At 43.3% G+C, this 144,179-nt stretch overlaps 2 protein-coding genes, 1 long non-coding RNA gene and 1 pseudogene across 5 annotated transcripts in view; 2 read left to right on the forward strand and 2 right to left on the reverse strand.

Moving 5' to 3' along the window:
• The first annotated feature begins 1,130 nt into the window (after positions 1 to 1,130).
• Positions 1,131 to 100,142, forward strand: OTUD7B (OTU deubiquitinase 7B). Of its 2 annotated transcripts, XM_029581082.1 has the most exons (13): positions 1,131 to 1,488; positions 44,301 to 44,452; positions 47,714 to 47,764; positions 56,088 to 56,258; positions 65,830 to 66,045; positions 76,470 to 76,571; positions 77,171 to 77,298; positions 78,308 to 78,420; positions 79,788 to 79,915; positions 80,769 to 80,918; positions 82,489 to 82,603; positions 94,475 to 94,559; positions 95,923 to 100,142. In XM_029581082.1, the coding sequence occupies exons 2-13, from the start codon at positions 44,368 to 44,370 to the stop codon at positions 97,222 to 97,224; spliced, it is 2,646 nt and encodes an 881-aa protein (XP_029436942.1). In that variant the 5' UTR covers positions 1,131 to 1,488; positions 44,301 to 44,367; the 3' UTR covers positions 97,225 to 100,142. The 2 variants fall into 2 exon arrangements, with proteins under 2 accessions (XP_029436942.1, XP_029436943.1); XM_029581083.1 differs by lacking the exon at positions 47,714 to 47,764 and having other exon boundaries at positions 1,132 to 1,488.
• LOC115077483 lies at positions 32,700 to 41,223 on the reverse strand (annotated as a pseudogene).
• Positions 100,143 to 101,798: 1,656 nt separating the features above from the next.
• On the reverse strand, positions 101,799 to 110,745 carry LOC115078273. Its single transcript, XR_003853107.1, has 3 exons — positions 110,655 to 110,745; positions 102,168 to 102,226; positions 101,799 to 101,946 (listed from the first exon to the last, which is right to left on the reverse strand). It is a non-coding gene; the product is annotated as an uncharacterized LOC115078273 (long non-coding RNA).
• Positions 110,746 to 123,509: 12,764 nt separating this feature from the next.
• Positions 123,510 to 144,179, forward strand: part of MTMR11 (myotubularin related protein 11) — a 28,109-nt gene continuing 7,439 nt past the window's right edge. For both annotated transcript variants that reach the window (XR_003853105.1, XM_029581084.1), the window contains exons 1-16: positions 123,510 to 123,873; positions 128,771 to 128,837; positions 134,158 to 134,294; positions 134,764 to 134,833; positions 135,135 to 135,277; positions 135,537 to 135,615; positions 136,979 to 137,126; positions 137,476 to 137,563; positions 137,707 to 137,795; positions 138,516 to 138,640; positions 139,192 to 139,264; positions 140,050 to 140,120; positions 140,284 to 140,456; positions 141,584 to 141,754; positions 142,313 to 142,558; positions 143,694 to 143,975. Coding sequence is in view for 1 of the 2 variants with exons in the window: in XM_029581084.1 (XP_029436944.1) it covers positions 123,817 to 123,873; positions 128,771 to 128,837; positions 134,158 to 134,294; positions 134,764 to 134,833; positions 135,135 to 135,277; positions 135,537 to 135,615; positions 136,979 to 137,126; positions 137,476 to 137,563; positions 137,707 to 137,795; positions 138,516 to 138,640; positions 139,192 to 139,264; positions 140,050 to 140,120; positions 140,284 to 140,456; positions 141,584 to 141,754; positions 142,313 to 142,558; positions 143,694 to 143,975 (2,019 nt within the window). In the remaining variant the exon portion in view is untranslated. The remainder of the gene's footprint in view (positions 123,874 to 128,770; positions 128,838 to 134,157; positions 134,295 to 134,763; positions 134,834 to 135,134; positions 135,278 to 135,536; positions 135,616 to 136,978; positions 137,127 to 137,475; positions 137,564 to 137,706; positions 137,796 to 138,515; positions 138,641 to 139,191; positions 139,265 to 140,049; positions 140,121 to 140,283; positions 140,457 to 141,583; positions 141,755 to 142,312; positions 142,559 to 143,693; positions 143,976 to 144,179) is intronic.

Raw genomic sequence — 144,179 nt, forward strand, 5'->3', positions numbered from 1 at the left:
TGAGTATGTATATCAGTAAGAGATTAGGAGCCCGTGTGTGTATGGGATTGCAGATGAATATGTAAGAGATTGGGAGCTTGCAAGTGTGTATAGAAGTGCAAGTGTATATGGGAGTGAGGTGCATGTTTGTGTGTGAGGGAGAGACAAATGGAGTCTGTGTGTGTGCAAGAGAGAGAAGAAGCCTGTGTGACGGAGGGGGGTGGCGAGAAGTGAACCTTGAGGGGGTGCCCCGGTTCCAAATACTTTAGTTAGGCCACTGTGCATAAAGCAGTGTCTCTATACTCACAATCGTTAGACTCTGCCTTTCAAAAATGTTTTGGGTTTTTTTTTTCAAAATTCCAGTACCGTACCGTTATTACCCTATCTTCCATAACGCAGGCGCTTGTCTCCAATCTTGGAGGCCCATGGTCCTTTTGTAATTCTAAAACACTAAAATATGAAAGCATGCACCTGCTTATTTTAAGCATGGTTTAGCAAGTAAAAGCGTCCACGAGCTTCAGTGCGTAGGTATAGTTTGACTGCTTACTTTTTATTTTGGCGGGGAGAAAGAGATCCAACTGGTCGGAAGGACATACTGGCCGGGCGAGGAGAAAAAAAGGGGACCGATTTAGCACCTGTGTGTCAGGGTCTCCGGACTCTCAGAGCCATAGTGCGCATGCTCAGGCTTCACATTCCCATGGCAACTGCAAGCGACCGGTGCAGGAGTTATATTCCTTCCATCAAGGTCAGCACAAAAACCGAGCCTCGCTTCACCCGAGGACCCAGTGCCTCGAGCGGCTCCCGGTCCCGCTGCACCCCCACCACTCACTCCTTCACCAGCGCCTCCAGCCTTTCATTCCCGACCAGTCGCTGTCACCTGCTGTCCCCCAACAGCCTTTCGGCAGCGCCGCGGAGCGCGCATTCACAGCACGGCACAGTATAGTTATGAAACTTAAAAAAAACCCCAAAACATAAATAAATAAATATATAAAAACGATGAAATATCTCTTACTACCCTCGAGTAATTTTACCTAAACCCAACATTTTCTCCAAGCGTGAAACTGCACGCTCTCCTCAGACAGGAAAGGTTCCTTACGCAAAATGCATGCGCACTACTCCCAGAGCCTACCCTCGAGACCGGAAGCGGCCGTTGGGATTCCAAGAGCTTCTCGCCGGCGGGTTGCCCGTGACGTCTCCGGCCTGGTGCTGGCGCGCAGGCGCGCGGCGCCGAGCCCAGCCCCTCCCCCCTTCCCCCCTCCCTCAGCACGGTGAGGGCCGGAGGTGACTGAGGAAAGGAGGAGGGCGAGAGCGAGAGCCGTGACGACGACGAGGAGCCTCCGCTGCAGGAATACTAATAAAAAAAAAAAAAAAAGAAACAAGCCCGCCTATAAATTCATAAAGCACTCCGAACCGGCGGGAAGAACAGGCACTTGGTGACGGTGTTGCTTCGAGACCTGCGGCGAGAAAGAGCCTTTCGCCGACCCTCTGTGGACAAAATGGTCTCAAAGGGTAAAACTTTCTCGCTTGCAGCCTTGAGATGGCTGTTCCCTTTCAGCCGGCGCTCGGGTTTCGTTATCGCTTGGCGGGGGTGGGGAGGGAGAGGGTAGTGTAAAGCTCCTGCGTGTCCCGCACAGGGGTCCTATGCCGGGTAAGAGGGAGGAGGGGGTGGGCAGGCAGGCCCTTGTCTTCCTGTGCTGCACTTGTTTCAGTCTTTGTTCGGCGCTTTTTACAACTAAAGATAAAAACAATTTAGGGGAGGCTGGTAAAGTAGTGTGCTGGGATAGTCCCTCTTTTTTTTGGGGGGGGGGGGGGGTACTACTACCACCACCACCAACCTCTAAATCGTGATGAAAAACTATGCTGATTATAAAAGGTGAGTGGCTGAAGGCGTTTTTGAAAGGTATTGCTGCTATTTTCTAACCCGGTAGGCCGAGCTCCTGTCCAGCTTTGTTGTTGTTGTTGGGGGATGGGCGCTGTCAGGCCTCCAAGGGCAGGTGCATGCCCAGCCGCCGCCGCTCTTTAAACTCTTTCCCTTGCACAGGCCTCTGCAAAGGGCAGCTCGTTTGATCGACTGCTTGCTACTCGACCTAGTGTTAAGTTGGAGCTCTTTAACTAGACGTGAATCTTATGAATTATTGCATCCTGTCTTATCAACCAGTGATATGAACAGAACATGTGCAGACTTCAGGGCCTAATGTGCTAACTTTTTTTTTTTTCCCCCATAGAGACACGGGGGAAACCCCTTTATTCTCTTAGGCCCTCAAGTTTGTGGCATATTTTCCTATGAGACCCACATTAGTATGTAGTAAAAGTGATCAAGCATATAAGTGCCTGTTTTTTCTAGTTCTGCTAAAAAAAATTTTAGAGCAAGTACAGTGACTATTTTTGCAGAAAATATTGTTTAACTAATAATAGGGAACATTTTAATCAAACCTTGTTTCAGAAATTCTGTGATCCAGTTATATGAAAATAAGCATGTTCCAATTTCAAATGGAAATACCTAAGCCAAAAGGTGACTAAAACGATAAAGTTGATAGAATGGCTAAAGAGGTTACTGCTGTTCAACTTGGAGAAGAGATGGCTGATATGGGATTTGATAGAAGTCTACAAAATCGTGGGGGCTAGAATGGGTAACTGCGACTTAGTTACTCTTTCAGATAATAGGACAAGGGGGCACTCCATGAAGTTAGTAAGTAGTATATTTAAAACAAATTGGGAGAAAATTCTTTTTCACTATGTACAGTTAAGCTCTAGAATTCAATGCCAGAGGATGTGGTTAAAATGGTTAGCTTAGCTGGATTAAAAAAAAGGTTTGGACAAGTTACTGGAGGAGAAGGCCTTAAACTATTAGTCAAGTTGATTTGGGGAATAGCCATTGCTTATTACTGGTATTAGTAGCATGGGATGTATTTAATGTTTGGGTACTTGCCAGTTACTTGTATCCTAGATTGATCACGATTGGAATAGGATGCTGGGCTTGATTGGATCCTTGGTCTGATCTAATATGTCGGCTTCTTATGATGATTTTGTTTTCTTGATAATACTTGATGCAAATATCTGTCCAAAGATATGAGTTGTCCCCAGAAAAACTTCCAAGGTGAAGGAACTGTAAAATCTAGGGAGAGGGGGAAAAAAGGGCAAGTTATTCCTATCCTGTTAGAGCTAGGGATGCAAAAATAGTTTGGGCACTCAGGGAATGAGATTACCATGCTAATTAAAGTTTTTTGATATGTTAGTGTCATTATCTATGTGGTTCCATGTTTACTGGTGCTGTCCTCTCTGTTCCTTCCTAGTGTAATTAAGTATTTGTAGAGTTGCATTGGATAATCAGAAATTTCCAAGAATGTATTGGAATGATAGTTCAAAACCTAGGATTCGATGAGTAGTTCTGTGTTGATCCATCTGGTTCCGCTAATCATGATTTTCTGGCTTTTAACAGATAACATCATGTTTTTGCTGTTACTGGATATTGCTGTAGTTAAGGCTGACCTAAATAGAATACAGCAACAATATGAACTTATGGGGTAATATCCAGACAGGTGTCCACCTGAGCAGCAGTGATAATCAGACCGTATGGTTTGATATCACAAATAAGATACAGAAAAGTCACACGAAGACCTGAGTTCTGAATTACAAAAATATGGGCTTTGACAAAATGGGGATATACTTGGCAGCAGTGGGCCAAATTAAAAGGAGCTATTACCAAGGCAACAAACTTATATGTTAGAAAAGTAAACAAATATACAAGAAAAAAAATAATTTGGTTCACAAAGGAGGTGGCTGAAAAAATTAATAGCAAAAAGAACAGCATTCAGGATGTATAAAGAATCCCAAAAAGAACACAGGGAAGAATACCTGGTGAAACTGAGGGAGACAAAGAAAGAAATCAAAGCAAAAGGTCATGTGGAAGAAAGGATTGCCAGAGTTTGAGAGGTGACAAAAAATATTTTTCAGATATGTTAGAGAAAGAAGGAAGGCCCGAAGTGGTATAATGAAATTGAAAGCAGACAAGGAGCAAGGTATAGAGACAGACAAAGACATGGCAGAAATATTAAACAAATACTTCAGTTCTCTGTTCAATAAAGAAGACTCTGGAGAAGGACTGCTGCTGGTTGACAGGATCATAAATGGGAATGGGGTAGACACAACTCCTTTTACTGAAGAGAATGTATGGTGTGAAGAGCTGGGAAATCTAAAAATGGAAAAGGCCATGGGGCCAGATGAGGTACATTGCAGGATACCACGGGAGCTCAGAGATGTCCTGGCAGGTCCGCTGAAAGGTTTGTTCAATTGATCCCTGGAAATGGGAGCAGTGCCATGAGATTGAAGAAGAGCGGATGTGGTCCTGCTTCACAAGAGTGGTAGCAGAGAGGAGGCTGGAAACTGCAGGCCGGTCAGCCTCACCTCCATGGTGGAAAGATTAATGGAGATTCTGTTGAAAGAGAGATTAGTAAAAAAATCTACAGTCCAGTAAGCTGCTGGAGCCAAGGCAGCATGGATTCAATAGGAGAAAGTCCTGTCAGACAAATCTGATTTCTTTTGATTGGGTGACTAGAGAATTGGATCAAGGAAGAGCACTCTGTGATTTACTTGGATTTCAGCAAAGCTTTTGATATGGACCTGCTTAGGAGGCTTGTGAATAAATGAGAATCTTGGGTGTCAACAGCAAGGTACTGGAATGGATTACAAACTGGCTGTCAGGAGATAGCGGGTAATGGTAAATGGAACCTATTCTGAAGAGAAAATGGTGTTAACGGGAGTGCCACAAGGATCAGTATTGGGACCAGCTCCATTCAATATCTTTGTAAGCGACATTGCGGAAGGGATAGAAGGTAAAATATGTCTATTTGTGGATATTACTAAGATCTACAATAGAGTGGACACGCCTGAAGGAGTAGAGAGAATGAAAAGTTATTTAAGAAAGCTTGGCTTGGTCAAAAATTTGGCAGCTGGGATTCAGTGCCAAGAAGTGCAGTGTCATGTATGTGGGATGCGATAATCCATATGTGATGAGGGTGAAAGACTGAAGTGCATGGAGTAAGAGAGGGATTTTGAGGTGTTAGTGTCTAGCGATCTGAAGGTGATAGCTAAAGCCAAAAGAATGCTGGGCTGCATAAGGAGAGGAATAACCAGTAAGAAAAAGGAGGTGGTTATGCCCTTGTATAGGTCCTTGGTGAGGCCTCATCTTGAGTACAGCATTCAGTTCTGGAGCCCGTATCTCAGGAAGAATAGGGACAAGATGGAGGTAGTCCAGAGAAGGGTGGCAAAAATGGTGTGGGGGCTGTATCAGAAGACTTATGAGAAGAGGCAGAAGGACCTAAACAATACCTTGGCAGAGAGGATGTGCAGGGGAGATATGATACAGACCTTCAGATATCTGAAAGGTTTTAATGATGCATGAACTTCAAACTTTTTCTGTCGTAAAGAAATCAGAACTAGGGTCATGAAATGAAACTCCAGCAGGGATGACTTAGAGCAAACACCAGGAAATATTTCTTCATGCAGAGGGTGGTGGATGCCTGGAATACCCTTCCAGAGGAGGTGGTGAAGACTAAAACTAAAACAAAGTGGAATGGGATAAACACTCTGGATATCTAAAGGCTAGAGCAGTGGTTCTTAACCTTTCTTCTGACGAGACACATCTGGCAGATGGTTCTCACATGTGTGACACACTGAACACATGAGTGTCATGGGGCCAATGGATGTAAAGCAGAACTAGGACATTCCCCATACAACTCACCCTACAAAAAAGATGTTCTAGTGTCATCTTAGTAACATTAACATAAACTCCCTCTACTACCAGGTGCAATAGCCCTACTTGTGAAGAGACAGAAGTTTACCACCAGTGCTTGTTCTAGTGAGAAAACACAACAAATAAGACTGCTGGTAAAATATCTCACCTCGGTCACACTTGCAGATCCAACCTTCACTAAATACAGAAAGACCACAAATTATAAGTAAGGAGATAGAAACCATAATGGAAACCCAAAAAGCCACTCTGAATGCAGTGCAAAATTGGAGAAATGGAAACACAAATATAGGGCCTTACATACTCCAGGATCTGCGGTAATGTACACAAACTAACCCGCACACAGGTACACCTCTATTATGGAATGCACTCAAACAGTAACAGCCCTATCTATAAAAAGGCAACACCACAAATATTAAATCAGGCAAAAAACACCAATACACCCCCTATTAGGAAAACAGAACAAGCTAAGCAGCTATACATCCCCTCAGAGAAATAATTATAAAACTATACTAATAAACAGAAGAAATGTTTCAAAACAACTATGAACAGAATAACATCCAACAATTAAACTCATAACAATTATTCCAAACACCAATAAAATATTTCAAAACAGCAGACACATCACATAATACCCAATAATTAAAATGGCAGTCAGTCAAGAAAAATAAACTTAAAGAAAACATCTCTACATACCCTGTCCAGCAGCTCTTCTAATCCTCTCCCTTGCAGGCCAGTAGCACACACCAGAAGCAACAGTAGCTGTTGAAACTGTCCTCTTCCTTTGGGCACATGAGTCGTCTCTCGGTCTCTCTCACACACCATTCACTTCCCATGACCAGTTTCTGTCTCTCACACATCAGTATTCTCCCGACCAGTCTCTCCCTCTCTTTCTGTCTCATATACAGGCTTCCTATTCCCATGCTTGTTCTTTCTACACGCACAGGCTTCTCATTCCCATAATCACTTTCTTTCTCACTCACACGCACAGGCTTCTCATTTCCATGCTGTCTCACACCAGTCACCTCCCCGACAGGTCTCTTAGTCACACATGCTTTCTCTTACTTACACACTCACTCTCAATCACATACATATTCTCTCACACAGGATCTTAATCACATATATGTTCTTTCCATTACACAGGCTGTCAATCGGTTGCACATTCACTTTCAATCGCACACAGGCAGACGGGCTAGCTCTCTCTATCTCTCACTCCACCCCCACCAGCACAAATGGTAGCTGCAGCAGCCTTCTCCTCCTCCAGCCCCCATGGCCCAAGAAAACAGAATCCCATTGGCCGCAGGGGGCCAGTGCGGTCTCCCTTGCTGATTCCTGGCTGCTTCTGATTTTGCTTAAGACCAATGCTACTGCTTGGGGCCACTGCTGCTGCTGCAACTTTTCAATGCAGTATGACCCTTTCTTCTTCCCAGGTGCCCCACTGCACATCACTTATCACTTCCTCTTTCAGGCCATGGGGGCAGGAAGAAGAGAGGCAGTTGCTGACTTCCACTAACACTGGGATTGAACGTGCTGATAGCTTGGGCAGCAGTGGAAGAACGTCTGCTTCTCGCTTGGTGCAGGAAGGGGAGGGAAGAGCAGTGGGAGACCGGGTAACACCTGCCACAAGGTGCTTGGTGACAAACTGGTTGTGAATCGCTGAGCTAGAGTTTGGAAATGAAGAAAAGGGTGCATGGGGGGTAATTTGCTGATGCGGCGGTTACTACCCTTGATACTTTTGATGCAACTACAACATTGCTTTCTGCTTCAACAGAAGGGAAAAAGGAAGTTAGATTCAGACAACTGCGGGCCCCAACCTCTACGGTCTGGGGATCTGATAAGCATGGGGGTAACCTGCACAGAGCAGCAATTACTGCCCGTAACAGAAGGCAAGGGATTAATACCCTTAACCAAAGTCTTTCTGCTTTTGACAGAACTACATCACTCTCCGCTTTGATGGCGGTGGGAGTGAGCTGGGGTTGAAGACTAATTGGATTCAGGCTCCTACCAGTATGGGCCCTGACATTTTTTATGATTTAGGGTACTGATACTCGGATATAAGTGAAAAAGTACAGGACTGCTTAAGAACATAAGATATGCCATACTGGATCAGATCAAGGGTCCATCAAGCCCAGTATCCTGTTTCCTACAGTGGCCAATCCAAGTCACAAGAAACTGAAAAGAACCCAAACATTAAATAAATCACAAGTTTCTAAGGCCAAGTCCATAAGCAAAACACATCAGCACTGTGTGAATTTTCAAGAAGGCTCATCAAATAACTGCATGCAGTGGCAATTGCTACCCTTAAAAGAAACATGGGGTAACCTGCATGGTGCGGCAGATGCTAGCATATGCTTGCTGGGAGACTAGATGGACCATTTGGCTTTTCTGCCATCATTACTATGTTACTGTGTTCCCTTCTTTCATTAATGCTAATGTCATAAATAAGAAATTTATATTTTCTTGCTCAATAAGTTATAACAATCTGCAGATAATCGGACTTTTTAGGACAATAAATGGTGTAAGCGCACTCAGGTTCCAGGTTCTGGGCAAGTTTTGTTCCCTTGTTTGGGATAAGAAAAATGTCAGTGTTTATGGTTTCAAGACTTGGGTTTAGTTGTGTGTTTTTAGATCCATTTCAGCAAGTGCCAATCTGTTATGGGTAGAAAATACATGAATACAGTATTCAGTTTGGGAAGATGCAAGGAAAACAGAATCCAGAAGATTTTACAATTGCACATTCTTGAACTTTTGTGCTGAATTCACCGGCCTTGATCAGACTAGAAAAGGGAGGATTTTTTATCTTATTGATGATAATTGAAGGCTGCTACATGATGGAATTTTAAAGGTCATACTCTGTTTTTTAATCAGCCAGATGGATCATGACTTGCCTGCTTCATTGTCTGAGCAGGTTGGACTAGGCTATAACTGGGGAACTGATTTGTCTAGCTGGTGCAAGTGTGTGCTTTTTTTTTTCCCCCATTCAAAACCTTTTTAAACCCACTAGGTGTCCTGACCATGGCCTCTGTGAAAATACTTTCTCAAATTTGTTTCTTTTAAGGGGTATCCCTTGGACTTAATATTTGAAAGTATACATGCCTAGCCTCTGTTTACTTTTTCCACTTACAATTTTATAAACCTAATCTGCATAGTCTCACATCATAGGGGAATTGTTCCATCCCGTTTTATATCGTAGACCACCATGGTCATATTCTGGAATGACAGTATACAAATGCTCGCAAACACATTTTTTGTTGACCTTTTCTAGTTCTGCTGTATCTTTTTTTTTTTTTTTGAGCTGGGGTTACCAGAACGGCATACGTCATTCAGTGTGGTTGCACCATGGATCAATGCCAAGACAGTATGATATTTTACCTTTTTTTTTTTTTTTTTTTCCGTTCCTAACATTCTACTTTAACTATTGCCTCGCTCTAAGCTGAGAATGTCTATATATTGTCCACAGCAATTTTCCCGTTTGACAATGCCTAATAGTGGAACCCAGCATTGTGTTTCTATAACATGATTTTTTCGCCATGTGCATCATTTTGCACTTGTCCACATTAAATTTCATCTGACATTTAGATGCATAGATCTGCAGTCTCACAATGTCAGTTTTGCAGTTCCTCACATCTTACTTGTCTTAATTTTGTGTCTTCTGCAAATTTGATCAACTCGCTCATTATTTCCCTTTTTTTGCAGATCATTTATAAATGTTAAACAGCTCAAGTCCCAGTACAGATTCCTGAGGCACTCCACTATTTTACCTTTCTCCACTGGGAAAACACCATATAGTTTGTTCCCTGTTTTTAACCTGTTACCAGTCCACAATAGGACATCACCTTCTAACCCATGACTTCTTAATTTCCTGAGGACTCTCTCTCATGGGGCGCACTTTGCCAGATGATGGTTCTGGATAATCAGTAAAGGTGTATACATTCATAAAGCATCCTGGATCACATTTGAGTGAAATTCTACATTGCTGCATCGTTCCAGAAAATGGCTGCTTTTATTTCTGTGATCTGACTGATAAATAGGCTTATCAATACACATGTATTTGTTCTTGTTATCTTACAAATGTATCAAATACACAACACAGAAATAGCTGAAAAGCTATCAAACTGACTTCATGTAACATCTTGATACCAAAGCACATTTGCCTATTATAGAAAGTCAGTGCCTTTTTGTTCATTCTTGGATTTCTCTCTCAAATTTTACTTGTTTTCCTGGTTTTCTTTTGCTGTTTGTGGTACCTTTTCAGCTCTTTGTAGTTTTAAACTTGCTGATTTTTTTTTTTTTTCTGGCATTGGTAAATAACATCTAAAGTTTTTGTTTAAGTTGTGCTGCTGGTTGGCAGTCTCAGGAACTGAAAGCCCACTTCAGTTCTGGCTAGGGTGTGGATGTTTCGCACAGGATTGTTTTTAAAGATGTATTTTTGTTACTTTTTTTTAATTGCCTTAATCCATAGGAAGATCAACTAAGAATGAATTGTATAATAGAGTTTAAAATTTTTCAGTTTGATTTGGGAATTGAGCCCTTTCTGTGTACTGTTTCTCCGGTTCAGCTCTGAAAGAGTCTTGTCCTGGTAGAGTTGTTGTGTATATGGCATTTTTTATTCATATATTGTGAAGCCTAGGACAATATTGACATTAGAAGGCAGTACCGGAAGCTGTTCTTATTCCTATAAAAGAGGGTCCTAGATCTACATTAATGGAAGATTATATATAATATGCTATGCTTGTGAGGTTGTTTAAAAAAAAAAAAAAAAAACCCCGCCCCCCCCCCCCCCCCCAAAAAAACAAAAAACTGAAGCTTTTCTTATGTACAGGATGCATCACCTACAAACTGGAGAAGACACTTTTTCCTATGAGTCCAACAGGATAAACATCCTGCATGAGACTAAATGCACAATTGAATCTTTATGGGTAGAAATTGGTAGTGCGGTAATAATGGGCGACTTCAATTACCCCAATATTGACTGGGTAAATGTATCATTGGGACACGCTAGAGAGATAAAGTTCCTGGATGGAATAAATGATAGCTTTATGGAGCAATTGGTTCAGGAACCGACGAGAGAGGGAGCAATTTTAGATCTAATTCTCAGTGGCGAACAGGATTTGGTGAGAGAGGTAATGGTGGTGGGGCCGCTTGGCAATAGTGATCATAATATGATCAAACTTGATTTAATGACTGGAAGGGGGACAGTAAGCAAATCCACGGCTCTCGTGCAAAACTTTCAAAAGGGAAACTTTGATAAAATGAGAAAAACAGTTAGAAAAAAAAACTGAAAGGAGCAGCTACAAAAGTAAAAAGTGTGCAAGAGGCGTGGTCATGGTTAAAAAAAAAAAATACCATCCTAGAAGCACAATCCAGATGTATTCCACACATTAAGAAAGGTGGAAAGAAGGCAAAACTATTACCGGCATGGTTAAAAGGGAAGGTGAAAGAAGCTATTTTAGCCAAAAGATCTTCATTCAAAAATTGGAAAAAGGATCCAACAGAAGAAAATAGGATAATGCATAAACATTGGCAAGTTAAATGTAAGACATTGATAAGACAGGCTAAGAGAGAATTTGAAAAGAAGTTGACCGTAGAGGCAAAAACTCACAGTAAAAGCCTTTTTAAATATATCCGAAGCAGAAAGCCTGTGAGGGAGTCAGTTGGACTGTTAGAGCGAGGTGTTAAAGGGGCACTTAGAGAAGATAAGGCCAGCGCGGAAAGATTAAATGATTACTTTGCTTCGGTGTTTACTGAAGAGGATGTTGGGGAGGTACTCATACTGGAGAAGGTTTTCATGGGTAATGATTCAGATGGACTGAACCAAATCACAGTGAACCTAGAAGATGTGGTAGACCTGATTGACAAACTGAAGAGTAGTAAATCACCTGGACCGGATGGTATACACCCCAGAGTTCTGAAGGAACTAAAAAATGAAATTTCAGACCTATTGGTAAAAATTTGTGACCTGTCATTAAAATCATCCATTGTACCTGAAGACTGGAGAATAGCTAATGTAACCCCCATATTTAAAAAGGGCTCCAGGGGCAATCCGAGAAACTACAGACCGGTTAGCCTGACTTCAGTGCCAGGAAAAATAGTGGAAAGTGTTCTAAACATCAAAATCACAAACATATAGAAAGTCATGGTTTAATGGAACAAAGTCAGCATGGCTTTACCCAAGGCAAGTCTTGCCTCACACATCTGCTTCACTTTTTTGAAGGAGTTAATAAACATGTGGATAAAGGTGAACCTGTGGATGTAGTATACTTGGATTTTCAGAAGGCATTTGACAAAGTTCCTCATGAAAGGCTTCTAGGAAAAGTAAAAAGTCATGGGATAGGTGGCGATGTCCTTTCGTGGATTACAAACTGGCTAAAAGACAGGAAACAGAGAAGGATTAAATGGACAATTTTCTCAGTGGAAGGGAGTGGGCAGTGGGGTGCCTCAGGGATCTGTATTGGGACCCTTACTTTTTCAATATATTTATAAATGATTTGGAAAGAAATACGACGAGTGAGGTTATCAAATTTGCAGATGATACAAAATTGTTCAGAGTAGTTAAATCACAAGCAGATTGTGATAAATTGCAGGAAGACCTTGTGAGGCTGGAAAATTGGGCATCAAAATGGCAAATGAAATTCAATGTGGACAAGTGCAAGGTGATGCATATAGGGAAAAATAACCCATGCTATAGTTACACAATGTTAGGTTCCATATTAGGTGCTACTACCCAAGAAAGAGATCTAGGCGTCATAGTGGATAACACATTGAAATCGTCGGTTCAGTGTGCTGCGGCAGTCAAAAAAGCCAACAGAATGTTGGGAATTATTAGAAAGGGAATGGTGAATAAAACGGAAAATGTAATAATGCCTCTGTATCGCTTCATGGTGAGACCACACCTTTGAATACTGTGTACAATTCTGGTCACCGCATTTCAAAAAAGATATAATTGCAATGGAGAAGGTACAGAGAAGGGCGACCAAAATGATAAAGGGAATGGAACAGCTCCCCTATGAGGAAAGACTGAAGAGGTTAGGGCTGTTCAGCTTGGAGAAGAGATGGCTGAGGGTGAATATGATAGATGTGTTTAAAATCATGAGAGGTCTAGAACGGGTAGATGTGAGTCGGTTTTTTACTCTTTCGGATAATGGAAAGACTAGGGAGCACTCCATGAAGTTAGCATGTGGCACATTTTAAAACTAATCTGAGAGAGATCTTTTTCACTCAACACACAATTAAACACTGGAATTTGATGCCAGAAGATGTGGTTAGTGCAGTTTAAAAAAGGATTGGATAAGTTCTTGGAGGAGAAGTCCATTACCTGCTATTAATTAAGTTGACTTAGATAATAACCACCGCTATTACTAGCAACTATAACATGGAATAGACTTAGTTTTTGGGTACTTGCCAGGTTCTTATGGCCTGGAATGGCCACTGTTGGAAACAGGATGCTGGGCTTGATGGACCCTTGGTCTGACCCAGTATGGCATGTTCTTAACTTTGAGTTAGAAGAATGAAACCTCATATGGAGAGGCAGTGAAGACATTTGATTCTTGGGTTGTTGTCACAGAGCTCTGTAATGGGCAAATATAAACTGTCTAATACAAATGGCTGCATCCCCTACTGCTTACAAAACAATATACTCAAAGCACTTGTTTCAGCAAGGTTTGCAGCAAGACTTTGAAAATCAGGGGCCTTGCCCCTTTATGATTGTGGAACAAATAAACAGTGGAGAAAATTGCTCCAGTATCATTGCAATGAATGACTCTTTGTTACAGATACACTAAGAATATTTCCCATGTTCAGAATATTGGGGGCAGAGAGCTGCAGCACTTCTGGAAACAAGTGATTATGTTCAAAACTAGCTGAGTGCTCAATATATTGTCTAAACTTGCACAAAACGGCAGTTGCTACTCTTTAAGGAAGGCATGGGGGTAACTTGCATGGAGCGGAAATTACTACTGTAAGCAAACTGCTGGGCAGACTGGATGGATCGTTTAGCTCTTTACCTGCTGTCATTCCTATGTTATGTTACTATGTTTTCAGCTTATTTAGTAAAAGGCAGATTTACCGATGAGCTATAGTTGTCTCTAGTGTAAAAGCAGCCTTTTTGTCTTATAATATTGGAAATGTTCATTCCCTTCAGCTTGACAACATGACTCAGACTAGAGACACTGCATGCATCATTCAATAAATTCCTAAATATATTTTAATGCAGACAGATTTTGATAAGTGTGAAAATTCTCTGCAATTCATAGAAATTTTACATGGCATCCCCGAATAGAAGAAATCCTGTCAACACTGTGTCTGGATTTTGACTAACCGGCCCAGCTTTACAGTCTCATTCCAAGGTTTTGGTGAAAAGGCTCTGGTATCTTGTGATGTTATTTCATGAGTCTCCTCTCACTGGCAACAAGGACTGAAGGAATGCTGTTCCACCTTTCAATAAATATCAGTGGTTTGACTCTTGAGTATGGTTACAGAGGGGCCAACGCAATATGGCTTGCTAGAATAACTCCCAAAGCAGTAATGGGATTCGCATGTGCAAACAGTGCATAATTAATAGCGCTCATCACATGTAAATGAGGCTATTAGCTATTACCCCCAATTTAAAAATCACTATGCGCCTGACGCGCACTTTTTAACGTAGAACATTTTACGCCTACCCTGGAGCAGGCATAAAGTCTTTTTGCATGTCAAGGGCTCAACTTAAAAACAAAAAATACCATTTTCCTGTGGTTCCTTGTACTTAGTATTGTCAAAGTAGCACCAAGCAAAATTAAAAAGACTTGCCTGAAATAAAAAAACATTTCTGGGCACACAATATACACACTCTAGGCCGTGTATATTGTGCCGGTCAATTAGCTGCTGCGGGATAAAACATCAGTTTTCCTAATCCACACACAGCCGTGTCTCCTGGACTCCCAATAAGACGCACAATTTCTTCTAGCGCATCCTTTTTAACATGACAGTTCATTAGCATATTTCGTCGCATGCCCAGGAGAGGGGGATGGGCACGTTAGGAAAGCGGGTGCTCAATAAGAGTGCATCAGCCTGAGAATCCGACTGCTGTTTGCCCATTTTCATTTCTGCTGCAATGCTGTAGACCCCAGTTGGCCTCTGCCTTTCTCCTCACTTCTTCACAACTAGGGCTGTACAGGTGTTCTTGACCTCTATTACTGCTTTTTGTCTCTGTCACCTTCAGTGGGAGGCCAGTCCATGGCTAGATCATGGCTATGTTGCCCTGTTGCTATGGGACTGCTCTCTGTTGGGCTGCAGGACTGCAAGTCTTCATTTGCAGCTAGCCAGGCCTTCTCACTATCTTTATATTGCCCCCTTCCTCCCAATTTAGCTTAGATATCACAGTAACAGTCTTCAGCTAGGTTCCACAAAGCACTTTGGAACTTGGCCAGTGTGGACTCCAAGTAGAATCATTAGGTATCAATCTTGGGATGCCATTCCCCCCTCCATAGGCTGTGAGCAACGCCTCTGAGCTTGGAGCTGAAGTTTCACCCAGAAATCAAACCCTGGTCTTCTGTATGGCAGTGCACAGCTCTTGCCACTGAGTCACTGGGCCAGCCCGAAGTGTGTGGTTAATGTTTTAGCCCTACGAGTTTGTCATGCATTTAGACTGTGTGGGTGGTTGAGATGGTTTTGTTTGTACTTGTATGTTAAACACTCTGCATGCCTTAGCAGTTTGATTATTGTTAGTGTTTCCTAGTTCTATTACATCATCTTGCTTTTATAAAATTAAATTCTGATACATTCAGGGATGCATCTTCTTGAAGTCTTAAGTATTTTTTTTTTAAATACATAGGAGCTGATGTAATGTGCGCTGAAGCTGCCGTGGATTTGTGCATGGATGAATGCGTGTTTGTACGCGTATTTTCCCGCGCAAAGCCCTATACGGGAATGTAATGGTTTTGTGTTCAGGAAAAAAGCACATACAGACGTGCTTACAGACCCACGGTTTTTCCTGCGTGCTAACGGCATGCAAAGGAAGTGATTAGCTAATCATAGGCAATGCAGGGAGCTGCGCTAATGCTAGTGCAGGTTTTTTTTACCACTATGGTCAGGGCACGAGTTAAGTGTCAGCGCCGACTATGTCTGCATCAGAGCGTCCTGAAAACCACCTTGCTGAGCACCTATCTCTGTGTCCAAGTGGCCAGCTTAGGTAGGTGCTTCCCTGGGCGCTGAGCTGAACGATGGCCAGAAGAGCGCCTGAGCAGCAAGATTAGCTAGGTGCCTTTCTGGGTGCCCGATCTTAAAGATTTTACTGCCACGAAAAGAGCATGAGGGGCCTGATAGGTGTTCAGCCAGGCGCTTATCTCGACTTCAGCGTGGCCAGCTTAGCAAAGCGCTTTTCACGGCATCAGAGGTAGGCGCTTCCTGGGTGGACAGATACACGTCCAGAAGAGCGGCACGATTGTTGTGAATTATCACCCATGAAAATACTTGCCATGTTTTCTGCAGCACAGTTATTGGAAATATTAAAAATACTTTCCAGTGTCATACTTCCACTTAATAGGGAGACCTGTTCGCTCGCTCACTCGCTTTTATGCTCGGATTATCGGTGCAGATTTTGAGCGCGGATGCGGCTGCTTATTACATAGACCCTGTACCACACTTAGGTACGTGCATTTTTCCGTACATGTGCAGATTTCTGCACGCAAATCATTTACATAATTTATCTCTTTACATCCCGCAGAAGCGGCAGCTTCAGCCACGTGAGGTGATAATAACCCACGTACATAACGAGTGCCTGTTTGCTTTGAATCTTATTACATCGGCCCCATAGAATGCTATGTAAATGAGTTGGTGCATATGTTGAGGTTTGGTTATCGGTGTTGGTAAGTGGCCACATAATAGCCAGCCTACATAAGTAGTGGAAAATGGTGAAGGCACACAATGATTTGGCCACCAATTTTCATGAGTAGGTGGTGAAATGATTATCAAGCTTCAAAGCAATTTCAGCCATTCTGTTTAGTTTTCACTCTTGGTGGTCTCTTGGGCAACCAGAGAAAACCAAGCAGTAATGTATGGAAATTGCACCATTTGAATAACCATCCAGAACCTAGTGAATATGATACCCTTTTTAGCCAGTGCTATTAGTCATCACTAAAGTGACTTTTTTTTCCCATTGAATAGGAAAAATGAGAAGGACCCATCACATCCTGTAGCTCGTAGTTAAGGCAAGCCTTTTTCCATGATGCCATACCATGAGTAATTTTGAAAAAGGAAGGGCAGTGTTTTCTGTTCTAGATAATTTTTTCTTTAGTGTCTAGTTAGAGATCGTTTTAGGGAAAGGTCAGAATAATCATACAATTTATATAAAGAGCTCAACTCTCTACCTCTGCACTTTAGATTCTTTCAAGCTGATGATCTAAGTGCAAGAGTTACTATTGAAATGTGACATTCATAGTTGGATCTCAAGCTAGAAGATATTAACATTTTGGCATGTGGTTATAAATCTCAAAAAAGGTCTTGGTGCTTGGAATAGAGGACATCTAATCATAAAGCAGAGATTTTAAACCACAGCAATCTGCAACTCTAAACTTAGGTTAGTTTTGACACTGTTAAAACATTGTCATGACCAAAGGCAACCTGATGCAATTAGAGCTGCCTGGACATTCCAGTCCCAATTTAATAAGTCTCTCATATATTTAAATGTACATAGAAAAATTTCCTTTAAATACATTTTTTTTCATATCTATAGAAACCATGTAACTTACTCCTGGTGTCTGTTATGTATATGTTTTAATTTTGTATGCTTTTTATGATTTAATGTGTTTTAAGCTGTTGGTTTAAAACATTGTGTTTTTGTTTTCTGTTTTGAGCACAGTTTTACCCAGATGAATAAGAAACAAACAAAAAGATGGTTTCATTTGTTTGAATGATAGGAGTTCGTAATAATATGAAAATTTTTTATTTTACCAGTCTGAGAATTCATAATCAGATTCATGGATCTATAGCTCTCTGAGAGATCCACCACTGCTGTAAAAATATGCAATGTACCTTGCTGGAATTGTAATTTGCATTTCAGGGGGGGGGGGGAAGACATGTAGTCAATCGCTGTGTACTGTTTTGTTCATATTTTCTATACCAGTGTTTTTCTTTTTAGTTCTTTTGGGTTAGTGTCTCCAGATGGGTTTATTTTGTGCATAATTGGGGGGACGGGACAGACTGCTGTATTATGGCTGATTTTCCTCTCATCCCAAGGTGAGGGTTTAGCTTACTTTTATTTTCTGTACAAATATCAAAGGATTGCAGAGAAATTGATCGGGTGCTGTGGAGCAAGGTTGAAGCTAAAGAAAGGTTGTCAGAAAATCATAGCCTTTTTATTCTCTTCTGCAATTAGCTCATGGATTTCACTATTTTAGGGGAGTAGTAAATTTTATGGAGGTTTGGTAAGGAGCAGATTGTGACTACAAGGATGAAAGAGTTCATCAAGCTCCTCAGTAACAGCATTTTCATTGCTTTCTCTTCCTGGAATGTTAAATTCAGAGCTGAATTTGTGAGCAAGTTTAAGACTTGGCAGAGACAAAGGCCAGATATGTTTCTGTGATCTGTTGTCTCGAAAGCGACCATCAGATGTACAAGAATCTCTCGGCTTTCAGTTCTTACTTGTGCCAGGTCTGGCTGAATAGAAGTAAAATATGCCTTGTAAACCTGCAAGCATCCTTTTGGTGACAATATCCTCTAAAAGGGGTTAGGTTTAACAGTCCTGTGACATTTGTTGTTTTTGTCCCAGCCTAGAGAAAAAAAATATACCCCATTAGTCTGTTATGGCAACTGAAAGTTTGTTCTCTATGGTGCTGGCATAAAATCTATGTGAATTAAGGGTGAACCCCACTTTGAATTCCTTGGGGAAGGTTGTGAGTGAGGATATGCCAGTGTCTCCTCTTCCATTCTGCAGGCCCATGCTGATTCAGTGATCGGGAGAAACTCTATCGCTTGCTTGACTCAAGAATACAGGAAATAATTTTGAACCAGATGAAGTTTTAAATTGAAATACAGTTCTGTATGTCTTAAAATAGTACTTCTGGCAACATTTAGTACTCCTGCAGTGTAACTTGAAGTCTGTACCTCCTTTTTATTTTTTATTCTATCCCCAGTTCCACCGCCAAGTTAGACCTTGCTTTACCAAATTTAGTTTTTAACTAACTTTTCTAAGCAAGCCTTCAATTTTTAAGAGTTTAAACTGTGTAGAGTTGTAAGGAATGGATACCTCCTTTTAAATGTAATTTTGGCAAGAAGCAGATTATATGCAAATTCAAAAATTTCACAGAAATTTGTGTGGTGGTCTTGAAATTCCCATAAGCTTATTTTGTCAGAACTTTAAGTGCAACATCAACAATACACGTTTCCTGTTATAGGTCCTGCAGCCTCTGCAGATATCAGCACTCCACATCTTCATTGGGAATGTTTGTTTGATTTATAGCTTAAAGTACAACTTCCTCTTGCTCAAGGTGTGGGTGATGGTGTCCAGAAGTCTGAGAAGCAGTCAGCCCCCAGGGCACTGAGGAATTGTGCGCTCTCTGTCAACTGGTTACCTGCTGCACCACTACAGCGTCAGTTCTTTGGACAAGAGCGATATGTTTTTCTATAGTTCAGGCATAAGAACATAAGAAATTGCCATGCTGGGTCAGACCAAGGGTCCATCAAGCCCAGCATCCTGCCCCCAACAGAGGCCAAACCAGGCCACAAGAACCCGGCAATTACCCAAACACTAAGAAGATCCCAAGCTACTGATGCAATTAATAGCAGTGGCTGTTCCCTAAGTCAGCTTGATTAATAGCCATTAATGGACTTCTCCTCCAAGAACTTATCCAAACCTTTTTTTGAACCCAACTACACTAACTGCACTAACCACATCCTCTGGCAACTGGCACACTCCCTATAACACAGTAAGCTACTCATATTGATCCCCAATGCAAGACAATTTCATAACACTACTGAGGTGGCTTCTGTCCTAAGACCTTTAAAACTGAAGCCCACAGGTGCCAACTGTTTTTTTTTTTTTTTTTTTTTTTTTATAAAGGTAAAGAAAACAAATTTAAAAAATGAGACTGTCAAAACTGCAGCAGCCATGGCAGCATAGTCCTACTCTGCTAAGGAGTGAACACTGATAAGGGAGGAATGTGTTGCCAAGTTTAGAGGAAGACGTGAACGTTTCACATATCAGCTCTAGTCTATTACACCACCCCAAGCAAAGGAGCCCAGTGGTACTGACTGTGGAGAAGAAGATTAAAATTACTTGCTATGGAATAAGATCTGGTTGATCCATGCAGCATGTGAGAATATTGCAATTACTGGAATATCACAGTCAATATGGATCAATCAGATACAGCAAGGATTAAGCAATCAATCTTTTGGAGTGTAGGAGCATTGCAGGTTTGCCTATAGAAGAATTAAAAAAAAAAAAATTTTCATACATAGGGAGAGTAACTTTTAAAATCAGTGCACACCCATATATACATGTATATGGGCACATGGCAACATACACTGAAATCTTATATCCTGCGCACATATAGGTGCACATGTATGTGTGCTCCTAATTTTAACCATGGACACGAACAGCTGGGAATTGTCTGCATTTAAACACACAAGTGAGTAAACTGTAATGTGTATAAAGGAAAGGACCAGTTTAACCAGTCTATATCTAGGCCATCAAGACTCCCCTGACTCTTTAGCCTGCACTCCCCCCCCCCCCCCCCCCCCCCAGTTTACCCAGACCCCTCAAGCACTTCATATGCTTTTATTCAGAATTACACCTGATGAGTAGCAAAAATAAATGCATATGGAAATGAACTGGATGCCCACTGCATTCATGGCACTACATACGCACATACCTCTTTGCCCCGCCCTTTTGATTTTACACAGTGAGATATTCGCACATTGTAAGTGTATGTGGCAGGTTTATAAAATTGGATGGAGATGCACATATGTACTAGATGCAGGCACATCTGTGCTTTTTGGTGCACGCATCTTACAATTCACCTTTATAATGTGTTACTACGTCTGAAAAACCTTCACAAAAGGCTGAAGGCATTTGTTATTTTTAAATTAAATGTCTACTACGCTTCCTAAATAGGTCTCCCTTATAAACAGACTGCAAGCCTCTTTAATTGTAGGTTTACTCAGCTCCTGAGGCTTTCTATATCTGCATTATGAGGCAATCAGGTTAAAATTGATAGCACCGCAGACCTAAATGAAGATCTTACAAGTTATACAGTTCAATAACAGTGAACCACATTACTTTGGGAAGTTTGGGTGTTTTTGTTTTTTTTAAAGAATTATTTAAAATAAGCAATGGAATCTTTTTTTTTTTTTTTTTTTTTTTTTTTTTTTTGTTTGTTCATTCCACTAATGCAAATCCATTTTTTATTTTAAAACTAGTGATGCTTTTGTAGGGAGGCATTCAATTACTTTAACTGAATGTCCTGATGTGTTTTTATAATCAGATTATGGAATTAGCCAACTGCTCTGCAATGTCTAATTTTGTTTAAAGGATATTTCATGTCAGTCATATCAGGACTAGATCTCCTGCATCCTTAAAGTGTCACCATTCGGTCTTCGTTTCACGAAATGTGAAATACATGAGTGAAAGTTTGAAGCTCTTCATTATGGATCAGTGTAAAGCAGAATATGGCAGTCCTGTTTATTATCAGTAATCCGTCTGCATTATTAATGTATGCAAAGAAGGAACACAGCAGCAATAGCTGGTAAAGGATAGGCAGGGAAGAAACTATTAAACACAGAGTTGCTCTCTTTAAATATGGCGGACTATCAAATCACTCTACAAAAAACTGTAGACAGTCAAAATTAGCTTTAATTTATTCTCTTGGGCATTTCTATCTGGAAATGAGCTGCTTACAGTATGGGATGAAGATAATTTAGTTATCCTTTGGACAGGAAAACTAATGTCTCCTTGGACCACGTTCCATAGGAGAGGCCTGCAGACCTGATTTATCTAGCATTAGCCACAGCCCAGGTAGGATCTCTTTCACCTGGAGATACCCAGATGTGTCTGAGAATCTTTAGGTGGTTATATGAGTAGCCTTCGGAAAAGTAAGAGTCATTTTCCTGCTAACATCCAAGAATGGGGAGCTATCTAACTTCACTACTCCAAGGAATGAGAAGGAGAGCGAACTTGGAAGTGTTTTTTGGAGGGGTTCTTTTGTCCTTTTTTTCATTTTCCTTCTAAACTTTGCACTATCCCCTCTACTCCCTGCCTCTTTCATTCCCTCCAGCCACTTCCCTACTCTACCCCTAAACCCCCTTCACCATACTAGTACAGTTCATTGAGTCAGGGGCTGCAGCTTCTCAGCGCAGGGCCTAAGACTAATAACAGTAGTAGTTTCCTTGGCCAAGTCCTACCAACAGCTTCTCTGCTTTGACTGGGTAGCAGGTGCCTGGACAATCTGGCACCTGGTTTCTTTTCCAGCCTTGCCAAAAATGTTAATAGTCCTATAATGTCAAAGGTGGGGTTTTTTTTGTTTGTTTTTTTAAGCTTTTCCATGTAATCACATCTTAGAAATCTTCAGTTCAGAGGGGAACCTCCTTTTTGTGAACATATTTCAGACTTGGCAAAGTAGCAGAGAAGGCGTTGACCTGTGAAAATTCCTAACAGTCCTGGACGTTGTGTTTGTAAAAATGAGTCGTCCTCCACAGTTCTGTACAGGGAATGATTCATTCATTATGCAATGTTTCAGTGGCATAAAACTAGTGTTGTAGGCTACAGTTTTATAAGAGATAATTTCCTTATGAAACTCTGTGAACATGTACAAAAAAGCTACAGTACCATTTAAAAACGTAACAGGAATGTAGTCAGCAGTGGTTTATAACTCAGAGTTGATGTCATTTCTCTGAAATAGAGCTCTGCTCCAGCGGAAGAAACCAGGCAAAGTGCTCTACCACGGGGATAGGGAAGAGAAGGAAAATGTCTCTAAAACAAGTCTTAACGTTTATTGGTGTTACATCAGTTTTGAAAGCACCTGACTTTCTGTCACACTTCAACTTTACTCTTTTTTGAAAATAACCTGAACCTCATCAAGTTCTGGTAAATTTTAAAAGGTGGAGCTTGTAGGGCCATGCCAGTTCCAATATTTTACACTACACAGAAAAATTTAAAAGAGAAGCTGGAGTAGCATGAGGTAAGTTGTCTTACCAAAGGTGAGCTGGTTGATTTTATATATAAAAAAACTGAAGATTTCTAAGATGTGATTACATGGAAATGTATAATTTCCTTACCTCATGCTACTCCACTAATATATAATAGTCATGGAATAGGAGGCAAAGTCCTACCATGCATTGGGACCTAGTTTAAAAGACAGGAAACAAAGGGTAGGACTAAATGGTCAGCTTTCCAAATGGAGGAAGGTCATTAGTGGAGTAGCGCTGGGATCTATGCTGTTTAACATTTTATAATTGCTCTGGAAAAGGGAACAACTAGAGGAGATCAAATTTTGCACATGACACACAATTATTCAAAGTTGTCAAGACAGCAGTGATTTAATTGAAACTAAGTAGGGTGCATCAAGAACTCTTTCAAATCTCTCCATAACATGACTTTTAGAAAATATTGATTTCTTGGAAAAGGATGTGATAAAGCCAACATTCTTGGTCATAATGGTACTGGCAGTGCTTTTTGTTTGCATTGGAGGAATGTGCGAGGATTCAAATTAAATGGTACTTTCTGATGTTAAGATAGTGGCAAACAGATTTCATTTTCTAAGTTTCATGGAAAGTATTTTTTTATAGCAGCTATTAGGACATAATTTCTGTCATGTGTTAATTATATAATGACTTTGATATATAGTAGAGCATGAGTAATCCAGAATGGTTGAGATGGGGGCCATTCTAGATTATTATTTTTTTTTTTGGATAATTAGTTCCCCTGGTTTGTTTGGGTTTGTGGGTTTTTTTTGTTTTTTTAAAGAAAAGGAAACTGAGAAACAATGAGTGGTACTCAAACAGTTGCTGGCGCATAATACCTTTTAGTGGTAAGTGACTTGTGTTAAGCATCATTTTAGGGTAGAAGAAGCTGTTCTTATCAGGGGATGTGACAGGTCTTCAGACTAGTCCCTGGCAGCTGATGGGCTTGATGCTGTGTAGACTGCCGCACCAAGGTTATGACTTCCTCAATAACTTGATCAGTGTTGGCTTCTTCATACAAACAGGCTTCTCTCTTAAAAGCTTTTCCTATAACATGTGCATCTGCGTGATTTCTACAAAAGCAGAATATGTGGCTCCATATTACGGGCAGCTGCCTAGAAAAAGCATCTTGGAGTCATTGTGGACAATAGTTTAATCCTTGGTTCAGTGTGCGGCAGCAGTCAAAGAAGCAAACAATGGAAAATGAAACAGCAATTCTCAAAATGCAACCACACTCTAGTATTATGTGCAGTACCGGTCATCCCATCTCAAGAAAAGTATAGCAGAACTAGGAAAAATACAAAGAAAAGTAACTGGAATGGAACAGCTTTCTTCTGAAGAGAGAGGCTACATGGGTTGGAGAAGAAATGAGTGGATATAATATAATTTATAAACTCATGAATGGATAAAGAGTGGATTATTTACCCTTTGAAAGAGTACCAGGACTAGGGGATGCACCATGAAACTAGCAGGTTTAAAACACATTGGAAAATCTGTTTGTCTTTGTTTTGTTTTTTTGTTCTTTCACTTAGTATACAATCACGCTGTGGAATTGGAGAATGTGGTCAAGGCATCTAGCATAGTGGGGCTTAAAAAGGGTTTGGATAGATTCCTTTTAGCCAGCTGGACTCTGGGGGGGAAAGCCACTGCTTTATTCCAGGGAGGGAGCAACAAGGACTGGATCTGCTGGGTATTTCTTAATGATGCTCTGAGACAGGATGCTGGGTTTGCTGGACTCTTGGTCAGACCGGTCATAGTATATTTCATATTATGTTCAAATCAGCCCACAGCTGACTTCAAATTTCCCTTTCCTGGTATGTTGCAGGCTCCTCATGTTAGGAGAGGCTGGGCTAATTATTGGTGAGGGTGGGGAGCACAAATGCAGTATGTATAATTTTGTTTAAATGGTTCTTAAACATTTTAAATATTTACATCCTTACTAGGAAGCATATCAGTTAGCTCATAATGGATCTAGTCTTATCCTTCACCATCTTCTGCAACTCTGGTTGTTCTTCTTCATCCTTACTTTAGTATCAGTTTCCTTGAGGCTTGAAATTATTTATTTTATATACTGACATTCGGTTTACATTCAGGTATTTCTCTATCCCCAGAGGGCTTGCAATCTAAGTTTTTGTACCTGAGGCAATGGAGGGTAAAGTGACTTGCCCAAGGTCACAAGGAGAGACAGCAGGACTTGAACCCTGGTCTCCTGGTTCGTAACCCACTGCTGTAACTAGGCTATCCCTCCTCCCAAATAAGGAAATATCCTTAACTTGAGTTGGTGAGACTTTAGGGACCTGGAACATTGTTATAGTCAATCCAGTTTTTCAACTTTAGCATTACTGAAGTTCGTAACTTCTCCCTTGGATATATCACATTAATTCACTGATGTCAGCTCCTCCCCTCTGTAGACTTGAACTCTTCAAAAAAAGCAAAATCATCCTCTTCAAGGGTCATAGTAGAAAGCTGCAAGGATTCTTCAGAGTTTTGTCGTGACAGCATCCCAGGCACTTGTGATGCACCTTGATAGTGAAGTATTTTCTGAAGCTTTTTCCTTTAAAGCTCACAAACTTCTTCATGAATTCTTGGCTGTATTGGGCTTTCATGTTCCAAATGCCTCCTTGATCTATTGACTGAATAAGGGAGGTATGGTTGGGTGGCAAACATTTTGTCACCAGTGTTTTTTGGCAGTCAGCTGAACAGAAAGCTGATCTTGCAGGCAGTCTGACTTGTCTGGCATGCTCCTTTTTTTTTTTCGTCTGGCACAAAATGGTTATCACTACTAATTTCTTGTGTGGTGCAGGCTGACTTGTTGGACCAGTAATTAACAGGGAACACCTTCATAATTTGAAAAGCTGTAGATGGGCACTTTTCCCACTGGCCAGCAATTTGCACTTGTTCATGCCAGCTGCAGCATTGCAACACACCGCTCCTTGCATTCCTTGACACCATGTGTGGATCTCTCATTGGAGCAGATGAGGGTCTTGCACAGCAAACCTCTCCAGAGCAATCCTGTTTCATCTGCATCATAGACTTGTTCTGCAGTTAGGTTACGTTTGTGCACTAGCTGAGCAAAATCTTCCAAATGCTATTTTGCAGGTAGCTTTGCACCAGCAGTTCTGAGGTGAAACGTGGGGGTAGCCTGCATGGAGCGGCAGTTACTACCTTGGGAAGCTTGCTGGGCAGACTAGATGGACCATTTTGGTCTCTTTCTGCCATTATTACTATGTTACTATGACTGCCATAGTAACTTTTAAACCTTTACTTTGAATCTTCATTTCTGTGTGGAAAGCTTGGCCTTCTCTGATAAGTCCTGGCACACTGGCAGTGCAACACTGGCAGTGCCACCCATTTAGAACCTTGCCCAAATTCAAATTCTGAGGCCTTGTAATGCGCTGTGTTTAGCCATTTGCATTGCACACAGTATAAAATTTCAGCATATTGCCTCTGTTCCCCTAAATCATATTCTTGCTGGAGTTTTAACACTTGCCCAATGATTGTGTGTGCTTTGGGGTTTTGTTTTTAAAGTTCTGCTTTCTGCTGAATGGATAGTACATTCCTGGACTGCTCTATAACTTTCCAGACTCCGAGCTTATGGGTCATTTGGCTTGCTTTCTGCCAGGCTCATTACCAGAAATGCTGGAGACAGGAGGTGGATGCTCTATCTGCACAGGAATGACTTGGGACCAAGAGAGGAGAAATGCTGCTAATTTTATCTGGGCTTTGTCAGCTGCAGACAGCTAAAAATGAGGCAGAGTTTCTGGTTTAGGACATGTGTATGGTGCACACATTCTGGATAATCGTTTTTTGTTTGTCTTTTTTGATAATAGATCACAGCCTGGGGTCTGTAAATTTTTTTTTCCAATTAATAGATCTTTGGATAAACAGTGCTTTACTTATTTGGCAGTGAACCTAGAATAAAACTACTATCTGAAAAATTCTGGCGTGAACAAATCTACACCCGATTTTATAACATGCACGCGCAGAGCCCAAGGGGAGCCCCGATGGCTTTCCCCGTTCCCTCCAAGGCTGCTCAGATAGGCTCGGCACGCTCAGGGGCAGCGTTTCCGGGGATACATGCGTAACCCTTTGAAAATCTGCCCCACTATGTTTAGTCATGTACAGTAAGAGTGATGCTGAACTCTTCCATTTTTTTTACTAAAAGGATATCAGACATCTGGTTAACTACAAATGAAGGTCCCCCAGTCTGAACATAGTGTACTTTTAACAGCTTGAAGCTAGAGAAAATGTAACCCGGTTAATGTTTAGGGTCGCTTCTCTGCATCTGAACACACTTTGCATTTAAGGGAGAAGTGGGGAAAACAGAGCTAAAACTTCATTGAGAAACTGAGATTGCTAGGATAAATTTTACATTAAAGCGTCAGCCTGTATTGTCAAGGACATTTAACTCCTTGACAATACAGCTTGTAAAAGTACAAATGTATTTGCATAGACAGTCAAACTGTATTCTGAACGCTTTGCATGCACCTCAGATTTTCCAGTCAACTACCTGAATTAATCTGATTTTCAGTCTACTTTCTGAAAGGAAAGAAAGAGAAGACTTATGAGATTATTGTATGTGTTCCTTATGTTTTGTTTGCTGTACTAGCCACCAACATTTCAGAATATGTAAGCTGGCATATGAGAACTCTGATGGGGGAGTGAGGTAGATTTTGTGTGGTTTTTTTTTTTAATTTATTTTTGTTTTATCAGTGCATATGCATGAACTATGATGTATGCATCCTGGAAAGCAGACTCCTTTCAAGTCAGAGTGGAACTTCTTGAACTAATTGAAATAAGAAATGCCATGCAGGGTCAGACCAGTGGTCCAAGTCCAGTGTCCCGTTTCAGACAATGCCCAGTCTGGATCACTGGAATTACACAGCAATTTCAATATGAAAGTCTGTTTTCCATGTTGCTCTCTGCAAGAATTTGTAGCTTGGTTTTGTGTTTTCTTTCACGGTCTTCGGCTGGGAATCTCATGTAACTCAGATCGTCATGGGACATCTCAATATTACAAGGTTGTGTTCCTGCCATTTAGCAATATGTATTGTGTTCTTGCTAATGCATTCTTATAGTAGACTCAGAACTGCTCACTCCTCATCCACTCCAGGCCGCTACTCCACTAATTTATAGGATCACAAGTTGGCAATTTTTGTATCAGAACTAATGATCTGGGCCTGTCTGATCTTGGTGGCAGTGCTGTGTGCTGCCAGAGATCCTGGATTAGGTCTTCTGTTCTTTGGACTGTCTGGGACTAGGGATGCAGATGAGATTGACAGTCCCTGTTGGGGAGGAAGTCTTAGCCATTACTCAATAGTAACTACTAGCCAAATGTAGAGTGCACATGTACTGGGCTACATTCCAGTGCTGCAGTTCCTGGGCTAGGTGAAGGGCTATACAGTGGGAAACGCCTTCCCTCCCCCCCCCCCTTCCATTGAGGGGGTTCAGAATGAGGGTTCATGGTACCATAGCCCAATAAAGGCCAGTTCTGAGTGTGTGTTAGAAGCCCAAAGTAGCAGGAAGAAACTCAGGTCAAAAATACAATGAAAAACCTAGGTATAGCATTTCATGTTGATTTTATTCAGGGATTAGTCTCTGGTATGGAATTCTTCCACTGCTAGACTAGTATTCCATAGCAGTATGCAAATTGATCATTTCTGGAATCAATTGAGCTATAGGATAATTTTACTAAAGGAAGGTTTTGGCAGACTAATCGAATCCAATTTCTTTCACTGGGTGACCAGAGTGTTAAATCAGGGGAGAGCACTAGATGTAGTGTACTTGGATTTCATTAAGGACTTTGACATGATCCATATAAGCAACTTATAAACTGCGTGTTCTAGGTATGGAACCTAAAATGACTGGGTTAAAACCTCATTGAGTGTGAGGCGGCAGGATAGGGGAAAATGGAGTTCATCCCAGGGAAAGTGGGGCTTACCAGTAGTGTGTCACAAGGATCGGTTCTCTGTCTGGATTTGTTTAATATTTTTGTAAATGATATTGTGGAAGGGCTATCTGGGGATGGTTTTTGGGTTTGGTTTTGTTTTTTTTGTAGATACCAAAATCTGTAACAGGGAAAAGCTGTGGGGAAACATGAGGCGGGATCTAGTGAAGTTTTAAGGAATTGCCTTTTAAGTCATCTTATGATTTAACATTTTAAATCAGATAAAATGTCAGCTCATGTAAAGAGAGCAGAATGTCTACACCTTTCTTGAGGTGGATGATTTTTATTATAGCAGCAAACCTATACAATGGTCTCATGCGACCACTATATATATGTATTAAGTCTTGTGGCAAAGGTTATGAAAAGACATGTCTAGCCCAAAGGTACCTTGTACATTTCAAACACATTGCCAATTAACTACTTGACTTCAAGTAGTGATTTCAGGAAATTAATGTTGAGCTAATCAGGAGTGCATGAAGATGTCTCAGGCTCTCTCTCTACTGCACTTGGGTTGTTCCTCTCAAAAGGTTTGGTCAGAGTCCTGTCTTAGCATGGTGGCAGTCAGCTGGATTTCCATCCATCAACCGTCTCGGAGCATCAGACCCAAAGTTTATGGAAGCCTTTGTAAGTTGTGCAGGCAGTACACAGGAGTGAGATTGGCTTAGCCTGCAAAGACTTGTGCAAGTATAATTAAACAGGTACTGCAGAGCTTAGGCTTGAGCTTCATAAAGATCCAGGTGCAAAGTCCCATGTGCAAGAAGAGTGCAGACAGGAGCCCCAAAATTTGTAAATCCAAAGTCTTTTCTTCACCAGGGCTTCATGCGTATGCATAGAATCCAAAAGTCAATATTTATTGGAGATTACCACAGTCCATTGTTATAGGATTGGTGAGCTTCTCATATGATTCTTCTTAGCTGGTGCATGTATGCAGATTCTCATGTGGATAACACGGCCTGGAAGACATCTGGTGAATGGAATTGAGCTTCATGACTGGATACAAAGTTTGTCAAGACCACAAGCTCAGCAAGTTTGTGTCTGGAAGTACCAGCTAAATTGTAAGGTGAAGACAAATTTCTCAATATGAAGAACAATAGCTTTTTTTTTTCTCCTCTATTCACGCCTTTTTATAGTGACTGGCTTATCCCTACAGGCCTAAAGTCTAAGATAAAATGCAGGGTCATGTACTTGACTTGCAAAAAAAAGAAGGAAGCAGAACAGTAATAGAAGGTGATGTTTTGTGAACAGGAATGGTATCAAGGGGTTTCATATCTGATATGATGGCCAAATTGGTAGATAAGGTGATGACAAAAGCCAGAAGGATGTTTTGAATGCATAGGGAGAGCAATAGCAAGCAGAAAAAGGTTATATTGCCTCTGTATAAGTTTGTGAGACCTCATTTGGAGAACTGTGAACAATTATGGAGACTGCATCTTCAGCATATAAACCAAATGGTCATCAGTCTTCATAATAGAGCATATGGAGACGATCTTGAAGATTAAAACATGTATACCATGGAGGAAAGGTTGGAAAGAGGAGATAATATAGAAACATTTAGTACTTCCAAATACACAGGAGGTGGACCTCTGCCAATGGAAAGGAGACTCTAGACTGAGTCATGAGATGAGGGGGTAGACTTGGCCGTAATCTAAAGAAATGGTTCTTCACAAAAAGGTTGATGGACGTATGGAACAGCCTTCCTGTGAACATGGTGGAGACATGGACAATATTGGAATTCAAGCACAGAGGATTTCTGAGGGAGAGTAATAATGCTCAATAGGAGATGTGGAATAGTTGTATGGTCTTGTTCTATGGTCCTAAATAAAACAAACATCCATAGCAAGACTGACAAGTATTTTGTGATGCCATTGGAAACCCCAGATAGAAATTTTCATAGGAAACCTTTTTTTTTTTTTTTTTTTTTTTTTGTGGTTAACAATGAGATTCCCCAAAGCTCTTTGGATTTACAGCTTTGTGCATAATTACTTACTAATTTTTTTCCCTCTGCATAATTTAGTGTTGAGACAGAAATATTCTCTCCTCTTCTTATTGACAAATGTCTCCTAAAAGACAGACCTGTCTCGTAAAGGTTAGGATATTAGGCATTCCCTCTCAGTGGTAATTTTTATTAAAAAATATATTCCACCTATCTAAAATACTAGATGGGTTACAACCAAACACTCTTAAAATATCATAAACAACTAAAATACACTAATTCTTTAGCCAGTTCTTCTAGTGATCAGATACATAGGAACTTGATCACAGGGATCTTTCCCAGACTATCCCCATTGGAGTGGAAGCTCAATCCCTAACCATAGTCCCTCTTCTAACATTTTATTCCCTATCACATAAGGACACTGAGAAGCTTTGTGGTTCACCTTTAGACATTGTTCCACCATATATAATAAAAGGAGCAAGGTAAGATCTAATATCATACTTAATCTAACTGTTCTATGGCAGGAATTTTTCTCCCTCAAAGGAAGCAGTAATCTATCCCATTCTGAAAGGGCTATTCTGATTCCTCTGACTTTTCAGCCTTAAATCCCATTTCTCATCTGCCTGTTCTGGGAAAATGTAATTGAAAAAGTGGTTGTCACAACTGTCACCTGGAAGATGCTGACAGTCCAGATTCCATGCTAGTGACAGTACTGAGACAGCACTATTGGTCCTGTAAAAAGCTTTCAAAGAATCCTAGACTCAGTCCAGGACTGTTGGGTCTAAGGAGACTATCGGTGGCCTTAGATGCCATGGATCATGATATCTTATTGACTCTGAAGACCATTGGTGTCCATGGGAAGAAGTCGGTAGAATTTAACATCTGGTGTTAAAGGCTTAATTCTATCTATCACTGGTATTTAATATTGGTCATGTCCTTGCTCAACTAATTAGTTCCTTGGGTTTTAATTACACACTGTATGCAGATGATATACAAACCTATTGTTAGGAGTTAATTGTTCTGAGACCATCTGAACAAATACCTTTTAAAAAGCTTGAGCACTGGCTGACTTGCAGTAAATTAAAATCATAATAAGACAGTTACTATGGCTAAGACACCCACATATATCTTTCTATAGCCCTCAAAATTAGATTTCAGATTTCTTCCAGCGGAAGAAGGGAAGTTTTAGGAGTCTGGCTAGACTCTCATTTGACAATGCAAAAGCAGATTAGCACTATTGTTCAAGTTTGTGTCCATATCTAGACACACTGGATGAGCATATTTTAATTCAGATTATAATATCTGTTTGTCAGGGCTCCGTAAATATCAACTGTACAGAATACCGCAGCTCAGCTGATCACTGGAACCAAGTTTCTGAACACATTCAGTCAGTGCTCAAAGCTGTACATTGGCTCCCAGATTCTCTGGTTTTCTGTGATCTTTTCTCTTGATTTCATATGTAGCAGCCTATACAATTCCTGTGTTCATCTCAGAAAGCCCTTCAGAATCCAAAGTGAATTTAGCTGGTGGCCATGCAGCAGAGAGCTTTGTCATGTCGAAGTCCCTCTCTCTGGAATACATTGCCTCATGCCCTTGGGTCCCTGCAGGATCTTCCTGTCTTTTGTAAACACTGTAAAGCCTGGCAGTCTGCAAAAGCTTTTAATTTTTGAATTTTTATAAATCTTTATTTAAAAACTTTGTTCTATACTGTCGTCCAGTAAATTACCATCACAAAGGTTCACATAAAGGCATATATAGTAATAGAAATTAATTAGGATAGCTAAAACATTATAGACGTGCCAAAAATATGCAGTAACAGGATTCTTTCAATATAAAACTGTTTAATTATTGATTTTATTAGGCTGAGGTTACTATTGCAGTTCATCTATAAAGAGAATAATCTTAAGTGTATTTAAAGGTGGGAAAGAAAAGCACACACACTAATCATCTTCAGAGTCAGTCTTCCTTGCCGAGAGCTGAGCACCGCACTTTGCTCATCAGCTGGTCCTCAATTTGCTTCCTAGGGTTTTCCTCCAGCTTAGTCTTTATCGCACCGGACTCTAAAAGCTTCCACTCCAGTTCATCTTTAGTCGGATTCATGCCTCCAAACACTAGCGGTCCAATAAACTGTGCCCTGATAGACAAAAAGTAGACAAAAACAGAAGGTAGGTTCCTAACCGGGTAGTTGGGGATATAGGTTGTAGAAATAGCTTTGACAAATTTGACATCTTGAAATTTCCTTGCCAGTCCAGTGAAGTGCTGGTTTATTAGAGCACAGAGAGGAATTCCCAGTTTGTATAGATGCAAAACCACCCATAGATCCTTTCCAGCTTTCGTTACTTCTTGAACATAGTCCTGTCCTGATATCTCCAACACTTCTTCTCCAAATTTATTCTTTAGTTGGTTTGGTTTTTTTTTTGTGGCTTTATATGTACATTATTTTGTAGGACGGATGACCTGATGAATTTGAGAAAAAAAAAAAAACTTTTTCGGATGGAGACAGTTAAATCAACAATCTTGGCCATTCTATCAAAGATTTTCTTTACTCATTAGACCTTGCAGGTCATATCTCCATGTTTCTAGTTGATTTCATTTAGAAGTATCGTATTTTTGTTTTTAATTCAGGGTCGGCATTTTCAGCGTGCCATCTTTTTCATTTGGTCTTATGATTGCACCAAGCTTAGAATAGTAGCAGTTCTAGCAGCAGCTGTACATAAGAATGTTATTCTATTTGTTCATATCAGGGCAAGTAACTTTAAGGGTTTTTTTTGTCGTCTTTTTTACTGAGAGCCTCTTATATCCTTTAGTGTTAAGGTCCTGAGGAGCTCCTTTTTAATTCCAAGACTCTTTGGATCATAATCAGGAGGCCAAAAGCTAAGAGTAAAGTGCAAGTTACATACTGTTGTCATTTTGGAACCAAAAGATTATCTACATGCATGTATTGGGGCTAGTGGCTTGCACTCATAACTTCACATATATCAGCTACAACTTTGTCCACAAAACTACTTGAATTTTTCAGCTCTTAATGTGAACTCTGCAGTAGTGAGTTATTCCAGACACTCTTCAGTGCATCTCTAGGATTGTTAGTAATGTACAGGGCCAACTACAGATGCCAGGCTGACAAGATGGGTAGCCCATATAGGGTGAGATTAATTCTCACAGAATCCAAATTGTAGATGCATATTTTATAACTGAAACGTTTCTGTGCTCTCTTGAGCTTTCTAATGACTAGTTCTCCAAACCTCAAGTCATTGGACAAGTAGATATATTGATTGCTGCATATATAAAAAGGTAAAGGAGTGTAAGAAATGTTCTTCTTTCTGCACAGAGGTACTTACTGAACCCAAGCTAATTGTAAAAAGTGGATTGGTTAATCTGATAGGGAAGAGATCCTCCCTTCATCCAGAAAGTTTTTGCAGGAAATTTGTTTTTTGTTGGGAAATATCAGTGGATCCGACATCCAGGGTTTTTCCGAGGACAAGTAGGAGGGTAGTCCTCATAGATGGATGACATCAGATGGAGCCCGGTACAGAACTTTTGATCTCAAAGAATTTAGAACTTTCAAACATGGCCTACTGAGCATGTGCAGCTGTATTCAACACCCTGGGTACCATGGGTTGGGGGTGTCTGTTTTTTTTTTCCCTTGTGGCAAGCACAACTGGTTGTGTGCCACAGGACTGATCTGACTGCGTTCCTGATCGAACCCTAAGGGGAGTAGACATCGAGAGTAGTGTCGGGGTCTTCTCATCCCTCTGAAGAGGAATGTCTTTCGACCACCCCCCCCCCCCCCACCCCCCCGTGTCACGAACTCCCTGAGGTTCTGTGGCTGGCATGTTTATCTCTAAGCTGGAGCCTCGATTCTTTGAATCAAGCATCTCCTGGGAAGCTAGGGCCAGGGAACAGCAGCAGCTGTCATTGGACTGTTTCTTGCTGGGGCTGCTCCATTGATTACTGTGACCTACCCCATCTAAGGGTAGCTGCCTGTGGTGGATTGGTCACTTTTGAACCTCGGTGATCAGTAACTGTAACAACTCTGTGGGAGAGTTGAAAGGTTTTTGGGATTGGGAGGCCCTGATTCCTATTACTCCTTTCCCTTCAAGAAGGGGAGGTTTGACTGGGTTCCAGGGCTACCTTTAAGGGTTCCCCTCTGGATGCCCGATTGTCCACCTCCCACAAAGGGTGTCTCTCATTCTTTGTTCCCAGGGAAGGGACGTCACCACTTCTGACTGGTGGTTGCTCTCTGTTCCTTGAGAGCTCAGAGAGCCAATCAAGCGTTGGTGCTCTTCTTAGGTCGTTCTAAGGCACAGCAGGTCTGTTTCACAAGAGAATCTTTCCAGAGTAGCTCCCAGGTGAACCTTAAGGGTTTCTCCCATTCAGGAGTCACCTTGATACCAGCTGAGCTGAAAAATTAAAATAACACTTAATAGTTTCCAAACTACTCATATTGAGCTTGGTACTTGGAATTGCTAGGAATGAGGCTAGACAGCACAAAATTGTATCCTGCTATCAGAAGCCAATTTAACTAAACTTGTGTGATTTATCTGTCTCTCGGGTTGATTATTGAAAGAGAAGACATGAATGAGAATTTTTTTCTGAACAAGATTATAATGCTAAGCTCTAGAAGTGCTTTCACATAGGCTTCTTATTTCAGAGTACAAACTATATTTTCCAACTGTTGTGACCAAAATGGAATTTGTAGCAGTAAAGGCTGCTTGTACTAATATATTAGTTTTTGGCAGAGGATTGATCTTCCATTATTCTTGAGTTCACTACAAGTTCGGACAACAGCCCTAGGCACCACTGGAGATAGTTGAGCCCTTATTCTGCTGATTTTCACCCCGCTGTCATCAGATTCTGAAGGGTGACAAAAGTAAGATCTTTATTATAACTGTGAACTTGGATGCAGTTTGCGTGCTTACTGGATTTCTCTTTATCCTTATCAAAGTAGCAGATTTTTATTTTCCTGAAATCCAAACTGCTTCTTTTTTATGTTAAGAAATAAGAGTTGGTAAACATCAGACTTTTAGCAGAAATTGTAAGATTGTTTGTTTATTGGCCCTGATAATGCAAAGAACGATGCTTGAGAAGAAATATAAAGTGTAAAATACTTTCTTTTTTTTATGTCATATCAAAAACAACGGTACAATACATAATGAGAACATTTGAATAAACAACAATAATCAACAGTTGCACTGAAGAAGTCTGACAATTATTTTATCTTTATCTCCCAATGTCTGCAACCCCATTCCCCCCCCCCCCCCCCCCATTACAGGTTGTCATAATGTTTGATAATAGTATGATTCATGTGGTGGAAAATAATTGCAATAATATGCATATCTAAGTACATATAGAAAGGATGCCTAATATGATTCTACATTAGTGTCTCAACTGTGGGGAACCTGTGTTAACCAATAATAGAGAGGTTGAAGTGCTCGAAGGTTGGCTTGACTATGGACATTGGTAAGGGCTATCTCCTTATGAACAGAGCCCAGTCGAGTCAACCGATGCTTAATGCTCTCCTCAGTAGGTAGATGATCAGTTCTCCAGACAAGAGCCAATTCACTTTGAGCTGCCATTTAATAAGATTAATAAGTTTCAACTTGCTAGGTGTTACTTCTAAGGGTATGTTCAATAGTGCATTTTCTGGTGCTAAAGTAACTGCTGCACCAGATATTGTATATATTTAATTGTGTAATGTACTGCCAAAATGCAACTACTCTGGGGCAAGACCACCACATATGGAAGGAGGAGCCCAGTTGGCCACATCTCTTCCAGTATCGCACATCATAGGATGGATTAAATTTACATAGGCGTTCTGGTGTGTAATACCATCTTAGCAGAATCTTATAACTGTTTTCTGCCAAGACAGAGTATGCTGAACTCTTTAGTATAGAGAAATATAGAATCCCACATTTCGTCCGAGAGTCTACCTTCCAGGCTTTCATGTATGCTGGTTTCTCCAGGGGATCCTTGTTAAGAAAATTATAAACCTGAGAAATCTCTCCCCGAATGGTATCTGCTTGGTCACACCAGTTTTTTCCACCTGGGTTTTCCCTAAGGCTAGATCAGATCCTATTTTTTCTACCTGGAAGAAATGGCGTATCTGCAAATAAGGGAAATATATCTCTCGGAGTGAGATATATCAATGAGCTTGGGGAAGGAAATTAGTGTTCCACTTTCCCAAAGATGTCTGAAAGTCCTAATACCTTTGTCCTCCCATCCTTTAAATAATTGAGTGAATCTTCCTACTGGGAATAGGGTATTAGTTCGTATATGGGAACTATGAATAAAATAAAATACTTTCTTTTAATTCTGGTTCTGAATTGTTATATCATTCCGGAATGGCCATTGTATTATTATTGTAAGAGCTCATTCTGGTAAAGTGAAGGGGAGCAGGCTCTGTAATACTGCAAAAAGAAAAAAAAAGCCTTCCCTAGAGAGTAGCCATATAGTAGAACTCTGTCTGCATTGGAAGAAAACAATATTTCTAACAATCCACTATAAGAAACAAGAATAAGCTTGCTAGGAATGTCCAAGCCGAGGCATGCCAATTATACTGAGATACTGCTGTGCCCTTATATTTCTACTACCAAGTGACCTATATCAATTAGTGGTGGCAAGGAATAATTTCTGGTGTGTTAATTCTAGCTCTGTAAAGGGTTGAGAGAAATCACAGCTAGTAAAGAAATGCCTGTTTGGTCATTTCCATAGTGCTCTGTAGAAGTCTGTTTTGCCAGCCCTGGTTGTCATAATGGTTGAAAATTAACAAACAAAATACACTGTGAAATGTATTCAGACGCCTTATATTTTTTCCCCACAGATAAGCATGCAAGCTGAATTAGCCATGCTGTCTGGGACGTCTTCTGGGACTGCCAAGGAAAAGCTTCCCTTAGCTGACAGAGCTTTGCTCTGTGTGAGGCTGTGCCTACTTTCCCTCGCGGCACCATTTTCCTCTGTCTTCTTCCACACACAAGTCTCACACTGAGCTCCTCTTCTCCTCTTGGATCTTCTTTCCCTTGGAGACCTTTTCCACACTTCTTTGCCGGGTATGCCTCCCAGGCTGCCAGGATTCAAAGTTTGCCAATGTGGCAAGATCATGTCTGTACGGAGCATGACATGGCCAACTGCAGGGACTGCGGCTACATGTCCCCCCAGGCCCAGAGGCAGCGCATCACCAGGAGGACAACTCTGGATCCTATGCCCCAGCGTCAGCGCACCTGTCTGCCCACTCCTCCCCAGGACCCAGGTTGGATCGCCCCAGGCCATCAAAGAGGGCCTCCTCCCTGAGACCCCCTGCACAGTCTCGGATGGATAGTAAGAGGCTTGACACTCCACACCTTCTCAAGATGTAAAAAGCGTCAGGAGATGTGTCAGTGCGTCCGGCACCGACAGACATGGGACCATTGATGCACTCAGTTGAGGTGTCGAACCGGAAAGATGCGTCACCCGAACATGGATGCAAGTGGCACTCCACGTGTGCATCGGCAGCAAAGTGCGGGAAGCCAAAGCACAGCGATGCCTCGATGCAGTGGACCCACCAACGCAAGCGTGGCACAGCTCGATGCAGGACCCTCTGTCCCACCATAGGAGGACTCCTCTAAGGTGTTGGCCCCGATGTCAGTCTAAAGGGGGCATCATTCCAAAGCTGGACCTAGTCATCTGAGAGAGAGAACACATCTCCGTCACAGGTTCAGGATCTTCTCGTTCTTCTGGTCCAGTGTACTCAGACTTGTCGTCGGTGTCCAGGTGTAGATTAGACTCACCACGCTTCCAGGAACCTCTCCAAAAACATCCCAAGCCTGCACCAGTGGAAGAGCGTGTCCTCTGGAGCCTGACAGCCTCCAGATGGTTGTGCCACCAGGCCCCCCCCCCTCCATAGAAATGACCAAGGGACTTTAGCATCTCAAGCAAGGTCCCAAATCTCGGACATATTTTCCAAGTTCCTCTCCTCGGTGGCGGACCAGCATAAGACTACACCTCATCTGCCCCAACAGGACACCTCCCCCTTAGAGTGTTTCCCCTCCCTCTCCAAGGGGTGGGGACAGCAGTTCGGATAGGGGCCCATCCCTTTCCCTGCCTTCGTCTCCTGGTTCTTCAATGGGCTACCCTTCGGATCTGCCAGAGGGGCATCCAGAGCCGACCTCCCCACCGAAGGATCTCTCCTCAATTTGTGGAGAAGGTAGGTGCCAAGCTGAGCATTGAGATTCGGAACGGAAATCTTGGGGATTCTTAAAATTCGTAAACAATACCACAAAGGACTGCTTTTACAAACTGCAAGTCCTCAAAAAACTTAAACCCCTCCTTCACTTCTCCGACTTCAGGCTAGTACTACAATCCATCATTCTTTCTAAACTCGACTATTGCAACTCCTTGCTACTAGGTATACCCGCCAACACTATCAAACCATTACAGATGGTTCAAAATTCAGCGGCTAGAATTCTAACTAGCACCAACAAAAAAGATCATATCACCCCAATCCTTCGGAACTTACATTGGCTCCCCATTAAACAAAGGATACTCTATAAGGTACTCACTATCATCCACAAAGCGACAAATAAACTAGCTCCCATCTCATTAAGCTCTCAACTACAACCACACACCTCCTCCAGACCAATCAGAAGCGCATACAGAGGAACATTGCAGGCTCCACAAATTAAATCATCATTGAGCAAACGAGCGCTATCTTCAGCAGGCCCTCACCAGTGGAATATGCTTCCCCCAGATCTTAGACTAGAACCCAGTCATCAAGAATTCAAAAAAAGATTGAAGACATTTCTCTTCCAACAAGCTTTCCCAGACGATTAATTTTACGGTGACGAACAGACTTCACAATTCCTAAGTATCCTAATTACCCTAATTATGAACACGGCATCAAGTACTAATTTTAGAATCTGCTACTGGACAATTACCGTTAAGCTCAAAAATTTACTATATTTTATATATATATATTTGGCATTGCTTATATTTATATTTATTGATACGTTAAACAGTTAAACTGTCTTTATAAAATATTATATTGCTTTATTTATTTCCAGTTAAACTATTATTACTTTATTTAGCACTATGTTAAATTGTCAATCAGTTATACTGTTCCATATGTTCCTCGGTTCCATGTAAAGCTCCGCTCTCTGTTGAGCAGTTCTTCGTTTTATGTAAACCGGATTGATTTGTAGTCCCTACAAGAACTTCGGTATATAAAAATTAAAAATAAATAATAAATAAATAAAATATTCGAGATATGCAGTGCTGGACGCAGTTATGACTAAGACCTGGGAGTCTTCTTTTTCGGACTTTGCCACCTCCAGGAAGACTGACTTCAAGTTCCAAATGCGGCAATTGCCTTTCTATAGCACACTACAGCTGCCCCACGCATCTGTAGTAGTGGAGTTGGCAGTGAAGATGGCCAAGAAGTCCTGTCTGCATTGCAACACCCCTCCTGGACAGGACTCAAAATACCTAGATGATTTTGGACGCCGGGCATTTCAAGTGGGGATGCTGAATGCCAAAATTCAGCAACACCAATTCTCTATCACACGGTACCTGTGAGTGTCTGCAGTCCCTCAAGCCATTCATTGCCGCCACTTTGCAACCGGATGCGATGCCAAGCAGTTGTACAACTTGGAGGAAGATCTTGGACATCTTCTGCAGATGATATACAAGGCCTTTGAGACATCGGCCTGCACCAAAGCGGGCAGGGCGGGGGGAGGGGGCATTGCAGCCCGGAGGATAGCATGGTTCAGGGCCAGCGCCATCTGTGAAGATGTTCATGAGAAGATGGTGGACCTCTCTTGTCCCCAAAGAGATTATCAGCGTGACAAGTTGAGGGAGACAGTGAAGGAGCAGAACATCGCCATAACTTCCCTGGTGTTGTCATCCAACCAGTTGAGGTCTAAGAAGTACTACCCAGCATATATAGGAAGCCTTTCTTCCAACGATGCCTTTTTTGGCCCTTTTCTTCCTACCAACCACCATACCCACCAGCAAGGCCTCTGCAGCCACAGTTGTCAGGAGTCAGAGACAGCAACAGCAACACCTGCCACAGACCACTAACAACCCAAAACCAGCAGGGCTTTTAGAGGCACGAGGGCCACTTCCACCTGTGTGTAGCAGTGGGACGATTTCCCATTTCTACACCTACTGGGAAGCCATCACCTCCAACCGTTGGGTTCTTTCCATAGTCTAAGATGGATACATGCTCAGTTTCAAGTCTACGCCCGCTCTTCCCCATCGGGTAAGCCCCCACTGCTTCACCGCGAGGGACCGCAGCTGCTTGCGGGAGGAAATGGCTTTGCTTCTCCGCCAGCATTCCATCCAGTGGATTCCCAGTTCGCAGCAAGATCAAGGGTTCTACTCCCAATACTTCCTTATACCCAAGAAGTCTGGAAGCTTGTGCCCCATATTGGACTCGGAGCCCTCAACAGGTTCCTGATCAAGGAGAAGTTCAAGATTACCTCTCAAATCCATCCTACCATTTCTCCAACCCAATGATTGGATGTGCTTGCTAGACCTCAAGGATGCATATTCCCATGCACCCCTCCTCCTGGCACTACCTGTGCTTTCAGGTTGAGAGTAGTCACTGCCAGTACAAAGTTGTGCCCTTTGGACTCTCGTCTGCCCTGAGTGTGTTCACAAAGTGCCTAGCGGTAGCAGTGGCCTACCTCAGGAGACAAGGAATTCAGCTATTTCCATACCTCGATGACTGGCTGCTGGTGGATCCCCAGCCCAGTGCCCTACGGATCAACCTGCTCACCACGATCCAATGCCTGGAAGACCTGGGGTTAGTGATCAACTACAAGAAATCCAGCCTTCATCCCACGCAGAACCTACAGTTCATTGGCACCCGTATCGGTACTGTTCCAGGTCGGGGGTTCCTCCCAATGGTCAGGGCCCACGCGCTCCACACCCTAGCCCTGCAGATGAGGGATTGTTCACACGTTGGCCCATCATGTGGTGCCTTGCACATCCAGAGGCTGCAGTGGGATCTGAAATCTCAATGGACTCCATTCACCCAACCACTGTTTTGCCTGATTTTGGCTTACCTCCAGCATGAAATCTGATCTAAACTGGTGGCTCCAGCCTATGTCCCTGCCGACAGGGATGTTATTACGCCCCCCAGCTCATCAACTGATTCTCACCACGGATGCCTTGAACATAGGGTGGGGCGGCCCATTTGGGTTACGTTCGCACACAAGGTCTCTGGTTCTGCTGGGAGAAGGCCCAGCAGATAAACCTCTTGGAGTTCAGAGCAATTGGCAATGCCCTGCACACATTCGAAAGCCTCCTTCGGGAGAATGTCCATGTGGATCACGAAGACCATCAGGTCGCAATGTTCTACATCAACAAGGAAGGAGGGTCCAGTTCCTGGATACTATGCAGAGAGGCAGTGCGCATCCTGGAGTAGGTGGAACAGTGTTCCATCACCCTGTAGGCCACCTACTTGCCCAGAGTGGAAAACCATTCAAATATGTAAAGCTGCCTTATATAATCATGGTATTAAAACATAAATTTAAAAAAATTGCTGAACAGTGCCACAAAGCTGTATAACAACATGTGTTTAAAAAGATATAACTGCTTGTCTGGTCCTAATGTTGAGCCATTAATAGTTTCCAAAAGCACTGGATAATACATGCAATCAACCACAAGACTGTATTGCCCAGATTTTACCACACCATCAAATATCCAAAACACAACCAGCAAAAGCATATCACGACTTGTTCTAACAATGCCTCTAACATGGCATCAAACGCAACAAGACATGACGTTTGGTGCCTGGTTAATACACCTTCCTACATTTTTCTTAAATGTGACCATGCCAATGTATAATGAAGGTTTTAGATATTTGGCTGCATGGCAATTTTTGTGGACTCCGTTGTTGTTTAGATTTAGCTTAGGCCCTTTTTCATTGGGAACTCTGGATGAATTACATTGCAGGTGCAGTAGTTCCCTGTCCCCAGAGGGCTTACAAGTTAGTACCTGACGCACTTGTCCAAGGTCACAAGGCGTGGCAGTGGGACTCGAACCCTGGCTTCCTTGGCTCTCAGCCCGCTGCTCTAACCACGAGGCTACTCCTCCACTTTTTAGAGGAGACATTGACATTCTTCAACAAGAGGGAGTTTTGCTGAGCAGATGCCAAGCTTAACGGGTGTGGGCTGTTATGTATGTATGTTCATTCCGAAAGATTCAGGGTTTGATCTGTAAGCTTGAAAAATGTATGGAAGCCATGAAAATGAAATGGCAGACCTTTGGTTCTGACCAGTTTGGTATTTTGTGAGACCTTGCATTGCAAATCTAGAGATGATCTCTTATGCATGGTAAGTACATAGGGTCTGTGTGTAAGCTGTCTGTATTGAAAAGTGATGCTATATACCTCTGTCCACCTCAGCCTGGATTGGACACATCTGCCATGCAGATTTCAATACCAGAGCATTTTATGTAGCCGGAGTCCTTTTTCTTTAAGAGATTGTCAGAAACTTTAACAAGAAGCTGATATCTCAGGAGCAGGGATTTTGTTTTTGTATAGTAATCTGGAATCCTAGTTTAATTTTGGGTTTGGTCACATTGTCAGGTTCAAAATGTGTTTGACACATACTGTGTAGCAGGAAGTGCTGGTGCTTTAGCTCTGGCATTCAATGTTCTATTTAAGTCGTGTCAGAGAATCGGAAGAACTTTCTACATGAGCATTTTGGATAGTTTTGGGGTATATTTGTTCCGAGCAGTTTTTGGAGATAGCCGTTAGCATGAAATGCGCCTGTTGGATGCACTGCTAGAAGTTAACCATGATGTCTGGCATTTCTGGGTTGTATTCCTGTTTACTTGAAAGTGGTTTGTTTGGTTTTTTTTTTTTTGTAAGACTCCCAAGAAGACCCTGCTATAGGTGCTGGAATCTGAGAGCGATTGAAAAATAGTAGTCTTGCTCTGCTAGGTGCACGTCTTCCTTCAGCAAGATGTTAATGTGATGTTTTGTTTTTTCTTTCCCCTGCTGATATTCTAATACTTCATGAAGAGAGAAAGAACTATCATAAATTCCACGTGAACACCCTTAATGATGGAAGCAGACTTTGATGCTACACAAAGCAGATTCCAGAGCTTGGTTTTCTTGAGACTGTTTTCTAAAAAATACTAAGCACCTCTTGAAATGTATTTTTGCCCCAAAGTAGTTTTCATTTTGCTATTTGTTTACATTTTGGAAGGCATTAAGATCACTTTGAAGTGAATGGAAACAGGTCTCCGTGAATATTAATGCTCAGTCAGTCTTTTTACAAACTAGCTCTTCATCTGTTTCTGCATTTGAGACTTTTTTTTGTTTTTGTTCTCAAACACTTTTGGAATTGTAGGCTGTTAAAACAACTGAGATGATGTGAGAGGGTTTTAGAGCGGAATTCATGCCAGCATAGCGTGTAATGGAAAGGTAGATGCTTCAGGGGAAGAAGAATAAAAGATCTGGGCACTGGATACGTCTCTGTTTGCACAGTAAGTCTGCATTGTCAGGCTAATTATTTTATACTGTGTAACCTGAGCTGTGTACATTGTTTCAATCTTAGATTGAAGACTTAAGCTTTGATCTGTGTTCTGCCTGTTTCCAAGTACCTGAAAGGAGTTCATTATCACATGACCCGGGACATGGATGCTGTCCTGTCGTATTTTGTTCGCTCAACGGGGGCAGAGCCCGGACTGGCCAGAGACCTGCTTGAAGGTAAGGAGTGATGAGAGGCAGTTGTTGTCCAGCATGCTCAGCATTTGTGTGAATGACAGAGGGGGAGAGAAGGCAGCCTTTTAACAAAAAATTGATCAGCTCCTACTCTGTAGTGTCAGCTGCACATGATAGGTAACGTTTTTACAGCACAAAGCATGAAATCTTAGACTGGTCTTTTGGAGTAGGGCTAAATTCAGCAGATATATATTTGCTCTCATTTTTGCTAATGACTCAATGATTTTTAAACTCTTGCCTCAAATAACCACCTTTTGGCTGTAATGATCTTTGGAATATCTCTACTTTTTTGTAAAAATCTGCTGAGGTTTTTTGCTTTTTAATTCTTACCCTTAGCCTTCCTTTTGTGTATGTGTACATCTTAAAATTGCTACTTAGCCACCCATTTTGCAGCATATCAGGATTTTTGTAATGGCGCCCTTGTATTGCTTTTACTAAGGTTGAATTTGCAGTTCCGTTATTGACTACTTTTAGTGTAAGGTTAACTACTGGCATTATCGTTTTTGGGCTGGTTGTATCCCAAACTTGTGTCTCCACAGCCATTTGAGTTTTCAGGATAATCACAAACAACTTAATATGCATGAAAGGGGTCTTCAGAGTGTGCAGATTCATTGTGAATATTCTGAAAACAAAACTGACAGTTTGGTCATTAGGACAGGGGTGGGGAAGCCTGGTGCATGTGTGTGGTTTCTGTGTACAAATAAAAGGCCTGCACTCTTGCATTAGACCTTTAACCCTTTCAGACTGCATTAACTACCATGCTATGTCTGCTGTGAATTATTAAATGAGTGGGTTTGCTCTGCTTTATGAAACCATTTCCATTCTCAAAGCCTGTAATGTTGTAAAGGAAATCCCTGGATTTGAGAGAGAGAAATGGGAAGCATAGTGAATGTAACTTTAAGGAAAGGGTCAGTCTGTGGGAGACCAGTCAGTTGAAGGCTTTTCTATATAATATTTGCAAGATGCATGGTGTGGCCCTTTGTGCAGCGTTTTGGGGAGATTTAAAATTAAAATATACAAGAATATTAAAACATAGGTGAGCAGGTTACATTTATCAATTTGGGTACAGTAACATTGAATTCCAATTTAACCTACAATGGAGCGGATAACTTTATTAAAAAGGAAAGGGGGTTAAAAGGGGCTGTTTCTACGCAGGTGTGAGTGTGTTTATTCGCAGGCACTGGGCCAGCTTCTTTACATCACCTCTGGAAATAGTGCGAAGCCAAGAGCTGGTGTACTCTATTTCCACATGTCTCGCTTGAAAGACGTACATATACAGTGTAAAAGTGGTAGTGAGCAGGTTTCTGTGCATTGTACTCGGGAGGGTAAGTGGGCAAAGGCATCCGATGGAGTCCGGCCCAGAATTTTTTATGTCAAAGTTTCTAGGATTTTGTGCCCCACTGCCATTATTACACGGGGGGGGGGGGGGGGGCTTTCACTCTTCTCTTCTGTGGATTCTCTCTTCTGCTTTTTTTCTTTGGGGATTTTCTCCAAAAACAAGCAGGAATTGTGGTAGTGAATAAAGCAGAATTCCAAAGGAGCTTTCAAGAAGTTTGATGTGTATAAATGACACCTGTTAAAAATTGCTCTAGTTCAATTAGGCAGTTTCTTGCTCTGTATATAATAGCATTTAAAAATATCACCACACTTAAAGCTGTAAATCCAGATTACTAAATGCCATATGAAGCATTACATTTAACTAAAAAGCTTGTCTCCTGACTGCTAAACTTAAGCCAAAAGATATTTTCATATATCCTTCCATTCTGCAAAAATAGATCACGGATTAGTTCATGTCTGAATTTGAAAAAACAAAACAAAGCTAAATCATAAGATTCAAGGCTTATTTCTGTACAGAAGAGAACGCACACTTATTTTGGCACACCAAATTCTGAAAGGATTCTTTTATTTTTATACTGTCATGATATGTAATTGATCTCTGTTTTATCTGTTAGTATTTAGCTGGAGCATGGTCTGGAGAAAGTATTTAACTGGTGATTGTAGTTGACCAAAATGCCTCAAGTTAGTTTGCAAATGATAATTCTAAGAGGTTCATAAAACTCTGCTTACTTCTTTAGTAAGAGCTGTTAGGTTGGAGCCATAATTTCACTGTAGTCTTGGTTACACAGTGACTTTGTACATTTTTCTGTCTAAAAAATACAAATCAAGGGTATGAAGACTTTTTTTTTTTTTTTTGCAAGGCACTGTATACCATTATGGAAGCAGTCTTCTATAGTATGGATAGTATACGTATTTAGCATTCTGTTTTTACTGTAAAAGGGAGCTGCTATGGTGTATTGGATACGGCAAGTGATCTAGTGAAGGAGTAGATATACGTGAATGTACACACATTTCATCTTGCCTAGGCCATTTTGTCAACTCCTTTTCTCAGTTGCAATCAACTTGATGTAAACCTTCTCTTGGCTAGATAGTACTTGGATACAGAGTACTACTCATTTTGTAGGGGAGAGGGGGAAGCAGTGTATTTGGCACCTAACATGAATTCTGAGACTTACAAAACACTTTCCCAATTCTGGTTGAGAAAATAAGAAGTGCTATGCTGGGTCAGACCAAGAACCATCAAGCTCTGCATCCTATCTCAAAACAATGGCCAATCCAGGGCACAAGTACCCATCTGATCCACGGATAAGTGCTGGTTTTTTCAAATCTGCCTGGCTAATAACTTTTTTTTTTCCTTTTTCCTTCAGGAATTATCCAAATCTCTTTTGAACTCCACTGTTAGTCACACTACAGCTTTTGATAATAAATTCTGGTTCTGCATCCAGCACACTTTGTGCTACATCTCCAATCTATGTATTTTCATAACCAGATTAAACGTTTCCTACTTCTTGAAACCCTCAGTAACTGCAGATTAGATGACAGTATAGTGTGGTAAGGCAGTACAGGATCACATGGTAAGGATTTGGAGTTTGAAGCAAAAACAAAAGAATAAAGATTAGACTACTCTGAACTAGCTTTTGTGAATGTGTTTTTATCCAAGTGGTGGCGGTTGTATGAAAGACAAGCAGAAATCACAAGATCACTTCTGCAGATTCTCACTTTTCATTATTGAACATCCAGTGTGGAGAGAGGTGCACTGGTAGCATACTTGCTAGGATGATATAAAAAATCAACTTTTTTTTGATGGCATGTAATATGTTTTCTATTGACTTGCTGTTAGACAGCAGAATTTCTTTCTACTATGGAAATCTGTTAATTTTTAAGGGGTCTCCTTTTTTTGATTTTCAGCTGCTGTTTGCCTTAAGGATCAGAAGCTGGAGGGGACTTATAGCAGTTTTGGTAATAGACGTTCCCAGGCGTCATTGCATTGCCTGTACTGGTAGAAGCATACGGGAATCTGCTGCAGGGTTTTCTTTCTGTGTAAAGCAAAATGCATTATAAAATGCTTGTTTACCTGTTTCCAAAAATTTGGCCTGGATGAGAAGTTGTAGTGTACATTAGGGAAGACACAAACCTTCTCTTACCAGGATCCTGTTTTTTTTTCTGTACAGAGACTTAAAGTGGGTGGCCTGGTAACAGTTTTATTAAGCGGTCAAGGCAGCTAAGTAAGGATTCAGCTGGCTAGATCAAAGCCTTTGAAAATTTGCTGACTTAAGCAGCTTAAGTGTGTGGTTTGTTTTTTGGGTTTTTTCCTATTATATGGCTAGATTTGGCCATTAAAATTCTGGGTGTGTCTAGGGGAGAGAAAATTAGGAAGCTAGCTCTGATTGTTTATGCTAGCTGCCCAACTTGGCTGGTAAAGATGCTATGATATCTTGCTACCCTGTACCCTCACCAAGCCTCCCTCCCAATAGCCAACATATAGTGTCATCTAAACTCCTGATTTCCCAACCCAAAGACTTTTTTTTTTTTTTTTTTTTAAACACCTTCCCCCCTGATCTATAAAACAAGAACACTGCCTCCCTGTTTCCCTTCATCTGCTTAACTCCCCATCTCCTCCAAAAGTCTCACCAAGTTGGCAGGATTGTCTTACCTCCTGCTGGCTCATCATCCAACATTGCTGGGGCAATGCAGGATGCCAGGCTGGTAGAAGGTAAGATCGAGTCATCCTGACTCAGCTTGAAGGGGCCCCTTTTATATGTTGGGAGGCAGGCAGTATCATCGGCTTACATTTGTGGGTTTTTTGTAAGAGGACTTAAGCCTGCCAGTACTGCTAGCCAAGCTTAGGAACCCAAAGTCTGCATGCCCTAATTCTAAGGTTTAGTCTTCCTAAGTTAAATCTTTCCTAGAAATCAGGAACTTTCATAGCATAGTGAATTGGCAAAAAGAGGATTTAACAAATATACACTTAAGAGTAAGGAACCTTTGTCGATTAAATGTTCTTACTGAAGCATCTTTTTAGAGTGTTATGAGCAGTTTCTTACATTTCTATCATAATACACCAGTTTTCTTTTATAACTGTGAGAATTTGTAGAATTATGATCTCTTGCATAACTGATTTAAAAATTTGTTTCTAGAGAGATTTGGAAATACTTGGCATTTTCCACAAAAGAAGGATGATTGATACTTTAACAGCATATTTTTGGGTTTATATTCCAGCACTTGCTTAAGTCTGGCATGTATTGGGATGGTGCATTTACATTTTGAATACTGTTAAAAGGAGTTTTTGGTATGGCATAACCTTTACATGGTATGTGACTTGTGTACAGCTTTCTTCTTGTGGTGATCTGTTTATAAAATGACCATGTCTACACTAACCTGTTGAAAAATTGACTTTAAAGTTCAGTCTGTTGCATTTGCATTCATGTTGAAAAAGATTCTGAAAAGGAAACTTGTGTAATGTGCAATATTTCAAAAGTACACTTGGCAGAATGTCTGCTCTATCAGTTATTAAATATTGTCTGGGTTTTTGCTTTTAAATTCTTTAAGCTGCTCCTCCACAATTTTCCTCAGCCTGTGTGAGCAGCCTTGTTACTGGAAGTCACAAATTACTTCACACTCTAAACCAGTGGTTCCCAACCATATCCTGGGGGCCCACCAGCCAGTTGGGTTTTCAAGATATCCACAATGAATATGCATGAGAGTGGCACTGCCTCCATAACATGCATATTTTCTGTCATGCATGTTCATTGTGGATAACCTGACTGGCTGGTGGGCCCCCAGGACAGGGTTGGGGACCACTGCTCTAAAGGATCTAATGGCTTGGTCCATATTGACTTTCTGCTGCATGAAGTAATCTGGTTCTATTTTGTGTAGCACAGTAATTTAATTTAGCAGTGATTGAAGAAAAGACCAAATGGTTCAACCAGTCTGCCTAGCAAGCTTTTTATGGTAACATCTGCCATGCCGTGCAGGTAACCCCCAGGTTTCTCTTAAGGCAAAAAAGGGATTTCATTACCAATGGGAGCTGCTCCACCTTTGAGGTGGCTTGCAAGCTATACTGCCCCTTTTTAGTGATAGCCCTGTCTGCAGGCAGGGAGGTCCTACTTCATGCAACCAGTTTTCATTTACTGGACCACATGTTCTTTGGGGAATGTATACATAATCATGGCCTTGGGAATTGATATGTAGGTCAGGTTATTGGGCAGTCTGTTCTGAGATCAGACTGACCCTGCCCTGATACCGTTCAGGGTGCCAGGTCAGTAAAGAAATCCTGTTTCTACAGGGGTTTGCATTTACGGCACCCCTGCTTTCTATCTCTTGGTGGAGTTTCTGGATTTCTTCCCTGGAAGGTTCACTTCCAGTTTCGCTGTTCCTATCATGCTGAGAGGCCTACCTCGGGGTAACTACCTACTGGAATCAACAGTGAGTTTTGACTTTTTTTTTTTTTTTTTAAATCCCTGCAGCCCTGGGAACTGCCTCCTTGTGGTGGTCTTCACTCCTTCCGGTTGGGCGGGAAGCTTGGGCATTTGTGGCATATCTTGATGTATACCTCCAGGGAATGGTACACCCACCTCTTCCCTATATGGGGTTTTTGTTTTTGTTTTTTTGTTTTTTTTTGCCAAGTTTTGGCCAGTACTGCCTTTAGCTTTTCATACTTCACTGGGTTGATCAAAGTGTCTCCCTACTCACCTGCACTATCCTATGGATAGGCCTACCCTTGACAGGGTGGTGCATGGGTGAGCTTCAGGCTAGCTTAACTCTCTACTCGGAGGTTTTTGAGCTAGAAATCCTGGGTGGTCAGTTCTGGCTGGTACTTTGACTGGTAAGATCTGATGCAAACCTAGCTTCTAATGCTGCTGCTTCTTCCAAGTGTTGCTTGGGTTTTTCTGCCCACTGTCCTATCAGCCAATCATTGGGGGTACTTCTGCAAATGCATTATGTCCTTCAGATGCTAGTGGACTGCAGTTTCTTTCTGGAGGATTTTCTGGCCCCAGTTGGTTTTTCAGTTTTGTGACACAGAGGGGAAACTGTTCGGTCTTCATCCAAGAGTAGTTCTCTTGGTTGATATTCTAGGTCTTTTACTGTATCCAGGAGAATTTAGACTTACTTTACTTGTCAGGGTTCACTGATCCAAGTACGTGACTGTAATAGTCCTGTAGGCAAAGTATGCTTTTCACTGGAGTTCGCATCACGCCTCTGCTACGCATCAGGGTATTTGTGACTTGGGCTGTTCTATGGTTTTCTTCTGTAGAACCCAACCTTTTCCCACCTAGACCTGTTTTTGGGTTTGTTGCCTCACAGGCAAATGGGAGAAAGATGGTGCTTTCAGCACTGTGGGGTTCCCCACTTGGTTCTGCATGGGCACCCTATAGCTTGGGAATCACCCATGTAAGGACAGCAGGATGCCAGTCTTCACGAAACCCACCCACCTTCCCTGGGAGTTGGTTTCTCAACATAGTTGTATCTTGGACTGTGAGGGACTCTGCCTAGGGGGCAGAGTGATACCCTGAGCATGTGCAGCTGCAGTCATGTTTGAAAGATCTAGAATTTTTTTAGATCAAAGTTGCAGGCCGGGTTCCATCCGCTGTCACCCATGTGTGAGGACTAACATCCTGCTATCCTCGAACACCTGTTTACAGGTAAGCAACTCTGCTTTCCGCACTTCAGAATGGAATCATTGGGGATGGTCAAATCCGTAGTAAGAAAAGGAGAGTTTCTTTCCTCTCTGGATCTGATGGAAGCCTACATGCATATACTGATGCAGGAAGGCTTACAGAAGTTCTTGCGTTTTGCAGTCTTGGGCCAGCACTGCCCTTCGGGCTGGCTATGGCACCAAGAACCTTTACAAAGGTGCTGATAGTGGTAGCAGCCACCTTACTCAAAGAAGGGATCAAAGTCCACCCCTGTCTGGACAACTGGCTAATAAGAGCAGATGCATGGCAGGAGGGAACCCTTGCAGTGGATCTGTACTTGGACTAGTGCTTTTTAATATTTATAAAGGAGCATCACAAGTGATGTGAGTAGTCCAATCACAGGCAGATAACGATGAATTGCAGGAGGACCTTTTGAGAATGGAAGTTTGGGTGACCAAATGGCAGATGAAACTTAATGTGGACAAGTGCAAGGTGAATCATATACGGAAAAATAACCCTTGCTGTAGTTACACGATGTTTGGTTTCAAGTTACGAGTTACCACTCTGGAAAAAGATCTAGGTGGTATAATGGACAATACATTGAAATAATCGGCTCAGTGTGCTGCAGCAATTAAAAAAGCAATGTTAAGAATTATTAGGAAGATAATGGAGAATGTCATAATTGCTCCATACTGAGACTACATCTTGAGTACTGTGTTAAATTTTGATCGCTGCATCTCAAAAAAGATATTGATGCACCGCAGAAGGTACAGAGAAGGGCAACCAAAATGATAAAGGGGATGAAAAGTCTAAAAAGGTTAGGGCTGTTCAGCATGGAGAAGAGACTGTTGAGGGATATGATGGAAGTCTATAAAATCATGAGGACTAGAATGGGTAAATGTAAATCCGTTACTCTTTTAGATAATACAAGGACTAGGGTATGCCATGAAGTTAGCAAATAGAATTTTCTTCAATGTGTTTTAAATGTGCCTTTTCAGTCCATGTATAATTTAAGCTCTGCAATTCATTGCTAGAGGATGTGGTTATGGCAGTTAGCTTATCTGATTTTAAAAAAGGTTTGGACAAGTTCTTGGGGAAGTTCATAAACTATTAGTCATTGATTTAGAAAAGCCACTGCTTATTACTGGCATTAGTAGCATGGGATCTATTTAATAGTTGGGTACTTGTATCCTGGATTGGCCACTGTTGGAAACAGTATGCTGGGCTTGATGGATCCTTGGTCTGAATTAGTATGGCAACTTATGTACAGTAGCTGGAGAAGCTAGGATGGATGGTGAATAAGCTCAAAAGTCATATTGCCCAGACACTCAAACATCTGGGAGCTCTCTTCAACACAAAGGGACAGTGTCCCTGCTGGAAGAGTCTAGCTACAGCAGCAGGTGGAGATGCCACTATCCACCAAGGAGCCCAGAGCAAGAACCTTCCTGCAAGTGCTTGGGTCAGTGGCGGCAACCATTGAAGATCCTGCTTAGAACAAGGGGCTACCGCTGCCATTGGTCAGCCCCAGTGATATGGTAAGGGCAAAGGGCTGTTGGCGCCATTTTGATTACTGGCAGCCGACGGCCCGAGCCCAGGAGATCGCTCCTGGATCACCAGGGACTTTTGGCAGGTCTTGGGAGGGGGGGGGGGGTTTGTTTTGTTTTTTTTTATATTCGCTCCATAAGACGCACATACATTCCCCCCCCCCCCCCCCCCCACACACACTTTTGGGGGAAAAAAATGCATCTTATGGAGCGAAAAATACAGTATATAAAGCACTGATACTGCAATTCCTATAGGATGGCCTAGGTAAGGGCCTGGTAGTAAGTTCTCGGAGTCCAAGTGGCAGCTGTCACATGCTACAGGGAACAGGTTAATGACTCTTCCATTCCTTTACTCCCGGGCGTTGTCCGCTTCCTAAGGGGAGCGAAACAAAAACCTTTAATGGGACTTGAACTTTGGCCTTAAGGGCATTAGCTAAGGCCTCTTATGAGCCTCTCAATAAAATCATTAAGAGACTTAACTAGGAAGACAGCCTTTTTGGTGATAATATGCTCCGCAGTGAGAATACCAGAGATCCAAACCTGTCATGCTGGGAACCATATCTCTCCTTTTTCAAAGAAAAGGTAATTATTAGGCCAGTCCCCTCCTTCCCTCCCCAAAGTTGTCTGGATTTCCCTTTAGAAAAACAATTACATTGATAAGGGGAAGGATCTGCACCTTCTGGACATCAGAAGAAGCCTCTTGAAATATTTAAAAGCTGCAGGCTATTTGTTCCACACACAGGCAAATGAAAAGGAGAGGCAGCATCTAAGACCTCTATTGCAAGATGGATCAAGGAGGCCATTGCCTCAGTATACATATGGGTAGACTTTATAATTTTGTGCGAGCGCGAACAAAAGTACGCTGGATTTTATAAGATACGCGCGTAGCCTATAAAATCCAGGGTCGGGGTGCACATTTGTGCAACCTGCGCGCGCCGAGCCCAGCGCGCGCTGCCTGTTCCCTCTGAGGCCGCTTCGATTTCGGAGCGGCCTCGGAGGGAACTTTCCTTCGCCCTCCCCCCACCCCCCCCTTACCTTTGTTGGTAGATTTACGCCTGCTGAAAGCAGACGTAAATCTGTGCGCACCAGCGGGCTGCTGGCGTGCCATCACCCGACCCGGGGGCTGGTCCGGAGGCCTCGACCACGCCCCCGGACCGCCACGTCACGCCCCCGAAACGCTGAGTCATTTACAGAACGCCCCGGGACTTACGCGCGTCCCGGGGCTCTGCGCACGCCGGCAGCCTATGCAAAATAGACGCGCCAGCGCGCAGGGCATTTAAAATCCGGCCCATTTTGAACAGTAAGGAGGTGCCGCAAAATCTAAGAGCACACAAGTGTCCTCTTGGGTAGAATGTCAATCGGTAGCACCCATTGACATTTGCAGGGCAGAGTTGTAGGCCTCAGACACACATTTACAAAGCATTATAGGTTGCAAATCTCCAGGAGAGAGGGGGCTACAAAATTTGTGATGGGAGTACTGGAAGCAGCCAGAGGACTTTCCCACCCAGGATTACAGCTCAGGTACATCCCACAGTGGTCTGGCAGGACGAAGAGGATGGTAAATTAGATCTTACCTGCTAATTTTCTTCTAGTCCTGACAGACCAGTTCAGAATCCCACCCCAAGTGGTACTACCAAGGGGGGGGGAAGGATCAGAGAAAATGTCAAGAAGCATGAATATTTCTTCAGTTGATTTAAGACCTAGGGAAGCCTATAATTGATGGTGGTATTACAGTCTCTCAGGGCAGTGGGCAAGGGTATAGCTGTTCCTTCTCCTTAACTTTTATTTTTTTTTTCTCTATTCAGGCCATTGATAGGCTTAATAAACTTTGTTTTTGTGTGGCCCCATTTCTTCTTTGTGTAAGGTAAGCAAAGATAAATACCTGAGGGGAAAAGGGGGAGCAGGAGACCTGCCTGCCCAGGCAGGATCCCCCCGAGCAAGAGCGTCTGGTGCAATTTTTTTTTTTTTTTTGTAGTATTGGAAGTAGCCAAAACCCCCCCCCCCCCCAAAAAAAACAGTAGGAATAGAGGGTGAAGGGGGATGAAAAGGTGTTGAGAACCAGCTTGGTCAAGAATCTGTTTCCCTGTTGAACCAACCTATATAGGAGGGTACCTCAGGGAAGAGGCCTGGAAGTCTACCTCATCTGTTGGTAGGGGGATAAATCCCACCCTGGTCTGTCAGGACTTGAGGAAAGAAAATTAACAGGTAAGATGTAATTGTACTTCTTTTGTTTCTTTTGGGAGCTCTGCTGGTTTCATCGTGTTCATGCAGATTGAGCTACAGATGATGGTGCCAAAATAAAGTGATTTATAAGGTCCATGTTTGGGGTTTTGCCAAGGCACGTAGTTTAAATATTAAAACCTTTTATTTTGCTTCTTGATTTGTTTTGCTTTATTAACTATTTTTATTTTGATTGCTGAATTTAATAATTTGCTTCATTATAGGATTTTACAGATTTTGTTTGTACACCTCTTTGATTAGTGTTAGGACCAGAAGGCAGTAGATAAGACATTTTAAATACAGACATGTGTGTTTAATAGGATGTGAAGGGATTTTTCAACTCTCTGATACTTAGTGAAGCCCACCAAATTATTCAAGTTTTTTTGTTTTATTCCAAGAGCCATGAGAATGGGATAAAATGATTTGGATTTAAGTGAATAGAAAGCAGCAGTCATGTTCACCTGAAATTGGCAGATCAAGTATGCAATGCAAGACTATATCTGAAGGAACCTTCATTTTCAGTTTTTGATTTTTGCCTGAGAATTTCTAAGTTAGAACAAAAATAAATCTGTGGAAAAACTACTTTTCCATTGATTTTTCCACTGACATCTTTTGTTCCAACATTGAAATTCTCAGGCAAAATAACATAAAAATTGCAAATGAAGCTGCCTTTTCTGGTAAATGCTGTGAAGCCTTTCAGTACGCTTGATAACGTGCATGTTCCAGTTACGCTGTTTGTCTCTCTGTGGATACATGGAAAGGCATGGCACGATTTCCTCAGAGGGCGCAGCCCTTTAAAGCCATACTTGCTTTTGTATGTATTTTTTTTTTTTTTTTTACTCCCCTTTACAATCTGATTTTGACCAATATGTCTCATCCTAGGCAAGAACTGGGATCTAAGTGCAGCACTAAGTGACTTTGAACAGCTCAGACACATGAATGCTGGGAACCTGCCCCATTCTTTGAATGAGGGGTGTAGCTTCAAACTCCCTGAAAAAGAGACGACACGACCCATGCGACCGGCACTGCAGCGGCAAGATGATATTGTGCAAGGTAGGACATTGCAAATCCAAAGGCTTCAACACTTCAGTTAGGGTGCTAAGCTTCCTAGAGTGAGTTTTATAAATATCTTCTTAATTAAAATGTATTAAAAGCACTTTTTACCTTGGAGCTACCAGGTGGCAGTGGTGGTGGCAGCAAACAGAAGAGGAGGTCATCACACACTCCCAGTGGCAGGAATAGGAGACAAATCAGTGCAGGGCCTGTGAGCTGCTGTGTTGACAGTGCCTATAGCAGCCCTGTCTAGGGCATGGGTTTCCTTAGCAGTAGGAAGCCTGTTCAGGAGGAGGAGGTAGGCCACCACAGGGCCTGCAAGCGCATGCTGACAGACTCGTATTGATTCTGTCTCCTATTGCTGCCACCGCAGCATGGAGATTTTCAGCATGCTGGGCTCCAGGGGGAAGAGGAAAAGATACTGTCAGGCTGGGGACAAAGAAAGAGGGAGGGAATGAGGGTAGGGATGCTGGGCAGAGAGGGAGAAAGTGTGTGGTGAGGGGGGGATGCTGGTGGGATGAGAGTTAGGAGGAAGCCAGAGAAGGGATGCTGCTGCTGCACAGGAAACTGTGGGGGTGAGGATCTGCCGCTACCAGAGGAAGAGCTGTGCTGCCTCCAGTGTCTAAGGAGACAGCAGCAACTGGCACAGTGCTAGTCGGGGGATGAGGAGGCATTATATCTGTCCTGGGCACAGAAGAAGCTGGTCCTGGACGGTGCTCATATTATAGTAACCAAAGAGATTTCATGTCTAGTACTGTTTGAAAAATGAGACTACAAGCTTTGCTGTGCCACTCAAGAATGAGGGAAAGTGACTTTAAAGATACCAGCTTAAAAAATGTGACTAGAAATTGTATTGCTTACATGATCCTCAGTTGTCAGGGTGTAGACTGTCTTAAAAAATCAAAGGCATATTTGTGCTAATATCTGTTAGGTAGTAATTAAGGTCACGCCACAGTGCATTTGTGGCTATACAGTCTGAACTGTGGGCTGTACTGTAACCTGTGTTCCTTCAATGGAGAAAGAACAGATTGACGCTGATTTTCCTGCTGAAGCCTTTTCCATGGCTGACTGACCATGTCTGCTATTTTAACTGATGTGCATGTTACGATGTTTTCTAATTTGTTCTACATCTTGAATATGCTGGTGGCTAGGCGTGGAAAATATATTAGTCGCTGAAACTCGTTACTTCACCAACTAATATTTTGCACTTTAGCTGCTAAGTACGCTTGTCCCACTGATCCTCCAGCATGCTCTTTCCCCCTTCCCAAGTGGACCCTGGCATGCTGTCCTTTGCCCTCTCCTTTCTCTCAGACCACAACCTTCCAAATCTGCCGGCAGAGTGGCTTCCACTTTTTGGGGGCCACTGCCTCCACTGTCTTTCCTCTTGCACAGGCTAAGTCCACAAGGCAAGCACTTGCTTCTGTAATATAGTTATTTAAATAGTTAATTTATTTCACGCTTCACTGTCAAAATGTTCAAAACTTGGTACGGAAGATAAAACAAATCATATCCAAACCATACTTAATAGTCTGAGTTATTTGGAAAAAGTCTCTCACTTCATAAGCATTTCATCATTGTCCCATTCTGCATCAATAGTAAAAACAGCTTGTAGCCTAGCCCATCTTCCTCTACCCATGAATCTCTCATGCCTGCCTAGCCTAGTGCAATTATAGTAATTCAAACATTTTTCCATATACTAGCAGCTTTAACTAGATTCTCTTTGATTTATCTGTATAGTAGTGTCAGTCTGCATAGGTCTGTCTAAAAACCCAGCTCTTGAATCATTGCTTAAAAGCAACAATGTTTTGTGTTCCACAGTTGTGGGGCAGTACAAGAAAACGTCCTGAGCTGCGATTTTTGTCCATTTTGCTGCTTATACTGAATGTCTCATTCGCTAGCCTCAAGGAACTATTTTTCAGTTAGAATTCCAGTTTATCCTGTCAGTCCTGCACAAGGTTTATTAAAGGTTCTGGGTCTCCTTTCGGCCAGGTGGGTACCCCTCCCTCCTTCCCACTCATGCACTACAGCGCATGCTTTTTGCTAAATCCACATGCTGTAAATCAAATAGGGCATGATAACGCTCTGCCCTCTTGTTGCTGCTGCTGATGTTAGATCCCCACGGAGGTGTCTGCCTGGTCTTCCCTGTGGTCTTGTGTCCGTGTGAATTGACTCTTGCCTTTAATATTTGGCCTGTCTCTCATTTTGTGCCGTTTATGGAATCATACCACTACATCAGTGACCTTTTTATGATCAGAATAATTGAAGGAAAATTTTAAAACAATCCAAGAATGCAAGACTTTTGATGTCAGCATGATCAGACACTTTGTAACTGATATAAAAAAAAAAAAGGACTTGACAAAGACCTAGGTTTCGTATCCTGTTGTGAGCCATAAAATTATGCTGCCTGTTACTTTCTGATTATCCATAAAAACTCCTTGCCTCTTCACCCTTTTATGAGTCACACTACTTTCTATTTTCTAGTAATTGTCATCTTTTGCTCATTTGAATCCTGACCTGAAGAAGAGTATTAGCTCCTGAAAGCTTGTCAAAAAATGTATTAAGCTATTTAGACCAATAAAGAGGTCACCTTATCTAATTTTTGTGTTTATTTTTAACCTTTATATCCGTGCATTCAAGTGGTCAAACATGGCAGCCAAATGACTTTTTATCCAAAAGATTAAAAAAAAAAACGGGAAGGCTCTGTTGCAATCTTTCCCTCTAAATAGAGGGATAGAGTTCCAGTGAGACTCTGGACAAGAAAATGTCTTGGTTTCAGATAATCTAAACTCCAACCCGGGACTGACAATAGTAAACTTTGAGAAGAATGAAGCACTCGCAAAGGTCATATCTACACAACTAGAAGATAAATCATGCAATGCTTTAAAGGCCATAAAAAGGATTTTAAATTTATCCTTTGAACTAGGAGCCAGTGTAAGATTCTAAACACAAGTGAAATACGGTCAGCAATACCAGCCTCACTGCTGAGTTTTGAATTACCTAAAGCCCATACAGTTGATTGTTTTGGCAACCCACACAGAGTACTTACAGTAGTCCAAGCATATTAATAGCATAGACCACTGTAATATCCAGAAAAAGATAACTAGATAAAAATGTAAGTTCCATAAACAGATAAACCCAACCCTTTATAATACTACTAATATGAGAATATAGCGTCAAATGACTTCCAAAATGTAACCACCTCTTTCCGTAGCAGACTGGGGCATGATATTGTTGATCTACAAAGCCATAACATCTCTATTTGGGAATGATTCAAACAGAACCTATTGTCTCTTAACCATTTGTCAGTATCGCAAAGATCAAAATTATTTTTCTCCAGTATATTTGTCAGCATACGCTTATAAACTGAAGACCTGCAGTAATGATTTGACAGAGGCTACAAATTAATTTTAAATAGCCTTCCATCAAACCACCCTCCAAGGCTTGAGACCTTAGCTGATGAAAGCCTGTTTGAGCCTTTGAACTCTGAGCTCATGTACCTCACGTTGCTGATCATATTTTTGGTGGCAGTCACTTCATCATGCAGGATTGGTGAGCTTCAGGCCTTAGTGACGTTTTCATCATACTTTTATCTTAATAGGGTGAGTGTGCACTGCCATTCTAAATTATTGCCAAAGCTGGTATCTCACATCCACCACCTTATGTTTTTTCCCCAAGGCCCGTACTGACCCAGATGAACACATCTAACAGTTTGGATTGTAAGAGAGCCCTTGCCTTCTACCTGGAACTAATTCAAGCCCTTAAGGTCCACCCAATGTCTTGTTTGGTTTGACTCACAGGCCTGGGATTGCTGTAGCCAGATGAATCCTTTCTAATTTGATAGCAGATTGCATCTCCTCCTATTACGTCCAAGCAAGTCTAATATGGGATGGAGATGTCCAGGTTCATGTTGGCGCCATGGTGGTTTTGGTTGCCCATCTGTGATCAGCTGTGCAAAGCTGCAGATTGGTACTTCTTTCCATACATTTTACATCTCATTATGGGTTCCTAATGTGACAGTTTATTTAGTCTTTTCCATGGTCGTTTTGAGGGTCAGAATCCTCCAACCGCCTAGGCCTATTTTGATTGATTGTTTTAGATCTTTTATTTTTTAAAAGGAAAAGAGGAGAGAAACTGAAAAGGGGGCTTTGTCCCACAAAAATGCTGCCTCACTCATTGGCATAGACTTTTTTCTTTAATTTTTTATTTTTTTTTTTTTGTTAGAAGGAAATCCCATTTGTGTGGCTGATCATCCTACTTGCCAGAAGAGAGAACCAAGTTATCTGTAATGGGTGGTCTCCACACACATACCTTCTCCTCTCCCCTGTTGGAGTTAGTTTAAACCTAAATAACACTGAGATGGCTCGTGTGGTGGCAGCTGTGCAAGAACATCTGCATGTGCTCGGAGGATTTTCTGAACTCGGAGAGATTCTCTGCATCCATGCCATTAAATGACAACCCCCCCTCCCCGCCTTGTGTGGCTCATTATCCTGCTGATACAGAGAACACTTGTGTAGTGGATTGACCCCATGTTGTATATGCAGGACCAGGTTAGAGGCCTGGTCTATCTAAAATCCCACAGAGAGCATGACCCTGCAGGGCAGGGGAGAGGCCTGAGAGCAGGACCAACTGGGAAGCATAAGAGAGTAATCCTAGCTGGGTTCAGGAGGTCCCCAGTCTCCAGGAGCGGCAGCTCCTATAAATCTATCCTGACCAGACCAGAGAGGGATTTTACACTGTCCAAGGGAAGGCAGCCTACAATCCTGTATGAAACTGAATACTGCTGAGGGGAGGCAGTCCAGTATTGTGCTGTTTGCTAAATAAAGTAAAAACTGTGTTAGAAAAGGCTGGAGTCCATGTGGTTTTGTGCCTCCAGCCTGGGAAACACCACTCAGTTTCTGACATATGGTATTAGAAGTAGGAATTTATTTTTTTTTCTATCCTGGGCATAAAGAAAAACCCTACTCTCCAAGGGAGCACTATATGAAGTTTTGTTTGGCCTTCCAAAAAAGTTGGAGGCAAAGTAACACTGCAGAGAAAAGGATGTGGCTCTGGGAGCACCCTGAAATAAGGCAGCCTGCATGATTAAAAAAAATTGTCTAGCCTTGCCTAAGGAAGGGGGGCTTGGACAGAAAAAAACAGTGCTGCTTGGGTTTCAGAACACTGAAAGTTGGAGGCTTTTTGGCTCAAAGTGAAAACTGCCTTTAAACCAGAGAGGGGTCTGTGGGGCCTGCAGGCAGGTAAAGTTTTTCTTTACAGACCAAGGGGATTGTCGGTGCTGGTGAGGCAGGGTTTTTTGTTCTGCTTCTTTTTTTTCTCTTTGCACATTTTTTTTTTTTACTTTTTTATGTGGCTGGAGTAGGGTGTGGCCCAGAATGAAAGTGCAATTGCTAGCAAGTGTGGAAGCCAGCAAGTTTAAAGACCTGGGCAGTACTACCAAAAACCTGGTCTGGATCCAGTAGGTGTACTGCAATACAAGTAAAAGAAGGAAGAGAAGTCAGTGTGCTTCAAAGAAGAGTAACCATGTACTTCTGCATAGTGGGAGTTCAAGTCTCAAAAGCCAGCTGAGAGGGAGAACCTGAGACTGGAGGTCTGGCAGATGGAAGGGCCAGCAAAGCCACTCCCACATGCCATAGATGGCCAGAGAGAGGAAGGCAGAATTAAATGGCTACAGCTGATCGCTGAAGTACAGGAGGCTGCAGCAAAATGTGACCCAAAAGGAGAGGGAGTTACACAATTTGTCAGATGTCCAGCAAGCTGGCAGAGTTGTGGCAACAGCCTGAAGAAACCACTAGGAATACAGAAAGGGCACAGCAGAGGGCAGTGCAAAAAAACTGTATTTCCAGAGAGCTCAGAGGAGCTTAAGGAGTGGCTTAAAAAGAGAGGGCCTTCAGAGACCCATGAAAGAGGTTTCTCAGAGAGCCAGGAATGCAGCAGCAAGAAGCCTGAGGTTGGTGCTATAGGAGGTCCCAAGGAAGACCCTATAAGTTGCCCGAATATTGAAAAGAGCCCTGGAGAAGGCAACAGGGACTTCCCAGAAGGGGGCAGTACCAAATGGCCTGTGAGAAGCAATATCGATGACCCTGAAAGCGACGCTGCCATGGGGCCAATTTAAGAGTCCGTAGAGGCCATGGAGTCCCTAGCGAGAGAGAATACAGAGAAGCCAGATGGAGGCACTGCTGTGGAGAGCCCAGAAGGAAAGGTATACAGGCAGTCACATAAGAAAAGGAGAGTGGAGACCTCAATGAGGAGCTGCTGAGGAGCTAATGAATGGCACCACAATGGAATTGCCAGAGGTTGCAGGTCATGGCAGTGCAGAAGGAGGCACAAGTTGCCACAGAGATGAGATGAGTGAAGAGTACCCACAGCCAGTCCAAGGAGTCCCACTAGGGTGGAAATGGAAACTAGAGCTACAGATGGAATCGGATAAATGACTGGGGGGGGGATACACTGGGTGAGGGCTGCAGTGGGTGGTACTAACACCGTCATCTGGAGTAACCCTAAGGTGTGGGATGAGTCTGACCCTAGAACCCCCAAGCCTAACTAGTGGGAGGCAGTTGGAGGGGGTGTGGTACTCCCCTAGAGGGGGCATAATAACACTTGAACCAATGGGTCCAAGCTGAGACGGGGGGCGGGGGGTGTTTGTAGCAGACTGACCCCATTTTCCATCTTGAATGTGTAGGACCAGGCTTGAGGCCTGGTCCATCTTAAATCCCACAGAGGGGGAGAGCTGTGGGTGGAACCTGTGGGGCAGGGGAGAGGCCAGAGGGCGGGACCAGCTGGGGAGCATAAGAGTGTAAGCCCAGCTGGGTTCAGAAGGCCCCCACATCTCCAGGAGAGGCAACTTATGTCAATTTATCCTGGCCAAACCAGGAGTGATTGATACTTTCCAGACAGAAGGTAGTCTACAGCCCTGTATATGTAACCAAATTCTGCTAAGGTAGGCAGTCCAGTGTTGTGCTGTGTTGTGTATTAAATAAAGTCAAAACTGCATTAGAAAAGGTTGGCGTCTGTGTGGCTTTGTGCCTCCAGCCTGGGAAACACCGCTCTGTTTCCCACAAACTGTTACAGTTAAACAGCTTAGTTTTTCAGTAAATATCCATTCTGTAGTGTAGTTATGAGGAGCAGAACTAAATAGTATTTGTATTTATTTTATTTAAAACATTTATTAATCATTTTCCCTGGTCAAAAATAAATGGCCACCCAAAAAGATGTACAAGATTATCATAGGTCAAACGCATATAAGATCAGCTTCAAAAAGTCTCTGATTACAAAATTTATTTTAAAATCTTATATACCGCAAAATCCCCAAATATATTTTTCAATGCCTAAAGGCATTAGTTTAGAACAAAGTGTAATGTTTGTTTCCTCAGAGGTTTCATAGCATCTTTGTGTTTGTCAAAGGCTTTTCTTACCCTCAAATATTTAGTTTGCCATTGCAGTAATTAGCTCATATTTTCTGGTGGAAGACATACAGTAAATGAGAGCTTTTCTTACACACTTTTTTTTTTCCTTATATTCTGTATGTATTTCCCATCGATAGGGCTGAATTAGCCATGTTGTCTGGGATGTCCTCTGGCGGCCTCTAGGCAGAGCTTTGGCTCTGGGCGTCTGCACGCATTTTCCCCCATGATGCTCCATTTTCTCCTCAGTCTTGACTTTCTGTGCTGCCAGTCACACACCTGGCTTCAAATATTGCACCATGTCGATCTGCGGGATCAACGTACATGGTTTTTTGTTTTGGGTTTTTTTTTTTAAGAAAAGCTGATTCTTTTGTGACATTGGATCTTCTTGACATAGATGTGACTCAGATTTTTTTTTTATAATCTCTGGTTATTTGATTTATAATTTTTCCATTTTGCAACTAAAAACATAATAGTATTAGGAAATATTAATTTGTACCATTAAAGTTGATCCAGCCTATAATATTACATTTAAGCTGGTCTACATATATACAAAGTTTTCTTCTCATTAGATGTTGGTCTTTAAAAAAAAAAAAAATATATATATTGACTGGGAGAACTTTGTGGTTGTCTACATTGTGTTTCCCGGTTGAGTTTACATAGTGGGGGCTTTTTTTTTTTTGGTGTACTTTCATTCTTTAATAGGACAGGCTTGATTGTTAGTCAAGCCAAGTCTCTTCTTCAGATTTTTGCTCTAATATTGTGACTGGTTTTATGTTGATTTTATGATGTAGTTTGTAACTTGCCAAGAATGGTGGATGGGAAGGAAATATATATTTTAAATAAATACTTGAAAGTTTTTTTGTTTGTCGTTCTTAATATACGTGCACATGTGGAATGGGGTCGCACCAGAGTGAGCTGCATCAAAGGCAGAATGCTAGTAGTGTATGGCAGGGAGAGGAGTAATGCCGAGGCAGGCCTCATTGCTGGGGAAGCAGGTCAGACCGTTGCAGCAGCAAAGGCTGGCTTCATGAAGTGCTTCAGCACTGGGGATGGAGGGCTTAGGATTTTGGTAGCAGCATTGGCAGTTGGGGGGAGGACCATGGTTTTGCCCACCTTTGTGCTTGGGTAGCATGGGATAGGGGTGATTGTAGGCATCCTAACAACTGCATGGCCATGGCTGCTGGATAGCAGGAGCAGGCATTGAAGAGGCTGAGAGAGGATTTGCAGTGGTTGGGGAAGTGTAAGAAGTGATCAGCTATGGGGAAACTTAAGGGATTGGCTAGGGGTGAGAGAGCAAGGAGTTAGAGGGAATTGGTTCAATGTGTGTGAGCAAGAGTGGGGATTGATGCCAGGGGTTTAGGTGTGTATTAGAGAGGGTATCGGGGATTGGCAAGTAAGAGAAGGATGGAAGTTGAGAGAGGACTAGGGCAAGGGGGGAGCAGGACTGGATCTGAGGAAGGAACAGCTCCCTCCCTTTACAATCTGAATCCTTCCCTGAAGATTTGATTCTGTTAAAGTCTGGTGAAAAGAACTAGAAATCCTGTATCTGCTGAAGTATCATTGCAATAAAGATATTAAATGCCATTTAAGGTGCATATAGTGGTGTCAGCCACTATGTTAAGTTTTTTGTTGGGAAATCCCAAAGATAACTATTAAGAAGTTGCAAGTTATACAAAAGACTGCCGCAAGATTGCTTTTTGAGAGAGGCAGTTATGAGAGTGCTAGGCCTTTATTAGCGGCACTTCATTGGTTATCTGTGCATGAACAAATCCAGTTTAAACAGCTTCTATAGTTTTTAGATGGATGCATGATTATAGTCCAGATATTGCCAATCACTATCGGAGCTGAGACTAATTATCTTAAGTTTCGTAAAGTGATAAAAACCTTTTTGTTCCCAGAAGATTCTGTAATGACAGGATTAACTACCAAATAGTCAAACTTGGCTGCCTATTATGTTTTATTTATTTTTAATATCATGAAGGTATTTCCTGTAATTCTTACTGTTACGGATGTATTGTTCTGTATTTTTCATATTAGTTTGTATTTCCTGTAAACCTTTTTGCTTTGGCCGAGATGTGCAGTCTATAAAATTTCAAATGAATTTGACAGCAAAAGTTTTGCGGGTTTCAGCTGTGTGTATGTATATAATATTACTTGTGACTTTTCAGAGAAACGTCTCTCCAGAGGAATCTCCCATGCCAGCTCTACCATTGTATCGTTGGCACGCTCCCATGTCTCCAGCAATGGCAGCAGTGAACACTTACTGGAGACTCCCATTTGCACTTTCCAGTTACCTGACCTGACTGTGTACAGAGACGATTTTCGCAGCTTCATTGAACGAGATCTTATAGAACAGTCTATGCTTGTGGCATTGGAACAGGCTGGTGAGTTGTCATGGGTTTTTGTGTTTTTTAAACCAATAAATATTAAATGTGCTCTTCCTGGAAAGGTCGGTTTTAGAATTTGGTTGGTCACACAACAATGTAGTAATTATCACTCCTGAAAATTTTGTAGCCAGTGAGGACCAACATATCGTCCCTCCTTTTTAATTTTATTTTGGAATCTTATTCAACATAATGGTTTGCATAGAAGTTGCCTTTTAAAAAGCATTCTAATCACAAAAATGTAGCAGATATAACTTTAATATATATAAAACCATATCTCTTAGATACCCCTAAAATAGAATATAAAAAGTTTTTTTGTTTTCCCTAATGATCAAGAGAAGCTTTATACTGACTTGTCTGAACATATTTTTTGTTCCGTATTTTTCTGATGAAATTGTACATGTTCAGACAAGTTTAAGTGTCCAAATACGCTCTACCTGTGTCATTAAAAATTATGGCCAGATTTCAGGCTTGGGAAAAAGAAGGTAGGGTAGTAGAAGTGCATATGTAGCAAAGCTATGAGGAAGGAGACATCAGAGTTATCTACTAATTGACTGATGCTAAAAGCTCAGGCAGGATGAAATGCTTCTCAATAGGACACTTCAGGAGAAGCAGTGCAGTTTGTTTAATCCTTTTGTTCCAAGGGGGACATCTTCAGATTTATGAGCATTGAGTTCAAACAAAGCAGGTTGTACCATTGAATATATTTTCACACTGATGGCTTATTGTATTAATAAATGGCTAACTGCCTTTTTTTTCCCCACAATGAAAAGCTCCAGGATTGGCTTGAATTGAGTAAAGACATTGTAGATGGCCTCTGGCTTTAATGACCTTCTCTATTAGACTGGCACCTAGCAGGCATTATGTGGATCAGGGCTGTACAGATATGACTGTCTACAGCTGAAAAGTAGCCTCTTGGCCAATATATCACTGATGGGATGACATAGATGAATCATTAATGGAAGATAGGAAAACCAAGCCAGTTCCATTGTAAGTTCAAAATTGGGCAGCTTTTATTTGTCAGATGTAAGGTTTGTGTACCAAAGAACATAAGTCTTGAAATTGTACAGAATACTGGAATAGCCCAAGCCCTGTTACAGCAGCTGGAGTGGAAAAGTTCTACTAGATAAGTTACAGCACATTTTTTTTTTGGCTGGCATGATATACTATAATATAATGCCTTTTAGGGATGTGAATCGTTTTTGAACGATTAAAATTATCATCAGATAATTTTAAAATCGTCCAAAATCGTTAGAGTGCACGATACAATACAAATGCCCCCGATTTATCGTCAGGGGCATTTGTATTGTATCGTTAAATAGGGCGCAGGAAAACCGGCACACCAAAAAAACCCTAAAACCCACCCCGAACCTTTAAAACAAATCCCCCACCCTCCCGAACCCCACCAAAATATTTTAAATTACCTGGGGTCCAGTGGGGGGGTCCCGACGCGATCTCCAGCTCTATGGCCACGGCGCTACCTTTGCCCTCACTATGTCATACGGTTGCCCGTATGACATAGTGAGGGCAAAGGTAGCGCCGGCGCCATTTTGAAGATTGGCGATACGGCCCGCTTGCAGGTCGCTCCTGGACACCTGCTGGACTTTTGGCAAGTCTTGTGGGGGTCAGGAGGCCCCCCCAAGCTGGCCAAAAGTCCCTGGGGGTCCAGCGGGGGTCCGGGGGTGATCTCCTGCATGCGTGACGTCGGGAGCCAGGAACCAAAATGGCGCCGGCGCTACCTTTGCCCTATCACATAAGGGCAAAGGGCCACCGGCGCCATTTCTCTTAACGCAGTCGTGGCCAGAGAGAGGGAGATCGCGTCGGGACCTCCCCACTGGACCCCAGGTAATTTAAAACATTTTGGGGGGGTTCGGTAGGATGGGGGATTTGTTTTAAAGGTTCGGGGTGGGTTTTAGGGTTTTTTTGGTGTGCCGGTTTTCCCGCCCTCCCCCGATTTACGATTTTTAACGATTTAAAAAAAAAAAAAAAAAGACAAGATTTCCCCCCCCCCCCCCCCCTGCCAAAATCGATCGTTAAGACGATTGATCACACGATTCACACCCGTAATGCCTTTGGCACTACCTCTAACATGCCACTCAAGATTACCTACCTGGTCATTCAGAGAGTCCTGCCAAATGCTGCTTAAGCTTCGCCTGCTTCTGTGTAAGTACTCTGCCCCAGAGGTCTATCCCTTGACGGTTCCTAGAGATTCTGCAAATTCCTCCCCCCTCCCCCCCCACACACACACCTACACACACAAAACCCAGTGGTCACACAGTTCTCAAAAATGACACAGACTGTAGTTCACTGATCAGACACAGGACTAATAAACTAAAGATTATTAAGAAAAAGGGGAAACAGTAAATATGAAAAGTACAATCTACAAAGGAAAAGAGATTATACAAATAAAGTAAACCTTGATTAAGTAGTGTTAACTAGCAAGTGTTTGGGGAAGTTCTGGTACTACTTTTCTTTTCCCCACAGGCTACTCTGTTTAAAAAATGTGACAGAGGCCTGATACAGATATGATCAGTTGTGATCATTGGTCAATACTGAAGATTTTCAGCTGCTTTTGGGATAAATAGGTGTAACTAGTTAGGACACTGGTTTCCTAACCAATAATATTGTAGAATGTGGGTTGGGGAAAAAGTCATCCAAGCCTGGTTTTGGATGAAGGCAGCAGGTTTAACCCTTTCAGTCCTGGCCACCAGTATCTGCAGGACACTACAGCAATTGGGATGTCACCTACAGGTTTGTTCAAGAGTTTGAAAAGGGAAAGGAGTTCTCTCTGGGGAAACAAAAGATCCCAGGGCAAATAAGGAATTGAAACAGGCATAGGAATTCCCATTTCACCACATACAGAAAATTCAGAGCTTACATTTTACTGTAGCAGTATTGCATAAAGTGAAAGCTATTTTTTCTTTTAAACAATTTTCGGCTCGATACAGTAAGGCCGCGGTAAAAACAGTGCGGCAGTGTCAGGCGCACCCTTCCTCCCCGCACCCACAGTTCTCTTCACTAACTCCCCGATACTCTCCTCTAATCGCATGCAAATGCATGCCGCGGCTGTGAAGCGTTAGGGAAGGGTTATGCCCGCGCAACCCATTGTACTGTATAGGCGCTGTAACAGCGCCTATACAGTAACCTGGGTGCGCTGGTACCTGTCATTTCAAATGACATTTGAAATGACAGGCACCAGGAAGTGTAAAAAAGTGTAAAAAACAAAAAACCTGTGTGTTATATAAAAAAAATGTTAAATACCTGTCGGAGGGCCATGGTTCCAGGCGGCCGGTGAGCGGCGGGCTGCCATCAGCGGCATCCGGTAGTCCCTTCTCCCGATTTTGCACGGGCGGGTCGGCAGCGGGGGGGGGGGTCGGCAGCAGGATCCGGGAGCGGCGGGTAGGCAGCAGCGGGGTCCGGGGGGCAGCGGCAGCAGGATCCAGCGTGTTCGATCAGGCAGGTAGGTGGCAAAATAAAGATGGCCGCCTGCACGGGAAAAGCGTGCAATTGGCCGCTGAAGACGTGACGTCACACCCCGTGACGCCAAACGTCGTGACGTCACGTCTTCAGCGGCCAATTGCACAATGGGTTGCGGCAGCAGGATCCTGCTGCCGCTCCCGGATCCTGCTGCCGCCGCCCCCCCTCCCGCTGCCGACCCGCCCGTGCGAAATCGGGAGAAGGGACTACCGGATGCCGCTGATGGCTGCCCGCCCCCCCCCCCCCGCTGCCGACCCGCCCGTGCAAAATCGGGAGAAGGGTACCGGATGCCGCTGATGGCTGCCCGCCGCCCACCGGCCGCCTGGACCCACGGCCCTCCGACAGGTATTTAACATTTTTTTTATATAACACACAGGTTTTTTGTTTTTTACACTTACCATAGCAGGCCCGAGCCTTGCTACTTTTTCGTTTGTTTTTTTTTTGCTTCGGGAGGAGGGGACCGGACGGGACCAGGGCGGGTAAGCAATGTTTTTACACTACACTACACTAACTCCTACTAGGGGGAGGCGGTAAACTAGCAGGTTAAGGCCGCGGCAGAACAGCGGGTTACGGAGGAGATAATATTAGCGCCCGTTACAGTATCGCAGTGGAATAGCTAATTCCTTCATTATACAGCTTTTTCGTTCATTTACATGCTGGGTGCGGAAAGGGTTTAGGAAGTGCTAAGGACGCGTGAAACTGGAGACTGTATCGCTGAATGGCCTTACTCGTCTGTATTGTGCGCTCCCAGCACGTTACAGACGGGGAATCTTTAACTCAATGTTACTGTATCGACCTGTTTGTTAGCTAGCAAATAATGCTATAATGTTTTTGTTCTTAAACGTTTAAATGCTCATGAAAAGTTCTAGCTGGGCATTCTTGGAAAAAAAATTGTATATTTACATTTCCTTTACCAATAGTGCTAGACTCTTATTTTCAGTAATTCAGATCTGACACTAGATCTGTCTTGGATTAAAAAAATGTATTTTATAATAAAAATGCTTTGCTAAGGTGTGACCTCCTAGTCCAGTATTGGCATGGCACAGATAAAGCGAAACATCATCTGACATTGACAGCTATACAGTCAAAAGGTTGGGGTTATGTCCCCATATCTCTTGCCTGTATGAACGTGTGGGAATTCAGCAGTGAAAAAAGAACAAATAGTCAAAAATGCAAATATGATCCAAAAGGTCTTTAAAAGAATGCCACCCCATGGAAAGTGGATGGTGGTTTGAGTCATTTTGTGCTCTGCCAACAAAGAACATTTTGCTCCTGTTAACCATACACAAGCAGCTTGTTACTTCTAGTTCTTGGAATACGTGTGGCATTTAAATGTGTCCAGACAGGTAAATGCGTAGATATTGTAAGAGGCAATTTGTGCTGGTGAAGTTTTATTTAAAAAAAAAAGAGAGAGGCACGTAAATGACAGTAATGAGAAGGATCACTCTGCACTCTGTGTTCCTTTTCTTTTCTAGGCATCAGGAAGTAACTTAGCTTCTCTCTCAGTTCTCCTCTGGCACAAGTCTCTCTGGTGATGGATTGCCAGTACTGAGTGGAAATAGCTTGCTTTTCTGAGTGGAGTTATTGTTCCTTGGAGTTGTGTACTAAACACTTTCCAGCAAAAGTGGATTCTTTCCCTGCTATCAGGAATTTTACTGCTAGCATTGAGTTACAGTCCTCTTCCCCTTGGCGATTCTGCGTGTCGTTAATCAGCTCCAGCCACATTTTCATTCTTAACCGCTTCGTGAACCTGGGAGTTTGAGAGAGAGACCTCCAGAAATCTGAGGAATGCTGAAGGTTGTGGGGGTTTAAGTTTATTTTTCTGCTTTTCCACACTTCAAAGTGGATTACATTGCAGTACTGGAGGTATTTCCCTGTCCCCAGAGGGCTCACAATCTGAGGGCCTCATTTACTAAATCTTTTTCCCCAAGACGCGGAATGAGAGAAAAGCTTTAGTATATCAGAGCCTACGTTTGTACCTGAGGCATTGGAGGGTAAAGTGACAAGGAGCGGCACTGAGATTTGGATCTTGGCTCGCTACTCTAACCACTAGGCTACTCTATGCAGGATAAACACATGACCTTTTAAATAGACGCGTTACACTGAGGACTGCTATTGGAAGCTAGTTTTTCTAAGTTCTCCTTAACAGAAGGCATGGGGGTAACCTGCATAAAGCAGCAGTTACAACCATAAGCAACTTACTGGGCAGACCGGATAAACCATCATTTACTATGTTACTTAATTTGTAATGTTAATAACAAAGCCTGTCTGGCAGTTTTGTAGATCCCGTGCCAGTCTGTGCTTGTATGAGACATTCATTTGTAGCAGCTCCACACCTGCTGTGTCTTACTCTTCTTTTTGCTAGAAACCAACTGTGGGCTAGCTGGATGTTTTGGTCTGACCCAGTTTGGCAGCAGTTCTGTTCCTCTAGTGTGATAACTACATTCAAAATGAAATGGACAATGTGACCTCCATTTCAAAACTATTCTAGCTGCACAGATTCACTTTGGTTTTTACTGTTAGCACTCCAAAAATATTCTAATTCTGTACAGTATCCTTTTGCTTTATTGGGTGCCTGTATTACCTGGCACTCTTTTTGGAAGGTTTGTTTTGGGGGTTTTTTTGTCTATTTAAGCAGGCTAATTAACCATTACTTGTGAGTGACATCATCTGGCGACACCAAATGAACTTGTTGCCTCTTGAGCCTTCATGGTTATTTTTTGTCTGAGCATGTGCTCGGACATATATTCTCTCTTCTAAAAAATTTTCACAGAATCTTTTAAATGGGATTCTTTTTTCAGAACTATTTTCACTTAGTTGCCTTGCTGCTTCAGCAGCCCCACAAAAGCACTTTTCAGTGCTACTAAAAAAAAATAAATAAATAGTAAGAAGTTTCTCATTGCCTTCCCAAAATGTCACAGAGAAGTACCTTTCCTCAAGCACACCACTTGAAGCCGCTCATTGTTGGTTATGTCCATCACAAACCTTTGCCTCTGCCCGGAGCATCACCAACAGCAGTGTTAGTTATACCTGTGGACAGATGTTCCCGAACTCATCACTCCAGGGTACACCAAATCTCTAAGGACTAGGAAGCACTCCATGAAGTTAGCTTGTGGCACATTTAAAACTAATCTGAGAAAATTCTTTTTCACTCAGTGCACAATTAAACTCTGGAATTTATTGTCAGGGGATGTAGTTAGTGTAGCTGGGTTTAAAAAAGGATTGGATAAGTTCTTGGAGGAGAAGTCAATTACCTGCTATTTATCAAGTTGACTTAGAAAATAGCCACCGCTATTACTAGCATCAGTAGCATGGGATATACTTACTTTTTGGGTAGTTGCCCAGGTACTTGTAGCCTGGATTGGCCACTGTTGGAAACAGGATGCTGGGCTTGATGGACCCTTGGTCTGACCCAGTATGGAATGTTCTTATGTTCTTACAAGCCATTAAGCCCGTTAAAATGGGCTACATCCCACTGTCTCTCCCCTCACTCTTCACCACCCCCTACGTCCCTCCCTCACACTCACCTACTCCTCCCCACCCTCCCTCTCCTTTCTCTCAGTCCCTCCCTCCCACTCAGTCTCACTCACTCCCTCCCCCCACTCTCCCTCTCTCCCTCCCTCCCTCTCAGTCCCACTCCCTCCCTCCCTCTCAGTCCCACTCACTCAGTCACTCCCTCCCACTCAGTCCGTCCCTCCCTCTCTCTCTCTCCTCCCTCGCTACTGGCCACTGCCGCCGCCCGCTACCGCCGCCCGCTGCTGCTGCCGCCATGTTTTTTTTTTGACGCTGCGTAAGACAGACGTGCTCGCCCGCACATGCGCAGTAGAGCTGCTCTCTACTGCGCATTTGCGGCACGTCGGTCAAGCGTCGTTTATCTAGTTAGATATCCTCATTCCGTAGTGCAGCATTGTCTGCCTCGCCAGGAAAAGAGTTCAGCAGCAGTTCCTCAGACTCTCATACTGGTGGAGACCAAAGCCATGGAGTCAGCTGCCTGGTGTCAAAAAAAAAAAAGCACCATTAGTTGTTGGAACCAGCATTGAAGCACGAGCACTCTAAACATAGTGCATCAGCACAGTGGTGTTGATTTGATCATTTTCAGCGCATGATGTATCAAGATGCGAAAACATTCCTCTGTGTACCAACACATGGTATACTGGCGCACCAGTGCACTCAGCACATGATGCATCGCAGTATTCCATGCCAGCCGCTCAAACATTGCCGAACTGGTGCACGTTTGATGCACCGAGGACCAAGCTGCATACTCCAATGCATTCAGAAGCTTCGACTCTTTTGACTTACTGATGCACCTGATTCCCTCCTTTCAGGTCATGATGCCAAATGGCACAGTGCAGCACTGATGCAGTTGACACTTCCATTGCAACTTCGATGCACTATTCTGGATTCCTCGACACGATTGGAACAGCATCTGTCAAAGCGATCAGTCATCTAAGCATTCTGCTTCATTGAAGCATCCAGTTCTTTAGACTGCTCTACCAACACAATTCTACACATCTCACCTTAAATCTGCTGGTCAAAACAGTTTACAGAGAATACATACATAATGGTAAAAACAAAATAAAAATATAAATTAAACCTAATACAATACTAATGATAGATAATAAAGATTAAAAATAGTCTCAACATGCCTGTGATTACTTAAGTTTTTAAGAATTAAGTGGCTGGGTCGGAGAAATAGGTAGGTTTTTAACTTTTTCTTGAAATCCACTCTTTGTTGCAATGGAGTCTAGTCAGTCAGAGGTGAGGGATCACTCTGTTCCACCTCAAATTCCACAGGAGGAATCTCCTGATTTGCCATAAATATTCATTACTGTTTAAGTGAGTGACTCCAAAAGTGTCCTGGTTCAGACAGACAATCAAGTGGCCATGTTTTATGTCTATTAAGCAAGGAGGAATGGGATTATGACCCCACTACTAGGACAAGATCAGGACTTGGGCAGCCAGAATTGAGCTGTCCTGTAAGCCACCTGGGAATATCAAACACCCTAGCAGATTGGCTCAGCAGAATATTCATCCATACAAGTGGTCTCTACATAAATCGGTGGCAGACAAACTCTTCAGATTCTGGGGTCAGTCATCTGTGAACCTGTTCACGTCACAGGAGAACAGAAAACTAAATCAACTCTGCTCAGTTTTTCCAAGCGATCTGACTGGCTCAAGACACTTTCCTTCATGGGAAACAAACCTTGTGTCTGCTTTTCTGCCAGTATCATTTATTGCCCAAACAGTACAGATTATTCAGAACCATGCCCAGCTGATCTTCAAGGCTCCAGCATGACCCAGACAAGCATGGTATATATATCTCATACAACTTTCCAGCAGTCCTTCCCTAGATCTAGGGACAGACCCTTGCTGTTAACTCAAGATGAAGGTATGATTTATCACCCCAAGCTCTCGGCTGGCAACTTGACAGCTTGGGTGCTGAATGCTCAGTGATTGCAGATCTCAGTCTATCTAGAAACATAGTGGACGTTTTAGTCTTGTCTAAGAAGCCATCAACTACAAGAAACTATGCATTAAATGGAATAGATATTAAAATGGTGCCAACAAAATGCCTTGGATCCCTTTTCCTGTGAGCCCATATACTTACTAAGATACTTGCTCTGCCTCTCTAACTCTGGCCTCATCAGCTGTTCAGTATGAGTACATCTGTGTGATAGAAAGCCTGTCTATCAGAATGTGGTCAGATGCTATCGTTTATCCACTGATTATCTGATTCATGAGCAGTCTATGGTATCTCAAACCTCCTGTAACATGTACTTGAATGTGGTGCTCTCTCAACTAATGAAGTCTCCTGAGTCACTGGTGTCTGCATTGCTGAACTTTTTAACTTGGGAAGTGGTATTCTTCGTGGCAATGACCTCAGTTAGAAGAGTGAGTAAACTGCAGGCTCTAGTTCATTATTCACATAGTTCTGCCATAAAACTCCTTCGCACTCGGTCTTCCATATTAATCAATCCACTGTCCTGCCAACCTTTTTTCCAGGCCTTATGCTTGTGAGGGGGAGAGAACTTCTCCATACATTAGACTGCAAAAGAGCCTTTTGCTTATTACAAGAAACTAACTCTGCCACATCACCAAATCTCCCAGCTTTTTGTATCTTATGACCCTAACAGGCTAGGCATGGCAGTAGCAAAGCAACTTTAGTCCAATTGGCAGGCTGAGTACATTCAGCACTGATAATCCTTAGCAGGACTGCAAATCAGAATCCATGAGAGCTATGGCTTCTGTGGCTCATCTGCGAGAAGTTCCTATTGAGGATATTTTGCAAAGCTGCTACCTGGGCATCAGTCTGTACCCTCACACCACATTACTGTTGAGATGAGGTTTCAAAGACTGTGACTTTGGGCAAGCAGTTTTGTGTAACCAGTTTTTGCTGTAGTCCATACTCCACAATAGGGGCCAGGTTGCTTATTCAGAAAGATTCTGCTGCAACTCTTAGCTTGGGACTGCCCATCTGTAATGGCTAATTCTGCTTATCGATGGGGGAAAGTTTGTTTACCATAGACAGCAGGATGAATTAGCCATGGAACACCCACCCTCCTCCCTGGAGAATTGACTATATCTAGCTCAGGGCAGACTGAGAAAGCTTGTTAAGGTCACACCCACACGGGAATTCCCTCAATTTTAGTTACAGCACATTTTGGCATATAGCATGTGTATCTAAATTCACATAATACAAGATGGCAGCATGTTGCATAGGCAGGAGACTAATAGTGCCACAGGATGGAATAAGTTGGTGTTTTTGTAGCTATTTGGGACAGTGTGCAACTGTTTGTCAGAATAACTCAGCAGATTGTAATATTTGTATATATTTTCTTGAGCATATTTCTTGGTGCCGAGATGTTCATTTCCCTCCCCATGCTAAAAGTATTGGTTCAAGTTAAAAGCATTCAGAATTTCCCCTTTTAACCTCCTTTCTTTGATAGATCGTCTGAATTGGTGGACTCGTGTAAATCCTAACTGCCAAAGACTTCTGCCGTTGGCAACAACAGGAGACGGGAACTGTTTGCTTCATGCTGCATCTCTCGGTAAGTGCAAAATAAAACTGGAGTTGTAGTGTGTCTGAGTTGAGAGAACCTAATGATTAGTCCTTGGCCTTCCGGCACATATTTGCTGATATCTAGCAGCAGGGTGTGCTGCCAAGCCACTACCACATGAGGATCTGTGAGAAGGCCTGAAGAGATTCTTCACATTCTGATCCCAGCGTATGTTAAAGCTTGTGTAGTATTAAAAGCAAAGTGCTGTGAAGTATTTTCTCAGCAATTTTAAAGACACATGAAAAGAGAGGAAAAAACTGATGGCATAATAAAATGTTGGTGGGAAGGCATCTCCTATGTCCTCGTTCCTGGCATGGAGAATGCCAGTAAATTTGGATGCATTTGGGCTTCCCATCATCAAAACTCTCTATTAGCATTGCTTTTCTAAATCTAGAGCTTACGACTTTAAGTACCTGTGGCTTAAGAGTAAGTGCAGGGAAAGAGATTTTTAACTGCATTTACTGGTATCTTAGGCTAAAAAGCAAGTAGTGCAGTCTTCTAAAAAATAATATACTGAGCGGCACATGCCTTTATTAGGAGGAAGACCTAAGTCTTTCTGGCTTCTCACCAGTCACTGTTTTCCTTGTAAGGAATGTGGGGTTTTCATGACCGCGACCTTATGCTTCGCAAGTCCCTTTATACCTTGATGGAGAAAGGTGTGGAAAAGGAAGCCTTGAAGCGCAGATGGAGATGGCAGCAAACCCAGCAGAACAAAGAGGTAAGGACTGGTGCTAAATCTCTCCCCTGAGTCCCTGAAGGCTGACTAGGACACCGCGCCATTCCTCAGGGCAAAATCAGATTCCTTGTGGAAGGGTTTGTTTTAAGATTCTTGGCTGCTGGTTTTAATGGCCTTACTGTACCTTGCTCTTTGGCAGCTAACCAACAGGGATTTTGATTGTATCTGTTGGCCAGTTAAGTTTGGCTCATATATTTACAAGTGAGCGTGCTCTGATCAGAAATGATTCTGGAAGTAGCTGCCTCATTTTGCCGGGTCCTCAGGAATACACTTTTTTTTTTTTTTCCCCAGAGGACCCAGAAAGTATTTTTTACATCCAGCAGAAAATGTAATTTCTTTGGAGGCAGCAAACTCTTCCAAATCCTCCTTGCACTTGGTTCCCAGGGACAGGATAATCCTTGTACCATGTGCCTGCTTCTGGCCTGAGCAGACTTGAAATACTTCTGGCTTGCTTGCTTTTCATCCTACTGTTTGTGCACTTCATAACTAGCTGGCAAGTGTCAGGATAAGCAGGAATGAAGCAAAACCACAAGTACACACACTTGTGGAAGGCGTTCTTGTTATCCACACCACAGCTACTAATCAGCATGATTCTATGGATGGGAACTGGTTCCTTCATAGTGTGCAGTATCATTTGTGATGAATGCCCAATCAGATCCATTCTGTATGAAGTAAGTTATGACAATTAATTTTAATAACCATTTAAAAATATGTTGAGGTATTACTACATGTTACATGGTCAGTTTAAGTGCAGTTCTCCTTTCAGACAGGCTGAGAATAGGTACTTACAGGTATGAGCTGTTCTATATTTGTACTAACAGATCCCTTGTCCAAAGGGTACATAATCTGTGTTTAAATAAGCTACATTTGTTTACATAAAGGCTTCCTTGTGTAACTGTGTTACTAAGTGTATAATCTGCTTAATGATGTGTAGTTCCACACAGCCTCCTGGCCTTTGCTGTGGTAAACACCTGCTCTGCTCTGCTTCTAGTCTGGCCTGGTGTACACAGAGGAAGAATGGCAGAAAGAATGGAATGAGCTGATTAAACTTGCATCCAGTGAACCCCGGATGCACTACGGCACAAATGGAAGCAACTGTGCAGGGTAAGTAAGCCGTACATGTGCGCAAAGGAAACTAGTTTGGATCTCTCTCTCCTAAAAACCTTACAATGTGACGGCAGAAGCCCAAGAGCATCGAGATCCTGTCATACTGCAGACCTTTACTCCGTTCTGTTTCTGTTCCCTCTCCTCTGCCTGCCTCATGCTGTGTTGGGGGGTTTCCATATTGGGTCTATTTGCCATTGCTGGGTGTCAGCTATTTGATAGATTATCCTTTCTAAGCCAAATGATGGATAGCTGGGATGACAAAGGTGAAGTGCGAGATCTGCAGGTCTTTTACAACAAGGTTTTCTATTTGAGAAATGCAAAGCATTGGAATAAAGAGGAGTGAGCGTGTAGAAGAGCATTTCTTGAACACAAAAGAACCTAAGAGGTCTTTAAGAAGAGAATTTATTTAAAATGCAGATTGCAGTCTCCCAAGTTTGCCTAATGTAATTACTATATTTCATGATTAACAGTTGCTGGAAGATATTGCCCACACAATTCTTGGTATTTGTGAATCCCAGGCAAGTGCAGATGAAGTATAAAACTGCCTACTTCAGCCTGTTATATGACAAGCTTGATTACTAAGTAAAAAATAGCAGTGGAAACTAACAATTTAGTGGAACACAAATATTCACAAACAATATAAACAGTATACAGGTTTGTATAAAATACAGAAACCAGGATATCTTGTAATCTAAATACTAAAACTGCTTCTTGAGGAAACCAGTGGAGTCCGTGTAGGAAACTCAAGTGACAGCCCTGGTACATGTCTCCAGAGGCACCCATCCTACGGCAGCGTCCCCGTGGCGGATCCCGTTGGGGGAGAATCATTTGCCTTAATCATGTCTGATAGTGTAACAGAAATCTCTGGGCATGAGTGTTTCGCAACAAAGCATATACGTCTGTAGCCTTAAAACAGATTTAAAATGGTTTTTAATTCCCCTAAAAGCTTTACTTTCTGAAACAAGTAATTGAGTTCAACTAGGAAACCTCTGAAACTGTAAAGGACTCTGTATTTAGCAGTTTTAGTGGTTTTGTAGCTGCTGGTAGTATCTGAACTCAACTCCTTGTTCCAGGAAGTAAAGCTTTGGGGGGGGGGGGGGGGGGGGGTTTGCTTTGACTGTGTTAAACTTTTGTGTGTATGTATTTTTAGATTTTCTTTTACCTGAAGAACTGCAAGCTGTTTCCTGATAGTTTTTCTGTCTTGCGGTCCCCCATATGCATGTTTCTTGGCTGTCCGACACCCTTTTTGCCTTTTCAGCGTTTGTACGTTATACTTTAGTTTCTGTTGTGGCTTTGCATCTGGAGAGCAAAGCTAAAATATTGAAGCGTCAGAAGGGCTGATGGGGTTTCTCTTCTCTCCCCAGCACGGAGAGCTCCGAGGAGCCCGTCTACGAGAGCCTGGAGGAGTTCCATGTGTTTGTTCTCGCTCATGTACTGAAGAGGCCAGTTGTGGTTGTGGCAGATACTATGTTGAGAGATTCTGGAGGAGAAGGTAAAATAACAAAATGCCATAGTAGATTTCACTACCAATAGCTTTTTTTTTTATGAAGTTTTTTACAGTGTACTCTAAAATACCTAGGATGTATTTTCTCTGCCGTCTGCAGAAACTTGGCATTCCCTGTGTGTTTGTGTTTGTAAGGCACCAGTTATGTTCCCCCAATAGAGTATATTCTCATCAGCCTGCTGTTTTCCCCAAAAGTTGTACTTGCTTCACAGAGCAACAAGCTGTTTGACTAGAATTACTCTAATTTCACTTGGAACTAAGCTCTTTATGAGGATATTGTTACCAGCTCCTCCATAGACTAATATCAACCAAAACTGTGTGTGAACGGGTGCTGCCACGTTCTAGTGTGAGGGCACTGTGGCCAACAACACACGGTTAGTTTATAGAACGTGCATGATAGTTTACTGCTCTTAGGGTGCTTAGCTTTGGAGGTATTTTCTGTCTTGTCCGCAGAGCCCTTATCTGGCAGTGGTCACTTCAGGCTCACCCGCTGTGGTGGGGTGAGCACAGGGAGAAGCTTTGTTATAAATTCAGACTCTAAGCCTGTCCCTAAAGGAAAAATTGGTTTGTCAGTTTTAATTCTTTAACCTTTTAGGTACCAACGTTCCACAAGTGGAACATTTTTTCATATACTTTTAATTACTTGCAAATTTTTTATACCACATTTATACCATATTTGGGTCTAGTTAACTAAGATATGTAAAAAGGGGCATCAGGAAATAATTCCTTCAATGAGCAGGATCTACAAGGTTAAAAACTAAGAAAATATGGTCCTTCTTTAAGCATTTGCATGGCAAATATTGCCTTAGCTCAATTTGTTTTGTGTTTTTTGTTTTTCTAGCATTTGCGCCAATACCTTTTGGTGGCATCTATCTTCCTCTTGAAGTCCCAGCAAACAAATGCCATCAGTCCCCGCTGGTCTTGGCCTATGATCAGGCTCACTTCTCTGCGCTGGTCTCCATGGAGCAGAAAGAGCCCACAGGCGAGCAAGGTACTTAAAACCTAGTGTGGCGTGGCATTGCATCCCCTACCCAGAGAGCTACAATTTCAGTCATTGCTTCTAGCACTTTTTTTTTCTCCAAAATTTTTTTTTAAAAGAGGAATCTGTACATATAGGATAACCAACAGTCTCAAACATACCCACAAGAACAACTCCATGAACAAATGAGTACATGGGGACTACACAGAAATTATAAGTAAGCCAATAACACCTTGCCCCTTTATCCTAGTACTCACCATAATTACATGCCCCAAAGACTATATGAAGTCCTCTCCGTTTTCCTCTTTATTTTCTTACCTACACATTCTTCCACCACAAGCATACTACTACATTCAAACACCCACCCCTGCTTCTCTGCGTCTAGAGTAGAAATAGGTAATCCAGGGGCCCTAGAAGCACACTCCAGGCATGCAGAAGAATTGATTGAGGTATGGAATCCGCTGTAATACAATACAGGATAAAGCCCTCCTCAAGTGACTTTCTGAAACTCCATTTAGAATACCCCATACTTCTGCAATCTGGGGACAAGTGCTAGAAAAAAAATCTCCCATGCAGCCTGCAATGATTCAGCTACCTTACGCTTGCCTGTTTTAGTATCCTGCATCACCTGAACCAAAGTCCAGGCCCACTTCCACACAGTTTGGCAGTGTTTTTCTTTAGAGAATGATTGAAGAGCTCTGATGTGATGGCAGAAGAGAGTGAATTTTATGCCTTATCTGTGTCAAGGGATCATCGTGCTTATCCTCTTTCCATGCTCCCTGCAGTCTCCTGCTTTCTTGATTTTTATGTATTCTTAGCACGGTCAGCCATGTTTTAAGAGGATATATGAAGCTGACCTGCCAGTATGCATGTTCCAATCCCTAATACATTCTGTATGTGAGCTTGCTAAAGTCAGATTATCCTATGAGAGCAACAGAAGGCCTAGACACACATTAGATGTGTGCCTACAGATTGACTTTGTTGCACAGTGCTTGGTCTGTGTGCTGTGAATAAAACTGTATGAGGTCTGTTCTGAAGGGAAAACTGTGAACCTTCTGCTTAGGATTTTATATTTTCATGAATGCAATCGTTGGTTTCTCATCTTGTGGAGCAGTCTGCCTACTGCACTCCATTCTTCTTCATCCTGCTATGCCAGGCCAAGCAGATTGTTCGTTTTGTCACCACATACTGGATGTAGCATGAATCTTATTTATCCAGGACTTTGTGTGTGAATCAAGAAGTAATCCTAGTTTATATAGGGTCAGTCGTTTTGTGCCTACTTCACAAAGTAATCCTAGTTTATATAGGGTCAGTCGTTTTGTGCCTACTTCACAAAGTTTCCTTTGGAAGGCTGCCTACGGTCTTTATCCTTTGTTCTCATCAGCATTGCATTAGGAGTTCATGTTCAAATTGTTACAGCAAAGCCCAATTTTAATTTGGGGCAAATTTAAATATTAAACCATGTCCAATGGTTTTGTGACCAAAAATTCTAATCAAGTAATGGTGGAAGAGATTTGGACCAGGCATTTGAAAGTAGGTCACTTTTTTGCTCTATTCAGATGTTTTGTTTTTTCCATGGTAGCTGTGATCCCAATGACAGACTCTGAACACAAACTGCTACCTGTGCACTTTGCTGTCGATCCAGGGAAAGACTGGGAATGGGGCAAAGATGATGCTGATAATGTCAAGCTGGCCAGGTGAGTCTCTGAATATGGGAGGTCAGTAACTAAAGGTTATGTTGCTTTTGGACAGAATCTGCAATTCATCCTTCAGGCTTATGTCTCAGTCTTACTGAGAAAAGTTTGTTCCTAACACACTTAGCTTATCTGTATCGATCCAGTTTATCTGTAACTTTTTTGGAATGCATGACTCTTTTTTTTTTTTTTTCTTTTTTTTTTTTTTTTTAGTGCTGTACACACCCACTTTTTTGTTTTTATTTTAACTGAGTTTGCAGAATAGTGCACATAGCTCCTCTATGACCACTTAGCAGGATTCAGACCTAGAGCAAGCAGATCAGGGAGTCAAAATGGATGTTTGCTTTAATGTTAGAAATATTTTAAGCCTCACTGTGGAGCTTTAGAGAGCATTTTTCTGCTAAGTCAATGTTATCAGTTGAAATTTTTTTACTGCAAGAAGCATCTTTCTCAGGAGCAGGTGCAGAATGTGATAGGGTAGGTGAATGTCTGCAGCAACTCTTTCTCCCTAAGACAATACCATGGTTTGTGGACAGCAAAACAAACAGCCACACTAGATGGGTGATGTCATCTGATGGCGCTGGGTTGTTTTTTTTTTCTCACAGCTCAAAATGTTTAATCCTGCCTTATGAGCGCACGCAGGTCTTCATGTGCCAGTGTCCCTGTGCAGAATCTTCCCTCAGTCTTTTTCCAAGCTAACCAACTTCACGGGGAGGAGGGAGTGGCGGTGTGGCTGTTCGTTTTGCTATTGATAGGAAAGCAACTTCGCTTTCTCTATGGACAAGTATAACTGACAGCCACACAAGATTGGGACTCCTCAGCTGAGAGTTGCTTTGAACTAGTTCCTGTCTTCGATTTGTATTGTACAACCATATTGTATGTAGTGGGAAGTTGATTTATTTAAAAATGTTTTAAGCATTGCTTGTCTTTTGAAGGAGTTAATAAACATGTGGATAAAGGTGAACCAGTAGATATAGTATACTTGGATTTTCAGAAGGCGTTTGACAAAGTTCCTCTTGAGAGGCTTCTAGGAAAAGTAAAAAGTCATGGGATAGGTGGCGATGTCCTTTCGTGGATTAAAAGACAGGAAACAGAGAGTAGGATTAAATGGTCTGTTTTCTCAGTGGAAGGGAGTAGGCAGTGGAGTGCCTCAGGGATCTGTATTGGGACCCTTACTTTTCAATATATTTATAATTGTTCAGAGTAGTTAAATCACAAGCAGATTGTGATAAATTGCAGGAAGACCTTGTGAGACCGGAAAATTGGGCATCAAAATGGCAGAAGAAATTTAATGTGGATAAGTGCAAGGTGATGTATATAGGGAAAAATAACCCATGCTATTTTTATTTTATTTAAATCTTTTCTATACCCGTCGTTAAGGTGGGTACCGACACAACGGTTTACAGTAAGGCACATAAAAGTAATGATACTAAAATCTGTCAGGTTAAACAGGTGCCATAAGGTTCGGTAACATAGTTTGTAATCAATATTAATTGTTAAATCATGACCAGGTCTCTCTATATCAGTTTTGAGTACAACACTAGCTTTATAATTGTAACTTATCCTTTAGTGATGAACTATCAATTAAAAACTACACGCTTGGTGATTACTGTAGTGTGTGTGGGTGTTCAATTGTTCGTAACTTGCACTTCCCTGGCTTCTATTCTCCCTTCTCTTTTTGAAAAGCTTGTTTAAAGAGCCAGGTTTTTAAATTTTTTCTAAAGGTTTTGCTGTCTCTTTGTAATCTTAACTCCAAGGGCATGGAGTTCCATAGTATGGGTCCTGCCAGGGATAGCGCCCTTTCTCTTACTTGTGTTAGTCTTGCTGTTTTGACTGATGGAATAGTTAGGAGTGCTTTATTGGCTGACCTTAGGTTTCTGTTAGGGATGTGTACGCGAAGGGCTGTGTTTAGCTATAAGTTACTCAATGTTAGGTTCCATATTAGGAGCTACCACCCAAGAAAGAGATCTAGGCGTCAGTGGATAACACATTGAAGTCGTCAGCTAAGTGTGCTGCGGCAGTCAAAAATGGAAACAGAATGTTGGGAATTATTAGAAAGGGAATGGTGAATAAAACGGAAAATGTCATAATGCCTCTATCGCTCCATGGTGATAGAGCACCTTGAATACTGTGTACAATTCTGGTCGCCGCATCTCAAAAAAAATATAGTTGTGATGGAGAAGGTACAGAGAAGGGTGACCAAAATGATAAAGGGAATGGAACAGCTCCCCTATGAGGAAAGACTAAAGAGGTTAGCACTTTTTAGTTTGGAGAAGAGACGGCTGAGGGGGATATGATAGAGGTGGTTAAAATCATGAGAGGTCTTGAACAGGTTAATATGAATCAATTATTTACTCTTTCAGATAATAGACTAGGGGGCACTCCATGAAGTTAGCATGTGGCTCATTTAAAACTAATCGGAGAAAGTTCTTTCACTCAACGCTCAATTAAACTCTGGAATTGCCAGAGGATGTGGTTAGTGCTGTGTTTAAAAAAAGGATTGGATAAGTTCTTGGAGAAGTCCATTACCTGCTATTAACTAAGTTGACTTAGAAAATAGCCACTGCTCTTACTAGCAACAGTAACATGGAATAGACTTAGTTTTTGGGTACTTGCCAGGTTCTTCTGGCCTGGATTGGCCACTGTTGGAAACAGGTTGCTGGGCTTGATGGACCCTTGGTCTGACCCAGTATGGCATGTTCTTATGTTCTGTACTGTCTGGATAAGGATTGATGCAATGTTCTGTAAAAGGGAGTACCGAGGAATATCTTATTTTGAAACGTCCACATGAAGGGGAGCATAGGTTACTAGTTCTTATAGCTCACTTACTCTTTTGGCCACTATTGCTATTAAAAATGTTTTCTGTGTGAGATTTAACCATCTGATTATATGGCATCAACACTATTTAAGTCCCATTGTGGTGGTGCTTGACTTAGAGAGGAGGTATTAAGTTGTAAAGACCCTTTATGAATCTTGCCACTATCTGTTGCAGTAAAATTGGCTTACCTTCAGTGGGGATAGGATAAGCTGCCATTTCCTAGCGTGTAGCCAGATGGACTCAGGACCAATGGGTTATGCTCCCCTGCCAGCAGCTGGAGACTGAGTCGGGTTGCAAAGCTGACATCACTACGTATAGCCCTGCAGTGACCTCAGCTCTCCAGTATTCTCTATCTCCAGCAGATGGTGGACGTACCTCTCCCTCCAGGGACGATTGTTCTTTTTGGAAGGAGAAATTCTACTTTCTAAATTGAAGAAAAATTAAACCCCACTCTCCTGTGGTGATACCTAACGGTCCCTCCCCCACTTGAGAATTCCTGAGGCGATTTCAGAGATCCCTCAGAGGTGAGCCTTGGTCTGGTAGCCAGTTTCTAGCATGGACTTTGCTACTTAAGCAGCTGAAAGACAGCAGGTGCAGGAAGCAAAGTGCGGCGGTGACAGTCTCTGGCTGCAGAGGCAGAGGGCTTTGGCCATCTCTGTATTCAGCCAGGTAAGGCTGAGCTCAGGTACATTTAAAAAAAAAATGTAATACAGAGAAGGAGGGGGAGGTGGGGTTTGTGTAGGGCTTCCTCCTTCCCCAGTCTCCATGCTCAGCGTGCCGTTCTCACGTTTGTTCCACTCTGTGGGAGGTCGAGGGACATGAGCAGCCTCTGTAGGCTAGGCCCCGCTGTGAGGCTTTTTTGCTGCTCAATGTGTGGTAGGCCTCCATGACGTTTCTTTAGGCTGCCCTCCTTCAGGATTGTCTGTTCAGTGTGTGTGTCTAGTTTTTGGACACTTAGGCAGACCTAGTAGTCTGTGTGTCCAAGTTAAGCGGTGCCTTAAGTGGCTGTCCGCTTATCTGTGAGTGCAAGTTGAGCTTTGCTGTGCACTTGTTTTTACGGCGCCTAGGCATTGGGACACCTAATTTTTGGACACTTAGAATTTTGAACGTCTTTTTAAAAAAAAAAAAAAAAAAGCTAGACACGCCTCCGGTTAGCGCACTGCTAGCCTAATGGCGCCTATATCTAAGAAATCTAAGCCCCTTTCTCTTTGTACTGCCTGTCATATTCAGGTACCTCAGCCAGGAGTGCCCCCTGACTTGTGCAAGCGCTATTTGGAGGCTCAGGGAGATTTATCTTCCTTATTTCACTAGGCCTGGTTCTTCCCAGCCGGATGAAATGTCTGGGTAAAGACGATTCAGGTGGGCGACTGATTTTGGACTTCCCCTAACTGATTCATCAGCAGGGGACAGAGGCTCACTGAGTGCACCTAAAGTACCTCCTGGTGGAATTTTCCAGGGATTGCAGTCTTTTCTTCAGGTGCAGTCCTTAGCCCTGTCTAATGCTCCCAGGGCAGGGTCAGAAGTAGAAACCTTGCCTGGACCTGCTGTTAAGCCGGAGTCCTCTAGAACGGAACAGTCCAATGGAGATCGAGATGGCACAAATGATGATTCCGATCCTGACTCTTGAGAATGGTACAATTCCTCCTGGACTAGAACTGTATAGGACTATGAGACTCATCTTTCATAGAGATGAACTACCAGTTCTGTTTTCCCAGACCTCGAAAATGCTTGGGGTCCCTGGGGCAGATTCCATGTCTGAGCCAAAAAGAAATCCCATTTGGGTTTCCTTGCGTAAAGCAGTGATGGAGGCCATTCAAGAATTGATTGATCTTGAATGGGGCGCCCCCGAGGCCAGTTTCAAAGGGGGTTAGATTTTGGAAGGCTTGTACCCCTTGTATCTGAAAGTAGAAGCACTTGTGTATGCAGTCTCTGAGTGGAACACTATTCCCATGGAAGAGGTTGCTGACTTGGGGGTGAATTCCAGGGCAGTTATGGATCCAGTGGCTACCTTCTTGGCAGATGCAGGCTGTGGTTTGATCCACACTTCAGCCAGAGTGGCTTCAGTAATACCGTGTTTCCCCGAATATAAGACAGCGTCTTACTTTCTTTTTACCCCCAAAAGTCCCACTATGTCTTACTTTCAGGGTATGTCTTATATTGGAAAAAAAAACCTGAGTGTTCAAAAAAAAAATTATTTTTAAATACCTGTCGGAGGGCCGTGTGGGTCCAGGCGGCTGGCGGCGGGAGCCGGGTGGTCGCGTGTTAAATCTAGGCCGCGGGCGGGTGGGCGCTTGTTCCAGGCGGCGGCGGGGGCGGGTGGACGCGCGTTAGTTCGAGACGGCCGGCGGGCGGCGGGAGGTCGCGTGTTAAATCTAGGCCGGGTTGCACAGGCGCGCATTCATTCACTGCCGGTGGGGGCTGCCTCGGCAGCCCCCACCGGCAGTGAATGAATGCGCGCACAGGCCCACAGCGCCTGTGCGACCCCCTGCGATTCGGCGCTGGGGGCTGCCGGTGGGGGCTGCGGCAGTGAATGAATTCATTCATCCAGGCGGAGGAGCCGGCTGCTTTCGGCTGCCGCTGCCGGCTGCTTTCGGCGCTCAAGGCAGTCACATGCTGTGACGTCACGGCATGTGACTGCCTTGAGCGCCGAAAGCAGCCGGCAGCGGCGAAAGCAGCCGGCTCCTCCGCCTGGATGAATGAATTCATTCACTGCCGCAGCCCCCACCGGCAGCCCCCACCGCCGAATCGCAGGGGTCACACAGGCGCTGTGGGCCTGTGCGCGCATTCATTCACTGCCGGTGGGGGCTGCCGAGGCAGCCCCCACCGGCAGTGAATGAATGCGCGCCTGTGCGACCCGGCCTAGATTTAACACGCGACCACCCGCCGGCCGTCTCGAACTAACGCGCGTCCACCCGCCCCCCCCGCCGCCGCCGCCTGGAACAAGCGCCCACCCGCCCGCGGCCTAGATTTAACACGCGACCACCCGGCTCCCGCCGCCAGCCGCCTGGACCCACGCGGCCCTCCGACAGGTATTTAAAAATAATTTTTTTTTGAAATGACAGGTACGTCTTACTTTCGGGGGATGTGTTACATTAGCCGACCCCCCTAAAATTCCCTCTACGTCTTACTATCAGGGGTGTCTTACTATCGGGGAAACACGGTAGCAGCCAGATGTCAGTTATCATTGAGAAATTGATTGGCTGATGCAACTTCCAAGGCTAACCTAATGAAATTGCCCATTAAGGATTTCCAAGATGGCGATGGTAGTGTGACGGGTATGAGCGTCCTGCTTACTGCTGAAAGTTGCCGCTGAGGCATTTTTTTCATTCTGCCCTCTAAAGAAGGGCCAAGGAACGTCAAGCCTTGGACATGATGGTCACTTCAATTGTAGGTCCAATGGACGTTCATCACCGCCATAGGACGGAGTTAGGGGCCGAGTGTTTGAACGATGGGAGGGGAGAAAAAGAGCCCTCCTACGCTCCAGAACTGATGACATCACTCTCCCCTGGGGAGAGATCACAGCCAGCAAACCCGGCCGTTAGGCTCCAACAGGAGCGAGGAGACCTGGGGCTGTCTGAATATGTCAGCCCGATGGAATCTCCGAGGCCCGAAGTCCTGCTGGAAGCTTTGCGGCCCAGGATTTCAACTTTGAGCTGGCGAAATATCCAACAGAAATGGGGCCTGGAGAGAGCTTTGCTGATTTTCCTTCATTGCAACTTAAAACTTTGGTAAGGCCTCAAACCTTCACATTGGAGCTCATTTGGGAAGCAATAAACTATTTAAATAAGAACATGGCAATACAAATGGGGAGCTTTGTTGAATACAGTGAAAGATATTAAAATAAGAGTTGAAAAAAATAGAAGCAGAAAATGTTCAAACTAAAAATGAACTGTTAACAGTGAAAGCTGACTTGGGAAAGGTAAACGACTTGCAATATGCTTTGGTAAAGGAAAACCAGATCTTATAACTTAAAATTGAAAATTTAGAAAACATCTCAAGGAGTAAAAACATTCGGTGTATTAATTTTCCCAAACTTCCGATGTCCACACCAATGCAGCTTTGGCGGAGATATTTAATGGAGGTGCTTAAATTACCTGAAGCAACTTTACCTATTATTTCTAAAATACATTACCTCCCTCCTTTGAAGAAACTCATTAGGGGAAACAATAATGGGAATATTCTGATACAGGAATTACAACCCGCACAACCATCAAGCATAAATTTATCTGCAATATTAAAGGACTCTTGAGAGTAATCTTGCAAAACCTTCAACATTGCTGGTGACTTATGTTAGTCTGATAAAGATTGGGTATTTAGAAAGTATTTTCAAAATAAATTGGAAGATTTTCTGGGTTGTAAAGTCCAGATGTTTCCAGATTTGTCTAAACCATCTCAAAAACGTAGAAGACAATTTCTGTTAAAGCCTCAAGCAGTGCAATTAGGGATGTTTGTTATACTGAAACTTCCTTCTAAATGTTTAGTAAAGCACAGAGGGAATGCATATATATTTACTCAACCATCTCAGTAAACAGAATTTTTAGTAAGTAAAGGTAGACCATTGCTTAGCTCTTCACCAGGTCCTGAATAAATGCACTAATGTGGTGGGAATTAGATCTCTCAAGAAAAAGTAACTGTCCTATAGTTTAATGATTTAGTATATTATATTTCCTGAAGTTGTGAAATCTTGGATCATAATAGAGGGCTTGTTAGACAGGTATGACATTTAAGTCATTTCCTGTAATATGGTTGGTTTGTATAATCTTCTTTTCTTTTGTGATACCTGTATTTCCATTCAAGTAATGTTTTGCTTGATGAATATGCTTGTAAAAGTTATAAACAGATAAAAGAAAAAAAAAAAATTGCCCAATAAAGGCTTGCTCTTGTTTGGGAGCGAGTTGGAGAAACTGGCCAGTTCCTCTATTATAGGAGGGTAAGAAGCAGACGCCATGCTCCTTTAACATGAGGCCAAGCGTTTCCGACCCTATAATAGGAGCGACCTTTCAGAAGACTCGACCTTTTGGTAGGTCTCAGTCCTTTCGTCCTAGACAGCCCAAAGGGGGCACTGGCTCGGGTTGTGGATCCTCCCAAGCCTCCCAATGAAGGTTTGCCGACCCACCCCCGGGAATAGGAGAGGGATGGGTTGAGATCACTTCAGATCCATGGGTCCTGGAGATGATACAAGAATGATATGCGCTGGAGTTTCACAGTATTCCTTGGGATGTGTTTATGGCCTCTCCCTGCCACTCTTTGCAAAAGAAACAGGCAGTGGAGGATACATTGGCAAGGCTCCTCAGTTTGAGGGCTGAGATTCCGGTGCCCATGTCTCAAGAAAATATGGGGCGATATTCAATTTAATTTTGTTGTGCCCAAGGAAGGATCCTATCGTCCCATCCAGGATCTCAAAGGTGTCAACCATAAAAAGCGGGTGATGCATTTTCACATGGAGACCTTGCGTTCAGTGATAGTGGCCGTGCAATCGGGGGGAATTTAGACCTCTTTGGACCTGTCCAAAGCATATCTTCACATTCCCATTCGACTAGAGTTTCAACACTTTCTGCAGTTCGCAGTTCTGGGACACCATTATCCATTTCGGGCACTGCCTTTTGGTCTGACCACCACCATTCCCAGGACCTCATCCAAGGTAATGGTGGTAGTTGCGGCAGAATTGAGAGAGGATAGAATCCTAGTACGCCCGTATTTGGACGACTGGCTGATTCGAGCCAAGTTGCTGTAAGAGAGCTGCCTGGTGACTCACAAGGCAGTCTCCCTGTTGCAGGAGCTCAGCTGGGTGGTGAACCTGGTCAAGAGCAGTCTTCAGCCTGCTCAGTCGTTGGAATACCTTGGGGTTCGGTTCAGCAAGGTTTTCCTGCCGGAAGCTGGTATTCAGAAGTTGATAGCACAGCTACGTCTATTGATGGACACTCTGCACCCGACAGTATGGTCCTATCTGAAGGTACTTGGTTTAACGGCAGCAACCCTGGAAGTGGTACCATGGGCAAGAGCACATATGCATCCTCTTCAGCACTCCGTTATCTCTGTGGAACCCACAGTCTCTGGACTATTCGATTCAGCTCCACCTGCCGATGGTCTCCTCCCAACTGCAGTGGTGGCTACAGCCAGATTATCTAAGGAAGGGAAATTCCCTAGCACCACTGGACTGGCTAGTACTGTCAACAGATGCAAGCCTCTATGGTTGTGGAGCTCACGGTCAGAAGCTGTCTGTGCAAGGGCGCTGGGATGCAGATCATCAATCTGAAAGCCAGGGCAGTCTGGCTGGCAAGTTTGCAGTTCAGTGACAGGCTGCAGGGTTGAGCGGTCTCGATAATGTCGCACAATGCAACGAATTGACTTACATCAATTGGCAGGGAGCTCTTGAACCTACCACTATGTCTTGGGACTTCAATGTGGTGTTAGCTCAGCTGATGGAAGCTCCATTTAAGCCACTGCACACCTGTGATCTGAAGTACCTGACCCGGAAGGTCATATTTCTGGTGGTACTCACCTCAGCGCACAGGGTCAGCGAGCTCCAGACACTAGTAACTTAATCACCTTGCACTAATTTTTAGTATGACAGTGGTCTTGCATACGCACCCTAAGTTCTTGCCTAAGGTGGTGATTGACTTCCATCTTAACCAGTCAATCGTCCTGCCAGTATTCTTTCCCATGCCCTATTCGCACTGCACAGTTTGGACTGCGAGCAAGCCTTAGCCTTCTATCTGGAGCGAACAGAAGACCATAGACTGTCCACCCAACTTTTTATTTCTTTTGATAGGAATAGGTTGGGCATTGCTGTTTCCAAACACACTATCCAGTTGGCTACCAAATGGCATATATTATGCCCAGTGGGCCTGCACCTTAAAGGGTCATGTCAAGGTTTGTTCTGTCAGAGCCATGGCAGCATCGGTGGACCACTTTCAAGCAGTTACTGTGGAGGAGATCTGCAAGGCTGCGAGGTGGAATTCTCTCCACATATTCATATCTCAGTATGGCTTGGGTATGGATGGCCGTCACAGTAGATTTGGCCAGTCTGTCCTTCAGAATCTGTTTTGAGGTGTAGAACCCAACTCTCTTCCCACCTAGGGGCCTGTTATTTGGGTTCAGGCTCTCTCCCCCTCTTGTTACCATCAGCACCATTATTGTGCCAGTTGCCACCGGGTTGGATGTCAATTGGTCCCCTTTTACATTAGGGAGCAGCCTGTAGCTAGGATTCACCCATGTGGAGGACTACCATCCTGCTTGTCCTCAGAGAAAGCAGAGTTGCTTACTGGTAACAGGTCTTCTCTGAGGACAGCAGGATGTTAGCCATCACGAAACCTACCTTCCACCCTGCAGAGTTGGATTTCTATTTTTTTTCATTTCTATATTCTGTTTTAAGACTGGAGAGGGACCCCGCGTGGACATGTGGTATAGGGCATGCTCAGTGTGCCTAGTCAAATTTCTAGAAACTTTGACATAAGTTTTCCGCATCTGGGCTTCATCTGATGATTTCACCCATGTGTGAGAACTAACATCCTGCTGTTCTTGGAGAACACCTGTTACAGGTAAGCAACTCTGCTAAATCCTTGTAAGTCAGTCTTCCTCTAAACTGAATGAGATTGATTCTGACTTTTTTTTTGTAGGAAATTCAGATGTTGAACTCTTAGGTTTTTCAGGTGCCAAGTCCAATGGTGGATTAGGTGATGGTATATCTGAGTTTAATATGAAGTTACATGAACTCTATGAATCATCAGAAATGGTCTCTACAAATGGAGCTGTCTGATTTTTGCTTTTTCTCTATTTTCGGGGGGGGAAAAGTGCTAGGTTTGTCTACAGACATTCTCTTAATCTTCCTAGTACCAGTTGAGTGAAAGAAGTATTATTTGTTATGCATTTGCTTCATGTATGTCTTTAAGAAGCTCATTTATGTTTGCACAAGGCATGACAATCCTGTATTGGCTGCCTGATTGTGTTTTGATTTTTTTTCTCTAAGCTTCCGAGGACATAGAACTTGATGATTCTGTGTGCTTCCTTTTCTTTGTATAAGCCCTCTTGTGGCATGCTAAATGTCTGTGCTGAGTTTTCTGCGCTGGGTGATCCCTGCTGTTTCTTCAGTGCCAGCGAGTTTTGGCATTGAAGATTCTGCTCTGACTTTTCAGTACTATTTTCTACGATGCCTTGGCGCCAGTGGATTAGTATTGTGCCTCTTCGGTGCTAATCATTCTTGGCTCTGACGCAGTCAGTTTGGCGCTGAGCCTCTTAGGTGCTTCAGGTGCATTATGTCTCTCGATGCCAGTGATCTCTCACAATCTCAGTTTCTCGAAAGTGGGATTTCATTTTATTCCAGTCCAAAGAGCTTGGATGCTCATATTTGTCAGCTCCCTGTAAGCTGGTGCCCTCAGGAACATATGTCCACAGGAGTCATGTAAATGTAGTTGGAACATCTTACACTTTTTTTTTTTTTTTTAAATGGACTCTTCCCTTTCCTCTCAGAAAAATTTTTTCCTGATGACATTGTGAAGGTAGACATGATGACACTGAGAGATTTCCTGACCATTCCTCATGGTAACTTGTGTAGGAAGGCCCGTACATGCTCAGAAAGCAGGGCTAAACTCTGAGCTGTGAGAGAACGACGACTTATCTGGTATCATCGGATGTAGTTACTCATCTTATAGGACTGTTTGTGCTTGACCATGGAGAATAGAGTATAATTTTGTCTGTTTAAATAAAACTGCCCTGTGTCTTTCAAATGATTTTACTGTCTATCCCCGTCTGGCGGATGTATTTAAAAATAAGTCATTTTTTTCCCTATTTCATGCATATATTCTGGTCCCACATACTTTCAGTGATAAGAAATTTCAATGCATAGGTCTAACTGCTCTAAGCTGAGAGCAGGCATATATCAGAAATTAATTAGTCTTTCCTTTTAAAGTAGCATTTCTGCCTAACTTGCTTAAACTGACTGTATCTGTCTTGGAGATTTGTGTAGCGCTTCCTTTCCCTTGCTTGCGTACTTAAGAGTGGTAAAGCCTCTTCGGTGGTATTTTAAAATTATATGTAGTGTTTGTTTTCTCTTTCAGGGTCACCTTATCATTGGAAGCAAAGCTGCATTTGCTGCACAGTTACATGACTGTCAAGTGGCTTAGCTTGCCTTGTGAAATGCAGGTAAAGAACTAAGACTCTCCAAACATGCGAGCCTGGCGTTAAAATTCTGCAATTGCAACAGGGCTTCTAGCAGCCGTCCCCGTCTGCCAAAAATTTTCTGGAAGCTGCCAGGCACTATGATGCTACCAAATAGAAAGATAAAAAAAATAATAAATTGCTGTCTTTGGACTGGTGCTATATTTCTACATCGCATGCATGGAAGCCCAAACAGTATTTTTACAAAGAGAATTGATCGATTTGTTTAAAATCAGGAAAGCAGTTTATACATTTCCTTAAAATAAATGGCAGAGGAAGAGATGTGTTTTGGTGCCATGTAATTAGTGTGGCAGTACATAAGACATCTCTCAGAGCACATAGTGCCGTGCAGAGAATCCAGATCCCAAGACGTGGCAGACTCCTAATCCAGTCTCGTGTTAGCACTGTGCTTTGGGATGCTTACCAGGAGTCCTTGCTAGATTTGAGCTACAGCTCCGCATTCTGCACTGAAATCCGGGTATCCTGCGAAACACTTCTGAGATGAATTTCTACCTGCAGCTAGCATCTACTTGGGACAATTAACGGTGTCATATAACCGCCTTGTAAATTCCCAAATCTAGCTGCAGATCTTTTTCATGGAAATCTAGAGCCAGTTCCTTGGCCATTCAGATTTGCCTCTGATCGTGCCAAGAGATGGCTTTGTTTCCTTCCTAGAACTGTGCTAAGGAATTGTTGCCCATACCCCCCCCCCCTAATAATTTTTCTTATGTTTAATATCCTTCTCTTAATCTTCTTTTTAAATGTAAGCACAGGCCCCCAGATAGCTGTGGAACACTTTTAAATCTTGTGCTACATTTCCACTGCCAGATGTCTGCTGGATTTAACCAAAGGTGGCATCTGTCTCGTAGGCAGCAATAAGTAACCAAGCTAAAGTATGTATCGCTCAACTAGCTCGGTGGGTCACATCCCTGGTTAGAAGCCAAGTTTCTAGGTTCAAATCTCAGGATCTCCAGACTGGAAATTTTAAACTATTTCACTGTTCTTGGGAGGAATACGACAGAGCAGCTTAACTCTCAGTGGCAGTTACTGCTGCTCACAGATCGAGAGATTTCCTTGTTAATTTTGTGTGCATGGTTTGTGCTGGGGTCTCTAGGAAATGGTATTTCAGTATTGGGTGCAGCAGAATCCGTGTGAAACAAATGTTTAAAAAAAAAAAAAAAAAAGTTTTGCGTTGAAATCTTGTGAAATGGAGTTCTGTTAACCTCTGTTCTTGCCCTTCCTGCTAAATCTGATGGTAGGAAAACAAGAGGGACAGCAGTAGCCAATAGACAATTTAATGTGTCTCATTTCCGAGCCACCGTAACCATCTTAATATTCTTCGTTTCAGCAAGCGCCTCTTGCTCAACCAGAATCCCCAACTGCTTCTGCTGGAGACGACACTCGATCAGCTGCCGATTCGGGAGAGTCCGACAAAGAATCTGTTGGCAGCAGTTCTACTAGCAACAGCGGCAGCAAGCTCGGCAAGGATAAAGACAAAGATAAACCAAAGAAGGACCAGGAGAAGGAGAAGAAGAGGGCAGACTCTGTTGCCAACAAGTTGGGTAGCTTTGGCAAGAGCATAGGAAGTAAACTGAAGAAGAACGTGGGAGGTTTGATGCACAATAAAAGTGGGAAAGGAGGGATGAGCAATGGACAAAGCGAAACCTTGGAGAGAAAAAAGAAAAACTCCTTTAAGTTGAAGAAGGAGAGTAGAGAGGAGACTTCCCAAAGTGACTTGGCCACCTTGGCTGAAAAGTCCAAGGCATCAGCAGACAAGCAGCAGGCAGATGCTTACAAATACAGCAACGATGTGAAGCTGAGCCTCGGCATCCTGCGAGCTGCCATGCAAGGAGAGCGCAAATTCATCTTTGCCAGCCTCCTAAAGACCAGCAACCGGCACCCTTACCAGGAGGAGATGATCCAAAGGTACCTAGCAGATGCCGAGGAGCGTTACTGGGCTGAGCAGAAGCAGAAAGAAATGGAGAAGAAGGCCATGGGGAACGGTGGCTTGGCCAAAAAACCTGAGCAGGAAACCAGCCCACCCAAAGCTGAAGATCTACTCATGAACCCTTCATATCCCCAGCCTCCACCCAGCTACGGCATTCAAAGCACGGATTTATCCATGGGAACTAAGGTAGCACATCTCCCTTCCAGTTGCTCTGGAGTCTTCACAATTCCCAGACCCTCTATGATGAACACGTCAGATGGTTTGCAGCCTCCCACTTACCAAGACTCCAGAAGGCAGGTTGCAGGTGGGCCCTGCAACAATATGCCTTCCTATGCTACTTTTCCCCGCCACTGTACACAGGGACGATCCCACCCCTACCAAACCAGCCCATCCCACCTAGGAAAGCTTTCGTCCCCGGAGATGGAAGTACCTCCGGGTTATTCTGTGGAATGTGATGGCTTTTCCTGTGCACCCCACAGCAACGGCTACCAAGAATACACGGAGCAGGACAGCTTGCAGAAGGCACCTAACACGGACAAAAGCAAAAATCGAATACTTTATAATGTCCAGCAGACCAAATGCAAGCAAGCAAACTGCAATTTTTATGGACGCCCGGAAACTGGGAATTTCTGCTCCTGTTGTTACAGGGAGGAACTAAAACGTAAGGAAAGGGAACGAGAGGCACTAATACATAGGTTCTGAATTGTTGAGGTGAACACTAGGCCTCATAAGGCATGGGAAATGCAATATGCCACCCTTTGCTTACCCCTCCCCTTTCTGAAGGGATTGGCTGAGAGAGTGATTCCACTACAGGGCTCAGCTCCCGGGAGGTGCACAGCATGTGAGAGGCATTGTATCAGACAGACTTGGGCCTGCTAAGAAGCTGGCAAGCCATTGTAGGGGGCATGCTCAGATAAAAGACTGAAGACTTCAAGGTAGGTGTGTGAGGGGAGCTCACCAGCTTTCTTGGGTGATTGAAGCACTGTGGCTCTTGGTGCAACCCCTGTTACACAACAGAAATTCAAATATCGTACAGAGTACTGCAGCACTAGAGCTAACATTTTTAAGGTGAAATAATTTAGCTGAGCACCACTGCAATACAATGAGACCAAAGCTTTTTGTTGACATTCTAACACATTGGGAGGGCAGAAGCTAGGAATTTTACTGCTCATGTGGTCAGGCGTACTCGCCTTCACCATCTAAACTTGTTGGAGTGAAAAACAGATTTGATGCAAAAGTTTCAAAATAGATAGTGAGTACAGTTACTCGTCGCGAAGGTAGTCAGGGTCTTTTATTTCTGTAGTGCCTTTTTAACAAACAGCCTTAAGACTTGGTCTGGATACACATCTTTAGCTGGGTGCAGAAAGGTGTCCCTGCCCATATCGGGGCACACAGGCTGATCAGGTAACAACTGGTTGCACAAAGCACTTTGTAGTAGAAGCCCTGATCTGGCCAGTTAGATTCAGGAGCCACAGTGGAGTAAATCTTGCTCTGCAGCCAAGGCTTTGAATCTGGATTAGGCCCTCTGAATAAAGGCCTTAGTTTTTTTTAGGTTTAACACATACCACTAGAACTGTCCCAGTTATGAAAGTCTTTGTAGAACATGACACCTTCCATTTGTAAGACTGCAGAGTGACTTCCAACTCATATTCACTTAGTTTACTAGTTTAAAAATTGATACTGCAACGAGAGAACCAAATGTAAGGTCAGGAGGTGGTGTTTTCTCAAACAGAAATGATTAACTGTCATCGTATGGTTTGGTGTCCTCTTTTTCCAGAAGGAACCCATCCAGACCATTTATTCTAATTTCCCTCTATAACAGTGTAGTTAAGAGAGAGAACAAGTTTACTATCATAACTTAATTGGCAGATAAGGACTTCTTGGCCAACCCAGTTGTCTGAGTAACTTGGCACTGCAGACCGAACATGACATCTGGACATCTTTCCACTGCCCTCTGTATCTATCCCAAGTATGGTCTCTTGCCATTCTATTATTCAAATAGCTAAAGGTTGGTCTCGTAGAATGCACACTGCCACCCTGAAAAAGGATTAGTGGAAAATCACATGGCACTTCTTATGCCGCCACTTTTTTTTTTTTAATAATTTTTCAAAATTGCAAAATAAGAGGGGCAGTTTTTGATGGCATTTTTTATCTGAACATTATACTTTTCCCGACTTGCAGTCATCTGGAAATACCCATCAGGGCAATTCACAAATAGCATCAAGTGCCTTTTTGCACCCTCCCATATTCTTCCTACAAACACACACAGCCCAGCATTGAAATGTGCCAGCCCCGTTTTCAGGAACCAACCAAACTCCGTCTTCAACTTGGAAAGCCACCGGTAAAATACACAATCCTCAGCTATCCACTTCATTACTAATGGCTTTGGGACATGAATAAGTACCTTGAAGTCTCTAATATTGTTCACAGTAGTTCAAATACCAAAAAAGAGTGGAATGAGGTTTTAGGACCAATGAGAAGTGCCATGTGGTTCCCCAGTACTATGGTCCTTTTCAGAGATTGCTGTGTGAAGTCCATGGACTAGAATTTCCTTGTTGGATCATATCTGGTGGTACTCATTGCCACCTCTGCTCTTGGTCTATCTAACATCTCCTTAGTAAATAAGTATTTGCTCTAAGCTCCTTCTGTTCAGCTTCCCCCCATGATCCATTGACCTGGAGTTTTTAATAGTGAAAATGCTACTGGCTTGTACTTTGAAGAGGGTTGGATATTTAAGTGCTGTTTAAATTTTCGTAAGCCTCTTTATGCGTGGCTTGCGTTGCAGGCCCGGCACCCTCCTCTGTCCTTAAAAATTGTGTCTTAAAGATTAATATTACTTCCTTCTCCCTCAGGTACCCAAGCGTACCGTTAGCGTTCCAGCTACTTTGTCACATGGCCCACTTTAACCAGTACACTGAGCAGACATGACTTGGAAGTCACACATGTGTCTTTATTTACTGTCCAGGTGACCATCCCCTCTCACTGACCTTTTTTTTCTGAGCATGCCGCTTCACAATTGACTCAAGGCTTTTCTCTTAAGCAGTGAGCTTGACTTTTTTTTTTTTTTTTTTTTAGAACTTTTATTTAAAAAAAATAAAAGGTAAGCAATACGGAGTGTTTTGAGTTTTCATCCAGAAGTACTGTGAAAATTTTGCTTTTTCTGACACAGTAAGAATCGCCCTGAGGCTGAACTAACGGAGCCACAAAGCAATAATGTTTTAGCATGGACAAGTAGAACTGGCAGAGGGGCGTCTTTGCAGACCTGGAATCGAATGCAAAAAATGAACTAAGCAGTCTGCTGTTACTTAAACACTTTGTTCAACAAAATAATTTGTAAGCTGATTATTTCTGCTTGGCCTGCAGTTACTTCCACACTACCTCTGTTCCGACGAATAGAAAGAATTTGGCTCAGTTTTGGTGGGCCTTTGTTAACCTTTAGCATGATGTAATAGAAAAAAAAACAAAAAAAAAATATTTTTGATATTGTCAGATCTTAGAATGAAATTTTGAAGAAGAAACTGGGCAGATTGTAAAGGTTTTGCACCTATTTAAAAAAAAATTAAAAAAAAAAAAAGCCGCTGAATTAAGCATCCTCAGTTTTAAATGTATGTAATGTATTTTAGCTCCACTGACTCCACCTTGGTGTTAGAGTGCACAGAGATGTGCTGAGGTGGATTTGCTTTTCGCACTGCAGTGTTTGCACAAACCTTTCTACATGTAGAGCACAAATGTAAAATTCGTGTCACTCCAGCCATTCTAGTACAGGGTTTGATAGACTAGGACCATGCAACCCATTGACTTTTTTTTTTCTTAATTTTTCAATGAAAGCTTTAAGAACAAACCAGTTTTCAGTTACACACCAGAACTATGCAATTATGTTAAATGTCAAGCTTACCCTGTTGCTCTTAGTCTGGGAGTAGAGGGGATTAAAGTGTACTTATCCCAAAATCATCACTGCTTGTTACTATGAAACTTGCGCTTTGGGAAGACGGCCAGCCTAAGAAAACTGTGATGGATTATTTAAGGAAATACTGAACTGTTTGCCTGACTTGCAAATAACATACATTGCGACAATCTCACATAACTGTTGCCATCTTATCTGTAATTGCTTTTCCATTGTGACTGATTTATGAAACTTGTGTTTGATGTTGCAAGGAGCCCAGCAGCCAACTTGAGTTCAGATGCAGAGGGCCTGTGAAGGGCTCCCAACAGTGTTAGCTCTCCATACATTTCTGTGCAGGATCCATGGCGACTTAAGCCATCCTTGCCTGTCCAATTCTGTTAGTAGTGTTGCAGTTCATTATTTGTAATGATTAGGGCTTTGTGTCTGCCAAGGAAGTCAGGGAATCCGTTGCATTTTCCCATGATTTCTGCTTTTTCAGGGAGTATTCTGGTGTCTGACTGACCCTTGGGGATCATTTGCTTACTTTCAGGGGGGGTGGGGGGCAGTCCAAACAGTATAGAAGCCCTGATTGTTTTTTAAACATACTGTTCTTTTTAAATGCCTCCTTTTTGCAAAATGCTTTTTAAAGATGCCTTGAATATAAATATTGCTAAATAAAGGCAATTTGACATCAAAAAAAGTTTTTGTGACTCTTTGGGATGTGTAGGCTCTGCTTTCAGTGATTGTGCGAAGAACTTTCCATAGAGTTTGCTGACACGATTGCAGTGCTAGAAATGAAATGGTGCAGCAGGCTACTGGCATATATAAGTGCTGGACTGATGTGTGGTGCTCCAGCTTGCTGTTAAGTTCCAGCAAAAAGTCACAAACCAAAGCTGTGGTAAAACAGTCATGCTGGATTGATATAGCAGCTTTCATCCACTTTATCACTTCAGCAAGGTGCAATGCGAAATGGCACCTCGGGAGTGGTGGATGGGGAAAGGTACGGTGTAAAGGTTTCTTGTTATCCTTGCCTAAAACGGGAATCCTCTTGCCTTCATATTGAATGAATGGGAGTACAGGATTTTAACTCAAGTCCCAAGATGCTTAAAACATTGCATCCCACTATCCTCCCATAAATGGATTTAAACAAATGTTTGCTGGTGTGCTCCCCCTCCCCTGCCCCAAGTTTCTTTCCACCTCAGAGGCACATTACACTACCTGGCCCATAGGTTTAACCATTTAGTCCACACTGAGGTCCCACAGGCGCTCTGTGAATTTCATGGTTGTGCAGCTAAACTTACAGCAGTTTGTCTTAAAGCGGGTTTATTCTGTGTGATTCATTAGCAACATATAACTCCCAACAGCCCACTGCCAATAATGGAATAGTTTTGAATAAGGTAGGTGGGCCATTGTACCCAGTTTATTTATAACAGAGAAATGGTCAATACTTTATACTTAATTTGGGAACAGCCAGGACTGCATTCCGGCACATCTTTTCAGGCTTAAAAGGCAGAGCAGCCGTGGTGGTCCCTCCAGGCAGCCTGCAGGGAAGAGAAAGGGAGGGGGGTAACACTCTGCTTCCTAATCCAGACCCTCCCCCTGGCTGTATTGCAGGGAATGATACTGAAGCAGACACTGCAGAGCAAAGAACAGACACAAAAAAAGGGTGTGAATTGGCACAAGCTTGAAACGTATGAGCAGTAGTGCCAATTGTCCTTGATGAATGGAACTATTGCTCACAACTTTCAGCCTCTTTACCTACCTTATGTCCATTTATTGAGGGCTTAACTTCTGGCAGAACCGAGCACAGCCTTCTAGGACCTGAGAAAGCGGAGCAGAGAACAGTATACATCAGTTCTGGCTCCCTTGCAGAAACAGAACCAGTAGTTACATAGATTATGTATGGCCCCCAACTCTTGAGGGAAGCAAACAAGAACAGAGTATTGGAGCTGCTTTCCCTGAGACATGGGTAAGCAGTCACATGGCTTTGATTTGTGCTAGTTCCCAGCACAAGTTAGGAGGCTGTTTAAGAAAAAGATAGGCCCCATTGCATCTGACCCTCCTGGGTAGGTTGGCTACCTGCTTATCACACCATCAGCCCAGGCCCAGCCACCTCTACTGCTGGTGACCACACGAGCAAGGGCAAAAGGATCAAGGGGGGGTTGAGTGGAGGGAGAGGAAGGGAGAAAGGGAAACTGAGTCAGGATAAAAGATGCTGTGGGGTATGAGTGAAGGGATTGGAGGAACTATTGGGATGCAATGGAGAAGATCAGTGGGAGAGAGACACTGGATAGAAGTGGGTGTGGTAGGGGAGGGAAAGAGAAAAGTGAGTGAGGAGAAAATGTGACATTGCTCCCTTCCACCCCCATAGAGGCAACAAGCAGGCTATGTTTTGAATGCCAGGCCCCACACCCCTGTCCAAGGGAGCCGAGGACCGTGGCCAGTACTGCATAATAGCATGAGGAGGCCCCTGGTGCAGCCTTTATCATGTCTGCGTCCCTAACTGCCCCGGGGCGGGGATGCTGTGGAGGGCAGTGGTGACACTTAGCAGCCGGGGTAAGGGCCTTTGTAGAGTTCCAGAAGGAGCCCGAGTGCACAGCCGCCATCTCTGGACTCTTGCAACAAGTGGGCTAAAATAAGTTTGGAGGGAATGTATAACATGGGGAGGGGGGGGGAATCCTGAAGAGTTACGCATGAAGGCTTCTAGTACCAGATCACAGCCTTTGTTACGATTTGAGCTGGAAGTACAAAGGAGCAGGAGCTAAACTGTGTTAAAAAATAATAATATATATTTTACAGTGCATCTTAATGCACTAAAGGGTGCAAAGCCTTTACTAGATAGTGCAGTAAGCAAGCCTTATTTGCCTTTTAACACTACATTAACACAATGTACATGAGCTGCTTTGCATAATTGTGCATTTTGCTCACTTAAATATTCAGAGGACAATACTCGAAGTTTTTCTGCAAGGGAACCTGTTTATATTCATAGAACCTCCCCCCTCCTGCGTGGGTAGAAGTGCATGCGAGTTCACAGGCATACTTCTCACTTGCTGAGGGAAATTGTGCACAGATAGGCTGGTGCAATACCGACTTGCTTAAAAACGTGCGTCCAACCGGGATAACGCGTGCACCATCACCTGGGCACTTGATGCAATAGGCAAATGCGCTGCCACACTAAAAAGGATGTGCCAGGGAGAAAGGAGGCTCAGTTTTAGGAGCCTCAGGTTAGGAACATGGATGTTGGTTAATTGGTCTGTTTTTCCTAACCTGACTGCCTGCAAGACCTTTTATTTTTAGGTTACTACATTTTTGGTTCCTCCAACTTATCGCCATGGTATTAAATTGCAGGAACTACAGAAAAGCAGTATTTTTTTTTTTTTTTTTTTTTGCTTTTCTGTTATCTTTTGGGGCTCCTCAAAACTTAATGCCAACTCTCGGGCTGGCAGTTTTTGAGGGGCAATAGCTAATAGCCTCATGGACATGGCATTTACAGGAGATGAGCGCTATTAGCTAGGTGCTGGTTTAGATGTGCTAATCCCCTTATTGCATAAGGGGTTATGGATGCGCAGGGTAGTGCATCGGCCTGAGAGATTACATCATCAAATTGCTAAGTGCGATTTCAAACGTACAGTTTGGAGCTGCATTCTGCGCACCACCCAAACAAAATTCTGCAAAGAAGTTTCCCTTGGAGAAGGAGCTTGCAGAGTACCCGTAGGACCACAGGCATAGTGGAGATGTGTAATTTGCAGCATTAATATTTGTGCATGGGCCCCAACGCTTGTAGCAACTATGTATAATTTATCTGATTGTTTTGATTCTGTAAACCGTTGTGATGGCTAAACCGAATAATGGTATATAAAAACAAATAAAAAAATAAAATAAATCAAACATCTTCACACTTTGATGGCAGCTCAAGACAGATGGGACCCTGGTCTGAACTTGCAGATCTCTTCTTTTTGGTTTTGAGTTCATTTTCCTCTGAGAATTTTAGTTGTATTTATTTTCTCAATGTTGTTGTAATAAACTCCATTATTCAAAAACTGAGCCATTAGTTTAACTTGAACAGAATTAGGAAGCAGCACTCAGGCCCTGCTCCTGTGCTAGATGGTGGGCACTGAGGACTAAGGATCATTCAGGCCGATCTAATAAAGCTGTGTGGAAAATGGGCACGCAGTGTTGAGCACCTGCTTTCCTAAATGACTGGTCATGCTGCCAAGGAGGTGCTAGGGCTAAATGAGTGGCCCTAGTGCCTCCGTGGCAGTGGGCACCCAGGAGAGGTGGCAGTCAGCAGGTGCAGAAAGGGGACGCTCAGTTTTACGAGCATCTGTCTTCCTACCCTGCCTGCTGGCACTTTTTCTTTTACCTTTTGGTTCCTCTGACCTAATACTGCCATGATATTGGCAGAGAATGTACAGAAAAGCAGTATTTTCTGCTTTTCTGTACCCTTTTGGGCTGCTCAGAAATTAACACCTGCCCAGAGCAGGTTCCACAGTGCGGTCAGGTGAGGGCCCTGTATTGGATTGGCCTGAGAGTGGGGGAGGTGGGTGGGTCCTGAATTTTGCAAGACAAAACAGAATTGTGTGTGTTGTTTTGTGGATGGAAACTGAGTAATTGTGCTAATGAACCTCAGAATTTAATTTGAAACTTGAGGGGTCCCATGTCCATACCTATTAATGAGGTTTTGACTCTATGGGCCTCTGTGGTTGAGTGGAAGATGCTATACCACAGTATAAAAAAGTGTGACAGAGCAGGTTCTGCATGCTGTGATCATTGGCACCATCCGTGACTGAAGCTTCAGCAGCAGGAAGGAGGAAGAATGTTTTTATATTCTCCCCTAGTCAGCCATAAAAAAAAAAGGTTTGCACTGCACTCAGGCAAGTTGTGTTGACTCAGTACACCACCCACCCTAGAGCTTTCCAAATATGCTCTTACCAAAAAGTTCAATGTAAAAACAAAACGAGCCAAGGATGTCCAGGAAGAGCCGGCTATCCTGAAACAACAGGGCGCTCTCTGTCCCGGACAGAAATAAAACTCGTACCACAGTGGCACCTTTGTCCTATCCAGGTTTTTTTTTTTTCCATCTTAAAGGTGCCAGGAGCAGAACAACCTCACTTTTTAGGGCAAAGAATGTGTATTTTGAAATCTGAAATTGAGTGGTGGTGAGTAACGGGTGCTCCCATGTGGCTCTCAGGCTTTGAAGGTGGCAGGTCGGATGGAGGAAAGGCAAACCACGCAATACGAATGAATGCATTTTGCAGAAAAAGAATCAAGTTCCTGAGTTTTTTTTTTCTCGTTGCTCGCTTCGGGTACAGGCACTGTGGTCCTGACCACTAGATGGTGCTGTGCACTGGTTCTTCTGCAATGCATTTTTATTTTCATCTGTGCCCAGGCTTTCACTCACTGCCCAGCAGAGAGACAGCAAGCAAGCTGAAGTAATGGTCTTGAGGTGGAGTTTGGCATTCATTTCAGTTTATTCTGCTCCCACCAGACACAGGTGCGGGATAGAGTAGAGCCCTGCTGTGTTTGTATCTGGTCCTACATGGCACAAAGTATCCAAAAATACTTCAAATGCTATGTTGAATGCAAAGTGGATTCATTGTTTATAGCTTTTGCTGTTCTGAGGGTTTAATGTGCAGACTTTTCAAAGGGAACTGTTCCCTTTAGATGAATTGTCAAAGTAAGCATGTTCAGACCAACTGTGTAGTTTGCACCTGCTCTTTTGTGTGAGCAGCCGAGAAATGTCATGCATGTAGACCATGGCCCCCCTCGATCTAAACAAACCCCCAAAGGCATGCTCCAATTTTTTTTTTTTAATGTGGATAAATAAAAGGTGCAATTTGTAAATTCCAAATTTAAGAGCAGTAATTGTCAGTTGTGTCAATGGCTTTGAGAACTGCTTTGTTTATCTACAGCCAATGACGTGTATGAATCTTTGGCATGCAATGTACTACTCAGATTTATTTTTATTTATTATTTTTATATACCGACATATCACATCTGTTTACATTCAGGTACTGAAGGTATTTCTCTATCCCCAGAGGGCTTACAATCTAAGTTGTTTTTTTTTTTGTACCTGAGGCAATGGAGGGTAAAGTGACTTGCCCAAGGTCACAAGGAGCGACAGCGGGACTCGAATGCTGGTCTCCTGGTTTGTAGTCCACTGCTCTAACCACTAGGCTATTCCTCCTCCCTTTATGGCTTTCAGGGGTGCTCTACAGCTCCTGTACAGGATCAGCTTTGGATTATTTTTGTGTTGTCCTAATAAAAGCTTTAATATTCAATAACCTGTTAACAGCACTAGATGTACAGTTTCGGGAAGGATTGCTTTCTGTACGGAGAATTGTTCTCTCTCTGCCACGTAGGAGGTGACTTTTTTTTGTAAAACCCCAGAACTGGATTCCTCTGGCTATTTTAAATGAGTCATCTCTTTCTATTTTCTTTCCCTACTGTTCTTGTTTATAACCCTACAGGAAATGCCATTTTGGTTTTTCCCAGCTTTATTCAGTTGCCAGATTCCTAGCAAAGGGTTTTCAGAGCATCCAGCTTCTGCCTTCGGAATGGCTGGAATCTGACTGACTGGGTTCTGCAGGCGCGATCTAAGTGATTCCAGCTTTAAAGCTGCTTAGCTTGCATTTCATTTGGTGTATATTAAGGAAGAAAAGTAGATTTGCAAACGAGAATAAGGCCATGAAGCTAAATCAATCAGGCTTTGGATCATTTTATTTAAAAAAGTATATTCTGCTTGTTCATGGTGTATTACAAATGAACATAACTAAGAGAGCAAAATTAGTAGAACGGAAATAATATAACAATCAGTATACAAAAAAACCCTAAAAAATCCAAACCAGACAAAAACCCAACTAAAAAACAGCCTTTAAACTAGTCCTGAAGACAAGAGGTTTTAACTTACACAGCATCCTTCACTTAACCAGGGATCTAATTTGAGGCTTCAGCATAAGCTCTGAATGCAGGATAATACAGAAACTATGAATGCTAACAGACTTCAGGAAAAAAGAAGGGGCATCATTCAGAGGCAATCATGACCGCTGTTTTCTGCAGGGTGTAAGTGAGCCAAAATTAGATGGATGAAAAATAACTATTCTGGAGCTCTAGCTGCCAACCACAGTTTCTGTTGGGCACAAATAAACTGGATGCAGACATTTTTTTTAATTCAGGCCAAAGCAGGCCAGCGATATACAAAAGGGGATGGGTAAATGTTAAAAAGGCCGCAGAGTGCGTAACCTTGGAGAGCCCCCCTGTAGAAATGTGGTGCCAGCTTGAAGATGATGTAGTAATGGAGACTGCTCGTGTGCTGTCCGAAAGGTAAGATGTGAACCCAAATCTCCTCCAAACATGCTTGTAATCTATTCTCTATTTCCTTGGCTTCTAACTTGGGATTGGATGTATCCGTCCCAGAGACCAACAGAACATGGGCTCTTCAACTACAATTGATGCTCTTTATTTATAGACATTTAATCATCTGCTTTTTACTAAGAATGGCCTCAAGGCAAGTTACAACAAATGTGCATGTTTCTGCATCTAGCTGCTTCCATCTGTTGTCTGACTATGCCACTGTAGTAAATGACAGCCGCTAAAGACCAAAACACCCCATCCAGTCTGCCCAGTTCAAATTTGTCTGCTTCAGGTAGACGCACCTATAAAATCCCATATGCAACCCAACACCAACCCCACAATTTCTGTTATCTGACGCTCAACCTTCTTCCTACTATTGCCCTCCCAAGCATGACCAGAAATCTATTCCAGAAATGCTTTCCACCACCTCCACTAGTAGACCTTTCCAGGCCTTGCCATCCTCAGCCTTTTCTTCATACATGACCAGTACTTAAGCCAAACATCCAGGCCTCCTCCTCTGTCTTATTACAAAACTTTGTCATAATCCCTACAGCCAAGGTTAGTGAGGCTGTTGTGCAAAAATCCAGCTCCCTGTGGTCATTGAAGTTTGGTTTCTAATTATGGTTCCTCCACGCCAATCTCACCAGCTTTCTTGAAAACTTGATACTATTGAACCACTACTGTCTAGAGCAGTGGTTCTCAACCTTTTTCCCATCATTACAGACCATGTTCGCATGTGTGACACACTGCTCATTACAGTTTATGGCGGAAATAAAAATAAAGGTCCAGTATTATTTTTATTGTTAAGAATGACACAAGGAAAAGATACATAAACGGTAAACATCCCACACCAAAACAGCACCAATTTCCAGCACTTAACAGTAACCGCCTTACCTAAAAAAAGGCAACACTGAAAATATTACACCAGGCCTTAAGACAAGACACCTCCTATTAGGAAAACGGACCAAGTTAGGTTGCTATAGAGCCCTACACAAACTACACGCCAGCAGAAATCCTCATCTGAATCACATGTGCTGACCCTCACCTAAAAAGGAATAAAGAGACCAAAACGCATAACTAGAAGCATGCAGACAAAAGCTGAATTGGAAACTGCAACAAGCCAGAGTCTCTGTATACAGTGCAACAAAGGAAAAAAAGAAACATCACCAGTCCTTATAAACCAAATCAAGAAATATAAAAGCAGTAGCAGTAAAACCATACTAACAAAAACAGATTATTTCAAAACAGCGGATGAATGGAATATCTAATAATTAAAAACTCATCAAAATTTTCTAGATACCAATAAAATATTTCAAAATAAGACACAAAGACCCAATACTGAAAAATAATAAGGATACAAAAAATATTTTGCTCTGCATACCTGGGAATGCTTGATGTCCAGGTTCCCTGAGATTGTTTTGAATTAGCAGGAGGAGGGATGGTTTGCTTGCAACTTTCTCCTCTCTCTCTCTCACACTGGCTCTCAGTCCCTCACATACACGAGCTTTTTCTCTCTCACTTATACAGGCTCTTAATTACACATTTACACACATGCTGTCTATCTTTTCACGCTTACACACACACACAGGCTTTCAATCACACACATACATGCTGTCTTTTTCTCTCACACACAGACTCTCATTCACATGCTTACAAACATGTCCTCTCTTTCTCTCATTTACACACAGGCTCTCAATCACATACTCACATGCTCCCTCACCTAAACCAGCTCTCAATCACATACACATACTTTTTCACACAAACAGATTTTCAATCACAAACTTAGTCATGCTCTCACACACATACTCTCTTTCACATACATGCTCTCACACACACATGCTTGCTCATTCACTCACTCTCCCCCCTCCCCTGAACTAGTGGCAGCAGCAGCTTCCTCCACTTCTAACCCTAAAGGCAGCAGCAACCTCCTTCATTTTCAGCCCTCGTGGAGAAAGGAGTCCCATCGGTTGATGACAATCTTTGTTTTTCTCTGAGCTGCGCTGCTCATTCGTCAGACCGCACCTCTCTTCTTTTCTTTGGGCCGATGCTGAGCGCACTAGCAAGGTCTCTTCTTCCTGTGCACGCACCTGCTGCTCACCACTTCCTCTGCCGGGCAGGAAGAAAAGAGCACGCCAGTGCCGCTGACTCCTGCTCTCCTGCCGCGTTCCGCCCGGGCTTTCAGCGTTTTAAGCCCGGGTGTAGGACCTGTCTTGCTCGGGTAGGGGGAGCAGCTGGGTCAGCGGGGGACCGGGAAGTGTGGCGACACACTGGTTGAGAACCACTGGTCTAGAGTTGTACTTGCTGCTCCGTGGGGGTTACCCCAATGCCTGCTGAGGTTTGGACCTGATTGCACAGCATGATTGATTCAGATGCAGACTGCAGGCCAGTTATAAAGCTGATCTGGGGAAAAACATGGCACCCTCGATACACAGGACCCTGCTCCATTTCCAAAATTAATGTACAAAACAATGTTGCACGGGGAGCTGCTTTTTCTGAAACTCTAAGTATTTCTTCTAGTGTCATTGAGGGCAGCCATCTTAACACAGACTGATGCAATGCATAAGTATGGGCAATGCCATCTGTTAAGGTTCTTGTCAACAATAATGTCTTGCAGGAGATTTACTTAAGTTTCAACAAGTACCAGCTCATCAAGGGGATGGTGGTGCCACTCATTGCAGCCTTTGGTGTGCTCCCTCGTATGCAAGCGTCTAAGCTGCCTTTTCATGACAGCATTTAACATTCTGAGAAGGGAGTGGATTTGGAATTCTAACACAGTCCCGCTGCCAACTTTTGCATAGTTCTAATGTGAAACATGAGGAAGGCATCGTAACCCTCCTATTTACATTCATTGGACTGGAAGAGCATTCATGAGCAGAGCTGAAGCACGTTCTTGTACCTGAAAGAGCTAGTTTGTCTTGCTTGCTGCGGAGGGCTTTCACCTCCTCTTCAGTGTGGACCGAGTAGCCATTTTTAAAGATCTTGGCTGTAGTTCCTTTTTGTCAGGAAGTTCTCTGTGCCTTATTATTTGGCTGCTGTTCCTTAGAAATCATTCCCCCTAGCAGATTGTGAAATAGTTCAACAGGAAAACTGTGAAGTAAGATTATTTCTCATTGGAGTCTTCAGTAGGAAGAAACAGAGAGTTTGGGCTAGTGTTCAGCAGAAAGCTATTTCTTTAGTGGTGATAGCTGAACTTTGCTATAGTGTGATGTTCTAACAGCAGTACTGGCCTGCAGAAACCTGGATTCTCTATAGGCAGAGATACTGGTCATTGGCCCAATGTTATAAATCAAAACCTGATGCTCAAGCTCACGTGCTACAATGTTTACATTACTCTTCGGTTGGTCCAAGCAACAGTATTACAACCTACAAAACACTTTTGCTATGAGATTTTTCTACCTACTCCCTGTCTCAGCAGTTCCTAGGATGGTGGGAAGATATGAGTAACAGAAAAATTATGTGATCGCAATGCAATTGCTGAGTGACAGCATTTCCTGGTGCATCCTTTTAACTTTGGCTACATTTGGGAGCCACCATTTTACTTGGGCTGAAGATCTGGCTCAGATGTGCTGGGATTAGGGCACTGCAGAGGAATGTGCTGTACATAGTGTCAGCTGCTGCATTCCATAATCGCCGTTTTATTGATTGCAGGCTGGGATTTCCCTTTCTGAAAAGATGCAGGCAGTTGAACTTCAGAGCAGATATGTTAATTTGCAATGAGACCATCTCCTTCTATACACTACTTAAAAGCAAAAACATTTGGCGGCCTGACCTCAAACTTCTCCCCCCTCTATCTGATTATAAATTGTTTTGGTTTTTTTGTCTGACAAACTTTCCTTTACTGCTTTATGGTCTTCGCATTTGTTTTTGCTGAGCTCGAGTAGGAATCAAAATGGAAAACTTCCACAGTAACTGACTGGTTTTTTGTTTGCATGTTTCAGACTAACATTCATTTTATCAATCCCATTCACTACAGGATCTGTCCCATGGTGGAGGGAGGGAGGGACTCGGCTAAGGTAAAATGAAGCTTGTCCAAATGGATTCTTCAAGCAGCACAGGAGGAGGGGAAGCTGCTTCCCCAAACTTTGTGTCTTATAATGAGCAGAATGCCCTTCTATTCAGAACCCAAGACTTGGGTAAATAGACTGGGCCAGATGTACTTAAGGCTATGGGGAAAATGCTTACTCCACAGCGTGCTGTCTCCTTTGATTGTCAGGCTGCAGGGAAGACCTGTCTCAGTTCATGTATGAGTAGACCTAGCGCATCATCGGCTGGACAGATTTCAACAGTGGGCACCTTGTTTTTTGTTTTTAAGACGTGCAGAACAATCTGTAAACCTGCAGAATCAATCCCCCCATCCTCCATCAGAAGTTGCTTTGAGAGCATTGATGATTGATGAACATTAGAGTTCCACTGTGAAGAAGGAGTCTACTTCCAACTCCTTGCCTTCCTTGAAGAGAGCACCATTTTGCACCTGCACTAATCCGGCTTTAGGAAAGGCTACGGAACTGAATTTCTCCTATTAGCCCTCTCCAGCATGTAAATGCAGACCAAGGTAGCGACTCCATTCTAGTCCTATTTGATCCATCTGCCACTTTTGACGTGGTCGATTACGAATTCCTGATTCAGCGCTAAGGAAATATTTGGCATTGAAGGCACTGATCTTTAAATGGTCTGAATTTTTGCTATCAAAGAAAACACAATCTGTCTTGTAGGTCAATAAATTATCCACCTCTAAGGACCTCACTTGGAGAGTACCCAGGGCTCTGTTCTTTCCCCAATCCTCTTCAATATTTACATTCATCCAATTTGACCTTATTCAGTGTTTCAACATCTAATGCAACCTATTCACCAATGACAACATCCAACTTTGCAGCAAAGTAGGATCCGATCAAGAGTCTTCCATTGCTAATCTCAATAAGAACATAAGAAATTGCCATGCTGGGTCAGACCAAGGGTCCATCAAGTCCAGCATCCTGTTTCCAACAGAGGCCAAACCAGGCCACAAGAACCTGGCAATTACCCAAACACTAAGAAGATCCCATGCTACTGATGCAATTAATAGCAGTGGCTATTCCCTAAGTAAACAATTAATAGCAGTTAATGGGCTTCTCCTCCAAGAACTTATCCAAACCTTTTTTGAACCCAGCTACACTAACTGCACTAACCACATCCTCTGGCAACAAATTCCAGAGCTTAATTGTGCATTGAGTGAAAAAGAAATTTCTCCGATTAGTCTTAAATGTGCTACTTGCTAGCTTCATGGAGTGCCCCCTAGTTCTTCTATTATCCGCACGTGTAAATAACAGATTCACATCTACTCATTCAAGACCTCTCATGATTTTAAAGACCTCTAAATAACAATCTTACTTCCTTAACCCAATAGCTCTGTAACTATGAATGCAAACTAACCCCCTATAAGTCAGAACTCCTCTTGCTAGATTGCTGAGGTCATCCCCTGTTTATCTCTACCATCTCTGTTGGGACCCCACATCTTCCCCTAGGAATCTATACAAAGCTTTGTGGTTCAATTGAGTCAAAAGCTCATGATAGAATCCCATATCTCAAAGATAGTAAGAGCCTCCTTTTATGTACTTATGCCAAATCCACCAATTTTGCAACTACCTTGATCAACTCAATCTAGCTACTATAATTCATGCACTAATCACCAACTGAATAGACTATTTATAACTCACTACTGAATGGCATCCCAGTAGTATGAAATGCCTCTACCTTATGCAAAATACTGGAACAATAATGCTGATAGGGACCAAAGCAACATACCACAAAGCCCATTCTACACAAACTGTACTGGCTCCCAGTAGAATCCAGGATAAAATTCAAAACCCTTCCCTGTATGTGTGGGGCCAGAATTGGGTTTGCTGGGCAGATGGGTAGGATCTGGGGTCCCTGTCAAGCACCGGAAATTAATGGGTCACTTGTTGGCAGCTAGATTCATGATTGCTACCTTTTGGGAAAACTAGTCCCTCTTTGGACTATTGGGCATCATCAGGTGCGAGAAATTCCTGATATTGAACTGCTATGCTATGATATGCGGAATGCACATTTTAAATGACTTAACTTGGGCCCCATATGTTGACTATTGTGCACAACCTTTGGGGTAGCTGTCTCTATGTTTTACCTGTACAGTTATCTATCAGTCACAAGTTGGTCTGTACAAGTTGCAATTTATCTGCTGTTTTCTAATATATATATATATAGATATATATATATATATCCCAGAAAAAGTTGTTAAACTTAATTAAAAAATTCAAAACCCTGTGCTTTGTCTTTAAATATGTGGAAAAATAATCCCCCACATATCTGTCCTTGCTTGACTCCTATGCATCTGCCTCCACTGCTTTGAAACTATGTGCTGTCAGCTGCTATGCACCCAAAATCTGGAACAAGGTGGTACTATCCCTTTGTCTTGACCAATACTACCCCACTTTCCAGAAAGAAGCAAAGGGCATGGCTGTTCAACAAGCCGATCCACAATGTGTAGACATTTGATTCAGTAATCACCCAAAATACAGCCCTAATATAAAGTGAACATTGGAAGGTATCATTACATTTGTCAAATGCTTTAGGCCATTTACAGTTACTCCTGTCAAACTCACAAGGGGACTGTAGGGTTTTTTGGTTTAATAGCACACCATGTAGTCATCTACCTTTCCAGTAATCATCAATTAGTGTAAATAGGTGCAAACTCATCCATGCAAAAATGTGATTTTCATTTCTAAATGCTTCAATAAAAAATCAAGATCCATTTATAAAACAAACCAGCCCTAAAATACTTAGATGAAACTCCCCTACTTGTGCCAAAACTAATCCAATCAGCATAGAGAAAAAAGTTGAAATCACTTCATCCCCAGGGTGGCCCTAGATCTTGAAGCCTAATTGTTCCACCAGTGAATAAACCAGACACTGTCAATGTTTTGGGAGACTTGCCTGCATCAGGAACATCACAAGCTCTATAAAAACAATATACCAATAGCCAAATGCAACATTTATGTGTAAACATAACATCTTTTTAGTTTTGCCAGTATATAAAAGCATGCATGGGCACCAGATGACACATACCACACCTATTGTTTTGCAAGAGATGGGACGGTAAGATTTTAAATGGCAAATAGTCTCCAATGAAGGAAAGTCAACAAACAGTACAATGTCCACATGAATATGGTCCACAGGCTGTAAAGGATCCTGTGATGACTGCACATGACTCTACAACTAATGTTGTTCTAATTTGATTGTAATCCACTTGAGGTCATTCTTGGAAAAAGTGGAATATCAAATATTTGAAAATAAGATAAATTTGTCAAAGTAGTCCCTACCATCTATGCCATTTATTTTATTTAACAACTTTTTTTATACCGACATTCGTAGGCACATCATAACGGTTTACAAAAAACTAAGAGAAATACAGCGAACAGGGCAAAAGGGGGCGGGAGCAAATAACCATAGATATAGCTTAACAAAAGAATGTAAAAATAGTACAAAAGAGCACTATGGAGAGATGCCATGTACCAAATAAATTCATCTGTTTTAACTGATTGGGTGATCTGTCAATTAAGCCTACCTATGATTGGATATATAGTTATGTAAGGAGAGCTTGTAGTGGGTAGAAAAATTGGTGATTATTTTGTCAGATTACAGAACAAACTTATTTGTAAGTATAAAAGTTTTACTTAAGTCTGAGAATAAGCATACAAGATTAGAGTTACACTAATAATATGAGTGAGTCTCTGCTTCAATACATTCTATGGCGGTACAATATTCTTCTTAGCTGCTTAAAATAATCTCTGAGCTTCCTATGCTCTCCCCCACAAGCTCTGCTTGCACTCCTGCTCACAGCCTCTGCCCAATAGGAGGGCTCCCGCTGTTCCCTGGGTCTCTCTCACCCATACACCTACTCTCTGACCGATAGGAGAGCTCTCCCAGCTGCCTGTGCTCGCTTGCTCTCAAGCCTCGGATCAATATTTATTTATCTTTATATTCTGTGTCCTCCCATACAGTTGTCCAGGGGGGAATGCAGTACAAAACACCCAGAAACAGACATTATAAAAAGACAGTCATTTAAAAGCATCCTTTAAAAAGCAAAGCCTTAACATGCTTCCTAAAACTCTTCAGATCTTTCTTCTCTGAGCTCAGCAAGGAATGTGTTCCACATCATGGGAGCTTAAGAGAATGCTCTGTCGCGAGTTAACTGCTGTCTAGATTCGCAGGTGCCTCCCAGAAGATCTGAACATTTTTGAAAATTCTTAGCACCCAATCATGAGTGATCAGAGTATAACAATTTATGAAGTATCACTAATAATTTAAACTGGGATCTCCAGGAACACTCAAACCAAGGCCACTCAACAGCTGGCTTGCAACATGTTGCACTTGGAGTAACTTACTTGGGAGCCCCACCCACAGGTTACTGCAATAGTCCAAATGCCCTAACCCTTAAGATTGCACTATGGATCTAAACAGCTCCAAAGGAAGTATACATTTCAATGGCTTCAATAATTCAATTTAGCAAAGTCTACTTTTGCTGAATATGTGACCCCAAGATTTCAGGAAGAATAAAATCTTCAATTGATAAGGGTACACAGTCTTCATGGGGGGCTTGCTTGGTCTTTTGCACATTCAACAATAACCCATTCTTAGTGAGCCAACTTTTAATCTTTTAATATGCACTTCTCCAAAAAGAGCCTAGGGCAATCACAGGTGATAAAACTGAATATCATCAGCATAGATGAAGTAGGTTACACCCACTTTTTAAGGACAGACTCTAGAGGAGAAGAATAGACGTTAAATAAAATAGGATAATGCTGAACATTGAGGAACACCTGATATTAAAGGGCTCCACGAAGAGGAGGAGCTCAACAACTGTACACATTTCTCCCTCCCTTGCAAAAAAAAAAGTCCTGGACCAAGATGCCCCCACTCCCGATTCCAATATTATACAACCAGCCAACCACCAGCTCATGCCAGACGGTATCAAATGTAGCAGAAACATCTAATTGCACCAGAATACCTGCACCACCATGGTCCAATCTGTAATATAATAGGAGAGCTCTGCCAAATGGCCAGCCTCTCCCTGCTGTCTGTGCTTCCCACCCACCTTCCTTAGCCTCTACCCAAAAAGCAAGCTCTCCCAGCTGCCTGTGCTCTCGCTCTTAGCCTCTGACCAATAGGAGGGCTCTCCATGCTGCCCTGCTCCTGTCTAGCCTCTGACCAATAGGAAAGCTTTCCCAGCTGCCTGTGCTCTCGCTCTTAGCCTCTGACCAATAGGAGGGCTCTCCATGCTGCCCTGCTCCTGTCTAGCCTCTGACCAATAGGAAAGCTGTCCCAGCTGCCTGTGTGCTTGCTCTTAGCCTCTGACCAATAGGAGGGCTCTCCATGCTGCCCTGCTCCTGTCTAGCCTCTGACCAATAGGAAAGCTTTCCCAGCTGCCTGTGCTCTCGCTCTTAGCCTCTGACCAATAGGAGGGCTCTCCATGCTGCCCTGCTCCTGTCTAGCCTCTGACCAATAGGAAAGCTTTCCCAGCTGCCTGTGCTCCTTTCTGCAGCCTCTAAAAGAATAGTTCTCACCATTGCTCTGTGCGCTTTGCTCCTTCTCCTCTTTTAAGTAAACCTCTGCTATGCAGTCCCCATAATTTGAGGCATGGCACGGTGGCTGGGTGGAACCACAGAGTTATTATAGCACCACATTAGTGCTCAACGGAAGCTTGGAGTTGATTTGCAGCTAAATGTGTCCCTTAGGCAATGGAGCTTGAATAAAGTGGGTCTGAACACCAGGCAAGAGTGCTAATCCCTATCAGATGGGTGTGGATGGAAAACGTAGCCTATCCTAGGCAGATCAAAAATCTTCTGCGGAAGGGGGGAAAAATCTAATTTTAGGTTTTGCTTTGTGTGTAGATTTTTTTCACCATAAACTGACTGCATTGTTTACAAGTGATTTGTACATATTTAGTAAGAAGTTTATTTGTAAAATGTGCATTGGTCATACAGCTAAATACAAAAGGAAGGTGCATTTAGTGCCAGAGAGTTTGTATGAAATTTTCTCCTCCTGCTGCCTAAGTGTTGATGCCTGGGGGCAGCAGTAAATCCCGATTTCCTTCCCATCCCAAACCCGCACGACCTTTTTGTAAAATCTCCAAGTCTGTGTATGGCCATGTAGCCTGAATGGCTTACATTTGCAGACCTGTAGCGAGAGGTAGCTGCTTTTCTTTCAACATGTTTTCACCAAAATATTTTAAATACATTTTCACACCTTCCTGCCAGTTTACTCCCAATCTTGTAACTGTGTACTTAGACCTGGACTATTTTTTCATATTAATGGAGGGCTGTGTTAAGTTGAAGGTGAATTTAATTTTTTTTTATTTATATTCTGCCTTTTCATTGCTGGTCAACCACTTCTAAGGGATTACATTCAGGTACCGTAGGTGTTTCCCTGTCCCCAGAGGGTTCACAGTCTAACTTCTGTATCTGAGGCAATGGAGGGTGAAGCGACTTGCCCAAGGCATTTGAATGATCCTTTAACGCTGCACAGGAATCAAACCTTTCCCACTGGAAAGAAAACTGTAGAACTACAGGTCATGATATGAAACTCCAAGGGACAGACTCAGGAACATTGTCAGGAAATATTTCTTCACGGAGAGGGTGGCGGATGATTTGATTGCTCTCCCAGAAGGGAGGGCTGTATGTGGTATGCTTTGGAGTTGGTTCTGAGGGGAAGAGGTGGTAGGGCCAGGATTGGATGGAGGGAATAAAAAAGGAAAACTAGGGAATATGTTTACAGTGGGATTGGTTGTTGGACCAAACATTTATGTGCAACGCTTATATTGTGCGCTGTTTTCTGTGTTGCATATGCTATTGTTATCCCATGTGTGTGTAACGTCTTCCGGTTAATAAAAATTATTTTGAAAAAAAAAAAAATGGTGGTAGAAAAATACCATATAGCCCACCTAGTATATCCATCCATCCAATTTATGTAGCTCTTACAATTCCCATCACTCCCTCCGAGATCCCCTGTATTTATCCTATGTGTTCTCGAATTCAGATACTGTTTTTTCTCTGGAAGACCAGATTACATGTGTTTTACCTTTATTCTTCACGAGTGTATGAGATCAAGTCTTCCATTCTACATCACTAGCATATCTTACAACTTCAAGCTACTTTTCAATCTACTCCTTGTTTTGCAAGGCACCAATTTAAGGGACAAATTAGTTTCTTCTGATTTTTCCAAATTGATCCCACCTCAGTTGGAAGAAGTATAGGTCTTAGCCCTTGTGGCTACTCTGTGTCCATTGTCCATGACTATAGCTGTTATTGCTACACTACAATATGTCATCAAATTGTGATATTGCACTACTCATGTGTAGTATATATTATTGAATGCCTGTGTCGCAAGATAAATACATATAGTGGTTACCCTGGAGTTATCTCAAACATTCACAAGCAACAGTTCCTTTGGTTACTCATTGTTTGGATCAACATCACGAGTTTTCTGACCTACGTTTCTGTGTGATAGATCATTTGGTTAAAGATTGAGGAGGAGGTGGTATTTCGAAACAGTTACTAAAGCATTGGATATATTGGCTACAGACCTTAGTTCCACATGGCCTTAATACAGATCAGGATTTATCTGTGTTTCTATTAAATTTGTTCTACTTCAAGTGTATTTAAGTGTTTAAAAATTTTTTTAAGTATTTTATGGGCTACACTCATGAGCAGTCATTTAATATCTTACATTAAGTGGATAATAAAGTTCATTTTGCTTTTCAGATCTTTGATATCATCTTCAGCAGGTTTTTAAACAGCGGGCCTTCTTGGTGCTTTTCATGCTAACTCCGTTTTGAATAAGAGCACTTCATTCAGCTAAGTGAATTTTGCTTCCACTGATGCAGATGTATCGATCGAAAAATTAGCTAATCTCGGGACTATTTTATGAGCTGGATCTGTATACAAGTAATGGAGTAATTTTATATACACTACAAACTTTTTTATTTTTAAATATAAAAGGACTGAACCCGTTTTGTCCCTCACATGGTTGAACGAGAGAGAGGACAGGGTTCATCTCTTTCTTTTGACACTTTTATGCTGTGTGGTTGAGACGTTAAAACAACTCCCAGCTTGCTGACACCCTTGCACTCATTTCATATAAATATAAGCTTTTAGTGCCTGGGTAGTACCTAGCTGGTTTTTTTTTACTGCTGAGGTGTGGACTGAAGCATGCTGGCTACTTGCCACTTCTGTGTTTGATTGTTGTATTCCTAAGTGAATAATTTCAGAGCAGAGGATGGCCCAGGACTGTTAGGAATGACTTACAGTGCATGCGAAAATTCTTGTCTTTTCGCAATTAACTTCCATCTGCAGTCACCCAAATGTTACTTCATTTTCTCATCACCAGCTGTTCCGACTGACATGGAAACTGAAACTTGCTATAGTGTCCCCTGTCTACAATTACTGAGACTTGACTTTTTTTGCACCAGTTATTAAACCCCAAAGTGGAGGTACATGCCTGCATAATACAACAACAAAAAAATATCAGTACAGCTACTGTAAAAATGCCAAAACTGCTTGAGAATGAGGCTGGGCAAATCACAGGCAGTGGAGCTGGGTCACAGCGGCTGCATCATGGTTATCCCCCGCCGCTGCTGAAGTGAGGGAACAGGAGCCAGAATGCCAGTGGACCAGTAGTGGCAACATTGCTGATCACCCTGCAGCTAGGCAGGGGCAGGGCCTCAGCGTGGTAGTAACATCAGTGATCACCATGCAGCTGCCACTTCTGAAGAAAAGTGCCAAGAACCAGGACAGTGTGGAGCTGGGCACAGCAGCCAAATACTGTGCTAGAGGCTATGGGCTACCCTTAGCTGCAGGTGGGGAGGGAGGAAGGGAGAGAAGAGATTGAGGCATAGGCTGGAGGGGAGATGTGTACATTTAATTTGAATATATGCCTATGGTTTTATGTGCTGCTAGTGAGTAAAACCAAAAATTCTATCTTTTTCTTTTGAGGAAATTCCTGGAAATGAAACGTGATATAATCGGAAGTGTGTAAGAGTTTATGTACAAACGTTTGGCTTTTCATCTGTCTCTTATTTGCACCCTTGGAGGTTTCCCGCTCATAACAAACCAAACCAATTACAGTGTTTGCATCCTGTAGTCTGGGCGCCGGGGCAGTACAGTATCCCGCGCTGGCAGCCTCTCTGGGCACCACAAGAACATAATCTTCAGCAGGACCAGCACGGGTGGCTCTTCAGGCAGCGGGAGAAAGCTTATGCTATGAGATTGTGCCTTGAAGTATATCCTACAGGTGACACCTATTCATAGCACTACAGGTCACAATCGGGGTGCTTAATGGCATAACGTCCACTGTCACCCGTTGAACACTACTAGGAACAGTGACAATCTATAACATGCGCCCCTACAGCAAAAACACTTATTGGAAATGCTGTATTTACAAGAGAAGCTGGTTTCATGTAAGGAGTAGCTTTTTAGAGCTATTTTGGAATATTGCTCAGTCACACTCCCAGTTATCTCGCCAGCCAAGGTTCATTTGATTCTGTAGCCTTTTTTTTAAAGACTTTTTTTGTTCCAGTAAAAATAATAAATGAATTCACTTATCTTGCATCTAAATCCATATGTTGCTTGAAGGAAATAATTCTTTGTACACAGTAATCGTTCCCATGGAATTCACCACAAAAATGTATAGTTGTTTACAACTTCCAACAAAACAAGAGCAATGCAGCATGTTGGTAAACCAGCAACAGCGAATGCCATTATTAGTCTGGGATTTTCATGCGAGGGCGCTAATTTTAACGTGCATCCTTGTACACGCATTTTTTTTTTAGCACAAAACTCCTTGCTGCATCGGCAGTAAAGTCTGTGCATAAAATAATGTGCCCACAACTGAGGGTTAAAGTGGGTGCTGTGCCAAACGCCCCTTATTGTATTCCTGTATCTGGTGGCATTGGCTATAATTTGCCGTTTCCTGAATTTCTCCTGCCCACCTGCTCCAGTGGTTAGAATAACGGCATGGGAACCAGGCAACCTGGGGTCAAATCCTGCTTCTGACAGGTCACCTTAACTCTTGTTGCCTCTGCTTGTGAGCCCTCTGGGGCAGAGACTCATTGCACCCTGGCTTGGGGTGCTGTAGAAATGGCGAAATAAAAATTGAGCCGCCCCTTTTTTTGAATCAACCTTTCAAGCGAATCATCCACTTTCATCACTACGTTTCTTAGCCAAAGTAATTGAGTCTATTGTACTAGCCCAGCTCACTGATGTCCTCATTGACCAGTTTCGATTTGGATTAAAAAAAAAAAAGTTCAGCACAGAGACTTGCAAATCTCAAGCTCTGACAACTAATATTGGAGGATTTGATGACAGTACTGACTATGTCATGGCTCTCCTTGAAATACCTTGGACCGCATGATTCTCTTGCATCATCTTCTGTCTTTAGGATTGCCTCAAGCCGGGTTGGAATGTTTGACTCGTATATATCTGACCGTTCTTATCAAATTAGGATTGGTGGTTCTATCTCTGACAAGAGCTCAAGGCTCTGCTCTATCAGCGACATTATTCAACATCTGCCTTACCCCACCGGGTAAAGTACTGGCATGTTTTGATGTAAACTATGGAGTTTATGCCAATGACCTTCAGTTCTTCATGGTTCTCATAATTAAATTATGACTAAATGTGGAAAAGACCGAGCTCGTCATCCTTATGCCCCTGAAAGATCTGCCTCCCGGGTACCCCTTTCTCACAGCATCCCAATCGGACGACCTGTGTGGAAACCATTCTTGTCCACGTGGAATCACATTGATTCTGTGGTAAAGAGTTCTTTTTACAGGTCATGTCTACATAGGTGGATGAAACCATTTTTTGATCCACAAGATATCCGCACGGTCTTGCAGGCACTTATTCTAACAGGCCAGGTTTATTGTAACGCCTCTGTACCAGGCTCCCTGCTAATTCCATTCAGGCTATACAAAATGCTGCCACTTGATTGTTAACCGGTGCAAAGATTCGTGATCCTCTCTCTCCGATCTAGTCATCCTTGCACTGGTTACCAATCCAATGGAAAATTCAGTACAAGCTACTCTCTTTAATACATGAATTATTGTATAAAAGGAGTCCATACCCTAGTATGGACATGCATTGAGATCTGCTAATAAAAACGTGCTGGAGATTCCTTCTTCTGAGAGCCTTCTCCGTAGCTGTGCCAGGTCGATGGAGCTCCCTCAGGCAACGACTTGTCAGAAATCTTTCAGAAAGGCTTTAAACGACTTATTTATTTGTTCAAGTCTTTGGAGAGAGAGGTTCAGACTAATTAGCGAGTGGACCTTTGCAGATTCTGGTCCTTGTTTGTTTTTTTTTTAGGGGAGAGAAATTTTGTACCGCGTGTTCCTATATGGCTTTATTGAAGCTTTTTTGTTTTACATGCTTTATTTTTGAATGTTTATGTTGGGATCTGCCTCGAACATGTTTATGTTTGTGTGCGGAAAATAAATTCTTTGAAATAAATAAAACCCCTGGCAGATTTTAAGAGTCTCTCATGAAAAGATTTTGCTTTCTGTCCTATGATCAAATTTCTTGCAAAACAAGAGAGAGAGAGAGAGGGAGAGAAAACCCCATGTCCAATGCTTGGTTCTGCTTCAGAGGGAACGTGCTCCCCTTAGAAGAAGAGGTGGGTGCCTCTCCTTTAAGAGCTGGAGCCATGTGGTTGCCGTGTCAGTTTCACCCTTCTACCTACCCCTCACCCTCCCCTTCTGAGTGTCAGTTTCACTATGGCGATGGCTGACAGCAAGGAGCAGCCTTCAGCGGCAGAGAGACCTGATGAGGGGGAGTGCTCCCTCTGAGCAAGCTGGAGGGCAGCAGAGGGGGAGAGAGGAGCTAAAACCCAGCCCCCCGATCCTGGGGAGTTAGTGAGGGAAGGCAGCAGCAACCTTTCAGCCACCGGGACCCGGACTGCGACCCGTTCTTGTAAACCTGACTTTGAATTCCTTTTTCGTCCTGGGCAATCCCCTCCTGCCCGCTTCTTTCGGTGTCCGGCTCCGAAGCTCCTCTAAGATGTTATCCGGATCCAAGAATTCTTTTAAACTGAAGCAGGATGTGCAAGAGCCCACGGTAAGTGGTAAAAAGCTGAGAGCTAGGGAAAGCATAAAAGTATTGCATTTTGTTTGGGTGGTAGCATGAGAGTGTTTTCCTCTTTTTCCCATCATCTCAAGTTTCAAGCAAACCCCTTTTTCTTTGACGTTAGCTGAGTTGCCAGGGTTATTTTTTCAGCTCTGCAGTCTGGAAGGCCCCTTATTATTCACCGAAAGTCCTCAGACTGTGCCTGTATTGGTGCTGAATGTTAACCACCCCAGGGTGGTCAGCTAGGAGCCCCCATGGCAGGCTAAGATGCCTTAGAAACTGGACTTTGGCGGGAGTCTGAGAAAGCTGCTCATGGTTCCAGGGAAAAGTTGTTTCCAAACGAAATACTAGCCTCCCCCACCCAGTACGTTCCTAGCATAATAAGATTATTGTTTGCCAGGCTGAGGCTAGACAAAGAACAACACAGTGTCAGGGAAAAAAAAAACAATTTTAGCTTTTGAAGTCTGAGAGCTGAAAGGTTAGGGGTGGAGGACTAATAGCAGTATTTGCATGTTATGTGAATTACGTTTTGGTGCTAGATTACCAGAAATCCTGCCAGCAAAAGCAGGGGCACAAGCTGCCCTCCTCAGTGCCCTGCCACAGTTCCTAACCGTGCCACTGCTGGTGATGGGGGTTGACCAGAGACCATCTCCTCATTTTACAGGGAAGGCTGATAAAACATCTGAAGAGCAGCAACCTGTCCTTATGTTATGATGCTCTTAATACTTAATAATCAAAATGTGTCAATGAAAAACGATAATTAAGATCCCTCTTTAAGTGCTTGAATGTTTTTCCTGCTTAATACCCAATTCCACCATTATGAATTGAAGTAAATGAGGGGGATGCCGCTGTGCTGATTGTCATCAAAAGCTCATGCAGGTGCTGCAGCAGTGCATATGAGGCATGAATAGTTTTAGAGTGTGCTTAGGAAGGGTGGCATGCTAAAAGATGCAGACTTTTACTTATAAAAAAGGAGATGTAAAAATATCAGAAATCTAAATATAATTTTAGACATAAAGAGGAGACCTAGGGATAAGACCTAAAAAACCAAAGTGATAGAGTGGAAACAATGGACAAACTGAGTTTAGTTAGAGTGGGAGCAGACATTTAAGTCCATAGCTGTTGCAGAGAAATATTTGGGTTTAGAGAAATTTTGGAGACTTTGTTCTTGAGTGGGGAAACAGTGCTGAGTGCCAGAATTGGGGCCCTCAGCCTTTTTGTAATCATGTCATGATTCTCTCAGTGGTGTCGGGGTACGCAGCACTGCTTGAGAGAAACTGCAAAGTTACAAAGCCCATGCCCCTGACATCCATCAGTGTAAGTTATGTGGCTTGGAGACCCCACCAAAAGTGGCCGAGTTCTGACTCCCATGTGGAAGACATATTGGACCCTGGGTAAGACACACTGTCCTCTTTGTGGGGCTATGTGCAATGCAGAAATCTACAAGTTACTACATCCCTACAGCACTCATTGCTTGACTATTAAAAACCAGCTTTATTGACTCAGCCTCTCTTTGGGTTAAGACTGAGGGTAAAGTCTGAGACCCAAGGGCTGAAGATGCAGTATTAGAGGGGAAGAGGGCTAATGTCCTACCACTTCATCCCAATAGCCTACCAGTGGAGGTGGTGGCCAGCACTAGGGTTGCCAGTTGGCTCTAGATTCACCCGACGGTGTTGATCCAGCCCTGCATGTACTCCATTGCATGCAGGGGACTTGTAGTTTTGATTTCCCTTTGTAAATCCTAAGAAAAGTAAGACTACTGGTCCCTGCATGCAATGGGAGTAAACCCTGTCAGGAGAATCTGGAGCCAGTTGGCAACCCTTGCCCAGCATCGTGGTGGGTTTTAGACAGGTTCCGGCCAGATTGCAGGGCTGCGGAGGGAGGTGGGTGGAGAGAGCTGATGCTGGTTTGTATACAGGAACGAGTCTGCTCATCTACCGGAGGAAGGACCTCTCCAGTAAGCAGACTGGGTGGGCCAATTGGTCTTGAAATGACCATGGCCAAGGCAGGAAGATGAAACCTCCTGTTAACAGCCTTATGAAGAGGGGATAATATCTGGGCATTTCAAGGAGTCGCTTCTTTTTGGGAGTGTTCGCATGGAATTTACCAGCTGGGTCCCTGACTGTTGGAGACACACGGGCTACAGATTCTTTTCCAACCTTTGTTTGCCAGCTGTCACTTCTGTACCATGATAGATCTCCATTCAGTCCTCCCTGCTGGTATGGCTCCCCTCTCAGGGGAAGCTTTCTACACCTCTTGTCCCACAAGCCCCAGACTGGAAGAACTTTGCACTCTGCCATGATCCATTCATGAGAAATGGCTGTGCTTTCTTTTGATCTGGCTCTTAAAACAGGTTTGTTAACCATTAACCTACTGTGTATGTAATTAAATTAAAATATTAACCACATCCCTTTCAGCCAGGGAGCTGAGAACGGAGAGACTTAATGTTCCAACACCAAATGTGAAAAGATTCTTTGCTGATATGTTGAAAGTGATCTTAATTTATATAAAAACATATATGCTGTTGCTAAGTCTTGTGCTAGATTGTGACGTGGACATCTCACAAAAGTTTCTTGACTTTCAATTTTGTATTTCTTTGCTGCAGTTGGGGTCACAAACAATGAAAAAGGGGAAATAGAAAATGGATGCATCCAGGCTAGTGCCTGGAAGCCGTCTGGCAATGTAAAATTCCTAATGTGACGCTCTCCCCTCCCCCCACAGACCTCATCCCTCTCTTCTCCCCCCTCCTCTGTCCCAAAGCAGGGAGGAGGGGTGTGTGGCCCTGGGCTCCCACTGCTCCCCCTTCCCTGGTTGCAAGGACCACATGCACTCTGCCTGCTGCTTTGAAAAAGAAATGGATGGTGAGGGTAGAGGTGTGAATTGGAGATGAGAACAGCAGTTGGGGAGGAGTGAAAGGCTAGGCTTTGGAGGGAGCTGGGGAGGATGGGGCAAGGTCTACGAGTCAGAGCATTGAACTGTGATTCAGGAGAAACCCTTAAGCCTCTGCCACTGGCTGTCTCTGAGCGTCTTTGGGCAAAGTCATTTTTACCTCTGGGTGCTACCGTTCTAAGGCTGCCCCTGCCCCTGTCACCCTGTGTGACCTTGGGCAGGTTAACTGATTCTCTGTGTGCCTCAAACTCAGATGAAAGCAAGTTATTTGTCTTAATCTGGCTTTCACAGGCAGCCAAGTTAAAAAGTACTAATGGAAAAACTCATGCAAAACCCCAAATATCTCTATGAATGCCAAAGTGGTGGTTAGGTGATCCATTTATTGGACTCTATGCAATGCTGAATACCTGCCTGACTGCAAAGATTTGTAGCCTAACCCTGGTAAACACTTTCCTCACAGGCCTATACAGTAAAGTGCGGCCGCGGTTACCCTGTTTCTAACCCGCTTTGTACCCACAATTTGGCCGCGTCAATCTAACCCGCGATTCACTATCCGTTTTTACCAATCCTTACCGCTTCTTTAAATCGACGCGTATCCCTTTCCGCCCGCGGCATGTATATGATATGTAAACGATCGGATTAGCTATTCCCTCCCATACAGTAACGTGCGGCCCAATTATCGCCTTTTTAACCAACTGTTTTGCTGCGTCTTTAACCCGCTAATTTACCGCCTACCCTGACCCTGACGTTAGAGGGATGTGACAGCAATAGCAGGCTCCGGTCAAATAAGTGGGTGGGTTGGAGCAAGCAAGTAACATGGTGTGGCCTGGTTCTCCTACGCTCGGGCATCGGGGATTGCCAGTCCTCTCTCGCCCCCCTCCTGAAGCAAGGCGCAGGGCGAAAATCGACTCGACATGTTATTAAAGGAAATAGAAATTGTAACAAAAGTAAACGAGCGGGCGCCCGGCACTGCCGCACTTTTTCTTACGCGCCCTTACTGTATCGGCCTGTTAGTTAGGCTGCATGAACGCTGCAGCCCAGCTGTGCCTGGGATTAAGCTCAGGCCCTTAAATCTGTCCTTCACAAAAGCAGTCTATAGATGATGAGGAGGTGTTTGGAAGCCTACCAAGGCTTTAATTACTCACCATGCTGAATCCGAGGTACCCAGAGGGCTTACAATCTGTCTGTACCTGAGGCAATACTTGCCCAAAATCACAAGGAGCGGCAGTGGGATTCTAATCCTGTCTTCCCTGGCTCTCAGCTTGTGGCTCAAAGACCTAGGCTGCTCCTCCACTCCAATGGTTGCCGCTAGGACACAACACCATGATGGGATGGCTGGGTAGCTCTAAATCAGCTGGACAGGCTGAGTCCATCCTGGTTTTATCCCCCAGCACATCTCTGGACTTGTAACTCTGACCAAGTCTCCAGATGCACTTGGGGTAAAACCAAGGCAGGCTCGGTCTGTCTCTTATGACATGTTGCAGCCTGGAGTTCATGCAATAGTCTGTGCTCATTATTTTCTCTTTCAGTTCTTCCCCCTGTTAGATGGACTCAAGGAGAGTTAGAGCTCTTCATTTTCCATCAACATGCTCAGTACTGTCAATGACCCTGTTTATTTTTAACTTACATCCCAGTGCATTGTGGTAATCGTAGTCCTTCCTCCATTTGCAATCAGGGCAGCTGATACAGAATGAATCAGGACGGGGGTTGTCCGAAAGCCAGGACTGGCCTGGAATCTCCCTCTTTGAAAGGGGAGAAAGGAGTTACCTGACTGCTCTCGTTCCTTTTTTTTAACCTCCGCCTCTCCTATTGATCCACTCAGTGATCCCTCAGAATGAGAAGATGCGATCTTTGGAGAGGTTCCTGGTATCTCTCTTGGCCCTTGGGAATGCCAGAAGGATATTCTTAACCCACGTGTTGAGGATCCAGGCATTCCCTGGAAAGAGATCGCGCACCTTCTTTTCACCTGGATCCTGACCGTGTCTTCTTTTCCTTGTAGCTGAGAGTTCCAGAGGTCCACGAGGTGAATAAGGACGACAGAAAGCTTGCACTGAAGTGTTTCCCAGGTGGGTGGCAGATAGGGCTGAGGGATTTGGAATGACCAATGGACTCCGTAGCCTTTGAACATGCAGAGCCAGTTCTGGTTTTCCCCCTGGCATCTGTGGACTTGGAGAAATTGTAACCCATGTGTGAAGGACTGCCCCTGGCTCTTCAGAAGACATGAAGCCAGTTGGTGAGCCTAAGGCGGGAGGAGACCAGTAGGAGATTGTCACCTCCCACTGGTGAACCTGGAGAAGCCAATCCATTTCTGGTTTTGCCCCAATGAATGTAGTCCTACGAAATGCCCTGCTGAGTCAGATCATCAAGCCCAGCTTCCTGTCTCTCTGACAGTGGCCAGTCCTGGTGACTTATTTATCTATTTAATAGCATTTATTACCCGTCCCTCAAAGAATAGTTCAGGATGAGGTACAAGTACAAGTTCTATACAAGTAACTGTACAAGTACAGTTCGAGTACCCCTGTTTTATTGTAACTTTTCGCTATCTTTGTTTATGTTAACGTTATTTCCCCCTTGTTCCTTGTAAACCAATATGATAGGATCTGTATCATGTGAATGTCGGTACAAAAAAAGCACTAAATAGATAAATAAGTAGACATTCATAAAAGCATGACAAACAATAAGACTACAAAGTAACACAAATCAAAATTTAAAATAATAAAATCGCAGTTAAATCAGCTTACTGGAAGGCCTCATTAAACAGATACGTTTTAAGAGCTTCTTAAACTGTTTATAATCCTGTGTGAGTCTCAAGGATAGGGGGAGAGTGTTCCACAAAGCAGGTTCAGATATAGAGCAGAAAGGTTCGTGAGTCATTGAAAGCCTGACTAATCAGGGAGAGGGGATATCTAGAAGAAGCTGATTTGCAGACTGGAAGGTACAAGCTGGAGTATGGATTTGTAAAGTGGAAACAATCCAAGGGGAGGAAATATTGTGAAGCAGATTGTGGATGATAACAGCAACTTTATACTTGATGCACCTTGGTACAGGAAGCCAGTGTAGGTCTTTCAGGGTGGGAGTAATATGATCTTGAACTGGAGTTCCAGTAAGTAGATGGGCAGCTGAGTTCTGGATGATCTGCAGGGGCCTGATGATGGCTTGGGGTAAACCAAAGTTAAGAGAGCTTCAATAGTCTACGAAGGGAAAGATTTAAGATTTGGAGAACTGTACGAAAGGTTGTAGGTTTCAGTAGGGTCTTAGGTGACTAAGGGGGTCATTTATCAAAATGTGCTAAGGCGTTTTCGCATACATTAAGGGCTTATCGCAATTGAAAAGCCCCGTTAACGCATGCGATAGGCCCTTAACGCATGCGATAGCACCATATCGTATGGTGCGATGCAAATCCGAAAAAGAGGAGGAGTTAGGGGCGGGAATGGGCTGGGTTTGCCAGTCTGCAAAGTGCTATCGCACAGACTTAACGCCGATTTTAACTACACCTTTTTCAGTAGCGTTAAGCCGTGCGATAGCTTGTGTTACGGGGTGGTAAGGTGTTAGCACATTTCACAATGTTTCCTGAAAGGCCTGTTTTAATAGGTTTGAAGCTCCTGGAGCACCAGCCTAGCCATCTGAGGGGGAGAGAGGGAGGGAGAGAGCGCCTAGCCATAATGTCCTCTCCCTAGATAGGTATTTATATCTCTATGGGAGGCCCACCTAGTAACTGGAGGTGAGGTTTAGGTAGTAGTGTAGGGGGTTAGGGGCCACTTTGACATTCAACGTGAGACGTACGAACAGAACAGTGGTCTCTTGTGAAGATTTGATGAGCTACAGAGAGAGGAAACTACCCAAAGATGAGATTTGTGCAATGTTCTCTCCACCTAGCTTGATGTTACCCAGGTAGAGTGTCCATCAAGCTAGGTTGAGAGAACCTTGCACAAATATCATCTTGGAGTGAGTTTCCTCACTCCGAAGGTCATCAAATCTTCACAAGAGACCAGTGTTCTGTTCGTATGTCTCACTTTGAATATCAAAGTGGCCCCCTAACCCCCTAAACCTCACCTCGAGTTACTAGGTAGGCCTCCCAAAGAGATATAAATACCTATCTAGGGAGAGGACATTATGGCTAGGCTCTCTCTCTTTCTCTCAGCATAAACCATGCCCCTTTTGCTATCGCATGCGATACTTATTGCATTTTGATAAATCCAGGCCTAAGTTTGTTAAATGAGCTTTTAACTATGGTTTTTATCTGAGGAACCATGGTTAATTTCGGGTCAAGTATGATATCAAGATTTTGAACAGACTGAGAAATGGGAATAGTATCACCAATGAATTGAAGGGAATCAGAGATAGAAAAACAGGTTTATGGCCTAAGACAAGGGCCTCATTTTCTTTAGATTTAAGGATAGCTTATTATTGAAGAACCATGTCTTGATGGAATGCAGGCAAAGAGATACAAAGCAGATTGGAGCAGACCAAGAGGAACGTAGTGGGAAGAAGAACTGAAAATCATCCGCAAACATTTTGTGACACCAAGTTGAGCAAGTAAACAGCAGAGAGGTGTAAGATAAATGTTGGAGAGAGGGCAGAGCCCTGAGGGACTCCTGAAGTAATTGGATACCTTGACAAAGTGGGTCCATTCAAACTGTTCTGTTAAGAGCAAATGGAAAGATAAGAAGTGAAGCGTGTGAGCACAGAACCAGCAATGTCAATCTCTGACAGGCGGGAAAGAAGAATAGAGTGGGTATCAAAAGCTGGGAGAACGTGCCTGGCCGATCCAAAATGGGGAGAACCATTCTCTTCCTCAAATCTATCTGGCTAATAATTGTCTAAGGACCTGGCCTCTGCCCTTTTTCAAAGCCTGCTCTGCTACTAGCCTCGACCAATTCCTCTGGCAACAAATTCACAGTTTAATTGTGCATTGAGTGGAAAAAATCCTCTCTCCAATTTGTTTAAAATCTGCTACTTGCTAGTTCCATGGACTGCCCCTACCCCTTTGAAGGGGTAAATAACCATTCCCTATTTACCCGTTCTACCCCCACTCCTGATTTTATAAACTTCTAACATATCTCCCTTAGCTGTCTCTTCTCCAAGCTGTTCCACTCCACTCAGGATTTGTTTTATAAACCTCTGCCATAGAGTCCTACTTTTCTTAAGGACACCCAGTCCTTGCATGGAATGGGGCAAAGCCAAAACAGGTTCGGCCTCTCTGTGTTGACCTAGGTAAAGTGGAAACCTTAGTAAAAGCTCCCCTGGAAAGGACCATGTCCACCATAAATCATGAACACATTAGCTATGTAAACAAGCCACATTTTCTCTTTGTTTTCAGGTCTTTAATGAGATACTTGGTATTCTTGACTGTTTTCCTTGTACTCTTATACTGCTGCCTTTTGTTTATGTCTCTCCTGTTGGGCTGGACTCCCTGATTCACAATACTTAAGCTGGAAAATCTTGTTTTAAGAAAAGTGGACACCAGGTATGCACCAGTGGTAGATCCCTGCAGGCTTCAGCCTGTGGTCGCTTATAAGTAAATGGTGGAAGGCAACGACCAAATTGACCCATCCAGTCTATTGACCCACCAAGCTCTACAATGAGGGAGATGGGATGAAGGCTAAAACTTGGCCTAGGCAGAGGGAATTCTCAGCGGTGGGGGAGCGAGGCCGGGGCACAGAAGATCCTCAGCAGTGGGAGAGTGCAATGTGTAAAGCCTGGGATGGGCACAGAGGATCCTCAGTAGTGGAGTCTGCAGTGTTAGTGGTTTAGTGAAAATGGACAGACTAGAGTGGCTTGAGGGTCTTTATCACAGCCATGTTTCTAATGTATAATGGCTGCCGATTAGAGAATGGTTTGGTCTGTTTTGCTTGCTTGTTGGAGGAGAGGTTTCCATACACATCTGTGGAGTTTTAACTCAGGATGTCTGAGTTCTTGAACGCAAACATTCAGTGCTGACGAATCCCTCCTGGGTATCGGAAGGGTGCTCAATAATTGTCTGAGCAATGCAAGAAGAGTTCCACAGATGACAGTTCTCCCACAACAGCCCCACCTTCCCTGGCCCTTTGCGATCTGCGTGCCATGGCGAGTCCCCAGCAGCAGTCACAAAACCAGCTGTCAGCCAGCAAATTCCTTTTCAACCCAAGGACTGCGTTGGGAGCAAGCATCTGAGGGTCGGCACAGGTCAGTAGCTCCCAATTGATATCCATCGCCTGAATTCTTAAAGGGACGGGAGAGAGTAAGTATATGGTCCTGACCCTAGGAGCCCATCAATCAATCGATTGAAAGCCCTGGTAAAGACAGAGAGCTGGAGTGACTGATGTCTCCGGGGACTCTTGAGGGAGCCCCTGGTAACCTGAAATATTTCAGTCTTTGCTGTGTCATCTCCTGGGGGGGAGGTTTCCATTTAAATTGATTGATTGTGGTATAAAGCTGAAAAGTGTGGATGTCTTTGGTTGTTTGTTGCAGGCAGCAAAGTCCAGTTGTTAAGAGCCCAGGCAAAGTTGCTCCAGGTTCTGTCATTGCTTATTAATGAGTCTCTGCCGTACCCGGGTAAGAGTTTGTTCGGGCAGTAAGGGCCTTGTGCCGCAGGTTATGCCTTTTCCGATGGCTGAAGGACCTTAACCGTGGGCCTTAAGCCTCATAATACAGTCGAGATACCAAGTACATGAGACACTCTCGGTCAAGCAGGACCTTATCGCTCAGTTTCCACCCCGGAGATTACAATGTTGCGACCCATCCTTTTCCTCCAAATGATCAGTTCTTAATTGCCCCTGGTGCATGCCGCTTCCTTCCTCATGTTTAGTGTCCACATTCACTGTCAGCACAGGGTAAAACAGTAAGCTAGCTTCCCTTTAGTCAATCCAGGCATTGCATGTGCACAGGAGAGAGGATTTGTCAGAGCACAGGGCAAGGGGTTCCAATCCCAGCACTCTCTCTCTCTCTCTCCCATTCTGTATTATCTAGTACCACACTATTTCCCTGCGCATCAGTTCTAATTCCATCTCTGCTGCCAACTATCTTTAGACCTTGGACTCCAGTAAACCTTTGCATACTAAGATGTTTGAGTCACTGTCTCATCCCAGGTCAACTGAACAGGCTGATCCAGTTCTGGTTTTGCCCCCACTGCATGCAGGGATTCGGAGTTCTGATTCTTCCATAGATTTCCCCAAGAAAATCAGAACTGCAACTCCATGCAAGCAATGGGGCACAACCAGGACTGGATTGGCCTGCTTAGTTAACCTGGGGTGAAGTGGCAGTCCCTGGGAGTACATCCCCCCTACCCCCAGTCCCATGAGTTTCCCCTCATGACTCATGGTTATTGGACCTGGTGGCAGAGGATTCTAGCCAGGGTGATGCTGCAGTTTCATATCCTAACTGCCCCTACCCCTTGCTTCCGTCCAGGTGAATGCATCCTTGAAGAAGCGGGCCATGTGAGGAAGAGTGTGACGTGCAGAGATGATGTGCTGCACATCCCTGGCACCTTGTACTGTACCAACCTAAGAACTGCCTTCATACCTGATCAAGCTCTGGGGACAGAGGTACACTGGCGCTCCGGTGGGCATTCTGGGCTAAATCTCCAGTAGCTTGCAAGAGACAGATGCAGAAAAGCCTGATTTTCACACAAATTGACATTGAGGATAGGGTAATATTACATGGCAAAATATACAGAATAAGTGCAAAAATGTGTGCCCAACTGGCCTGTCGTTTCTTTTGAAAATTCAGATTATGCACAGTTGTGAAAGCTCCCTTTTCTGTGCAGGCAGGTTTTGGTGGCTCAAAATCCACATTGAGCATGCAAGGCCAAGTAACTTCTTTATTTTAAGCCCAGCAAAGCTTTGCTTGTGCTTCCGAACATTTTACAACTGTGCCTTGCAGAGAGTCTCAGAATCTAGTGAAGCCTCGTCCTCAGGAGAGATGGGAGGTGGGGAACTTTCTTTTCAGACTTTTCTCTGTGGAGGTGATCACCATGTGTCACCCGGGTCAGGAAGCTCTTTCTTCTCCCCCCAGGATAATCACTATCAGATCCTGAATAGTGACAACGATGTTGCTCTGCCTTGCATTGAGAGAATTGTGGCAGGTAAGTGCTGGATCTTCATAGCCCAGGTGTGTGTGTGGGGGGGGGGGGGGGGGGGGTTTAAATAACTGTTTTTTGTTCTGGTAGATAGTGAACCTATTGAATTTCTTTTAGAGAATCTGGATTTCCCCTGTGGCCACATTGTGCATGGCTGTAGCGTTCTGATCTTCTCCCCATTAGAAGACTCTCTTGTGCCGTGTCAGATCACCTCCCCTGCCCTTAGCAGCTTCACCTTCATCCTGTTCTAGCAGTGATGGGCAGAGGAGTTTCACACCTACATCTTCCTTTTGGTTTATGGTTTCAGTAAGCAGCCTGTCAAAGACCAAGGTCTTGACTGCTCATTCCACCCTGAAGTTCATCCCAGAGGAGCTACTGATCTACTGCAAGGATTTCCGTATTCTGCGCTTCCATTTTAACGCGAGCGGGCTGGAGCCGCAGGCCTTCCGGGTGAGAGCCTAGAAGCTGGTGCAAGCTGTCATGTGCTGTAAAAGAGCATTCCAGGGGCTGGGTGTCAGTCAGTTGGGAGATGTTACAGAAGCAGCATCGCACTTCTTGCATGTTTGCCAGTTTAATTTGTGGCAGAAGTGCTGTGAAGTAATGCAGCCCCGAACAATTGGAAGTCATTGGTTCTATGGGATACCAAAGGCTTAGCTCCTTTCTGCAGACTCTCAATGCCAGCCACCTGTTTGTTAATCCTGTCTTCCAGATAACAATGGCCATTGCACAAGCCCATCAGGACTGTAGTAAGACGGCATGCTGTGAGAATGTAGCTCTCCAAGATGTGCGTAAGTAGCTGACTGCACTATCCGCGCACAGAGACATGTATTGAGAGAGAGGCAAATGTAGTGCTACAACAACCGTGTAAGAAGAGTCAGCACAGTTTGCAGTAGCGGTCAAAAAAGCAAGCAGGATGTTAGGGATTCCTAGGAAAGGAATGGAGAGTAAAACAGAGAATATCATAGTGCCCCTGTATCAAGAAATGGTTTAACTACACCTTGAGTACCGTGTGCAGTTCCGGTTGCCCCATCACAAAGAGATAAAGCACAACTAGAAAAGGTGCAGAGAAGGGTAAGAAAAAAATGTAAATAGGATATAACAGTTTGCCTATGATAAGCTACACAGGTTAGGGCTCTTAAGCTTGGAGAAGAGAAAATTGAGAGAGGATATCACAGGAGTTTATAAACTCATGAATGTAGTAGAGTGGGTAAACAAATAGGAGATGGTTACTTACCGGGAATAGGGGACAAGCCAAAAAACTAGCAGGTAGCAGATTTAAAACAAACTGCAGAAAATCTTTTTTCATTCATCACAAAAATCAAGCTGTGGAATGTGTTGTTGGAGGATGTGGTCAAGACATCTAGCATAACTGGGTTTAAAAGAGCTTGGAGAAATTCCTAGGGGAACCATCCATAAGCAATTATTAGCCAGGTGGACTTGGGTAAACCACTGCTTAATAAGGAATGGATCTGGTCTTTGGGATCTGCCAGGTACTTCCTAATGACCCAGACTGGCCACTGTCACAGACAGGATGCTGGGCTCGATGGACCTTTGGTCTGACCCATGTTCCGTTCTTTTCATAGTGTGACAGCAACCATACAACTACGGAGAGAGACAGAATAGATCTACAGCAACAGTGTTCCTAGAGAAAAGAAACGATAGTAGTACAATGACAGCTTAACTGTAGAGACACCAAATATAGAGCTACAGTAATCATATAACTAGAGCAAGACAGAAACCATACCTGTTCCTGTGACCAATGTTCCCTCTCATTTTTGACAGGCTGTGTGTGCCAACATTTTCTTTATAATTGAGTTCATATTTCTGCGCTATGAGCCAAGGGTGTCTGAGCAAGTATAATGCAAATATCAAGATTTCTAAAGTGTTCTTTAAGGAATTGTTTTAATGAAAAGAATTCTGCATTTTAAGTTTTATATTAGCATATCATTTGATTTAAGTAAATAAACATCAAATACATTGAATGTGATGTCCTAATTTTTATACGTAAGCATGATTATATAGTAGAGATGGATATGCTATCGTGTCATTTTAGGTGTGTAAGCTCATGACCCGCACAGTTTAGAGGAACTAGTTGCCTGTGACTCGGTAAGGGGGGCTAGGCCTGACAGATTTCTTATTTTGGAATTTCAGAGAATGAGCAGATTAGGGGCAAACTGCAGAAAGAGTTTGCCACGGTGCTTTTCGACTCCTCCCTGGACTGGGAAAATGAGCTGAGACGTACTGGGGCCTCGAGCTGGCGGGTCAGCCTCATCAACGAAAGATTTGACATGTCCACAAGGTAATGGCAGTGGAGAGCTGGGCTGTAAACAGGGCAATTTCTTTGGCTGCGCTGTCAAACTTCGGGATATTCACATGGTGTGCACCAGGATACAAGAAGTCAAGGGACTCAAGTGAGCTTTCCCACTCATTCACATCTGCATGGGGAGACTTCAGAGGTAACAGGGAAAGCATTTAACCACTTTCCCTTCCCATCTGAGATACTGTACGTAGAGTTTTTAACCAAGTGGAGGACTGGCCCGATGCCTCTACAGCAGCCTTGCAGTGGGTCCGGCCTTGATCCTTAGGCATTCAGAAGTTGGGGGTGGTGCACCAAATTTCTCTTTTAATTCTTGAATTCTCTCATTTAGCCTCCCTAAATACCTCATGGTCCCCAGCAGGCTCCTAGACACAGAGCTGAAGAGAACCTTTGCGCATTTCAGCGAGGGTCGGATTCCTGTAAGTGCACAGTCTGGGCATGGGGAGGGGGCTGCCCTTTTGCACCAGGAAGGGGTTATGCCTGAGAGCCAGGGCTGTCCCTGGACTGGAATTTCTTACAGTGGGATGGGCAAGCTTCTGATGACAGATTTTATGCCTTCCAGAGATTATCCTGGCACCATCCCTGTGGCAGTGATCTGCTGCGAGTAGCCAGTTTCCAGCCCGACACAGACCCAGAAAAAGAGGACATGAGGTATACAGCTGGGGGGATGAAGAGTTGATGAGGGCATAACCAAGCAAACCCCATGGCACCTGGCATCACGTTCCATTATCCATGCCAGTCTTGATGCCTCTGGGCATGCCAGCTTTACCATTTAATCTGAAAATGCTGGGGACTACAGTAGCTGGGAAGGGTGAGGGATGCCCTTCATGTATTCAGGCATCCCTGGAATAATGGGACTTTTGCTGCAGCCTCTGGTCCTACTCATGCCATGTATTCCACATTGCGCCTATCAGCTTCATCTGCCCATGCTGAGTGGCAAGTTTTTTTGTATCAGGGCTGGGTGCTTCCTTGGTGCCATTTAATTCATGTTAGTTTGAAGGTTTAGCAGTGTCTGTTTCTCTGAATGCCATTACTGTTTTCAGCACCTTCTGACCATGTAGTTATACTACAGCACCCGCCATGGGCCAGGAATATTCTCTTCTCACGGAGAGTTTCATTCCTTTTCTGGGATGCCTCTCTACAACACCAGAGCCAATTCAGTGCAAACCAATGTCGGTGGCTTTTAATGATATCTCAGACTATAGAATTGCAGGACACCATTATTAAACTGGGTCGTATTATATTGGGTAATGGTAACCTAAAGTCTGAATCTCTCTTTCCACTCTGAGTGTCCCACTTTGCAATAAAGTCTAATTTTGGTGGCCTGGCATGGAAAATCCAATATGTTGATGGTGTCTCCTTCCTTCCTAGGTCAGTAGAAGCGATGATGCTTATAAACCACTCTCGGTGTGTGATCGTAGACACCATGGATGACCTGCCCAGCCCTTTAGATCTCCAGCTGGCCTACCTAAAGCTGCGAGCCCTCTGCACTAATGGTATTATGCTCAATCTTTGCGATGAAGTTGGTAGATCAGTTCCAAGAAGCTGTATAAAGTCCTTCTGAGAAGCGGATGTAGGACTTGCTGGAATGGGATTGCTGGCACGTGTACATGCTGTGCAGATTCCCTTCCGATATGCTTCTGTTCTCATCCACTTTATTTTAAATTTGTAGACCACCCATCTAGGCGGTTTACAGTCTTACACTCACAAAAAATCTCTGTGAGCTGATATTAAATACATTTTCTCTGCCTCAGCTCTCCAATTTTCTCCCTAAAATAGACTTTTTTCAATAGGACGGTCATCTCGGTTGGAGGGTTGCAAGTGGCAAAGTTGGAGGCCTTTGCTTGGTCTCTGTACAGTCTTTTATCTGGATATGCCTGTTAAAGGCACAAATACATCAAATACATCAAAGCTATTCCTTCTGGGGAGGTCATTTCTATTTGATTGTGAAAAGGGTCGCTTCCCTCTCATCCTCACCACGATCGATCGTGCCATGGACAACCCCTTACCCCCTGGTGAGATAATTCTGTTCTTGCCTGTTTTACAGAGCTCTCTGTAACAGTGTCTGATGAGAAGTGGTTTTCTGCACTGGAGAGCACACACTGGCTGGACCATGTGAGGTAAAAAACTATTGGTGGATGCTGCCATGTGCTTGTGTTTGGAATGACTTTAATGTGCTGTGTCCTTGAGGATGTAATGCTGCCGTAGATTACCTCCTCTTGGCATCCCAAAGGAAGCTGGCATTAGAACATCTCTCGGGCAAACTGGTGAGCAAGCCTGCCACTGACTCCTGTCTGTTTCATGGAGGCTTCCTCTGCTAACTTAAGACCTAAAACCCACTGACAAGAAGTTTACAGCACCGGATCCCTCCTCTTCACCAGGTCCAGTCGGAGATGCTCTCTGTTTTACTCCTGTCCCATTGCATTCTGGGACTTATAGTCCTGCTTTTCTAACAGAAGGAGGTCTTACCAGCTACTGTGTTCAGTAGGAAAGAAGATGGTAAAGCTCTCGGGACCTATCAAGGTTGATGGTTGTACATTTGTGTGTTGGCTACAAGAAGAAGGACAAGGCTGGTCCTGGAGCTGATTTTTTTTTTTTTTTTTTAATTTAAGCCTCTGATTATCTTGAAACTTTATGAATGAAAAGATTCAGGGTAAAATTGAAAAGTGAAGATCTTGAGGATTCGATTTGATGTGTCATGCAATACCCACAAAACAATAAGGCTAAAATAAGAAAAAAAAAACCAAGCTCTGGGATTTGCTCAGCTAGTCCCAGATAAAGCCACAGGTAGAATTACTGCTGTATAGAAAGTGTTTGGGTGTGTGTGAGAGAGGGTGGGGAAGAGGATGTGTTTCATTTTTCACCCAAGTGCATACACTGATTTCCTTTCCCATTATTCCTGCAGGTCCTGCCTGAGGAAGGCCAGTCAAGTGGCTTCGCTCCTTGCTGACAGGTGTCAATCTGTGGTCCTCCAGGGTACACGTCACCTCATTTCATGTCCTTCCTTACAGGCGCGCTTCAGGTTGCACTGAGAAATGCCGTTCAACTTCTTAATCTCGTCTTGTCCTTTAACCCCCCCCCCCCCCCCCCTTCTGGTGAGATGGGATTTTTATTCTCTTTCTTTTCTCTCGGTTTACAGAATCAGATGATCGAGACTTGAACTGTCTGGTTGCATCCCTGGCGCAGGTGATGTTAGACCCCCACTTCCGAACCCTGTCGGGCTTCCAGAGCCTGGTTCAGAAGGAGTGGGTGGCTGCAGGCCATCCGTTCCAGCAGCGACTCAACCTCCTGAAGGAGGCAGACAAAGAGGAGGTAAGTTTCTGACTTCCTCTGCTCTCCTGGTTCTTTGCCAGACCCTTAATCCATATGTCAGATGGCACCACTCTTGCTGGCTCAGGTAACCAGCAGTCTTTTACAGCACCACCATCAGGTTTCCTTATCAGAATTCTCCTTGCATGTCGGCCCTGGATATTTTCGTTTTGTAGGGTTGGCATTTCTGCCAGATCAATCCAAACAGGCTGATCTAGTCCTGGATTTTGCCCCCATTACATGCAGGGAGTTGCAGTTGGTTTTTTTTTTTTTGTTTTTTTAGGGATATCAGTAGAGACGACATTTCCCTACACACAATGGGGAGAAAATTAGGACCACATCTGTCTGTTCAGATTGACTTGGGCGAGGTCACCATGACCTTTTTCTCCCTCACCTTTTTATACATACAGCACAAGATATCACGAGGGCAACTGAAATTGCACCCGCTCGAGTAACCTGTTTTCATTGTAATACAAGAGGGGTCATCCCCGAGGGTGGGGGTGGAGATCAAATGTGCTCGTAGATTTGAGTTTCCAAAGCCACGCATGTAATTTCCTGCACCTGCTTGCCCCGCAGTTAGTTTCCCTTCCTGCTGAAATTTGTCCCCCAATAGCAGAAACCTTGATCTCAGTCTTTGGAGAGCTGGCACTTGGTAACAGTGCTCTGTCTCTCCTAGGGTGACCTCTACTGGCCGAGCTGGGAATAGCCGGTCTGATGTGACCAGCACACCTAGTCTTCCATTTGGCTGTGCCTCTGTGATTGGCAATCACAACCTCTGGCAGACAGCAGCCTCTGTTTGCATGCTGTTAGCAAGATTGGAGCTTAGAGAGCTTCAAAACGTTTGTCTCTTGGTCCCATCTTTTTATGTGGTTGTACCTCATCACCCAACCCACTAGCCTTTGTACCCCTTTTCTCCTGTGTGATATGTGCTGAGAAGGCTGCATTGCAGAAAGCAGATGATTGTGAACCTGCCACCCAGGGAACTGGGCAGATACTCTCTGGTACAAAGCCAAGCGGTTGCCCTCTTCCTTTAACCCAAATCCAAGCCCCTCTTGGGACCTGAAGTACACAGGGTCACAGTCTGTGTAGTCGGAGCTTTGCTTCCTAGTGTGCTGTATTTTCTTGCACAGTCTCCGGTGTTCCTGCTCTTCCTGGACTGCATGTGGCAGCTACTCCGGCAGTTCCCAGCTGCCTTTGAGTTCACAGAAGCCTATCTGATTGCTCTGCACGACAGCGTCTATGTCCCGTTTTTCTGCACCTTCCTGTTCAACAACCAGTGGGAACAAGGTCGCAGGAACCAGGTGAGCCACACCACACTGCCCAGGTAAAAGCACCCTGGCAGTACAGAGCACTGTTTCACTCTTGGCAGAAAGTGCAGGCTAATAGTGCAAGCAGTGAGCTAAGAGCCTGGAGAGCTCATGGGAGTAAACTTACTCTCCCAAAGACGCGCACGCGAGTGTATGTGAGTGAGAGACAGACAGACCTTGAGCAAGGACTGTATACAGTGCCTCAGTCCCAATACCAGCTCTGCCACAGACTCTGGGCAAATCTATTCGCTCCCTATCCCTCACTTTACCAAATTGTAATGGAGTAGTAGTAGTCGTAATAATAATCACATTGTTCCTCAAGAGCAGATGACACACTCATCTGTTTAGGAATAACAGATCCTCCTTCCAGCCCCATCTTTCTCTGATTTTATCAGCAGTCCATTGGTTCCTCCTGCCGGCATGACCTGATGCTTCTGCAGGGCAAACTGTAAAACATAACTACAGACATAGGAATGGGTCTCTCTTCTTAACATGCGGGCTTATCCCACAGAGCCTGCTCAGAGTTTGTCTGACGCTCTCCTCTGTCTCCAGCGCAAGCTATTCAGCCAGACCTACACCCCAGTCAATGGATGGCGGGACTTCATTACCGAAGAGCACCTACTGAAAGGGATATATTCTGCAACCGCAAAGGAAGCGAGCGTCTGCCCTCCCACCATCTGGGAGTGGCCACTCCACTCCAGCCATCGGCAGCGAGCACAGTTCAGGAACCCAGTGTACACTGCCAGAAACAACCACGTGGCACTAAACGGCCATGCCGTCCTGCACACCACAGATAAGGTAAGTGAATATGGCATCTGCTGGTGGATGGGAGGCTCAGTGCATGCAAAGACTGCATTGCTCTCCACTCTGACGGCAGGGATGGGGGGTGGAGGGGAATCAGATTCAGATGACAACCAATGCTGGGCCTTGATTTACAGTCTAGGGTACTGATATGCAGACAGTAGGGAAAAAAGCGCAGGACTGCTTCTACGGCCAAGTCCAAAAGCAAAGCACATTCAAGCAGCAGCAGCGCTGTCTGAATTATCAGGAAGACTGCTCACCCTGTAAAAATGTTGCTAGCAGGAATTTTGTTATGGGTCTGACAATTGCTTGGTTTTGATTTTTAATATTACTACCCTTAATATAAGGCTTGGGGTGACCTGCACGAAGTGGCAGTTACTACCATAAGAAGCCTGCTGGGCAGACTGGATGGACCATTTGGTCTTTTTCTGCCGTCAGGTCTATGTTACTATAATTTACTGCATGGCCCAGAAGGCTGAACGTTTGGCTCGCTATAGGAAGGCAGACTTGGGCTAGCCTGACGACTCAGTTGGCTGTACTGCGCAGCGCCATGCGGAGAGTCCCCGATTCGATTTCTGAACCCTAGGTCAACTGGGGAATGTCGTAGGTCCCCCCTCACCCCACCATCAAAGAGTGGGAATGCTGCCTCTGTGACCCCAGTTGACCTAGGGTGCATGAAATCAAGTCAGGGACTCTCCGCATGGCGCAGGGCAGCACAGTCAACTGAGCCGCCAGGCTAGCCTGCGTCTGCCTTCCTATAGCCAGCCACACATTCTGGTAGCCGGATTCAGGGTTCATGTTAAAGGGTTCTGGAAGGGTTCCCTCCATCCATAATATCCTCTCTCTGCCACTGAGCTCACTATGCCTCTGTTCAGTTTATACTCCTCCTTTTCATCATTTTGTATTGTTAACCACTGTGAGCTTTTTATGGAAAAGCAGCCTATAAATAAACTGGACTGTTCATAGATGTGCACCTCCTGAGTGTGCTTCCTGCTGTTGGGTATTTGTTCCAAGAGCTGGGTCCTGGACTGTAGCATTTAGTGTCTTTGCTCAGTGTTAAGAGTCTGGTTTGCCTTTTCCCCTGCAGAAGATCCCTGCATCATTCGTCTCTCTCCCTCCTTTTTTATTTCAGCTAGATCCTGCTCCTTCGGCAAATGTCTGCGTGTACCTCCTCAGTAAGGGGGTCCTTTCCTTGCAAACCCAGTTTCTGCCCTGGAAGCACAGTTCAGCCCTCAGAAAAGGCTCCCGCAGATCCCAGTCCTCAGAGAGCCTGGTGGAACAAGAGAGATTGGTGAGGAGCAAGCCCAGCAGAGCCTACCCCTGGGCCTTCGACCAGCCGCTGCTCCCCCTTCACATGGGTCCCTGGATCCACCTCTGGCACCGGTGCTATCTCCGGGGCACCTCTTTCATCCAGGTAATATCTGTTGTGTGGTTTTTGCAGCAGAGATACACAATAAAACCAACCTAGGAAGAAACAGAATCTAGAAGCCAAAAACATTTTGAGGCGGGTCAGCAACTGAGCCTCGGGGTGAGGGGGTGGAGTTTGTTAATAAATTGCATGAAAGGAAGTATATTTAAGGCCTGATTTCACCAGAGAATGGCAGAAAAGCCAAAGGGT

Source organism: Rhinatrema bivittatum, chromosome 16, assembly GCF_901001135.1.
Source record: "Rhinatrema bivittatum chromosome 16, aRhiBiv1.1, whole genome shotgun sequence".
Taxonomy (NCBI): domain Eukaryota; kingdom Metazoa; phylum Chordata; class Amphibia; order Gymnophiona; family Rhinatrematidae; genus Rhinatrema; species Rhinatrema bivittatum.

Coding starts and splice junctions, on each gene's coding strand:
- OTUD7B (XM_029581082.1), top strand. CDS start 44,368: ATGACCCGGGACATGGATGCTGTCCTGTCGTATTTTGTTCGCTCAACG. Junction 44,453..47,713: donor GGCCAGAGACCTGCTTGAAG/GTAAGGAGTGAT, acceptor TTTGATTTTCAG/CTGCTGTTTGCCTTAAGGAT. Junction 82,604..94,474: donor GATAATGTCAAGCTGGCCAG/GTGAGTCTCTGA, acceptor TTTCTCTTTCAG/GGTCACCTTATCATTGGAAG.